General features: G+C 43.0%; 3 protein-coding genes and 1 long non-coding RNA gene across 4 annotated transcripts in view; 2 read left to right on the top strand and 2 right to left on the bottom strand.

The window, feature by feature from the left end:
* The window catches only part of LOC115780855 (complement C3-like), a 53,577-nt gene extending 4,885 nt beyond the window's left edge, over positions 1-48,692 (top strand). Inside the window, exons 11-44 of the mRNA XM_030730277.1 lie at positions 817-919; positions 2,434-2,548; positions 3,186-3,301; positions 3,407-3,550; positions 3,767-3,982; positions 4,098-4,298; positions 9,045-9,200; positions 9,486-9,615; positions 23,880-23,948; positions 24,319-24,544; positions 25,371-25,691; positions 28,447-28,532; positions 29,940-30,079; positions 30,166-30,375; positions 30,503-30,563; positions 32,865-32,948; positions 33,038-33,241; positions 36,510-36,585; positions 38,088-38,250; positions 38,671-38,784; positions 38,858-39,008; positions 39,853-40,016; positions 40,164-40,319; positions 40,494-40,553; positions 40,644-40,734; positions 41,485-41,536; positions 43,945-44,032; positions 44,389-44,478; positions 44,648-44,753; positions 44,950-45,039; positions 45,138-45,221; positions 45,772-45,852; positions 46,812-46,959; positions 47,287-48,692. Of these exons, the coding sequence (XP_030586137.1) occupies positions 817-919; positions 2,434-2,548; positions 3,186-3,301; positions 3,407-3,550; positions 3,767-3,982; positions 4,098-4,298; positions 9,045-9,200; positions 9,486-9,615; positions 23,880-23,948; positions 24,319-24,544; positions 25,371-25,691; positions 28,447-28,532; positions 29,940-30,079; positions 30,166-30,375; positions 30,503-30,563; positions 32,865-32,948; positions 33,038-33,241; positions 36,510-36,585; positions 38,088-38,250; positions 38,671-38,784; positions 38,858-39,008; positions 39,853-40,016; positions 40,164-40,319; positions 40,494-40,553; positions 40,644-40,734; positions 41,485-41,536; positions 43,945-44,032; positions 44,389-44,478; positions 44,648-44,753; positions 44,950-45,039; positions 45,138-45,221; positions 45,772-45,852; positions 46,812-46,959; positions 47,287-47,431 (4,441 nt within the window). The 3' untranslated portion in view covers positions 47,432-48,692. The remainder of the gene's footprint in view (positions 1-816; positions 920-2,433; positions 2,549-3,185; positions 3,302-3,406; positions 3,551-3,766; positions 3,983-4,097; positions 4,299-9,044; positions 9,201-9,485; positions 9,616-23,879; positions 23,949-24,318; positions 24,545-25,370; positions 25,692-28,446; positions 28,533-29,939; positions 30,080-30,165; positions 30,376-30,502; positions 30,564-32,864; positions 32,949-33,037; positions 33,242-36,509; positions 36,586-38,087; positions 38,251-38,670; positions 38,785-38,857; positions 39,009-39,852; positions 40,017-40,163; positions 40,320-40,493; positions 40,554-40,643; positions 40,735-41,484; positions 41,537-43,944; positions 44,033-44,388; positions 44,479-44,647; positions 44,754-44,949; positions 45,040-45,137; positions 45,222-45,771; positions 45,853-46,811; positions 46,960-47,286) is intronic.
* A 22,288-nt stretch (positions 48,693-70,980) lies between these two features.
* On the top strand, positions 70,981-114,387 carry LOC115780865 (complement C3-like). Its single transcript, XM_030730288.1, has 44 exons — positions 70,981-71,096; positions 71,183-71,200; positions 71,325-71,363; positions 71,751-71,789; positions 72,126-72,315; positions 72,927-73,092; positions 73,236-73,306; positions 73,560-73,651; positions 73,905-73,987; positions 74,109-74,196; positions 74,720-74,822; positions 76,442-76,556; positions 77,277-77,392; positions 77,498-77,641; positions 77,856-78,071; positions 78,187-78,387; positions 86,755-86,910; positions 87,196-87,325; positions 88,927-88,995; positions 89,367-89,592; positions 90,422-90,733; positions 92,322-92,407; positions 93,841-93,980; positions 94,056-94,265; positions 94,393-94,453; positions 102,294-102,377; positions 102,467-102,670; positions 105,510-105,585; positions 105,847-106,009; positions 106,408-106,521; positions 106,595-106,745; positions 108,722-108,885; positions 109,033-109,188; positions 109,363-109,422; positions 109,513-109,603; positions 109,899-109,950; positions 110,789-110,876; positions 111,233-111,322; positions 111,918-112,023; positions 112,220-112,309; positions 112,409-112,492; positions 113,043-113,123; positions 113,492-113,639; positions 113,967-114,387. Exons 1-44 carry the CDS (start codon positions 71,017-71,019, stop codon positions 114,109-114,111), a joined length of 5,298 nt encoding a protein of 1,765 aa, XP_030586148.1. The 5' UTR covers positions 70,981-71,016; the 3' UTR covers positions 114,112-114,387.
* Positions 94,199-94,741, bottom strand: LOC115780882 (uncharacterized). Its single transcript, XR_004019998.1, has 3 exons — positions 94,698-94,741; positions 94,347-94,444; positions 94,199-94,273 (listed from the first exon to the last, which is right to left on the bottom strand). It is a non-coding gene; the product is annotated as an uncharacterized LOC115780882 (long non-coding RNA).
* A 5,128-nt stretch (positions 114,388-119,515) lies between the features above and the next one.
* LOC115793282 (B-cell receptor CD22-like) lies at positions 119,516-141,662 on the bottom strand. Its single transcript, XM_030751997.1, has 6 exons — positions 141,560-141,662; positions 125,175-125,519; positions 124,845-125,078; positions 124,367-124,627; positions 122,636-122,886; positions 119,516-119,737 (listed from the first exon to the last, which is right to left on the bottom strand). The coding sequence occupies exons 1-6, from the start codon at positions 141,624-141,626 to the stop codon at positions 119,516-119,518; spliced, it is 1,380 nt and encodes a 459-aa protein (XP_030607857.1). The 5' UTR covers positions 141,627-141,662.
* Between the last annotated feature and the right edge of the window lie 2,517 nt (positions 141,663-144,179).

The following is a 144,179-nucleotide window of genomic DNA, read 5'->3' as shown; positions in this document are numbered from 1 at the left end:
CATAATCGATCTCTAAGTAAATCCCATCCTGTCTGTGCTACTGAAATGTTATTTCCTTGATGGTTAATTTAAGGTCCTGCTAATCTTGTGCTAAGTTTAGTCTAAACATAATTCTAACCCTCCATCCATCCATCAATCCATCCATCCATTCACTTCCGCTTGAGCGGGGCTTGGGGGGCTTGAGCCTATCCCAGCTGACATGGGGTGAGAGGTAGGGTACACCCTGTACAGGTCGCCAGCCTGTCGCAGGGCCAACACAGAGAGACAGACAACCATTCACACTCACATTCATGCTCTCATTCACATCTATGCGCAATTTAGAGTGGCCAATTAACCTAACCCCAGTAAATGCATGTCTTTGGACTGTGGGAGGAAACCAGAGTACCCGGAGAAAACCTACACAGACACGGGGAGAACATGCAAACTCCACACAGAGAGAGAGAGGCTGGGCCAAGATGGAATCAAATTCTAACCCATCCTTAGATATTATGCCCTACCCTGCAAACAGACTCTTCAGAAAGTCAAGAATCTCAAAATGCAGTTGTAATGACATCAGAATCCTCATCTCAGTCCTTAAGAATGCTCAAGCTCATAGTTTCTGGACTCTGCATTTTGAAACATCAACACTGCTTCTCCCATAATGGCTTCATTTTTGGAAGTTATGTCCATGTTTTCTACTGTCTGGGCTCCAAGCGGTCATTAGAGGAACTGCATTTTCCCTGTTGGCTGCATTTGGCTTGGGAACTATTAGTGGGCCTTTTGAAGTAAATGAAATCCACAGGTTGATGCCTAACTGTTTTGGGGACTGTGTTTCAGTTATCTGTATGGACAGCCTGTCCAGGGGACAGCCTATGTTGTGTTTGGAGTCAAGATCAACAAAGAGATGAGGAGATTACCTTCGGTGAAGGAGGTGTCCAATGTAAGTTCACCCTAACATTTTTAAATTGCTACAGCTGTAGATTTAGTTTTCTGTATTTTGGAACTATGTTGTAATATTTGTAATGTTTGTGTGCTTCCTTTTACTGTTGTATGTTTGTTGTTTAGCACAGGTGTTGGGATATTTTTGCAGTGCAGCAAAATACATCTCAGTAATTTAATGTCTGTTTAGTAAAGCTACTGCTGCTAATACAACCTATAAGTTGTATGTATAGGCCTTAGTCACACAGGCCTACAGCATTACATCTGGCAACCACTGGTTGTCAGTGTCACAGTTGAGTGTCATCAGAGAGAAGCCACACAGACACAGGGAGAACATGCAAAAGAAAACACAAAACCCCAAAATCTCAATGAAGGCAAAAACACTCACAAAGCCTGGGAGAAGGAAAAAGCAAAAATACTAAACCAGAGAACACACAGCTAAGAGGGGACTAATGAGGGTAACAAGGACGACACCACAACAATGAACAGAGGAAAACTGAGGGCTTAAATACACACAAGGTAATTAGGGCACGTGAAAACAACAGGGAACAGCAGGCGAACCAAATGAACCCAATGACATAGGGGAAGCAAAACTAAATACAAAGCACAGGGAACACGAGACTGTCAAAATAAAACAGGAAGTGACTCAAGGGAACAGAGACGCAGACCTGACACTAAACACTGGGAAACACAAGGAACTAAAAAATCAAACATAACCAAACCCCTCAACAAAAGAAAACCCCAGAACAGACAAATGAATCCAAAACAAAAACACATAGGGTCACATGGACCCCGGACTATGACAGTCAGGGTAAAATGTGTGTTCCCCAGCCAGTTGCGAGTGATTGCTGGCAGTTAATGTGAAATCAGTTGCTAAAGCCCCGGTCACACAGGCCTAGACACCAGTCAGTGATCCCCTTGTTACTACTGGTCACTATTGCACGAGTGGCTGGCAAGTGCAATGCAAACTGGGAGGCACAGCTTTTACAGTACTTTGGAGATGAATGTTCTCTGTTTTTGGTTTTTGTTGCACTTTTTCAAGTTTCACTACAGCTCAGGGAGCAAATGGCACGTCAGGGGGCGCAGACTGGTTCCTAGGCCTGTGCGACTGAGACCTTACTGCTTATTCTATGGATTGCATGCCTTAAGTCATGTTGCTCTATATGGAAAATTGTTACAAGTAGTTTTAAACAGGAAGTTAATGAGAGCCATGAGACTCAAACATACAGTGCAGCTGCAGCCAGAGAGCTAAAATAAGAACTTAGAAGCATTTAAAAAGTTTAAAACAGCTTAAGTAACTATTACACTTTTATATTTTTTTTGGTTAAAGAAAAAATGTTATTACTTTGTGTATAGTAATTAGCTTGCTCACATAGCACCGTTGTACCACAGCCTTCAAAAAGCAGGGTGTCTATGAAGGAGGTCCTTGAGCCAAGAGTTGTAATTGTAAGTATTGGGTAGGCCAAATGGCCTTTATACCTTAAAAGTAATTTGTAATAACTTCTCGTCCTTCAGCTCGATGGAGGAATTGTTAAACTGAGTATGGAAGAGATCAGAAGCGCTTACCCCAACACTAGAGATTTGGTCGGCAACTCTGTGTACGTCAAGGCGTCTGTGCTCACCAAGACAGGTAAGTATGTAGTGTGACCCACTACAGGATCAGCTGAAATACAACAACAAATGTCTAAAAATAAAGATAATAACCTGAAAATTTTTACAATTTGCCTAAATATAAACTGTGCTGTGAATGAGCAGATTTCATTTATGTGCTTTCTCAAGAAACGAACTCAGAATTTTGACCATACTGTAAAGCGGGCTGTGTAATGTCATGTTGCTTCATGTTCTCACATCAGTTGATGATCAGCTTGTTGTGCCGTTTTCATTCTTATATGACCAAACTCTCCAGTGTGTTGTAAGAAGCCATGATTGCCAGGGACAAAAGTGAAACTGACCTTTCTGTGAAACTGATGCAACCTGAGCTCTGATTTGTATCGACGTGCCCTTTAGCACTCCAGATAAGCTAAAGCAGTCAAAAACTTTGCTGCAGTAGAACTGACAGTTAAGCAATATTGATTGAATATGAACCGCAACTGGCCGCAGCTTTATTGCAACTCCTGGCACACAACACAGAAAATTTGAATTCAGACTCCTTTCTCCAAGGAGCTTTTGACTCTATGTTCATGACATTAATTAGGTCAGTGGTTATTGTTTCTTGTTTGTGTTGTTTCTGATTTCTTGTCGTTTGATGAGAGCATTTACCACAACAGGAAGCGATCTGGTTGAGGCTGAAAAAACTGGGATTAAAATCGTGGAATCTCCCTACGTCTTATTGTTCCAAAACACGCCAAAGTACTTCAAGCCAGGCCTTCCCTTTGACTTCACAGTAAGAGTCATTCTCTGTGTTTTCATTCTGTTTGAATTTATTGTTTAAGTTTAAATAAAAATGGTAGTGAGTGAGCATCCGAAAACATGGAGAAATCTTTTCCAGATCCAGGTGAGCCACCACGATGGCTCCCCAGCCCATAACGTGCGAGTTAAGCTGAACTTGCTGGACGCACCGTTGCATGTGACCTCTGGGAACGTCAGAGCCAGCATCAACATGCCGAGCGATATTCGCCCACAAACTATCACCGTTAGTATTACTGCTCTACATAACTGATTCTACATGTGCGTGCAATCATCTTTTTTTTTTTGTAAGGTGTGGAAGGTTAATAGATTAGTTAGGAACATTTCTAGCTATTGGTATTAGTCTCGGCTTAATACTTTTACATTCTGTACTAGTGGTAATTGGATAAGAAGACATAAAAAACTAAGCCCCAGTGGGTTTTTGTTTGTTTTTGTTTTACAGGCTGAAACCATGCAGGATGGCCTGAGACCAGAGCAGCAGGCCAGGCAAGAGATCACTGTTCAGCCCTACACACCCCAAAACCGGCACCAACAAAACTACCTGCATATCTCCACAGGATCCAGCACAGTGTCTTTAGGACAAACGATTTTTGTGACGTTCACAGTCATCCCTCAAAACGGGCCACACAGAGACTCCATCAAACACATCACCTACCTGGTGAGATGACATAGATCATGTTCCAGTACACCTGAACATAAAAGAGAATGCAGGACAATCAGCTAAATCAACTGAATATTGAATATTAACCCCTGACTTTCTCTCCAAAAACTAGATTCTTAGTAAAGGCAAAATTATCAGTGTTGGGCGCATGGATATAACCAGTCAGAAACTCACCAGGACTGGGCTGATGGCAACACCAGAGATGATGCCATCGTTTCGTGTTGTAGCGTACTACACGATTCCCTGGGTGGGGCAAGAGGAGGTGGTGTCAGATTCCATCTGGATAGATGTGGTGGATTCCTGTGTTGGAGGGGTGAGTGCACAGCTCAGTATCACAGGTAGTTTTGGGGGAGGGGGGGGGGGGGGGGGTGTCGAGCCTCTACCAGTTAAACACCAGTCTGCATGTCACAGTATCCTTGGGTGAGATACTGAATCCCAGTCCCAGTTGGACTCATCGATGTGCAAGTGTGTGAATATTAGAGAAAATTGCTTAGTCATAGAAAAAAAAGTGCTTCTATGAGTGTAATTAGGCAAATGAGTAGAAAGTACTTACTGTGGAATAGAAAAGTGCTACATAAGTACCAGCTCATTTACCATGTCAGTGTTAAGTACACCGGTTTCTCTACTTTTCTGCATTTTGAAGTCTTCCACAAAATCACACAAATATACAGTGTAGAGAACAGGTGTAGCCACCGTGGGTGTGGTTATGATGTTCATGTGCTGCCGTGGGTTTTCATACACATGGTATTAAATCTGTAAGCTTTTGAAAAGTGGCAAAACAAGTACACTGCTTGTCCAAAAACAAAAAGTCGGCACCAAAAAAAGGTCACACACTAATATTTCTTTGGACTGCCTTTAGCTTTGATTACGGCATGCATTTGCTGTGGCATTGTTTCAACAAGATTGATTTCCATCCAGTGTTGCATTAATTTTTCACCAAGATCTTGCAGTGATGATGGCAGATTCTGACCACTGTGTAAAGCCTTCTCCAACACATCCCAAAGATTCTCAATGGGGTTGAGGTCTGGACTCTGTGGTGGCCAATTCACATGTGAAAATGATGTCTCATGTTCCCAGAACCACTCTTTCACAATTGGAGCCCAATGAATCCTGGCATTGTCATCTTGAAATATGCCCGTGCCATCAGGGAAGAAAAATTCCATTGATGGAATAACCCGGTCATTCAATATATTCAGGTAGTCAGCTGACCTCATTCTTTGAGCACATAATGTTGCTGAACCTGGACCTGACCAACTGCAGCAACCACAGATCATAATCCAGGTGGTGACATTTTTTTTGGCTGTGGGGACTGGGTTGGTTTGGAGCCAGGCCATTCTGGGAACTGCAGGTTTTATATACACTGCTCAAAAAAATAAAGGGAACACTCAAATAACACATCCTAGATCTGAATGAATGAAATATTCTCATTGAATACTTTGTTCTCGACAAAGTTGAATGTGCTGACAACAAAATCCCACAAAAATCATCAATGGAAATCAAATTTATTAACCAATGGAGGCCTGGATTTGGAGTCACACACAAAATTAAAGTGGAAAAACACACTACAGGCTGATCCAACTTTGATGTAATGTCCTTAAAACAAGTCAAAATGAGGCTCAGTATTGTGTATGGCCTCCATGTGCCTGTATGACCTTCCTACAATGCCTGGGCATGCTCCTGATGAGGTGGATGGTCTCCTGAGGGATCTCCTCCCAGACCTCGACTAAAGCATCCGCCAACTCCTGGACAGTCAGCGTGATGTTGGTGGATGGAACGAGACATGATGTCCCAGATGTGCTCAATCGGATTCAGGTCTGGGGAACTGGCGGGCCAGCTTCAATGCCTTCATCTTGCAGAAACTGCTGACACACTCCAGCCACATGAGGTCTAGCATTGTCCTGCCTTAGGAGGAACCCAGGGCCAACTGCACCAGCATATGGTCTCACAAGGTGTCTGAGGATCTCATCTCGGGACCTAATGGCAGTCATGCTACCTCTGGCGAGCACATGGAGGGCTGTGTGGGCCTCTAAAGAAATGCCACCCCACACCATTACTGACCCACTGCCAAACTGGTCATGCTGAAGGATGTTGCAGGCAGCAGATCGCTCTCCACGGTGTCTCCAGACTCTGTCACGTCTGTCACATGTGCTCAGTGTGAACCTGCTTTCATCTATATGTTTTCACTATTGTTTCTGTCTTTTTATGGCAGCGCCTCCAGAATGGGGGCAGCATGGCCGCAGTTCACCTATCTCCCCATGTTTGTTCTTTTTGTCTTCTTGATGGGTGTTCTGTTAACTGTAATTTCCCCATTGTGGGATCAATAAAGTATCATCATCATCATCATCATCATCATCATCATCATCATCATCATCATCATCATCATCATCATCAACATCATCATCTGTGAAGAACACAAGGCACTAGTGGCGAATTTGCCAATCCTGGTGTTCTCTGGCAAATGCCAAGCGTTCTGCACGGTGTTGGGCTGTGAGCACAACCCCCATCTGTGGACGTCGGGCCCTCATACCATCCTCATGGAGTTGGTTTCTAACCGTTTGTGCAGACACATGCACATTTGTGGCCTGCTGGAGGTAATTTTGCAGGGCTCTGGCAGTGCTCCTTCTGTTCCTCCTTGCACAAAGGCGGAGGTAGCGGTCCTGCTGCTGGGTTGTTGCCCTCCTACGGCTTCCTCCATGTCTCCTGGTGTACTGGCCTGTCTCCTGGTAGCGCCTCCAGCCTCTGAACACTACGCTGACAGACACAGCAAACCTTCTTGCCATAGCACGCATCCATGTGCCATCCTGGATGAGCTGTACTACCTGAGCCACTTGTGTGGGTTGTAGAGTCCATCTCATGCTACCACGAGTGTGAAAGCACCACCAACATTCAAAAGTGACCAAAACATCAGCCAGAAAGCATAGATACTGAGAAGTGGTCTGTGGTCCTCACCTGCAGAACCACTCCTTTATTGAGTGTGTCTTGCTAATTGCCAATAATTTCCACCTGTTGTCCAGGGCTGGACTGGGACAAAAAAATTGGCCCTGGCATTTTTGGCTCAGACTGGCCCACAACTATGTCTTAAAAGCATTTGACACTGTCTTACTCTTATTCAGTATGGGCACACCTTTTGGTAATAATACTTTTATACTTTTTTTTACACTTACTTTAGTAATACTTAAATTACAAAGCTTTTACTTATCATTTAGCTTTTTTAAAAATGTGTTATTTCACCTGTTTGAGTGTTTTTCAAACATGTTTAACCAGCATAGAGGCAACAAATTCAAGCTACTATGCAGCCTTTCAACACACCTTTAACCTAAATATCTAAAATGCTATGATGCCTAACATGGACACTTGCTGCTCATCAACACTTCTCGGCCTTGACCGTTTGCTATTTTATCAGATTAAAGTGCCGCGGCTGCCAGATTTTGGGAAGTATGCAAATACCAATAATATTGATACTAATCAATCACCATTGCTCATCATTCTGATGTAACAGAGCTAACGTTACCTCCATCACCTCAAAGTCCCTGTATTATCCTAACGTTGGTACCTGCGTACGTACTACACTTTCCCGCTCACTCTGTCCCTCAGTTTCCAAAGCCTGCATCTCTGGCTGCTCCTCTCCCTGTCTGCTGCTGTCTTCACCTACAGCAGAGCCGGCCCAAGCCTTGAAGGGGCCCTAAGCAAGATTCAATTTGGGGCCCCCTTAATACTATTTCATTGTCCCCTGAACTTAACCATTATTAATGCTGGAGGGTTAAAGTTGATCATTAATTTTTTAGGATGCATTACTGTTTCAGCCTTTTCAATTCAGTTTTATTTATACAGCGCCAACTCACAACAAACAGGTGCCTCAAGGCACTTTATACTGTAAGGTAAAGACCCCACAATAATTACAGAATAAACCCATCAGTCATCCTAATCTTAAAAGTACAGAGGGTGTCTGTCTCCTGAATCCAAGCTGGGAGCTGGTTCCACAGAAGAGGGGCCTGAAAGCTGAAGGCTCTGCCTCCCATTCTACTCTTAAGTATCCGAGGAACCACAAGTAAGCCAGCAGTCTGAGAGCAAAGTGCTCTGTTGGGGTGATATGGGACTATGAGCCAATGAAGAGAAGCCAGTATGGGAGAAATCTGCTCTCTCTTTCTAGTCCCTGTCAGTACTCTAGCTACAGCATTTTGGATCATCTGAAGGTTTTTCAGGGAGCTTTTAGGACAGCCTGATAATAATGAATTACTATAGTCCAACCTAGAAGCAATAAATGCATGAATTAGCTTTTCAGCATCAGTCTGAGACAGAAATATTAGAGTGTAGCCTACTCATTAAATTAGTGTTGTTACAAGTGTACAAATCTGGACAGTTAGTTAGTAACTCTTTTATTTCTTCGCAGGTAACTTCTTTTCACCCCCTTTCTGCCTCTTCGGTTTCTCCATACTCCCTCTCCTTTAACACACGTGCTCAACACTGAAACTACTAGCCAGAGTTACGGGGACCACGCAGAGAAAGGGTGGGGCCGTTTTCATCCTATATCCTGATTGGTTCCATCCACTGTTTATATTGAAGATGGGCCAATGGCCCACCCCCTCTAAATTGTGGGCCGGTCTCTGAAAAAAAAAAAAAGGGAAGAAGAAAATGCAATAGCATTGGCCCCTGGGGACAGTCGGCCGGATTACCAGTCCACCCCTGCTGTTGTCTATTCCATTTGCACAACAGCCTGTGAAACTGATTGTCAATCAGTGTTGCTTCCTATGTGGACAGTTTGATTTCACAGAAGTTTGATTTACTTGGAGTTATATTGTGTTGTTTATGTGTTCCCTTTATTTTTTTGAGTATATTTATATATATATATATATATATATATATATATATATATATATATATATATATATATATAAACAATCAATACTTTTGCACTGAGTGTTACAATTTTCTTAATTACTCGAATACTTATTTTCTCTGAGTGGTGCATAGACTTTGATTGGCCAGTATTTTGGTTTGACTGCAGTCTTTCAAATGTGCCTGATAACAAGATGACCAACAAGTGCATTCTCTGCTGTAGCTCACAGTGGGGCCAGTGGGCAACCCACCCAATTACTACACTCCTGGGAAGACCTTTAGATTTCAGATCAGAGGTGACCCAGTGGCAAAGGTCAGCCTGGTGACTGTGGACAACGCCGTGCATCTCATCAACAAGGACAGACTCACACAAAAGAAGGTGTGTGTTTTACATTTGGCACAAGTGTTTTATAATATTGATTACAGTAAGACTGAAAAAAAGACAAATGAAATAAATATGACAAGTTAATTAAATACTTATTTACATTATTTCCATAAGGATTTAGAGTTAACAGTGCAAGGTAATTAAACTTTTGATGGACCATTTACACATTGGGATAGTGATATTCAAATTGTGTACATCAATTACAAACGTTGACTAAAGTCCTACAAATGCAGAACCGCAGAACTCATTTGACCTTTTTTAATGGAACCCTTTGCTCAGATTTGGGATGTGGTGGAGCATGGAGACATTGGTTGCACTCGAGGTGGAGGCCGAGATGCCAAAAGCGTGTTTACAGATGCAGGACTCCTTTACTCCTCCAACGCTGGCTTCCACACCCCAGACAGACGAGGTAACTATGGAGCAGCTGTCGAGAAGCTCATCTTTATTCACTAAAACAAACAGCTGACATCACTTTAATATGTTGCTCATGCAACAAAGGCAGAAAACTACTCATTTTATCTGTTGAACAAAAACAAAAAACACAAATTCTCAGAAATGCTTCATATGCTATGATTTTAATATTAGAATAACTGATGTTAAATAATAGAAGTTTGTAGTCCCTCATTCCCCTCGTAACAGCTGAACTCAATTCAATTTTATTTATATAGCGCCAAATCACAACAAACAGTCGCCTCAAGGTGCTTTGTATTGTAGGTAAAGACCCTACAGTAATACAGAGAAAACCCAACAGTCAAAATGACCCCCTATAAGTAGCACTTGGCGACTTTTAACAGGAAGAAACCTCCAGCAGAACCAGGCTCAGGGAGGGGCAGTCATCTGTCACGACCGGTTAGGCTGAGGGGAGAGAAAAGACATGCTGTGGAAGAGAGCCAGAGATTAATAACAATTAATGATTAAATGCAGAGTGGAGTATAAACAAAGTAAATAAGGTGAATGAGAAGAAACAGTGCATTATTGGAACCCCCCAGCAGACTAGGCCTATAGCAGCATAACCAAGGGATGGTTCAGGGTCACCTGATCCAGTCCTAACTATAAGTCAAAGGAAAGTTTTAAGCCTAATCTTAAAAATAGAGAGGGTGTTTGTCTCCCAAATCCAAACTGGGAGCTGGTTCCACAGAAGAGGGGCCCATTCTATTCTTAAGTATCCTAGGAACCACAAGTAAACCAGCAGTCTGAGAGCAAAGTGCTCTTTTGGGGTGATATGGGACTATAAGGTCTTTGAGATAAGATGGGGCCTGAATATACAAGACCTTGTAGGTGAGAAGGATTTTAAATTCTATTCTAGATTTAACAGGGAGCGAATGAAGAGAAGCCAATATGGGAGAAATCTGCTCTCTCTTTCTAGTCCCTGTCAGTACTCTAGCTGCAGCATTTTGGATCAGCTGAAGGCTTTTCAGGGAGCTTTTAGGACAGCCTGATAATAACGAATTACAATAGTCCACCCTAGAAGTAATAAATGCATGAATTAGCATTTCAGCATCACTCTGAGAAAGGATGTTTCTAATTTTAGAAATATTGCGCAAATGCAAAAAATCAGTCCTACATATTTGTTTAATATGTGCATTGAAGGACATATCCTGGTCAAAAATGACTCCAAGTGTTACTGGAGGCCAAAGTAATGCCATCCAGAGTAAGTATCTGGTTTGACACCATGTTTCTAAGATTTGTGGGGCCGAGTACAAGAATTTCAGTTTTATCTGAATTTAGAAGCAGGAAATTAGAGGTCATCCAGGCCTTAATGTCTTTAAGACATTCCTGCAGTTTAACTAATTGATGTGTGTCATCTGGCTTCATTGATAGGTAAAGCTGAGTATCATCTGCATAACAATGAAAATTGATGCAGTGCTTTCTAATAATACTGCCTAAGGGAAGCATGTATAATGTATATAAAATTGGTCCTAGCACAGAACCCTGTGGAACTCCATAATTAACCTTAGTGTCTGAAGAAGACTCCCCATTTACATGAACAAATTGGAGTCTATTAGATAAATATGATTCAAACCAATGCAGTGCAGTACCTTTAATACCTAGAGCAAGCTCTAATCTCTGTAATAAAATGTTATGGTCAACAGTATCAAAAGCTGCACTGAGGTCCAACAGGACAAGCACAGAGATGAGTCCACTGTCAGAGGCTGTAAGGAGATCATTTGTAACCTTTACTAATGCTGTTTCTGTACTGTGATGAATTCTGAAACCTGACTGAAACTCTTCAAATAAACTGTTCCTCTGCAGATGATCAGTTAGCTGTTTTACAACTACTCTTTCAAGAATCTTTGAAAGAAAAGGAAGGTTGGAGATTGGCCTATAATTAGCTAAGACAGCTGGGTCAAGTGATGGCTTTTTAAGTAGAGGTTTAATTACAGCCATCTTGAAGGCCTGTGGTACACAGCCAACTAATAAAGACTGATTGATCATTTTTAAGATTGAAGCATCAATAATTGGAAATACTTCTTTGAACAGTCTAGTAGGAATGGGATCTAATAAACATGTTGCTGGTTTGGAGGAAGTAACTATTGAAGTTAACTCCGAAAGATCAACTGGACCGAAAGAACCCACAGTGTCAGCCCCTGTAGCTCTGCCTCGCTCCACAGTGTCAGTGTAACAGACCCAGGTTCTGAGCCTGTTTAACAGATTAAATGTTCCTGTAAAACACAGGGAAATAATGAGACAGACAGCTGGTAAGGTTTTTCAGTGCCTCGCTTCTGCCATATTGGAGATGGAGACCTACAACCTCGCTATTCTGTCTTACAGAGCAATGCGCCACCTTCTGGCATGGAGGGTGTAACTACAACTTAAACGAAGTCATCCTCAAAGTGACTTTTTTCTCTCATTTCAACCGCAAAAACAAATATTTAATGTGATTACACATTAGGGTGTCACACGCTCCCTGAAAAATAATAATGGCTCCTGACATTCAAAACCCACAAGTCCACAAACATGACCTAAAATCAAATACTCAACATTACATAGGTGTAGTGCACATGTAAGGCATGACTGGGTAAGGCACATAAGGCGCAAACCCTGCACCAAATGGCATGAAAGGTGTCGGTGCCCATGGCTGGTATGGAATATATGATGCAGCTAGAGTGGATACCATAGCCTGCGGTTGTAGTGAGGGTTCACCTAGTGACTGATACGTAAACATTTTTCTTGGCCTCCTTTCTCTAGCTGACCTTCTTAACTCAGTCTGTGGGTTGGTTGTTGGTATCTGAGGTGTTATATGTCCTGGTGGAGTGAACCACTCTGCCCTTTCACCTTCTTCTTCAGGGTGAATTGGCTGTGCCTGCACCACAGGAACAGGGGGCATCTGTGGCACCGGTGAATTGTCTAGTTCAGTCTCGTTATGCCCACTTGGTACACTAATGCTTTCATTGTCTCTAGTAGGTAACAGGAAGTGGCCACCCGTGTCCTCAGGGACTTGGTTTGTCAATGGTATTTCAGGTAGGCTGCAGTCACTGTTTCTTCCCACGTGCCCAGTCTCTCTAGGAAACCTAAACCAGTACCCTCTTGCATTCTCATCAGAACCTGAGTCACTTGAGTCACTTTTCTGTGTGTCTTGGTCACTTAACTGAGACTTTCGCCGTCTTGTCCGTCTCTCAGGTGCTCGCTCAGATCTCAGTGGTGGAGCTTCAACTGGAAGGTCGTTAACAAGTAATAGGAGATTACGGTGCAGAACCCTTGTCTTACTCCCATTGCGTTTCTCAGGGTAAACTGCATAAACTGGGTTCTCACCTACTTGCTCTTTAACCAGATAAATGGTCTTGTCCCAGTAGGAACGTAGCTTCCCTGGTCCCCTGCGTTCACTACAGTTTCTGACCAGGACCCTATCACCGGGCTGTAAAACTACACCCCTCAGCTTCTTGTCATAGTAAGACTTGCCTCTGATACTGGACAGTCTACTTTTCTCACTGGCTATCTTGTACGCCTCCATCATCTTTGTCGCCCACCTGTCTGCGTAGTTTCTGTGTGACACTATCTGTTTCTCCCCAACTAGACCAAACAGTATGTCTACAGGGAGTCGTGGGTGGTGTCCAAATAGTAGAAAGTGGGGGGAAAACCCTGTAGATTCATGACGTGTACAATTATAAGCATGTACAATGTGTGGCAAATGATCTTTCCAGTGTTCCTTCTCTTTTTCACCTAGTGTTCTTAACATCTGCAAAAGCGTCCTATTAAACCTCTCGGCAGGGTTACCTTGAGGGTGATATGGTGATGTTCTTGAGTGTCCGGTCCCTGATTTCTCCCTCAAGGTCTTGAAAAGTTCATTCTCAAACTCACGGCCTTGGTCGTGATGGAGTCGTGCTGGGTATCCAAAACGTGGGATGAACTCTCCAAAGATCCGTTCAGCTGCCGTCTTCCCAGATTTGTTTTTGGTTGGGTACGCCTGGGCAAACCTGGTAAAGTGGTCTACGATCACAAGGATATATTCGTATCCACCCCGGCTGGGCTCCAGGTGAAGGTAGTCGACGCAGACCAGGTCTAAAGGCGAGCTGGATGTTATGGTGCCCATAGGAGCACGTACTTGGGTTGTTGGTTTCTTGTTGATGATGCATGGACATTTTCTTGTAATATAGTCCTCAATGTCCTTTTTCATGTATGGCCAGTAGAATCTTTCCCTTGCCAGTGCCAGTACTCTCTCTGTGCCGATGTGTCCCATGTTGTCATGTAGGTGTTTTAACACAGTCTCTTTATATTTGGCTGGGAGGACCAGTTGTTGTCTATCATTTGTCTGTCTATACATTAATCCATTTTCAAAATGTAGTTTGTTCCATTCCTGCAACATTTTTCTTGCTGTTTTACCCACTGTGTTTCTGATGTCATTTGTTAAAACTGTCATTTTCTCCTTTAGTCTTATTACCTCACCGACAGTTTTGTCCTCTCTTTGTGCTTTGGCAAGCTCACCTTGGTCCATTACAGGGACTGTGGTTCTTGAGTTGCGTTGGCAGCGAGGGCTAGGGCAGCAACCCATGCAACATCACTTTCTTGAGCTGCTCTAGCCCCATTCCAAGTTGCTTGAACCACTTCAGGTGATAGTTCTTCCGTGCATTCATTGACATACTTGTCGATATTAAGGGGCAGCCGTGACAGTGTGTCAGCATCAACATTGGCCTTGCCGGGTCTGTACTTGACATTAAAGCGAAAGTCTGACAGTTCTCCGACCCAGCGATGCCCCACAGCGTTGAGCTTGGCTGTACTCATTACATAGGTCAATGGATTGTTATCCGTGTATATCGTAAAGTATGGGGCGTAATACAGGTAGTCTCTAAAACGCTCACACACTGCCCATTTGAGTGCAAGGAATTCTAGCTTGCCACTATGGAGTCGATAATTCTTTTCGGCTGGAGACAGCGTCCTGGACCCATACCCTATCACCCTTAACTTCCCGTCCTGGCGCTGGTAAAGAACAGCACCGAGGCCCTGTTCTGAGGCGTCCGTGTGGAGGCAGAAGGGTAAGTTAAAATCAGGGTAGGCCAGAACTGGAGGGCTCGTAAGCATGTCAATGAGCTGTTCGAGTACTTGCTGGTGTTCACTAGTCCACATGACAGGGGTCCTGGATGACAACTGGGGACCTTTAGTCTTTGGCCGGGGAGACAGCTGGATTGACATGCTGGGCTTGACTTTCAATAGCTCATAGATAGGCTTTGCAATACCTGAAAAGTCTTGTATGTAGCTCCGATAGTAACTCAAGAAGCCCAGTAGACGTCTGACATCACCAACTGTCTGGGGTGTTTTTGTCTTTAAAGATTGGACTGCCTCCAAGTCCTTGGGGTCAATTCTCACACCCTCTGCAGATACAAGGCGGCCTACATACCTTACTTCTCTGCGAAACAGTTCACACTTTTCGGGCCTCAGCTTGACACCATGTCTCTGAAGTGCTCTCAGAACTTGTCTGACACCCTCAACATGCTCTTCGAATGTTGGTGCATAGCACAAAATGTCGTCCAGGTATGGGATCAGCAATTGTCCCTGAGTGAACTTAACATCTCCTCCATGCTTCTTTAAAAGGCAGCTGGTGCGTTAGAGAGGCCGAAAGGTATCCGTACCCACTCATAAAGCCCCCAGGGGGTGACAAAAGCTGTGAGGTGACGTGAGCCTTCTGCCATAAACCCCTGGTGGTATGCCTTGCCCTGATCGAGAATACTGAACCATGAGTGCCCTCCTAGGGTGTCGGTCAGGTCTTGGATCCGAGGGAGAGGGTGTTTGTCAGGGATGGTTTTCTGGTTCAGCAGACGGTAGTCTATGCAGAGGCGTAACGAGCCATCCTTTTTACGGACGCAAACGACTGGAGCTGCATACGGTGATCTTGATTTAACAACCCACCCTTTTGCCAGGAGGTCCTGCATGTACTCTTTCACTTCAGAAAACAAAGGCTTTGGGACAGAGGAGTAAGCTTTTTGAACAGGGATGTCATCTTTGAGGTTGAGTGACATTTGTAAGCTCGGAATACAGCCTATATCATTAGCATCTTTTGCAAAAACTGCTGACTCCTCATACAGCATCTTTTCTACAGTCTCTTGCTGCTGTTTCCCAAGATGGGTTACATCTACTGGTGGCTGCCACAAAGATTGTGGAGGGTTTGTTTCAGCCTGAGCAACAGTAGCAGTCTCTATTTTAGTGTCTCTTTCAACAGGTGAATCTGTCTCTATCACTTTCTTAATTGGCTGGATATTACCAATAGCAGTCCTTCTCGTTAAAACAATGTCATGTTTTGTGTGATTTTCTAGTGGGAGAGTTACATAGGGTACTTTACTGAGCTGAATCTCCAGAAGTCCCTCTCCCAAACCTAGTTGCTGTAACTGAGCACAACTCTCCTCAGGCTCAAACAAGACTAAAGACTCGCTTGGGTCAAGCTGAGGTGGGATTTTACACTTTACCCAGGTAGTACTGCCTGCAGGGACTATCGTGTCTTTGTAGCCTACTCTCAAACGTCCCTGGGTTGTGTTCTCTTGACGTGTCTGAATGTAATGTACCATGCCCTGTGCTTCATCTACTGGAATAGACAGTGCCCCCCCAAGTAGCTTAGCTAAGTTAGAGGCAGCTTGCCCTGGACTTCCCTGAATTAGTACTTCCACTACATTAAAGCCTATGAGTGGTGTGTCTAAAGGCGCTGAGCTGATTAGAAATGGCACATTCATAGAAAGCTCTGGGTCATCATTGCCTGGTAGGTTCACATTTAATATTACCCACCCATCAAATGGGAGACACTCCCCATTGACTGCATAAATCGTTGGCACTTCTTGACAGTCTGTTAAACTCATGAGCTCTGATAGCGGGTTTACATTAACATCTGGAATGTATTTATTTTTCCAAGCCCTGTCTATCAAGCTAACCTGAGCCCCTGTATCTACAAGAGCGGTAACAGTTAAGCCATTAAGGAGACATTTTGTTGTTGCTTTCTTTCCTGTTAGTCTGACTATTGGCTCTTTGTTAGTTACTGTGGTTTTGAATGGCGCATTTCTGTTCTTTCTGAGTGTCTGATTTTTGGCTTGGTTTACTTTTGCCTTGCTGCAGGAGGCAGTCTCTGTGTCTAAGGGGGACTCTGGGGTTGTCTCGGTTACCGCTGGTCCCTCTGCGGCAACCGGCCCTCGTTTCCCTGCTGCTTTGGGCGCTTCAAACAGCCCATTGCTCTGTGGCCTTCCTCGCCACATGAGAAACAGTGGGTGCAGCTTTTGGAGCCCACCTGTGCACACTTAGGACATGTATATAGTCTCTCTCTCTGCTTCGGTCTTGTTGTACTGTTAGGACACTCTTTTTGTACTTTCTCTGCCAGTGAATCTACAACCCTAGTTAGCGCATCAATCTTTTCGGCCAGTTCCTTCACTGTATCAACTTTTGTTTTTTGTTCCGTAACCTCTCTTTTTGTCTGCTTTGCTTTTCCTTCGTCTGCATGGGCAACATGAGCACTGACCTGTTTTGCTCGTTGTGTGGAGCCTAATCTACGATAACGCTCAGATTCCTCACTGGTCAGTTTCATAACATGTTTCAAGATGGTCTCATCAGTAATTGACTGATTTGTAAGCAAAGGCTTAAGCTCTCTTCTAATGTTATTGTCCTTGTGCCCTATTCCTTGATAAACTGTGTGCAGGAAGACACCTTGAACGGTCTCTGGAGTGTACTTAATCTCAGAGTCAGACTTTTTGGATTCAAAAAGGATTCTCTGTTTCAAGCCGATCACACGGTAGAGGAACTGTTGTGTTGTCTCATTTTCTTTCTGTTTGGCACAGATCAACTCTTGGAACAGCTCTGTGCTATTCCTTTCTCCAAGATGTGACTGCAAGAATCCCTTCAATTCAGAAACTGTCATGTTGTCTTTGTTAACTAACATGTCCTTAAAATCTCCCGGTTTAATGATTTTTAACACACCCTGTACAATCTCAGACTCTGTGAAATTGTCCTTTACACCCTCCTCTATCTGTCTGGACACACTATTGTAGCTGATGTCCGATGTGTGATCTCCTATTTGGCCTCACTGAACCTTGAACTCACGTCTTGGAAGGTAAGGCAGGTCTTTGAGGGAAACTACCGGGCTGGGAGGAGGTCTAAAGTTCCCTTGTGAGGCATGAAGTTCCTGAGCTTGTTGTATTGTAGGGGACCTCACTAAGTCCTGCAATGTCTTACTAACCCTCTCATAGTCTGAAATTATTTTGAGGACTTCTTCTTGTGAGATGTTAGGGCTAGGGTTGCTATGGTCCATTAACATTTGAGCTACATTGGACTGGGTGGTCTCTTGGAATGGGGGTGGTGCGTGGTCTGCTATTGATGTCTCCATATTTCTTTCCACAGCACCGGTGGGGCTGCAGGTGGGATGTAGAAGGTCATCTACTAAGTCCTTAAGCACTAACAACTCCCCCATCCCACTGTCTTCAGCTTCTAACATTACCTCGCTGTACATAAATGAGTTTATGTGCTCAAAACTCCCTTCTGCATCCTCACGTGACAGTTTTGAGGGATCCCTGCCCTTTACTGGACCCACTTTCAAAGCAATTTGGAAGAGTTGGTCCGACGTCAGTGCGAACAGGCCCTTCCTGATGTCCCACACCAGGCTCTTCCTTTCGCTGTCAGCCATGTTGTCCTCCTCGTTGCTCTATGGTGGGTGATTCGGTGCTGGATCTTCTCCTGCGGTGGTTAGCAGCTTCTCCACTTCACTTCAGCTCTCCCTGGGATAGTCAGCTCTGCAGCAGGTTCTATAGATGTGTGAGGATCAGCTCCATGGATAGTGTGAAACCAATCCCCGTACGGGCCACCAAGAATCTGTAACAGACCCAGGTTCTGAGCCTGTTTAACAGATTAAATGTTCCTGTAAAACACAGGGAAATAATGAGACAGACAGCTGGTAAGGTTTTTCAGTGCCTCGCTTCTGCCATATTGGAGATGGAGACCTACAACCTCGCTATTCTGTCTTACAGAGCAATGCGCCACCTTCTGGCATGGAGGGTGTAACTACAACTTAAACGAAGTCATCCTCAAAGTGACTTTTTTCTCTCATTTCAACCGCAAAAACAAATATTTAATGTGATTACACATTAGGGTGTCACATCAGCCCCTGTAGCTCTGCCTCGCTCCACAGTGTCAGCCCCTGGCCCAGTCGCTCTGCCTCGCTCCACAGTGTCAGCCCCTGGCCCAGTCGCTCTGCCTCGCACTCAGTCAGCTCCTGCTCCTTCTGTATCTCCAGTCACGTCAGCTTCCCCAGTGTCAGCACTACCAGGTACCTCACAGTCTTCAATGTTAGCTGTTGCAGTCTCTCCCGTCGGCTGCTGTAGAGTCTCTAGTCTCCCAGTCAGCTCCCCTGTCACCATCATCCTCACCATCGGACTCACCTGAACAATGCCCTAAGCAGCCCCAGTCGTCAGAGGAGACGACTGTGCGCCCTGCAGAGCAGCCCCAGCCTGCGCATCCAGAGCCCACGCTGGAGGGTCCCGCTCAGCCCGAGCATCCGGAGGGTCCCGCTCAGCCCGAGCGTCCGGAGCCTCCTGTCCTGTCTGGTCGCCGCCGCCACCGGGAGCGCGGCCGGCCTCCTGTCCTGTCTCTTCGCCGCTGGGAGCGCGGCCGGCCTCCTGTCTCGTCTCTTCGCCGCCGGGAGCGCGGCCGGCCTCCTGTCTCGTTTCTTCGCCGCTGGGAGCGCGGCCGGCCTCCTGTCTCGTCTCTTCGCCGCCCGCCTGAGATCATCCGCCGTCGCTGGGAGCGCGGTCGGCCTCCTGACCTGCTTCGTCACCGTCGCTGGGAGCGTGGTCGGCCTCCTGAGGACCCTTCTTTTTCCTGGCCTGTGAGTTCTGCCCCTTGGCCGGGGCGGCCCCCTGAACATTATGGACTGTTTTCTGGCCTTGTGCTGTTTTTTGTTTGGGCCCTGTGTTTTTTGTTCCTGGTTCTTTGTGTTTTGTTGTTTTGGTTCCCTGGACTGCTTAGGCCATCTTCGTCCTCGTCTCCTGAACTGTTTGTTGGACTGTTTTTTCCGGCTTGGTGCCGCCGATTTTTGGTTTGCCCTGTATTTTTGTTTTGTTTTGGACCTTGTCACTTCCCTGGCAGACCCCCTGAACTGTTTTGACTTCTGTTTTGTCTCCCGGGTTTGGCTGGTTTCCACCTCCCTCATTAGCCCTCCTGTGTATTTAAGTCCTGTGTTTCCAGTGCCTGTTGTCGTGTCGTTGTCTCGTCTTCGTCTCCTGCTGTGTGTCTTGTTTCGCCTCGTATTTAGCCTGGTATTTTTGCTCGGTGTTTTGCCGCTAGCTCTGCCTAGTCCGGCCTTTTGTTGTGCACCTGAAAATAAAGTTGAATTACCTTTTACCTGTGCCTGGCGTGTCCTGCATTGGGGTCCTCCTTCCTGCCTGCCACACAGACGTTTCATGACAGAAAGAGTCTAAACAAATACCAGCAGTGCTGAAAGCAGCCGAACATGAATATAAATCTTTGAGATTGTTATAATTTTTTCTCTAATGGTTAAAATTTTATTTATTTATTTATTTAAAGAAATCCATGAAGTCACTACTAGTTAAAGTGGAAGGAATACTTGGCTCTACAGAGCTCTGACTCTTTGTCAGCCTGGCTACAGTGCTGAAAAGAAACCTGGGGTTCTTATTTTCTTCAATTAATGATGAGTAGTAAGATGTCCTAGCTTTACGGAGGGCTTTTTTATAGAGCAACAAACTCTTTTTCCAGGCTAAATGAGCATCTTCTATTTTAGTGAGACGCCATTCCCTCTCCAGCTTTCGGGTTATCTGCTTTAAGCTGTGCGTTTGAGAATTATACCACGGAGTCAGGCACTTCTGATTTGAAGCTTTCCTTTTCAGAGGAGCCACAGTATCCAAAGTCATACGCAGTGAGGATGTAAAACTATTGACGAGATAATCGACCTCACTGGGAGCAGAGTTTAGGTAGCTGCTCTGCACTGTGTTGGCACTGAAAAGCATAACAATGAAGGAATTAGATCCTTAAACTTAGTTACAGCACTTTCAGAAAGATTTCTACTGTAATAAAACTTATTTCCCACTGCTGTGTAATCCATTAAAGTAAATGTAAATGTTACTAAGAAATGATCAGACGGGAGGGGGCTTTCAGGGAATACTGTTAAGTCTTCAGTTTCTATGTCATATGTCAGGACAAGATCCAGAGTATGATTAAAGTGGTGGGTGGGCTCCTTTACATTTTGAGAGAAGCCAATTGAATCTAACAATAGATTAAATGCAGTGTTGAGGCTGTCATTTTCAGCATCTGCATGGATGTTAAAATCACCCACTATAATTATTTTATCTGAACTGAGCACTAAATCAGATAAAAAGTCTGAGAAATCAGACAGAAACTCTGAGTAAGGACCAGGTGGACGATAGATAATAACAAATAAAACATGTTTTTGATTTTCCCAATTAGGATGGACAAGACTAAGAGTCAGGCTTTCAAAAGAATGAAAACTTTGTCTGGGTCTTTGATTAATTAATAAGCTGGAATTGAAGATTGCAGCTAATCCTCCTTCTCGACCTGTGCTTCGAGCATTCTGACAGTTACTGTGACTCGGGGGTGTTGATTCATTTAAACTAACATATTCATCCTGCTGTAACCAGGTTTCTGTAAGGCAGAATAAATCAATACGTTGATCAATTATTAAATCATTTACTAATAGGGACTTGGAAGAGAGAGACCTAATGTTTAACAATCCACATTTAATTGTTTTATTTTTTGGTGCAGTTGATGAAGCTGTATTATTTATCGTTTTTGAATTTTTATGCTTAAATAGTTTTTTGCTGATTTTAGCTTTGGTTTTTGGTGGTCTGGGAGCAGGCACCGACTCTGTGGGGATGGGGTTTTGGGGGGATGGCAGGAGGACAGAAGCTGCAGAGAGGCGTGTAGCAACTCTGCTTCCTGGTCTCGACCCTGGGTAGTCAGGTTTTAGGAGGGTTAATAAATTTGGCCAGATTTCCAGAAATGAGAGCTGCTCCATCCAAAGTGGGATGGATGCCGTCTCTCCTAACAAGACCAGGTTTTCCCCAGAAACTTTGCCAGTTATCTATGAAGCCCACGTCGTTTTTTGGACACCACTCAGACAGCCAGCGATTCAAGGAGAACATGCGGCTAAACATGTCGCTCCTGGACTGATTGGGGAGGCAGGTGCAGGTGACGCCAAGCTCCACCCTGTAAAGGAATGAACACATAACCCTCGCTCCACCCCATTGTACTGGGAGAGTGAGAGAAACAAAAAAAAAAGAAACAAACCCCAAACCCAAACCCCACAAACCCTCAGTCCATGACAAAAACTTGGTTTCACAGAAGATTTGTGTCAAAAACAATCAAACATCAGAAGTGCATAACCAAAAGCAAACGTGGCATGAAGTAACACTGAAGGCTCGCTTGGGATAGCAGTTATTGTGCAGGGTGTTATACATACCAAGAAATAACGTAGACATTACGGGATGCTTAAAAAACTTTACTACAAACCCAAAACCCTAACAAGGGATTTTCCCAGTCTTTAAAAAAATGCACTGTCAGCACATCCTTTTCCCTTCTCATGGCCGCGATGCATTCATGCCGCTGTCGATAAAGTTGTTATCACAGAACTTCATCCAGCTCTGGCTAGCAGTACAGAAGAAGAGCGAGCATAAATAGAGTAATGTTTATGCAAATCAAATTCCAGAAAAGCTGGGACACTGTAAAATATAAAAATAAATTGAATGTAATGATCTGCAAATCTCATTAAACATGTAAAATGTTTAATGAGTGAGAATCACTGCATGGGCTCAGGGACACTTCCAGAAACCATCCTCTGTGAACACAGCTCACTGTGAAATCCACAAATGCAGATTAAAACTCTGGCCCACAAAGACAAGGCCAGATGTGAACATGGTCCAGACACAATGCCATCTTCTCTGGACCAAAGCTCATTTAAAATGGACTGAAGTAAACTGGAAAACTGTTCTCGGGTCAGACAAATCAAAATTTTACATTGTTTTGGAAAACATGGATGCTGCATGCTCTGGACTAAAGAGGACAGGAGCCATTTGGCTTGATATTGCTGTGTCTTGAGTGGATGTGTTCTTGGAGAAAAAAATCCTCGCTGACAAAGTCTTAATGCATATACAAAAGTTTATTACAAAAAACAGACAGTGTCAAAACAGGCGCCTTTCCTTAGCTACCTGGGAGAGGGAATTCCCAATCGCCCTAACTCAACTCAACAAGGGGAGAACAAAGGTTATATAGTGTTGGCGAAACCCCCACATTCCTAACTTTCCATATATAGCTATGAAACAGCTACAACCTATACCTATAGCTGACAATATGGTCAATTCCTTATATGGAAGGCCAGAGAGCCTACAAGGGGCCCTTTGTGCATTCCTTCTACTGATGTCAAACCTTTATGTTCATCCCAAGTTACCCTTTTACACAAATCAATAAAGGCCTAAAGGAAAGAGACCATATATACATATATAGAGTTTAACATAGCAGTACAGACACCACAATATCAGCATCTCTGCCTGCATCTCTGATGCTATGGTATCAGCATCATTAATGCTGATAGACAACTACAGGCTTTAGAGCAACATGTGCTGCTAATCAATGTCTTTTTCAGGGAAGGTCTTGCATATTTCAACAAGACAGCACTAAACTGCATACTGCAGCTATTACAGCAGCATCTTAGTACAGTCTGGGTGCTGAACTGGCCTGCCTGCAGTCCACACCTTTCACCAAGTGAAAGTGTGACTGTTGAGCAGCTACAGCAGAATCCTCTATCAGGTAAGAGTGGATCAACATTCCTCTCCCAAAAGTCCAGCAGCCGGTCTCCCCAATTCCTGTAATGGTTACGGACTGTTGTTAAAAGAAGAGGGGTAAACACGACCCTGTCCCAACTTTTTTGAGACTTGTTGCTCTCATCGAATTCAAAATTTTCCACTGTGAAAATCATTTCTCATAACAGGGTTGTGAGATTTGCAAATCATTGCATTCTCTTTTTATTTCTGTTTTTATGCTGAAATATTTTTTCTATTGAGGTTGTAACTGGTACATGATTTCAGTATGTTTCACATTTTTGGGTTTCTTATTTGTAAGTGATTCGTTTCCCCATGCTCCACCATCAAGCCAGATATTACAGTTCCCCCACCTGCTGAATCCCACTTTAACCCCTGATTATGTATAGGAAGGTTAATGGTGTTATTCTGCTCTCCTTCCCCCCAGCCCTGCAGTGTTCACGCAGTGCCAGAAGGAGGCGCTCTGCTGAACTGTTGAGACGTAAAGCACAGCTGGGTGAGTGTCCTCTCATCACAGAGGGTTTGTTTAGTTGGTGATCCGATCAAACCTCTGACCAGGGATTTGTGCTTACTGAATAAATAATTTGATTAATTATTTATTAAGAGAAGGCAAATGTCATTAAATGTTATGGTTAAAAAAAAAAAAGCAGATGTAGGACAACAAATTTATTATTCACTCATTTTCACTGGAAAAATATCTGCTCAGTGATCTTTCTCCTTACTTATTGTTGCAAGCAGTCTGATAAAGAGAGCTTCTTTTATTCGATATGTTGTTTTCTGCTGCTGTATTATTATTTTTTAAATACAGAGTATGAGATTACTGCTGATGAATGCTGGTTACCTGTCTTCCATTCCTCTGCCTCCAGAGAGTCACTACAAGGAGAAGCTGCAGCACCGTTGCTGTAAAGATGGCCTTCGCGAGATCCCAATGCTGTACTCCTGCACACGACGCTCCCTCTACATCACTGAGGGATGGGAGTGCATCCGGGCTTTCCGCTTTTGCTGCGCCACTTTAAGGGACCAGCAGTTTGACACAGCGATTCCTACCACGCCCTCACCCACTACCACTACCATGCCTGTGCCCACGTTAAGATATGTATTGGAAATACCAGTCTTTAGTAATTACTTTACTTCAGCTTCTTCGATGTGCCATACTGGTTTCATTTTGGGTTGATTTGTTGAAACGCTTTTTTTTTTACATTTCTTTTAAATTTAGCAGTATAACATTAAAATATTAAATCAAAAGTAGTTTCACAAGTAACAAGTTATATGTAGGGCCAGCTGCAGCATTTTTCCCTCTTTTACCCACAGCTCTGAAAATCTCTAGACAGGGCAGGTGGCATCCCCAGCTTCATTTAATGAGACCAACAGCAGACTTTTGGAGTTTAAGAGTCAGTAAATACACTATACTGCCTTCATGTGCATATGAACTTAAGTGACATCCCTTTCTTAACCCACAAAGTTGGGAGCATGAAATTTTCCAAAAGACCTTGGTATGCTGAAGCACTGGAACTAAGGGGTCGAGCCCAGCACCTGAAAGATACCCCCAAACCATAATCCCCCTCCACCAAACTTTACACTTGGCACAATGCAGTCAGACAGGTACTGTTCTCCTGGCAACCACCAAACCCAGACTCATCCATTGGATGCTCTAGAGTCCAGTGGTGTCGTGCTTTACACTCCTACAACCAAGTGCTCCGTCTACAGCAACTTTTTAATTATTTAAAATAAACAACCCACAGAAATTTGTTTTAATTATGCAGAAATTTTGTGTTTGTGTACATCTTAGTAGTTTTTTATAATAATTACAGCTGCACTTCAGTTACATCTTGATTTTTGATTAAAAAATCAGCTGCGGTGATGTCTTAAAACATTTGGACATTTGGATATTTACTGTGTAAATATATTCACATACTACAGGTCGGTTTGAAGTGCATAGAATGCCTGGAAGACCTGGAAGACCTGGAGTGCCTGGAATGCCTGGAATGCCTGGAATGCCGGGAATGCCTGGAATGGCTGGACCGCCTGGACCGCCTGGACCACCTGGACCAGCTGGACGTGAAGGGTACATTGATACAAGTATAATTGAAGATCTGCTGACAGCTGCAGAGGAGGTCATGGAAGAAGAGGAAGAAGAGGGGGAGTACTTGGATGAGGCTGAGGTATATCTGCGCTCCAAATTCTACGAGTCTTGGCTTTGGATGGATGTTAACCTACCCAACAAGGCAGAAGGAGACGGGTGAGTAAAGGATTAGAGCAGCAGTTACATCTAAGGAAGAGAAGTCTGATTACTTTATCCTCATCTTGCTGAACAGCTCCACTCTTTGGATTTGGATAGATTTTCTTGGTTTATGGACACTTGGTTGTTGCCGCATCAAAACAGGAATAAGCCACAATGAACACGTGCAACACAAACGCTTTTCAGGTTGCATTTATCCCCATATTTAAAGGGTTGTGACATACTGGCCTCCTCTCTGACACTTACAGTTCACCCCTTTAACTGTGCAAGTCTGGAACAGCTTTGGTCATAATATGACAAAACTGAAAGCTTCAGAATCAGCACAGATCAACACCAAATCTAAGTAAATCCTGAGTTAGCACACTATAATAATGGAAATATTTGTCCTTAGAGTAGCCTTTGTGAATTTTCCCTCTCGCATTTATATCATATTATACCGAATTTATCACAGTGTGAAAGAACGCCGGCGGAAACGGGAAAACCGGAAACTGTTACTTGCCCGGATGCTTTTGTGTGGATTCCAGTGGGGAAAAACTGAACTGAAGTTTGGTGGTTTCTTGCGACTGCCGTGTCCATGATTCATGTTCACAGTAACAAGTAGGCAGTAAACAAGGTGTTCAGTGCATCAGTAGGAACACAGTGTGTAATTTCCATTGACTTTTAGTGATAAAAGACTTTTTTTCTTTGACTCTTGGTGGACCGTGTCTGATAAAAGGACATTTCATCAGGTGAGCTGGATCATGCTGTTTGCAGAATAAGCAGTCGTACGTGCATAAAACACTGACACAGCATCAATCAATGACAGAAATTCTTGTTCTCGGCCCCACAAATCTTAGAAACATGGTGTCTAACCAGATACTTACTCTGGATGGCATTACTTTGGCCTCCAGTAACACTGTGAGAAATCTTGGAGTCATTTTTGACCAGGATATGTCCTTCAATGCACATATTAAACAAATATGTAGGACCGCTTTTTTGCATTTGCGCAATATTTCTAAAATTAGAAACATCCTTTCTCAGAGTGATGCTGAAAAGCTCATTCATGCATTTATTACTTCTAGGGTGGACTATTGTAATTCATTATTATCAGGCTGTCCTAAAAGCTCCCTGAAAAGCCTTCAGCTGATCCAAAATGCTGCAGCTAGAGTACTGACAGGGACTAGAAAGAGAGAGCAGATTTCTCCCATATTGGCTTCTCTTCATTGGCTCCCTGTTAAATCTAGATTAGAATTTAAAATTCTTCTCCTCACATACAAGGTCTTGAATAATCAGGAACCATCTTATCTTAAAGACCTCATAGTCCCATATCACCCCAATAGAGCACTTCGCTCTCAGACTGCTGGCTTACTTGTGGTTCCTAGGATACTTAAGAGTAGAATGGGAGGCAGAGTCTTCAGCTTTCAGGCGCCTCTTCTGTGGAACCAGCTTCCAGCTTGGATTCAGGAGACAGACACCCTCTCTATTTTTAAGATTAGGCTTAAAACTTTCCTTTATGATAAAGCTTATAGTTAGGGCTGGATCAGGTGACCCTGAACCCTCCCTTAGTTATGCTGCTATAGGCCTAGTCTGCTGGGGGGTTCACATAATGCACTTTTTCTTCTCATTCACCTTATTTACTTTGTTTATACTCCACTCTGCATTTAATCATTAATTGATATTAATCTCTGGCTCTCTTCCACAGCATGTCTTTCTCTCCCCTCAGCCCAACCGGTTACGGCAGATGACTGCCCCTCCCTGAGCCTGGTTCTGCTGGAGGTTTCTTCCTGTTAAAAGGGAGTTTTTCCTTTCCACTGTCGCCAAGTGCTGCTCATAGGGGGTCGTTTTGACTGTTGGGTTTTCTCTGTATTATTGTAGGGTCTTTACCCACAATACAAAGCGCCTTGAGGCGACAGTTTGTTGTGATTTGGCGCTATATAAATAAAATTGAATTGAATTGAATTGAATTGAATTGAATTGAATTGAATGTGTGTTACCTTGACCGTCTGTGTGTTTATACGCTCACACTGTAACACAAATTCATGCATCGCATCTGTGTCGTGCTGCTTGTGCACTGAAAAACATCAGCTAGTGTGTATAACCAAGTTAATATTTTATAAAGTGCTTGCTGAAATCTAATAAACCTGCAGTGCAAGAGCAGAGAGCAAGAAACTTCATTTTTTAATTGCATATTGATTTTGGTGATGCTATAATAACACTATAGTTTAAATTCTAGTGGCTGGTTATGTTTTTACGTTTCTGCTAACAGACAATGTAATGATAAATAATAATGTATCCATCCATTTTATTATATATGGCATAATACTTGTTGCCATGGATGATACATATATAAAACAATTACAGTTTAATGGCACTGACACAAAATAAAATTCAGTTAACTTCATTATTCATTAGTTAAATTTGACCATATTTTATTCTCCTTTTGCAATAAATCTTTCATGATAGCTCAGACAGTCCAGCTAACAGGATTATCAGGAAGTTAATAAACGTTTTGTTGTTTGTTAACAGTGAAACTAAAGATTAGTTTGATTTGCTTACTTTCTTTTCATCTTACTTCAAACATATATTTAGACAAATATACAACACAATTTCCCACTCGCATTCACACGTTTGGTCAATGTAGAATGACAGTTAACCTGAGCTCAAGGGTGAATTGTTGGATGGATACTGATTCCCTGTACAGTATAATAGTCACATAGCTGTAGTTTTGAACTTGAACCTAATGGCTGATAATAAAAAATATGGATTTTCTCAACAGGCTAGCCTCTTTGAACATAGAGGAGCCCTTACCTGACAGCATCACAGAATGGGGAGTTCTGGCTGTCAGTGCATCACCTCAGACAGGTAAGATGACGGTGGACCAGGAATCAAGGTGCTGAATCAATTAAGTTTATGGAAAATTTGATAAAACTTGATGCAGTCAGGCTTTTATGAGAATTACACCTTCTCAAACTTATAGAAAAGCAAATAGATAATTTTATGTGCAGAAACATTTGAGTAAAACCCCCCAAAATATATTTATTTTTGTTTATGAACCTGAGATATTATAATAATCATTTTATTAATAATAATAATCATCATTATCTATGTAAAACTCTTCAAAACACAAATACAAAGTACTGTACAAGTCAAGATAGATATGGTGAAAAACAATAATAAAACAACTAAGAAAAGTTTATAAATTAAACAGCATTGGGAGCAGAAGGCTATCAGCACAAGGAGATTAAAAGTGAAAAATAAATACATGCAAATGAAAACTAATAAATCAAAGACAAATATAGACCAATTTAAAATATATTCTGCATATGTGATCCCCTCTGTGAGAGAGAGAGTGAGAGAGAGTGAGAGAGAGAGAGAGAGAGAGAGAGAGAGCAGTATTTAAGAACAAAGTGTAAACTAAAATCAGTAAAATATTAAAATCTTTTCCAAAATTAATCAGTAACCAATGAGGGGAGGATAAAAGAGGAGCATGGCTTCTGGACCAGCTGTAATTTGTGTCGAATCAAATAAGTGAATAAGGAGTTATGATAGTTTAACAAGGAGGAAATAAGTATAACCATGATCTATATTTCTCTCTGATTTTTTCTGAGTCTCCTGAGCTGCAAAAAAAGTTTTCTGGACAACTGAACTGTTCTGCTAATTGAAGCTGAGGTGGTGATCCAGAATGACACCAAAGTCTTTATAGTACTGACCCAGATATGCAGGTAGTTTTTACCCGTATATTCACAATAAAAATATAAATACTACATAACCTCTGAACAGTCCCCATTCAAACAGATGCTAAATATGTCTCTGCAGTGTCTCTGTATTCTCAGCATATCTTAGCAATTTTACTTCAGATATTTTCTAATTATATTCGCTAATCATGTAAGACCCCACCAGAATATTATGTTCTGTGAATATGAATATCAAAGAACTACATACAGAGCTTTAGTTTTTTACACTAGCATGTGAGATTTTGCATGATGTGTACAGTATTACTAATTACTGGTTCATACTGGCAGCAAACCACGAGTGAGAGGATTATTAAAAATCCTTTTATTAGATCTTCAGATAAAAGTTGGACTTTTAAAAAGCTTTTTTAACATTCTGTCAACAACAGCCTCTAATTTCTCAGCTCTATAGGAAGTAATTATGCTGCAACAAACTCACAAATCTCAACCTGGTTTCTAAACCTGAACTATAACAGAGTGATCAGAATCATAAGCACTCATAGACGTTTATCAGTAATCATCTTGTGAATCTCTGCAGGTTTCTGTGTTGCGGAGCCGTACAATTTCAAAGCCTGGAAGCAATTCTTTGTGGACCTGAAGCTGCCGCATTCAGTGGCGAGAAATGAGCAGGTTGAAATAAAAGCTGTGATCCATAACTATGGCTCTGAGGAACTACATGTAAGATTATTGCCTTATTTTCACTCCTTTTAATAAAATATCGGTTTCTTCAAAGTCTCTGTAGCAGCTGACCGCTTTCTGCTCAGGTCAGGGTGGTGCTGAAGAAGACTGAAGGCATGTGCAGCGTCGCTTTCAAGGACAGTCACAGACAGGAAGTGACGGTGCCGGCCGGCTCTTCAATAGCTGTGCCTTACACCATTGTACCACTAGTGGTGGGAAAGCATCCCCTGGAGGTGATAGTGCTCGCCAGAGACGCAATGGGTGGAGACCGTGTCCAGAAGTTCTTACGAGTTGTGGTAAGTGACTGGATGATGACAATGCATTGTATGTATTGTGATTTTCTGTGTGCTTAGAAATAATTAAATGATAACACATACCTCCTTTACTCTGTTCATATCATATCTTTGTTCTCGACACAAACAGCTGGATGGAGTGCAGAAGACTGAAGTTTGGAGTGTGATGTTGAACCCATCTGCTGTGGGGGGTAAGCAGATATAATAATGTGTTACTGCCTACTTTATAACCACATCCTCTGGACTTGTTATCAGCACTCAGTTCAAAAGCCTGCATCTCTGATGCTACAGTGGGTCATTGGCAGTTTGTAGAACTGGAAAGGCATCATCAGCGCTGAAAGGTACAGTGCCTTGCGAAAGTATTCGGCCCCCTTTGACTTTTCAACCTTTTGCCACATTTCAGGCTTCAAACATAAAGATATAAAATTTTAATTTTTTGTGAACAATCAACAACAAGTGGGACACAATCGTGAAGTGGAATGAAATTTCTTGGATGTGTCAAAATTTTGTAACAAATTAAAACTGAAAAGTGGGGGGGTGCAATATTATTCGGCCCCCTTGCGTTAATACTTTGTAGTGCCACCTTTTGCTGCAATTACAGCTGCAAGTCGCTTGGGGTATGTCTCTATCAGTTTTGCACATCAAGAGACTGAAATTCTTGCCCATTCTTCCTTGCAAAACAGCTCGAGCTCAGTGAGGTTGGATGGAGAGCGTTTGTGAACAGCAGTCTTCAGCTCTTTCCACAGATTCTCGATTGGATTCAGGTCTGGACTTTGACTTGGCCATTCCAACACCTGGATACGTTTATTTGTGAACCATTCCAATGTAGATTTGGCTTTATGTTTTGGATCATCGTCTTGTTGGAAGATAAATCTCCGTCCCAGTCTCAGGTCTCTTGCAGACTCCAACAGGTTTTCTTCCAGAATGGTCCTGTATTTGGCCCCATCCATCTTCCCATCAGTTTTGACCATCTTCCCTGTCCCTGCTGACAAAAAGCAGGCCCAAACCATGATGCTGCCACCACCATGTTTGACAGTGGGGATGGTGTGTTCAGGGTGATAAGCTGTGTTGCTTTTACACCAAACATATCGTTTTGCATTGTGGCCCAACAGTTCGATTTTGGTTTCATCTGACCAGAGCACCTTCTTCCACATGTTTGGTGTGTCTCTCAGGTGGCTTGTGGCAAACTTTAAACAAGACTTTTTAAGGATATCTTTGAGAAATGGCTTTCTTCTTGCCACTCTTCCATAAAGGCCAGATTTGTGCAGTGTACAACTGATTGTTGTCCTATGGACAGACTCTCCCACCTCAGCTGTAGATCTCTGCAGTTCATCCAGAGTGATCATGGGCCTCTTGGCTGCATCTCTGATCAGTCTTCTCCTTGTTTGAGATGAAAGTTTAGAGGGACGGCCGAGTCTTGGTAGATTTGCAATGGTCTGATACTCCTTCCATTTCAATATGATTGCTTGCACAGTGCTCCTTGAGATGTTTAAAGCTTGGGAAATCTTTTTGCATCCAAATCCGGCTTTGGACTTCTCCACAACAGTATCTCGGACCTGCCTGGTGTGTTCCTTGGTCTTCATGATGCTCTCTGCGCTTTGAACAGAACCCTGAGACTATCACAGAGCAGGTGCATTTATACGGAGACTTGATTACACACAGGTGGATTCTATTTATCATCATCAGTCATTTGGGACAACATTGGATCATTCAGAGATCCTCACTGAACTTCTGGAGTGAGTTTGCTGCACTGAAAGTAAAGGGGCCGAATAATATTGCACGCCCCACTTTTCAGTTTTTTATTTGTTAAAAAAGTTTGACAAATCCAATAAATTTCATTCTACTTCCTACTATCTTTATGTTTGAAGCCTGAAATGTGGCAAAAGGTTGAAAAGTTCAAGGGGGCCGAATACTTTCGCAAGGCACTGTATATACGGGCTTTAGAACGACAACTGCTCCCATTTTTTCAGGAAAGGCCTCGCCTATTTCAGGAACACAATCCTAACCCCCACACTGCAGCTATTACAACAGCATGACTTTATAGTAGAAGAGTCAGAGTGCTAAACTGGCCTGCAGCTTAGCAGTTGGATGTTTTCAATGTTTTCAACTAGTGCTTAACTAACAAAACTTTGCACTTGTTTTTACTGCACTACAAACTTCTCTACAAGAACATTTAAAAAGAACAAAGAAAACAAAATAAATATATACATCTTTTTTTTTTATTTACAAGCTTTTATTAACCAGTTCTCTCAATCCTGAAGCTTCACAAACGTGATGATCTTTATCTGCGCTCAAACTTTGTAGTCCAACTTGGTTTGGTGACTGACTTAAACTGCTAGGTGTCAGGTTTTGTGCTCAATCAAACTCCTAGAGACTGGTACTGTAATATTGATATTAATATCAATGTTAATGTGCCACATATTTTATATGTAAGCATGATTAGAGACTGCTAAAGTTTCAATTTGATGTCCTGTTGTTTACAAACAAAACAGGAACGCAGACAGTCCGTGTCGGAAAGATTGAACTGGAGTCAGTTGTGCCGAACTCTAAGCCTGAGACATACATCAACATCAGAGGTCAGTAACTGTCAGAGTGGTGAGAAAGATTCAAAATGAAACCCAGAAAGGGGCTTATTCCTGACGTCTCTTCTCCTTTTCCCTGCTAGGCAACGTGTTAGCAGACAGCATCGAAAACTCCATCAAGGACGACTCTCTGGCATCTCTGATCATGATGCCTGGCGGCTGTGTGGAGCAGAATCTGGCCAGCATTACTCTACCACTCATTGCCACCCTCTACCTGGACCGAACTAACAACTGGGAGAGTGTAGGGGTGGAGCGCAGGGCTGATGCTCTCAAGTACATCAAGAGAGGTGAGTCAAAAGCAAAAAACAAAACAAAGAACAAAACAGAAGAAAAGGTAGATTTGCAGTTCCTTAATTCTCCAAGTTTTCCAAAAAAATATGAAATCTTTAAAAACAGTTTGTAAATACTTTAGGATTAAACACAAAATGTCATGTGGACGGTGAGACAGGCTTTTGCATCCCTGCGCGGTTTGACAGCTGTACTTCTCAGGAAAGGACAACGCTCCAGAAGGTCTTCAGCTGTGCTCTCCTCTCCTTAGATGAGCTGTACAGGTCCTGCTGCCACAGTAAAGCCTGCAGCGCTGCGTTTTTGCGAATAAATCAGAGCGTTACATTTAGTAACATGTGAGTTCATAGCTCAAAATGCGCACTGATGTACTGAATATACAGTGATGTGGGAACAGTAAACTCGTACTGTTTTACCTCAGACACACAGCTACACCCTGTTCTGAGTCAGTCGGCTCTCTGAAATTATTCTCTGCCTCCTCACATGTGATCCCAACTCTGTCAACAACAACTGCCCACCGATGAAAAGAAATGTGCGCGAAAGCATCCGTGATGCAGCTTCAACTCCTGGATCAAACCATGAAACTCTCCCTGCTGCCGCTTTCTAATGTGTTGGATGAACCCAGAATCTCTTTTTCTTCCTTCTCTTGTTTAGAAAAATCACAACCTCATTACATCATCGTTTGATGTCGGCTTCCTTTCTTTCACAGTGCGTTTTATGAGGGCGATTTAGTCCCAAAATGCAGCGCGTCCGGTGTGTGTGTAGGTTACACGACAGGTTCGCATCCGAAAATTTCGGAATTTCATGTTGTTTTTGCAACGCATCCGGTGTGAAACGGCGTTAAAGGCCTTAGGTGGAGCATTTTTACGGACTAAGCTAACATGAGTGGCACTTCATAACATACACATTCCCGCTGTTCTGGGCATGTGTATGTTGTAAAATGATGTTATGATGAGCTTTATTATTTGGGTATAAAGGGCCCGGTCATTTGCCCCGCCCCCGGCCCGGTGTTACACCAAATTCTGCGACCCATCATATTCTGCAACCACAGGGGGCGATAGCGTACATCCCTCTGCATGTACGTGCTGAATACCAGCGAGAAGGAGACTATTTACGTAAACTGCGTAATCACCAAAACAGGAGATTGTAAACCTTACGGAATATTATTTCGTTCGCATTGACGAAGGAAATGCGTTTTTTTTATTTGACATTGAACACAGCTGGACGGACCGTTGCATTGAATGCTTTTATTCTATCGTTTGAAATACATAAACCCACTACTACCCATCCTTCAATAAATTGGTAAACGATAAATAAATGTTGCAGTTTACGTAAATAGTCTCCTTCTCGCTGGTATTCAGCACGTACATGCAGAGGGATGTACGCTATCGCCCCCTGTGGTCGCAGAATATGATGGGTCGCAGAATTTGGTGTAACACCGGCTCTGATTTGTTCCGCTAGAGGCCTGCAGCATCCTGAAGGACACATCCCACCCAGCACATCAGCTGTTCCAGCTGTTACCCTCAGGGAGGCAGTACAGGGAAATAAAAGCTAAAACAAACAGCCTGAGGAACAGCACATATCCCAGAGCTGTTACTATAATAAATATTAAACCATATACAGTATGAACACTGTGCTTTTGACCATACCTGTCAAGTTTTGTATTTAAAAATACGGGAAATTTTCCCTGAAAATAGGTTACTATATGACGTCATCACCTAATTTGCATAATTATTAATTTGGATGTACTGTAGCTGCAATCGAGGCTGCAGGAGAGAGGAAAACATCTTTGGAGAGACAAAAAGTGAAGAAAAAAAACACCATAAATATTTTTAGAACTATAAATAAACTTTATGTAATAACTTAATAACTTTAATGCGTTTCCTAGACCCAGATTACGTAGATCAGTTTTGTGCCGTATTGTTTAATACGGTGTTGTTCCAGCTGTCGGCACTAACCTAGTGATAGTAACAATTCAGTTTGGAGTGGCACAGGAATGCTTTAAAAAAAATGAAAATTGAAAACTGAAAATACGGGAAACTAAAAATACGGGATGACGCCGGGACAGAGGGGTAAAATATGGGAATTTCCCGGCCAAAACGGGACACTTGACAGGTATGCTTTTGACATAATGACAGTAAAGTGTAAAGTGGATGGATGTGTCATACATGCTGGCTCATTGTTCTTTACACTGGAGGGGAGTGCACTGAGTGTGATGCTGATGTGAATCTGTGGTCAAACAAGAGTGACAGGCTGTCCAGTGATTTCCAGCGCTATTCTGATGGTGCCATATACTACTGCACATACCAGACCCATGTCTTTTTAGTGTTTTTCATTCTGATCATCTTCATGTTTGGTTCCGTGCAGCATTGTGTTTTTTTCTGTTTGTGTTGCAGTACTTTATTGTGTGACCACTGAAGGAAAATATTTTTACCCTCATCCCCTAACCCCTCATATAGTACAGTAGGAATTCAGACAAAATATCTAAACAGTCAACCTGGCTTTACAGTTAATGTCAAAGGATTTTTTTTGAGGGCAGTGAGCTGTTTAATGACAGAAAAACTTTGTTTTGATGAGTGGGTCAATTAGTCTTTTGCACATTAATAGTTTGCGTGAGCTGTTTGGGGAAGTCGGATCTTCAGAGCTGAAAACATTGCAAATGTACAGTGTCAATATTAGTGAACAGATACAATTAAAGGAAATATGCCGTATGTACATTACAAGTATGTAAGATGGAGGGAAGGACCGACTGGTCAGTGAAACAATGTGGTTATACTGATGTTCTGATCTATGAGGATTAATAAAATGATTGGATTGAGGAGTACATGGATGAACAGATTAATATTTAAATAGAATGACGATGCACAGGTGGATGAATAGCTTTTGTATTTGTGAATGTGTATATGAATGGGTGGATTGATTGGTTGATGCTTTGTCTTATATGTGGAAGATAATCAGGACATTTGATGGATGACATGCAGCCCAGAGGCCAGTTATCAGTTTATTGATCATGAATCAATAAAAGAATATTTTTGGGACAAATTGTGATTTTTCAAGATCAAGATCAAGAAGAAGATCAAGAAGACTTTATTGTCATTATATGTAAACATATAACGAAATTTGCGTTCAAGAACACCCATCCAAGAGAAATACAAACACAGAAAAAAACAGGGGGGACAGGTGTCTGAGGTCGTGCATCCAGCAGGAATGTAAATTTCTCCCTGATTTGGATCCCATCTTTAAATTCTTTTGTGTTTTGTATGTTTTCAGGCTATGAGAACCAGCTGGCATACAGAAGGAGTGACGGCTCTTACCCACCCTACCAGAGCGAAGGAGCAAGTACCTGGTACTCTCTAATCCTGCAACCTTACAGCTTTCAAGTATTTCAGTTTTAATGATGATACTGAATTATTATTTTTATTAGTCTTTGTAGGAGTGATTATTCCACAAACAAGATGTTTAAATTAGGGGTGGGACTTTAACGCGTTAATTACGATTAATTAATTACGGGGAAAATAAGGAATTAAAAAATTTAACGCATTTTAATCGCACTTTGCACCGTGGAACGTTTCTCACTGAAGGAGTCCAGGCATACAGATTATATCTACGCACAATGTGATAAGCGTGATGAGCTGTGTCCAAATTCATATCGCTTATTTGCAAAAAGTGCTCCACTGTTTTCGGAGCTGTCCGTTGCCGCTGCTCTACCAGCAGCTCGCCTCGCTAGCTGTCAGCTGACCGGACTATCGAGGTTCGCTTTAGCCGGAGAGAACGTCCGACTGCTGTCACATCATTTTCAACCTCCCGCTGGTTTTCGCCGCTGAGTGGAAGTTAAACACGGATATAACTCATTCAGACAGGGGCGTGGTGGCCATCGGGAGGTTTCCCGAACGGCCAGTGATCAGAATTTTTTTTTACCCATTAAGCACAGCAGCACTGGCTGGTGCAGCTCTCCTGGCCACAGTGCAGTCTGCAAATAAAGTTCTCTTGTCTTAAAATTATGGTTTGTCCGTTTGCCTCTCCAAACCAAGCTCCCGGGCTGAATTTTAACCCCAGCCCGCCCCTGGTTGGAAATTAATCATTCACTCATTCAGTCATTCACTTCCTTGATGTTGAAATGTGTTATGCTTGTTTTAACAGCATATTTTGAATTAGATTTAAAGTCAAACCACAAAAAGGAGCAGAAGTTCGTTCTCCGTTTAACCAGCTGCTTTTCCACAGCTGTGCTTCGTGCTGTCACGGTTGCTAGGCGACATGAGCTACGCTCAGGTGAGGGCAGGTGATGCTGATATGAAAGTTAGACCGTCCATTTTCACAACTGGTCTATGTGGGTTGGGTCCTTCGAAGGATGCCGCCCCTGAATTTGGACACAGCCATGGAGATGATGTGTCCAAATTTCTGGTGGATGGGAAATTTAAATACAAGAAACTTCCAGATGGAAGAACAAACAAAAATGCTGAGTTTGCTTATCACAGGAGCACTTCCACCCTTCGTTGGTCTGTGGAGTACACTGGTGGGAAAATAAACAAGATTTTGAAGTGTAAGCTTATGTATATTGATTCATTCATCAACCAAACGTAAATCAATATTTCTCATGTTAAATACTGAAATGCGATTAAAATGCGATTAATTTCGATTAATTAATTACAAAGCTTCTAATTAATTAGATTAATTTTTTTAAATCGAGTCCCAGCCCTAGTTTAAATACACCACAATTTTATTGTTTTAGAGTCTGAAAGAGCTGACTGTGGAACTGCAGTCAGAGCAGCATTTATTGGGCTGGATAGACAGCATCACACAGCCTCTGAGTGACCAAATTAGGATAATCTGAATTTCACTGACTGTCAGGATCACAGCGTACGTGGTGAAGGTGTTCTCCATGGCTCACTCCATCATTGGCATCGACAAGCATCAAGTGTGTGACCCTCTGGTCTACCTGGTGATGAACAAACTCAAAGAAAACACAGGAGAATATGTAGAGAACAACCCAGTTTACACCACTACCATGACGGTGAGACCCTGAAAGGCATCCACACACACATATCCACCCATCCACATACTCATACCGTGATGCTGGTAATTTAAGTAGTTTCATCCATAGAGAACAAGTTTTCATTCCCTTGTCATTGTCCTGTTTCTCATCTCAATTATTGAAACTAATTAGTATAAACTTGTGTCTTCATGTGCATAGTCTCTAAAGCCTGTAGAGCTAGAGCACTAACACTGAACTGTCTCCCCTCTCCCCTCACAAGACCCTGTGGTACTTAAACTCCTCCACCTGGGAAGATGTCTTGAATTCCATTTTAGAGGCATTTTTGAAAACACAAAATTACAAGGCATATTAGATGAGATGTCAAATAATAAATAACAGCTCTTTTGGTGCTTTGTGTCAAAAAGCTTTGATCATTTTGATAAAACCCTTCTCCACCAGGGTGGTCTCCGTGGTGATGACCCGGAGATAACACTGACCGCCTTCGTCCACATCGCACTTGCTGAGGCCAGGCAGGCAGGGATCACCTGCGTCATTCCTGGTTTGGACATAAACGTAAATCACGCACAGTATTGTCTATTTAACAGTTGTTGTAATTGTAATGAGACTAAATCCATCATGTGTTTAGAGCGCCATGGCTGTGACAGCACAGTACCTGACACGTGCACTGACTACAGAAGGGAGGAGACCATACACTGTGGCCATCACCGCTTATGCTCTGGCTCTTGGGGGGACGTCTAACAGTCTTCACCAGCCGTTACTTGCAGCTGCAGCCCGAGGTATCCTCCATCAGAATGATTAGAGCTTTGTTTGTAAAATAGGTTTTATATTTTGTTTTTAATAATGCTACTTTTACCCTATTTTTAATTATGATATAAGGGCAGATTTTAGACTTTCAGACACCCCAGTCTCACTAACATACCCACCAAGACCTCCTTATGCTTAGTGCACTGACAAATCTGACCTCATATGATGCAAAACGTTTTATTTATTCCATATTTGGGAAATTCTTGATAAAATGACAGTCATAATAATAATTATTATCTGGCAGATGATGCTCTGTCAGACAGATTTTTTATAAAGAGTGACAGCATGTGTGTAGCAGCAGTGTGGTAGAGAAAGTTGTTCACTAGCTGTCCAGTTAGTGGTGCAGAGGGTGGTTATTGGCATTGACTTGAACTAAAGAATATTCCTCTGTATGATTATTTTATTTTTTAATACTAAATATTGTAAATATTTGCTTTTTCAAGACTCTGGGTTTTATTTTTATATGTTTCTTTACATTTAGTGTTTTTGCTATAGTTTACTACATTTTGTGACTGATAGAGGAAAACTAATATTTTGCATATTGAATGCAAACATAACTGCTGGGGTGCGCGATATTACCTCAAAATTAATAAAAAAAAACCCTGAACATTTTATCAGCTATTTCAGACTCTGGTACAGGGTCAGTTAAAACATTTAGAAAAGGGAAATTAAAAGATGAAGAGCACTCTTCAGTTCACCCCCTGTATCAAAACATTCTGACCGATGAGGTTTACACAGTGTCAAAGGAAGTCTTGAGAATTTTAAAGCTGTATTAAAGCCACTGAGAATAATTCTCTAATTCTGTCCCTCCTTCAGGTGGCAGCCACTGGCCTGACAGGCTAAACCGCTTGTTCACGTTGGAGGCGACTGGCTACGCCCTGCTGGCTCTGGTTAAGATGGGACGTATGGAGGAAGCTGCAGCACCCTTCGAGTGGCTGAACAGCCAGCGGAAAAGAGGAGGAGGCTTCGGCTCTACTCAGGTACCTGCAGGGGAAGTTTGTCAGCTCAAAGACATTTATGTTTATTTCACTTGCTGATACTATGCAGTCAGATGCCGGCTGTTCACATCTTATTTAATTAACAAGAGGCTGTCATCAGTGAGGTTTTCCTTCTCTCTCTTCTTCCAGCCCACCATGGTGGTACTTCAGGCACTGTCAGAGTACCTGATCAAGAAACCCCCTCCCAATGACCTCATTCTGAATGTGGACGTCAGGATGGCAGGACACCTGGAGGTTCACTACCATTTTAACTCCAGGACAGCCTACGCTGCTCGTTCGTCCAGGGTGAGAAAGCCGGTCTGCAAAGATAAAAAGAAGCAGGGCTCCTGAGTTTTGTAACTTCAAACGGTGATGCTTTGGAATTTCAGAACACTGCTGAGTGAAAAAACATCATCATCATGCATTTTTCAGATGTTCTGTAGCAGTGATTTCTCCTTCTCTGCTGCTTTTGTTGTGTAGTTGCCTGATGATCTTGATTTGGAAGTTAGTGCTCAAGGAAATGGACAGGGAATACTGGAGGTATGAACACACTTGTGGATGTGAATGATCTGCAGGGCAGTACTTACATTTGACAGGAAAACCTTTTTTTTGACTGATCTCTTCTTGAAGGTTGTGACCCATTATAACCAGCTGCATGAGGTGGATGAGAAAATGCCCTGTCAGCACTTTGAGCTCAGTGTCGCTATCGAGGAGTCCATTGGTAACTCCATTTATAGCAATGTCTCATACATGTATGATTTCATCGTTGTTTAAGGTGAAGCCATTGTTAGTGCCAAAGACGGATGAAATACATTATAGCAAAGATGCATTTTTATTTCCTTGATATTTTTGGAAGCAACATGGACATAATTTAAAAGACATAAGTTTAATTTTCTTTAGTAATTATAAATCTCAAATTTCATGCCTGAAGGAAATTCTGATTAGGCTGGTGTGTGATCACAGCTGGGTTTAAAGGTGTAGGTGGGCTGCAGAAGATCTTTGAATTTCAAAATTAAAATAATGATGTAATTTAATATATTGTTTAATATATTGTATTTATATGGCTCTTTATGATGATGTTTTGCCTCACACGCAAAACATCTCTGGTTCAATACCAGGAGGAGACACAAACCTATCATCAGGGGGTCACAAGCTAACGTCCTCCTAATAAATGGGAGGTTGCATCATCAAGGGATAAAATCTGTGACAAATCAAACATTTGCTATGGGTACCTCTCAGAAAATAAGTACCTGTCTACATATTATTTTTTTAAACAGTACAAAAAATGAGACAATTGCTTTATGTAAAACAAAACCTGTGAATACATATCACACCAAGTATCTTCAACAAGTTTTCTATTGTTGATTACATATTTATTAACACAGTAGTTAGTATTTCATAACTGGACAAGATATCCATCTGTAGTACATTAAAGAATGTTGAGTAACACTTTTCTTCCATCTTGTAACAGAAAAGCCTCCAGCAGATGCAGAAAAGTCCTACCAGACCACCATCAAAGTGAGGTAGGTTGCTGTTACGTGTATGGTACAACAATATGTATATGCAATTCAGTGTAATTTTATTTATATAGCACCAAATCACAACAAACAGCCACATCACAGCATTTTATTTGGTAAGGTAAAAACCCTGTAATAATACAGAAAAACCTAACAGTCAAAACGGCCTCCTATGCACCACACACACCCCCGGTGAGTGCCGATGCTTCTCTGGCCGATGAACTCAACAACTTCTTTGCGCGCTTCGAGTCGGGAAGCCGACAGCCCGCTGCGCTCCTGGCCGGAGGGGCGGAGACACTCACTGTGACGGAGCGCGACGTGAGGAGGGCGTTTAGACGTGTAAACACCAGGAAAGCGGCTGGACCCGACGGGATTAGTGGACGTGTCCTTAAGACCTGCGCTGACCAGCTGGCATCTGTGTTTACACTGATATTCAACCTCTCACTGAAACTGTGTGTGATTCCCACCTGCTTTAAAAAGTCCATTATAGTCCCTGTCCCAAAGAAACCACACCCCAGCAGCCCCAATGACTTCAGGCCCATAGCGCTCACCTCTGTGGTGATGAAGTGTTTTGAGAGACTCATCAAGACATTCATCACCTCCTCACTGCCCACCACCCTCGACCCACTACAGTTTGCATACCGGCCAGACAGATCCACAGATGACGCCATAACCTTCCTCCTCCACAAGACCCTTTCGCACATAGACACTGGTAAGGGGAACTATGTGAGAGTGTTGTTTGTAGATTACAGCTCAGCATTCAACACCATAGTTCCCTCCAGGCTGGTCTCTAAGCTGCTGGACCTGGGCCTGGGCCCATCCCTGTGCAGGTGGGTTCACAGCTTCCTGACCAGCAGACCACAGGTGGTACGAGTGGGTCACCTCACCTCATCCTCCCTCACCCTCAACACCGGATCCCCCCAAGGCTGTGTGCTCAGCCCTCTGCTGTACTCACTGTACACCCATGACTGCGTGGCCACGTCAGAGTCCAACGTCATCATCAAGTTTGCTGACGACACTGCTGTTGTGGGACTAATCTCCCACAATGAGGAGACAGCCTACAGGAGAGAGGTCTCCCGCCTGGAGAACTGGTGCCAGGAGAACCACCTCCTGCTCAACATCAGCAAAACGAAGGAACTGATCGTGGACTTCAGCAGGAAGCAGCAGAGGGACTACCATCCACTTGTCATCAGTGGTGCTGAGGTGGAAAGAGTGGACACTTTCAAATACCTGGGAGTGACCATCTCACAGGACCTGTCCTGGACTCATCACATAAACATCACTGTGAAGAAGGCCAGACAGCGTCTCTACCTCCTCAGGCGGCTGAGAGACTTCAAGCTCCCACTCAAGGTGCTCAGGAACTTTTACACCTGCACCATCGAGAGCATCATGCGTGGGAGCATCACCACCTGGATGGGAAACTGCACTAAGCAGGACTTCATGGCTCTAAAAAGGGTGGTTCGTTCAGCTGAACGGACCATCAGAACCACCCTCCCCAACCTGCAGGACATTTACACCAAGCAGTGCAGGCTGAGGGCCATGAAGATCCTAAAACAGCCCAGCCACCCCGGACACTCTCTCTTCTCCCTGCTCCCATCAGGCCGGCGTTACCGCTGCCTGAGGGCTAAGACTGAAAGGTTGAAGAAGAGTTTTTACCCACAAGCCATCCGTCTGCTCAACTCTGAGCCCTAACTGGACTATTATTGCACAATGTAAATATTATAATTTATAATCTATAATTTATAATCTATAATTCCACGTAAAAGTGTGTATAGTGTATAGTATATAGAGTATAGTGTATAGTGTGAATTACTTATTTTTATTTTTATTATTCTTATTTATATGTGTGTGTATATATGGTTGCAGGTACAAAATACATTTCACTGTGCATTGTACTGTGTATAACTGTGCATGTGACAAATAAACACTATCTTAATCTTAATCTTAATCTTAATCTATGAGCAAACACTTGGTGACAGTGGGAAGGAAAAACTCACTTTTAACAGGAAGAAACCTCCAGCAGAACCAGGCTCAGGGAGGGGCAGTCATCTGCTGTGACTGGTTGGGGCTGAAGGGAGAGAGAGATATGCATTTTCATATCTTTTACTTTATACAAAATGTAGTAAGCCAAAAGCAAAACGTCTGTGTAGCTCCGTTACAGAGCTCATTCAAGATCTTTAGGTATTTAAGATATCCTAGAAATGACCGATTGAAGTACTCAGTCAATAAAAAAAAATAACACCACACACACACACACACACACACACACGCACACACACACACACACACACACACACACACACACACACACACACACACACACACACACACACACACACACACACACACAGTACTGTAAATGTCCTTTCAGATTTAGTATCCTTTTTCAGTGCTGCTCTTTTATTCATGTGCAGGGCTTTAGGATCGAGTGATGTCAGGATGGTGGTTCTTGACATCAGTTTGCCCACCGGCTTCACCCCAAAAAACTCAGACCTGGAAATGGTAATCAGCCTCTTGTGCAGTGCTTCAAAAATCTGTAACAAAGCTTGCATGGATAAAAATTGATTTAAGCTTACATATGTGCAATAAAACTGCATTTATATTTGTATTCATGAAAAGCTTGCTGTTGCAAGTCAAAGTTTCTGTCCTTTCATTTATCCGTATCAAACCAAAACGCAGCATCTGAGACTGTGATGGGCTTAAAATGTTGTAGCAATAAATGCAGTAAAATCAGGTTGGAACATTTAAATGCTTAAATGCAAGTTTATTAAAGATTTTCTGATAATTAATTTCTGATTGATGAAAATGATGACTGTTTAGGCCGAGTGAACCAATTAATTATGTATGTTTGTCTCTAGTTGTCCAACTCAGTGGATCGTTACATCAATAACTTCCAGATAGTAGATAACCTGAGTGACAGAGGATCCCTGATCATCCACCTGTTCAAGGTAACTGTGCTGTACACCACTGTCTCATTTAGTGGATTGAAGGGAGGAGGACTTTGATTTACACAGTTTTTCTTTAATAAAATAAAACAGTTTAAATCAGTTTTATGTACCATTTTCAAGATGTATGTTTTGTCAAGTTTCTTCTGCTCTGCTTCGTTTCTCCTCTCAGGTTTCTCACAAAGAGCCAGAGATCATAATTTTTAGGCTTCAGCAGACCTTCAAAGTTGGCCTTCTGCAGCCATCCTCAGTCACTGTTTATGAGTATTACAACCCAGGTCAGCAAACACAGTTGTAGACATAAGAATCAGAGATCCTGTGATGTAGAGTGACAAGAAATACTTAAAAAAACAAACACTCAACAGTACAGGATAGTTATGGCTCAGTATCACCGTCCTTCCTGCACATTCAGTCATATTCTACTTTGATTCTACTTTGATAGCACATGTTAGATTCCTCCCCTCTCTGTCACAGACCACCGATGCACTCGTACTTACACTCCCCGTGAGAACAAGGAGCAGCTCAGTCAGATCTGCAGAAACAACGCCTGCCGCTGCACGCAGGGTAAACACATGTTTGCAACAGCACATTAAAGGATGCGTTTATTTTTTTAAAAATAATTTTCGACTTTTTTTTACCTTCTGTGGCTTCAAAATCTCCAGGCGACTGCTGTGTCTCCAAAGCGGACAGTGAAAACTTCCCCAACAATGCAAGAGAGACGTTTGCCTGCACGAGCTTGCACCACGGTACGATACACTTTTATGCTCCTGCAGCTTTAACACGCACACTTGCACACATGAGGTTTACAGTTTTGCATGTTCGCTGGGTGACTGCCACTCAAACGATTTATTAAATATTTGGATGCAAATGGTCAAAAGTGCCACTAGAGAGAGAGAGATTTAAATTTGAATATTTATTTTAAAAACCTGCAGCATTAAACTTCCTCTTACAAGCAGCAACAATGACATTAGCCCCATAGAGCATCAGCAGCTTTTACAATAAGAATAATATTATGTTTAAATAATAAATGAAAGGATAATGTGGCAGTATTGACAGAAAGTGTAATATTTAAAAATGAAATATGATTCTGTCAATAATCCACATATAAGAATGTTTTTCTCTGCATTTATTACAGTACAAACACTCAGTGTCCATGCATTTATATTTGGACTTTATTTTATCATTTTATCATATCATTATCATATTTACTGCAGTGTAATATGGAAACAGTTTCTCATTTACAGGATGCATCTTATTTTACAGTAATTTGCTCAAGTTTGGTTGCTGCTGTTTTAGTTTTCCAGGTGAAGGTGCTGAATGTCGTCCAGAGTTACTACGACAAATACGAGATGGAGATCACACAAGTTATCAAACTGGGTGAGTCCCTGCAGTGACTCCGGATTTCACCTCTCGATCTATTCAATAAAACCACTGGAGCAATCGTGTGGTTTTTCAGTATCTGGTAGAGCAGGTCGTCTACTAATTGGAAGGTTGTGGTTTAATTCCTGGCTGCTTCAGTCTGCATGCCAAGATACTGAACCCCGGGTTTCTCCCAGTGCATTCATCAGTGTGAGTGTTAGTGACAGGTCACATGATTTGTTTGTGAATGAAAACACCTGAAACACTTTAATTAAAAAAGTAAGACATTTAATATAATAAAGAATCAGAAATTATCACGTGTACATGTGGGCAACTCTGGTTGAGGGAGAGACAGGCCTTCTCTGCAGCTGCCTGTGCTCCCTGCCCAGAAGAGCACTGCTCTAAGCTAAACATAACAATTAATACTGCCATTATTTACACGTAAACAGATTCTGTGTGCTGTGAGTCGGCCTGCGTCATTCGGTCTTGTTCAAGCTGGTTTTTCATGACCCAGATTACCCAGAGCCATAAAGCACATCTTCTTCCTGATGTTTTAATTAGTCATACAGAGCAATCTTGTCCAGATTAATAACAGAACATGGTGGCGTTGGTGATTTTTTACATTGCATATACTGCATATACTGTAGCCAAACCTCCAAGATAAGATGCACTGAGAGAGAAGTTAGTCAGGCACTTTCTGTCTCTTGCTCTATGTCTAATGTATTATTTAATTGTTTATTATTTGGTTGATCCACTGTTTATTAATTAACTTTCTGGAGTTTACTTTTAAACATTTGTCCTTTATTCACTGAGTAAAAAAGAATCCCTAAAATTAGCCAGAAACTTAGATGTAGAAAAAGTGCTTGTGTGAATGAGACATGTTGTAAGAGAACCAGTCCATTTATTACGTGTTGCTTGCTCATTCTTGTAACTCACAGACAACTGATGGTTTATTATATCTATTTTCTACTACCAAGGTGTGGAGGCTGGAGTTGAGGTCGGTCAGACGAGGGTTTTCATGTCTCATGGAAGCTGCAGAGATGGAGTGGACTTGAAGCAGGGCTTCCAATACCTCATCATTGGACCCAAAGAGGACCAGTGGAATATTGATACTGACACCAACAAGTGAGGAGAACAGGAAAAATAAATACTCATAAGTGTGTTTTGATAGAATTGGCAGAGCTGTGGCAGGACCTGCTGTCTGTGAGACACTTCTGTGCTCTTACTTGGTAACATGATTCCACATAAATGACTACTGCTCTGCTTTCTAATAGATTTTCATGAACTTAAAGGAACATACAGTATGACTGTTATGTGTTCACATATATTTTCTCCTCCCTCTACGAGTCCAAATCAAAAGATCACATCAAACATCCCCCCAAAAGGGCTCTGATATCTTGAAATGCAATCTAAACGTAACTTCTTTCTTTCTTTGTTCGTTTGATTTGTCAGGTTCATCTACATGTTGGGGAAGGACACCTGGGTGGAGCGCTGGCCATCACCTGCAGAGTGCTCCAGCAATCCCAGCCTGCAAGCTAAATGCGAGAGTCTAAATGATGCTGCCAATGAACTTTCGCTCAATGCCTGCAGGCTGTAGAGGCGTCTGAACAGCTGCCACACACTTTTCTGCGGCAAAGAAAGGAAATAATTTTGCATGCACCAATTTATTGTAGCCTGAGGTCCTTGTTTCAATCTATAGTTAGTTTTCTCTGTGAATGGAGAACTGAGAGTCTTCCCAGTTACTGTAAGATAGAACAAAAATGAAGAACTGTGAACTGCAGAGAGCTGTATGTAGTAAAAGCACATTAACCAGTCCCCTCATCACTAATATAGATTTTTAACACAGGGCCAGATGGGCTTTGGATAGCTTTTTTTTTGATGCTGGAGAACTGGAAACTGATGTAGTGAATAGCATTCTGCTCTCTAGACACTGTATGAATAAAGACTGTTCTCACCTCTATAGATGTCTCACTGTTGGGCAAACAAATATTGTGTATGCAAGTGACAATCTCCAAAACTGAAAGATTCAATGTGGAATTGCCAAAAACTGCAGTTGTTCTAGTGGGCACTTGAGATTGGCTCCAAAAAATGAGTCGATCCAAATGTTAAAATGCCCAGTTTTACAGCACCAGACGTTATCACATCAAATGCAGGCTTGGGTGATAGAGCAAGTCGTCCACTAAACAAATGGTTGGTGGATTGATTCCTGGCTCTTCCTGTCCATGTGTTGCAGTATCCTTGTGCAAAATACTGAACCCCGAGTTGCCCCCAGCACATTCATCAGAGTGAGTGTGTCTGAATGTCAGATAAAAGTGCCTAGGTATAGATAAAAGCAATGTATGAATGTATGTATGACTGGGTGAGTGAGACCTGTAGTGGAAAGCATGTTGAGTGCTCAAAATTGAGTAGAAGACTTGAAAACTGAACTAAATGTGACCTAAATGATGTCATTTTGAAGGTTACGTTGTCTGAAATTCAGAGTGTGAATTTCCACATATTTTCCACTGAAAATCACCAAAATCGGTGATCAGAGGCTCTATAATGGATCTGCAAACCGTGTCCGAGTCCACCCGCGCAGCAGGAGGATCCAAATGGATCAGGATCACGGATTCAGACGCGTTAAGGCCCAGATCCAGTTCAGGCTCCAGTTATTTTGCAGCTCATCCAGCCTGGATCTGTTCATAATGGATTCATCTTCCCGACACGATCTGCACTCTTTAATTAAAATGCTTCATCCGCCCCAAAATGCACTGAATTTTAAAACCTATAAAGCTGAGACATTTATCACAGCATGTTTGCCTTTACTGGTAAAACTTTACATTCTTTACAGACTTGGAAAGCTGCTCTGAATGTTTTCAGCTAAATATGAAACTATTACTGAACTCTGACCTTTAACAGTAACTCAGTGAAACACCTCTGCTGTGGCTGTCAGAGAGCTGTCATCTATCCGCTGATCTTAGATCAGATTAAAATGGTTAAACTGGAAACATTAAAGCAGTTTTCTCATTTTTATTTTTTATGGCAGAAATAATGAAATTCTCAATTAAATAAATGAATAAAGTGATGTTGCTATTCCATCAATGGATTCAATTTTTACTGTACAATTATTTAAACAAATAACCATAAACTGAACTGACATAAACTGAACTGTCATAAACTGCAGCAAAAACAGTTTTTATTAAATAAAGACTGACCTGAGGTCAGCTCCCCCCGGGGTCTGCTGCTGTCTCAGTCTCTAACACACAGGTTGGTCAGTAAACTCAGTCTGAGCTGTTTCTCCACATTTTTATCTTCTCTTTCTGTCTCCTGCAGTTTGTCCGTCAGGCTGAATAATTAGATTTAATAAACTAAATGTGAAATTAGGATTCAGCTTCATCTGATGGAGATTCAAGTTGTGTAAATGATGACAGCAGACATTATATAGAAATGATATATTTTATAACAAACTTTTATTCTGTGATGCTGACAGAGTGGGTCAGACTGATTAAAGTGACTCGTCATGCTCCACACTGACACGTGGGATCCTCCATCCACCAGATTCAAAAGGAGGTTCCGCTCTTTATTTACCCGTTGCCATGGTGAATCCTGGTATCAGCACTCCATTGATGATGGCTTTCTTTCCTTACTCACGCACGCGCTAAATCAGGGTGATCATACTCAGAGTTGATTGAACTAACACTGATCAGCTGTTCTGGAACGGGAAACTCAGAGTTGCTGATCTCAGAGTTGATCAACTCAGAGTAGGTTTCTGAACTCAGAGTTTGTTGAACATGCTTCCTGGAATAGGCCCCAGGTTGCAGCACTACATTCACAAACAGGACAAACAAAGACAAGAGGGAAAAATCCTCAGCCATGAAAACCAACTCTAAACATAAGAAACAACAAAAAGTTCAGGGAGATTGGGAAATCACAAATGATGACAAGACGAGAGAAAAGGGGAGGCAGGGATGTATAAACTGATTGGATGCAGGTGAGTATTTGGCTGATAGGGAACAGGTATGGATGAAAACGCAGGTGAGACTAATCAGGGCAGGCCAGTTAACGAGGGGAGAAAACTAACAAAGGAAGTACAAGTGACAGGCGCTCACATGAACACATGGTTACAAAATAAAACAGGAAATGAACCAAAAATAACTGATAAAAAACATGAACTTAACTCATCTTGAATGTAAAGATCATTCTGTTTTTCATACATGTTACTGACACACAGCCTGTAAACAACACATTTAAAATCAATTCAAACATCCATCAAAGCCAACAACAGGAGTCACAAGGAGAAAGGAAAATATTTATTGCCTCTTGGTTCTGTTCAATACTGATGCTTTACTACAATTTACAGCACATGAATAATATAAATAATAAACTTACAGAACTAACATGAATCTTGGAAAATTGTGTAAAATATTAGTTTGTACTATCTAGTGAGAACAAAATGCATTTTTTCCCCCAATACCTCAGTGTACTTTAACTCAGCAAATGGATATATTATAATTTAAACAACAATAATAATAAATAAAAGCTTTCCACCTATTAGCTATCATATACAGTGCTGAAGAAATGCAAAAAACACTTGACATATCTCATGAAACTAATGGAAATGTTGGTTTTAGTCAAGAAAAATTGCTTGACTACAAACAAAAGTGTGAGATAAATTTTTACTTGATGGTGGAAGAGAAGGTGGGCGTGAAAGCCCGATGGCCAAAGTTGAAGAAGACATTTTAGATACTCAACCTCCATGACTTGTTAGGCCACCTGGATATTAGCACCAGAACTTATGATCCTGCAAAGCCTTAAATGGACCTCTAATTTCCAGTGTGAAAAAGTGTGAAGAAAAAAACATTCTTGAGAAATCAAAAGTATCTTCACGTGTGAACCCTGTGATGAAACTTCAGATAAAGTCAGAGAAAATTATATTCCAATCTGTCCAGCAGCTCTTGTGATTTTACAGTTGGAATTAAGAAGGGATCAAAGTAAAGCTTCCTTTTGGGTTCATCAGATTTTCTTGACTGTGCTGTTCAATGCAGATGGATCCTCCTCACTTTCCTGATGTTCAGTTCTGGAGAAAAAAAAAAATATATATATATTACATATATATATTATCTAACTGTAAACGAAATAAGTCAATTGTTAAATCTTTGATGGTCTGTGAGAGGAGCGCCGTCCCTCAGGGCAGAACTTGGACTGTTAAACTTGACTGCAGCGTACTCTACGTGCTCGTCCTCCTCTACCATTTGTCTGCGATGCCCAGCTGATCTGATGTTGTAATAGATGGGATCGGTCTCGTTCTTTAATTCAATTCAATTCAATTTTATTTATATAGCGCCAAATCACAACAAACTGTCACCTCAAGGCGCTTTGTATTGTGGGTAAAGACCCTACAATAATACAGAGAAAACCCAACAGTCAAAACGACCCCCTATGAGCAGCACTTGGCGACAGTGTGAAGGAAAAACTCCCTTTTAACAGGAAGAAACCTCCAGCAGAACCAGGCTCAGGGAGGGGCAGTCATCTGCCGCGACCGGTTGGGCTGAGGGGAGAGAAAGACATGCTGTGGAAGAGAGCCAGAGATTAATATCAATTAATGATTAAATGCAGAGTGGAGTATAAACAAAGTAAATAAGGTGAATGAGAAGAAACAGTGTATTATGTGAACCCCCCAGCAGACTAGGCCTATAGCAGCATACTGTAACTAAGGGATGGTTCAGGGTCACCTGATCCAGCCCTAACTATAAGCTTTATCATAAAGGAAAGTTTTAAGCCTAATCTTAAAAATAGAGAGGGTGTCTGTCTCCCGAATCCAAGCTGGAAGCTGGTTCCACAGAAGAGGCGCCTGAAAGCTGAAGGCTCTGCCTCCCATTCTACTCTTAAGTATCCTAGGAACCACAAGCAAGCCAGCAGTCTGAGAGCGAAGTGCTCTGTTGGGGTGATATGGTACTATGAGGTCTTTGAGATAAGATGGTGCCTGATTATTCAAGACCTTGTATGTGAGGAGAAGAATTTTAAATTCTATTCTAGATTTAACAGGGAGCCAATGAAGAGAAGCCAATATGTGAGAAATCTGCTCTCTCTTTCTAGTCCCTGTCAGTACTCTAGCTGCAGCATTTTGGATCAGCTGAAGGCTTTTCAGGGAGCTTTTAGGACAGCCTGATAATAATGAATTACAATAATCCAGCCTAGAAGTAATAAATGCATGAATGAGCTTTTCAGCATCACTCTGAGAAAGGATGTTTCTAATTTTAGAAATATTGCGCAAATGCAAAAAAGCGGTCCTACATATTTGTTTAATATGTGCATTGAAGGACATATCCTGGTCAAAAATGACTCCAAGATTTCTCACAGTGTTACTGGAGGCCAAAGTAATGCCATCCAGAGTAAGTATCTGCTTTGACACCATGTTTCTAAGATTTGTGGGGCCGAGAACAAGAATTTCATTTTTATCTGAATTTAGAAGCAGGAAATTAGAGGTCATCCAGGCCTTAAAGTCTTTAAGACATTCCTGCAGTTTAACTAATTGATGTGTGTCATCTGGCTTCATTGATAGGTAAAGCTGAGTATCATCTGCATAACAATGAAAATTGATGCAGGGCTTTCTAATAATACTGCCTAAGGGAAGCATGTATAATGTAAATAAAATTGGTCCTAGCACAGAACCCTGTGGAACTCCATAATTAACCTTAGTGTCTGAAGAAGACTCCCCATTTACATGAACAAATTGGAGTCTATGAGATAAATATGATTCAAACCACTGCAGTGCAGTACCTTTAATACCTATAGCAAGCTCTAATCTCTGTAATAAAATGTTATGGTCAACAGTATCAAAAGCTGCACTGAGGTCCAACAGGACAAGAACAGAGATGAGTCCAGTGTCAGAGGCTGTAAGAAGATCATTTGTAACCTTCACTAATGCTGTTTCTGTACTGTGATGAATTCTGAAACCTGACTGAAACTCTTCAAATAAACCGTTCCTCTGCAGATGATCAGTTAGCTGTTTTACAACTACTCTTTCAAGAATCTTTGAGAGAAAAGGAAGGTTGGAGATTGGCCTATAATTAGCTAAGACAGCTGGGTCAAGTGATGGCTTTTTAAGTAGAGGTTTAATTACAGCCACCTTGAAGGTCTGTGGTACATAGCCAACTAATAAAGACTGATTGATCATTTTTAAGATTGAAGCATCAATAATTGGAAAGACTTCTTTGAGCAGTCTAGTAGGAATGGGATCTAATAAACATGTTGCTGGTTTGGAGGAAGTAATTATTGAAGTTAACTCAGAAAGATCAACTGGAGCAAAAGAGTCTAAACAAATACCAGCAGTGCTGAAAGCAGCCGAACATGAAGAATAATCTTTGAGATGGTTATGAATAATTTTTTCTCGAATGTCTAAAATTTTATTTGTAAAGAAATCCATGAAGTCACTACTAGTTAACGTGAAAGGAATACTCGGCTCTACAGAGCTCTGACTCTTTGTCAGCCTGGCTACAGTGCTGAAAAGAAACCTGGAGTTGTTCTTATTTTCTTCAATTAATGATGAATAGTAAGATGTCCTAGCTTTACGGAGGGCTTTTTTATAGAGCAACAAACTCTTTTTCCAGGCTAAATGAGCATCTTCTAATTTAGTGAGACGCCATTCCCTCTCCAGCTTTCGGGTTATCTGCTTTAAGCTGTGCGTTTGTGAATTATACCACGGAGTCAGGCACTTCTGATTTGAAGCTTTCCTTTTCAGAGGAGCCACAGTATCCAAAGTTATTCGCAGTGAGGATGTAAAACTATTGACGAGATAATCGACCTCACTGGGAGCAGAGTTTAGGTAGCTGCTCTGTACTGTGTTGGCACATGGCACTGAAGAGCATAACAATGAAGGAATTAGATCCTTAAACTTAGTTACAGCTTTTTCAGAAAGACTTCTACTGTAATAAAACTTATTCCCCACTGCTGTGTAATCCATTAAAGTAAATGTAAATGTTACTAAGAAATGATCAGACAGGAGGGGGCTTTCAGGGAATACTGTTAAGTCTTCAGTTTCTATGCCATATATTAGGACAAGATCCAGAGTATGATTAAAGTGGTGGGTGGGCTCCTTTACATTTTGAGAGAAGCCAATTGAATCTAACAATAGATTAAATGCAGTGTTGAGGCTGTCATTCTCAGCATCTACATGGATGTTAAAATCACCCACTATAATTATTTTATCTGAACTGAGCACTAAATCAGATAAAAAGTCTGAGAAATCAGACAGAAACTCTGAGTAAGGACCAGGTGGACGATAGATAATAACAAATAAAACATGTTTTTGATTTTCCCAATTAGGATGGACAAGACTAAGAGTCAGGCTTTCAAAAGAATGAAAACTTTGTCTGGGTCTGTGATTAATTAATAAGCTGGAATTGAAGATTGCAGCTAATCCTCCTCCTCGACCTGTGCTTCGAGCATTCTGACAGTTACTGTGACTCGGGGGTGTTGATTCATTTAAACTAACATATTCATCCTGCTGTAACCAGGTTTCTGTAAGGCAGAATAAATCAATACGTTGATCAATTATTAAATCATTTACTAATAGGGACTTGGAAGAGAGAGACCTAATGTTTAATAATCCACATTTAATTGTTTTATTTTTTGGTGCAGTTGATGAAGCTGTATTATTTATTGTTTTTTGAATTTTTATGCTTAAATAGCTTTTTGCTGATTTTAGCTTTGTTATGAATTGAACACTCGCGTAGTGAAGCGCTTCATCTTCCTCCGCCTGACTGGGTCCACGCTGGAAAAACAAACTGATTTTTAAATCTTTACATCAGAAACATGTAGAACTTTGGTTAGGACTTCTTGTCTATTCATTCATCTAATTTCCTTCACTTGTTCTTATTTTAGTCATTCTACATATTTAAAGAGTAGCTCCAGATAAGAACAGCATGAAATCAGCACAACTTGGGAAATCACCATCTCCAAATCTGATGATAATAGTGTTAGGAGACAGGAAGAGAAAATGTTATGTCTCATTTTCAAATTAACCCCTTCCATGTTCAGTGGGTGACGCCCACTTTTGCAAGCCTGAGCACTAAAATACCTTTAGCTCTGATTATCTAGAACCTGACTGAAGAGCCCATGATTTGACAATGGCAAATGATCAGCCATATGAGTTATCTATGCACCTGGCAAAAAAAAAAAAAAAAATCTTCATGCAGATCTGCAGTTATGCCACCTGAATTTTCACCATTCATTGATTTTGGTCCTGTATGGGAAATAATATGTCCTGTTTAAGTTTCTATTTAAAAATGTATGGGCATTCCACAATAAATGTTTAAAATCAACCCTTTTCTACACAATATTTTCACTGTTGAGAGATGCTTGTATGTGGTGTGTAATGTACAGAATGTACGGGGTACATGGCAGCAACGCATATCATCACAGGTTTTCTTCAGGATAACAGTCAGCTTTACGGTGGCGTTGTGACGTCCTCTGGTGTTCAGACCAACACAGTAATAACTCCCACTGTGTTCAGGTCTGGCATCAGTGATGGTGAAGTTCTGTCCTGATGCTTTTGGTGAGTCTCCATCCTCCTTGTACCAGGTGTAATTAGCTGCTGGGTTAGCATCACAGTTTACATAAACACAGCTGTTGTGTTGCATGTAATGTTAGTCTTAATCTGGTTAATCCTGTTCACTGAGGTTATCCATTTACAGGAAATGTCTGTTAGTGACTTAATGTCAAAAAACAAAAACAGTCTATCACAGGAGACAACATCTACATTCATATTGACACCAATTGCCAGTTTAGAATTACTGATTACACTGATCAACAACAACAAAAAAAACCCTTTTTGTCCTCTACCTGAGGAACAACAACTGATTTTTACTAATTTGGGTATGCTGATATATGCAAACAGAATTTTTTTAGCATGTCAGGATCTTGAGTTACATAACTATGCCACTAAATGCCCATCACCAAACTCAATGTCACTGATTTTATTAGAAAAGTACACCATGAACATACAACTGCTGAAAAAAAGACACAGATACCAAAATCAATCATATGAGGAATCTCAAACTAATACAGTCCACAGTTAGTCTGCCTAAACAGTTCAAAAGTGTGACAAACACTTGCTCTTGTGCTTCATGGAAGTTTCACGCTGTAGAAACCAGCAGTAGTCACCATCATGTTTGTGTTATAGCGCCCCTGGTACCTGGTCTCCCTTTCAGAGATATCTTGATGGAACCTTTCACCATGCTCATTGCTCACATCACCCAAATTAGGTGGAAAGAAGTCAAGATGAGAGTGAAGGAAGTGAATCTGAAGTGCCATTCTGCAACCCATGTGTTTGAATGATATGAGCATGTCGTCAACTAGTTCTTCATAGTTTGTGGCTTTGTGGTTGCCCAAGAAATTCTGCACCTCCTGAACAAATATTTCCATGCTCTTAGTTCAAGGGCTCTGAGCTTAGATGGAAAGTTGACATGTAAACAGGTTGTTTATGAAGGAAGACACCTGAAAATACATTTGCCAGAAATGTATTCAATTTTGGCAAAAATTAGCTTCATGCTGCATCACAAAAACCCATTGGCCAACAATGTTGAGTTTGAAGACGGCTGAAGCTGCATGTTTGAGCTTTGCTTCGATTGTATTCTCTTCTCCCATTAGCTGTTACTCCTGAAATGTACTGGCTGCATATCTGTGACAGAGCGATGCCTCTGGTGGAATTACAAGCATTGCCTCAAATGGGTACGAACGGCTCAGGCAACTGCATTGCAGCCACACTCTGTATTTCAGGTGTTAATATTTGTGAGTTTGCAATGTGGCTATTCATGTGAGTAACGCAAGACAAAGCTTTACTGTTGTTTGGTGTGAATGTAACTTGTCCCGTGCATTCTAAGATATATGTAGTTACTGTCTACCTTTCTCATGCTACTACAAACATCTGTATTATTGATTGTTTAGAAAGAGAAGAAAGTTCTGGCTGAGCAGGAGGAGAAGGTCAATACAGTAAGGATGAGAACCAACTTATCCATCCCACTGTTGCCAGAGAAGGAGGAGGACAAGAAACTAGCAGCCCTACTCACCTACCAGACACCTGACTGTAAGCAACATATTTTATCACAAGTGCACAGATTTAAAAACCATGTTATAAGTTATTCACTGTTAACCTCTGAAAATGTACCCATATGTAAATGGTGAAAAGTCTGAAATCTTGCAGAAGGGCTAATTTAACAATTTCTTCCTCGTTTTTCTCCTTTCATCCCCAATCAGCACATGAGGACAAACAGCAGAGCAAAAGGAAAGAGACTGTCTCTTGTTCCTGGGTTAACTCCACTTCATCACCAGCAGGAGGTGCTGCAGGCAGCCTGCTCCATAAGCTTGGTCTCCAGGGGAAAGAAGTAGCTGTGGCCAAAGCCCTGGGTTCCCCACAGAGACCTTTAATCTGGATCTGGACTCAGAACTGAACCCCATGTATAGTATCAGAACAAATGGGTCAGAACGAGACAAATGGTGGTTTCAAGGAAGTGGATGTCAGATACACAGAGGAAGCAGACAAAGGACTGACAAATGACTCTGGAAAGGTGGAGGATCAGGGAAAACGCTCAGGAGGAGTCACATCTCTGGTGGCCGACTACAGTGACTCAGATTCAGAGTCTGGGCACTGAGACTGAATCATAAATGGGACAGTTTGTGTTTTCAGTGAGCGGTCATGATAAAATGGGAGAATAAACTGTAGATATTTGTCACAGCTTCTTGTCACCTGATGAATTAATAGTGCTGCACTCATTGGTAAGATGTGTGTGGCCTGCAGATTTCAGTGTGAATGTATTTAAAAATGTTTTCTATCTGAACCTGACCCAACTTAAGATATTTGGTTATTTAACTTCCCTGTCTCTGATGCCCAAACATATGACCTGTTAATGAAATTACCTTGTAAAATTAAATGTAAACTGCTTTAAATAGTAGTGTTGGATTTTTTATTTTTTCTTTTGTTTGTTGCGTTTTAGTTCAGTATGTTGGCTCAAAGTGTTGCAACTATCCATTCACATCAGGGTTTTAACAGGGTTTGGGTCACTGTGAAAAAGAATCAGATAAAACGTGGTGCTTCCAGCTGATTTTAAACCAAATCTTTGAACATAACCTGTGTTCAACGTACACTATACTGCCAAAGACATTCACTTGTCTGCCTTCACATGCATATGAACTTGTGTGAGATCCCATTCTTAATCCAAAGGGTTTAATATGATGTTGTCCCACTTTTTGCAGCTGTAACAGCTTCAGCTCTTCTGGGAAGTTTTTCTACAAGGTTTAGGAGTGTTTATGGGAATTTTTGACCATTCTTCCAAAAGCATATTTGTGAAGTCAGACACTGATGTTGGACGAAAAGGTCTGGCTCTCAGTCTCCGCTCTAATTCATCTCAAAGGTGTTCTCTCAGGTTGAGGTCAGGACTCAGTGCAGGCCAGTCAAGTTCTTCCACACCAAACTCACTCATCCATGTCTTTATGGACCTGCTTTGTGCACTGGTATGCTGTCATGTTGTAGTGCTCTAGAGTCCAGTGGCTTTACACCACTGCATCTGATCCTTGCATTGTTCTTGGTGATGTAAGGCTTGGATGCAGCTGCTCAGCCATGGAAACTCATTCCATGAAGCTCTCTACGCACTGTTCTAATCTGACTGCCATGTGAACTTTGGAGGTCTGTAGTGACTGACTCTGCAGAAAGTTGGTGACCTCTACACACTATGCCCCTCAGCATCCACCGACCTTGCTCTGTGATTTTACGTGGTCTACCACTTCATAGCTGAGTTGCTGTTGTTCCTAATCCCTTCCACTTTATTATAATACCACTAACAGTTGACTGTGGAATTTCACAACTGGATTTCTTGCACAAGTGTCATCCTATCATGGTAACATGCTAGAATTCACTGAGAGTGAGCCATTCTTTAATGTTTGTAGAAGCAGTCTGTTGGAGCCATTTCTGTATTATGCTTTGATAAATATTTCTTGTAATATGTATTGTTAGAACCTGTTTATTTTGTTATGTCATGGTGGCAAGAGAAGAGACTGTCACGGCTCCGCCTTTTGCGAGCTGATTTGAGGTGCGCTGGGATCAGGTGGGGGGAGATTTCAATCAGCTGGTGGGGTGGTAGGACACAGCTTTTTTGACCGTGATCTTGGCTACGATTGTAAAGCATTTTTCAAGTGTAAATAAATACGATGCAAAACTTAATTCACGCGTCCGAAGATTGAACTACCCCCGCCATAGCGGATCCGAGCGATGCGCGTCGGAGGCCGCAACATTAGTCAAAAAAGCTTCTCCATGTACTCCTGCATCGACGGGAATACGAGCTGGATCTGAGGGATTGGAATTAAGTCCAGGAAACCAGTATGAATGGGGCCAGCCACGGATCGTCAATATACGCACCTCACTGAATGGATTATAGATGCATCCTGCAGCGTTCTGGTCCGTGAGTAGATGTTTATCTCCTGACGTCACGGAAACATTCGCTCCTTCGGTAAAAGTACGAACCAAACATTATGATGAGCGAGCATAAATGGACTTGGAAATAGACTGTGGTGATGATAGTGAATAAACAAGTGTTTGATGATTAAAGTATACACCCAAGCTTCCACGATTAACAACGACTGAAAAAATGGATAACGATCTTGGGGCTTTAAAAGCAACAGGAAAAGGAAAGCTGGCTGTTTGTACGAGGCGGATGAATGAAACACAGGTTCTTTTTGATTGCTGTTCAAGTGTTGAGAAAATAAAGGAGAGTGTTGGTTCTTTAAAAAATGCTATGAATGAATTTGCAGAAGCGCACATGTCTACTCAACTTAATATGATAGAAGAACAAAAGGGGAAAGATCATAGTGAATGGTATAAACCTAAAATGAATGAATTTGAAAACTATGTTGATACAGTGGAAAAATGGATAAAAGCAAAATCAGAAGCACCTAAATCACAGTCCGATCCTGGAACTGATAAACTAATATCCTTTGAATATGTAGAAGATGAACAAAATAAAACTAAGGAGAATGATCCACAATTAGATATCAACCCAGGTGATAGCGTGTCTACAGCTGGATCTAGGAGGTCTAAGGCCTCTTCTATTTCCTCATTACGTGCACAAGCTGAAGCAGAGAAAGCAGCCCTTGCAGCCAAGGCCGCAGGTCTGCAACAAAAACATGAGCTGGAAATGGAGAAAGCAAAGCTTGAAAAGAGAATGGAGATGATAGAAATTCAAACTAGAATTTCCGCAGCCGAGGCAAAATTAAAAGTGTTGGAAGCTTATGATTCAAATGCTCAATTTCAATCAACTGACGATCTTATGTTACAGACAGGTGACAAGATGAACGATTATCTTGAACATTATGCTGAGGAATCTCCTGTTGATTACACACGTCTTGGCGCTATTCCTAAAACCCCTCTCCAGAGAATTATGGCTGACGGACCTAAACAACAAACAAAAACAGTTATACAAAGACCCTCTATTAATATTCAACAGCCTACTATGAGACCTAGTCTCCAAATACCCGCATCAGCTGCAACTTCTGATGTTGAGCAGCCTGCATGTCATGTCCTGGGCCGGTGGCCCAGTGTTATGTTTTCTTGGTGTTTGTTATTTTCTCGGTTTCTATGTTGTCATCTTGTTCCACATGTTTTCCTGGTGTCTAGTCTGCGTCTGCGTCTTTGTCTCCCCCTTTCTGGCTTCCTGTTTTACTTTGATGGTCGTCTGTTCCTTGTCTTCAGTTTTGCTTTCCCCCCGTTAGGGTACTCATAATCACCTGTGTGCCCACCTGTTTCCTCTTCCCTCATCAGCCCCTCTGTGTATTTAAGTCTTGTGTTTCCCATGCTCCTTGTCGCGTCGTTGATGTTGTGTGTCCGTGTGTTCCTGTGTTCCTGTGTTCCCTGCGCCTGCCCTTCGTCTCCCTGTGCCTCCCTTCCAAGGTTTTTGTATTTTTGTGTTTCCCCGGTGGAATAAACGCCCTTTTAAGTTACCTCTGGAGTCCTGCGTTTTTGCCCTTCCTTGCCCGTTTCCTCCCCGGCCATGACAGAACGACGCGACCATAGTAAAGACCCTGCAAGCTCCGGCCGCTACAACGGCACTCGCCTGGCGCTGGGGGGACCAGCTTTTTTGAATGGTCCCCGGCGACGCCGCTCACCGCCCCCGCCTAAACCGCAGGTCTGCCGCGTGGGCGGACTGTTTTTGGCGCCGGCCGCTCCCTCACCTGCCTCTCCGTTCGCTCGCCCCTCTTCCCTCTCACAGACGGAGCAGCAAGGGAGGAGGAGGGATTCCCGGCAGCTGCGGGAGGAGTTTTTTCCGGCGCCGCGTGGTATAACACCACGGCTATCCCAGCCGTCTGCACAGGCGAGTCTTCAGCCTGCTTCCGTGGGGTGGAAGTTTGGCTCTCAGCAGCAGAAAGAGCAACTTCAGCCCACCGACACAGTGAGTGAGTCTGTTCTGTTCCCGAAAGTGACTGTTCCTGTTCATGACATCATGTACTCTGCTGCTTCCTCCCTCTCAGAGGAGAGCAGGAAAATTCTGATCCGAAGAGTGGACCGATTATGCTTGGACTTGTTATCTGACCCGTGTAAGGAGGAACAGGAAGCCATCACCACCAGGCTTCAAGACCTGATTGCCAGTTTCCCTTGGCTGTTGGACTCCTTGCACGGGTTAGTGAAAGACTTTGTAATCACCACCCTTCACCTACAGCCAGCGCCACAGACCACTGCTGCAGCCTCTCAGCCACTCCTGTCAGTTCCCTTAGCTTCTTCCCAGTATTCCCAGTCAGCTGTAGCTCCAGCTCCCCCTCAGTCGCAGTGTTCCCAGTCAGCTGTAGCTCCAGCTCCCCCTCAGTCGCAGTGTTCCCAGTCAGCTGTAGCTCCAGCTCCCCCTCAGTCGCAGTGTTCCCAGTCAGCTGTAGCTCCAGCTCCCCCCCAGTCGCAGTCCCAGACCCCTCAGTTAGCTCCAGCTCCCTCTGCTCACCCTGCTCCAGCTCCCTTAGCTCCAGCTTCCCCTGCACCCGTACCTGTTCCGCGGGTGGGGGCAGCCACGGACGGGCTGACCTCTGCACCCGTACCTGTTCCGCGGGTGGGGGCAGCCACGGACGGGCTGACCTCTGCACCCGTACCTGTTCCGCGGGTGGGGGCAGCCAGGTCCAAGCCTTCGCATCGGTCTTCTGTGTTAGCTGCAGCAGTAGGCTCTCAGTCAGCTCCCTCTCAGGCCCCAGTGTCAGCTAGCTCTCACCTCTCTGTTTCCACGCAGCCAGATCTCCCTAGCCCTCAGGCTGCTCCCACGCAGCCAGCAGCGCTGTCTCGCACTCAGTCTGCTCCCACGCAGCCAGCAGCGCTGTCTCGCACTCAGTCTGCTCCCACGCAGCCAGCAGCGCTGTCTCGCACTCAGTCTGCTCCAGCCCCTGTAGCTCTCCCTCGCACGCAGTCTGCTCCAGCCCCTGTAGCTCTCCCTCGCACTCAGTCTGCTCCAGCCCCGGTAGCTCTCCCTCGCACTCAGTCTGCTCCAGCCCCTGTCGCTCTCCCTCGCACTCAGTCTGCTCCAGCCCCTGTCGCTCCCCCTAGCACTCAGTCAGCCCCAGCTCCTGTCGCTCCCCCTAGCACTCAGTCAGCCCCAGCTCCTGTCGCTCCCTGTCCACCCCACTCTCAGTCAGTTCCAGTAGCTCTTCCTCGGTCCCCAGTGTCAGCTAGTTCCCGGCCTGCTTCCACGCAGCCAGTCGTCTCCCGGCCTGCTTCCACGCAGCCAGTCGTCTCCCGGCCTGCTTCCACGCAGCCAGTCGTCTCCCGGCCTGCTTCCACGCAGCCAGTCGTCTCCCGGCCTGCTTCCACGCAGTCCCCTGCACCTCGGCTATTCCCCGAGCAGCCCCTGCTGCTCAATAAAGCAGCAGTGTGTCCTGTTCCGCGGTCCCAGCCTACGCATCCGGTGCCTCACTATGTAGGCCCCATTCAGCCCATGGGCTCCGCTCAGTCCGAGCCAGGGGGTCCCGCTCAGTCCGAGCGCTCCGCGCCAGAGGGTCCCGCTCAGTCCGAGCCAGGGGGTCCCACTCAGTCCGAGCGCCCCGCGCCAGAGGGCCCCGCTCAGTCCGAGCCGGTGGGGGTCTCCGCTCAGTCCGAACGCTCCGCGCCAGAGGGTCCCGCTCAGTCCGAGCCGATGGGGGTCTCCGCTCAGTCCGAGCCAGGGGGTCCCGCTCAGTCCGAGCGCTCCGCGCCAGAGGGTCCCGCTCAGTCCGAGCGCTCCGCGCACGAGGGTCCCGCTCAGTCCGAGCCGATGGGGGTCTCCGCTCAGTCCGAGCGCCCCGAGCCAGGGGGTCCCACTCAGTCCGAGCCGGTGGGGGTCTCTGCTCAGTCCGAGCGCTCCACGTCGCCCGAGGGTTCCCCACCAGAGCCCGGGGTCGCCCGTCTCCGCCGCCGCATGCCCCGCGGTCGGCCTCCAGTGACCCCTCCTCGTCGCCGCCGCCGCTGGGAGCGCGGTCGGCCTCCAGTGACCCCTCCTTGTCGCCGCCGCCGCTGGGAGCGCGGTCGGCCTCCAGTGACTCCTCCTCGTCGTCGCCGCCGCCGCTGGGAGCGCGGTCGGCCTCCAGTGCCTGCTCCTCGTCGCCGCCGCCGCCGCTGGGAGCGCGGTCGGCCTCCAGTCCTGTCTCCTCGTCGCCGCCGCCGCCGCTGGGAGCGCGGTCGGCCTCCAGTCCTGTCTCGTCGTCGCCGCCGCTGGGAGCGCGGTCGACCTCCTTGAACTGTGTGTATTTTGTTTTGGTTTTCACATGGACTCCCCTGAACTGTCTGTTTTCCGCCTTGGATGTCCCAGCAGACCTCCTGAACTGTTTTGCCTCTTCGCCTGGGTTTTGTTTCGACTGTTTTCCCCCTGCCGATTGCTGTTTTTGGTTTGTTTTTGCTCTTGGTCGGGGCGTTTCCTTGCACTGTTTCCGGCCTTGTGCCGTCGCCTTTTGTTCTGGTTCCTGTGTTTTTGTTTTTGTTTTTCTGACCCTTGTTAACCCCCAAGATTGTTTCGGTTTTTTTTTTTGGTTGCCTTCTGTCTTTTTTGGGGTGTCTGTTCCGGCTCTTGCCGTTGATTTTTGGTTCTGCTCTGTGGTTCTGTTTTGGGTTCCTGTGTTTTGTGTTGTTTGGTCCCTCCGTCCTGGTCCCCCAACTCCCGCCCTGGTCTGGGTTTGGTTTTTCTTTTGTTTGTGGCCGTCGGGGGCCGGCCTTTGAGGGGGGGGTACTGTCATGTCCTGGGCCGGTGGCCCAGTGTTATGTTTTCTTGGTGTTTGTTATTTTCTCGGTTTCTATGTTGTCATCTTGTTCCACATGTTTTCCTGGTGTCTAGTCTGCGTCTGCGTCTTTGTCTCCCCCTTTCTGGCTTCCTGTTTTACTTTGATGGTCGTCTGTTCCTTGTCTTCAGTTTTGCTTTCCCCCCGTTAGGGTAATCATAATCACCTGTGTGCCCACCTGTTTCCTCTTCCCTCATCAGCCCCTCTGTGTATTTAAGTCTTGTGTTTCCCATGCTCCTTGTCGCGTCGTTGACGTTGTGTGTCCGTGTGTTCCTGTGTTCCTGTGTTCCCTGCGCCTGCCCTTCGTCTCCCTGTGCCTCCCTTCCAAGGTTTTTGTATTTTTGTGTTTCCCCGGTGGAATAAACGCCCTTTTAAGTTACCTCTGGAGTCCTGCGTTTTTGCCCTTCCTTGCCCGTTTCCTCCCCGGCCATGACACTGCAATGAGAGATCATAGGACAGATCGACCTATTCACCACCTAGGCTCACTGCCTACATAACCAACTCCACAAGCACAAAATGATATTGCTGACTTAATTCTACAGCAACAAAAGCAAGCTTCTCTCCCTACAAGAGACGTACCTGTTTTCAATGGCGACCTCTTGAGCTATCGTCCCTTTATACAGGCCTTTGAACACTGTATAGAAAAAAAGACTGATAGTAATCTAGACAGACTTTACTTTCTCGAACAATATACTGTGGGAGAAGCTAGGGAACTCGTTCGAAGCTGTCAACATATGGATGCAGACTGTGGATATGTAGAGGCTAAACGTCTTCTTAGCTCTCACTTTGGTGATCCATATCGTCTCACAACTGCCTACATGAATAGAGCTTTGGGCTGGAATGTCATAAAAGCAGATAATGGAAGAGAACTCCACAGCTATGCTATGTATTTAAGAAGTTGTCTTAATGTTGCCAGAGATCTTCCAGATATGATTGAGCTCGACACCCCATCTAACTTAAAACTCATCCTGTCGAAACTTCCATATAAGTTACAGGAACGATGGCGGGTCAGAGCATGTGACATATATGAAAACACACAGCAAAGAGCAAAATTTCGTCATGTTGTAGAATTTATTGAGAGACATGCAAAGATCTTGTTGGATCCTGTGTTTGGTTCAATCCAATCGTCCTCTACTAAAACCATAAAACTAACTGACCAGCAACGGCGATCTGTGGAAAGGAAAGGCTTTGCAACTACGGTCATTCCTATGAGAGCCTCTGCTCAACAGAGTGATGAGAAGGTAAGAGCACTGGAGAAACATGCAGAAAATGAGCCAAGTAACTTCGCAAGGGTGGCCTTCATGAAGCCCTGCCTTTTCTGCAAAGGAGATCACATCATGGAATCCTGCTACCAGATGGCATCTAAGCAACATACAGAAAAGGTTCAGTTCTTAAAAGAAAATGGTTTGTGCTATGCATGCCTTCTTAAAGGTCACATGAGTAAGGCATGTAAAAAATGTCTGTCTTGTCTGGCATGTCAGAAAAAGCACCCTACAACTCTGCACATTCATCAGCAGGAGGCATCAGTTCTACAGTCTTCTGCACAACAGCGCAGGAAAAATGGCCAGGGGGGGCAATCCGATGTACATACTGCCATCAGCAGCAGCCCTATTGCTATTTCTATGTCTTCGAAGCATACTGGGGCCGGCACATCCGAATGTAAACTTTCTGTGGTACCTGTGAAGGTTAAATCCATTAAAGGTAACAAAGTCATATATACTTACGCTTTTCTTGATTCAGGAAGCACTGCTTGTTTTTGCACAGAGAAGCTAATGGAGGATCTTCATGTTGACAACAGACGAATAGAAATCCGGCTTCAAACTTTAGGGCAAGAGAGAGCAGTGAAAACCTACTGTGTTAATGGATTAGAAGTGAGCAGCAGCGATGGATCAGAGTTCCTGTGTTTACCTGAAGTTTTCACACAGGTTAGTATCCCTGTTAATCACAGAAATATTGTTACAGACAAAGATGTACAAAAGTGGCCTTACCTGAAAGACGTTGAACTTCCCACTATTAAAGCAGATGTTGGTCTGCTTATTGGTGTCAATGCCCCAAAAGCACTGGAGCCATGGAGGATCATTCACAGCCAAGGGGATGGGCCTTATGCTGTCAAGACTCGTTTGGGATGGGTCATCAATGGTCCATTGAATGGAGGCTTCCACACTGATGAACATGGCCGACCATGTGTCCTTGCACACAGAACCTCTGTGACAAAGGTGGAGGAACTGTTGGTGCATCAGTACAACATGGACTTCCAAGAGAGAACTTATGAGGAGGAGGCTGAGCTGTCTATTGAGGACAAGAAATTCTTAAAGATTGCAGATGATTCAGCTGAGAAGAAAGATGACCATTACTTTATGCATTTGCCTTTTCGTAAAGAAAACTTGACCATGCCAAACAACATAGCTGTTGCAGAGCTACGAGCTATGTCATTACAAAGGAAGCTTAAAAGGAATGCGGCTTTTCATTCAGACTATACAACATTTATGAATGCCATGCTTGAGAAAGGCTATGCTGAGAAGGTTCCAGATGACGAACTGACTAGAAATGATGGTAGGGTTTGGTATATACCACACCACGGAGTCTACCATAAGAAAAAGATCTGTGTCGCGTTTGACTGTGCTGCATCTTTCCAGGGCACCTCATTGAACCAGCAATTGCTACAGGGACCTGATCTCACCAATTCACTCCTGGGCGTCATCTTCCGATTCAGACAGGAACCAGTGGCCATGATGGCAGATGTTGAAAGCATGTTCCATCAAGTTCGAGTCCATAAAGATGATGTGGATTTCTTGCGTTTCCTATGATGGCCTGATGGTGATGTCGACCAACCCCTCGCAGTCTACAGAATGGTAGTGCATCTCTTTGGAGCTGTCTCTTCACCAAGCTGTGCCAACTATGCGTTGAAAAGAACTGCTGTAGACAATGAAGGCAAGGTGGCTGCAGATGTGCTGAGCACAATCAGAAAGAACTTTTATGTCGATGACTGTCTGAAATCAGTTGCCTCAGAAAACCAGGCCATACGTGTGGTTAGAGAACTCGGGGTGGCATGTGCTACGAGAGGCTTCAGATTAACGAAATGGGTGAGCAACAGATCAGGTGTGTTAGCCTCAATCCCAAAGGAAGATAGATCCATGAATGAGATTGCAGATGTCGACCTGGACAAGAGTGAACTGTCACTAGAACGTGCTCTTGGGATTCAGTGGAATACAAAATCTGACACATTCTGCTTCAACATCTCTCCAAAACCATGGCCTTACACTCGGAGAGGCATACTCTCGGTTGCCAACTCCGTTTATGATCCTCTTGGATTTCTGGCACCTGCTAACCTTCCAGCAAAGAGAATAATGCAAGAACTCTGCAGAGAAGGTTATGGATGGGACTCAGAGATTTCACCCACCATAGCCATGAGATGGGAGTTGTGGTTGCGTGGTCTGGAGCAATTGACGACTCTGAACATCAGCAGATGTTACTACCCAGAGGACTTTGGAGAGATCTACGATGCACAGCTTCACCATTTCTGTGATGCAAGTGAAGTGGGCTATGGCACTGTGAGTTACCTGAGACTCACCAACAGCCGAGGACTCATTCATGTTGCCTTTGTAATAGGCAAAGGGAGGGTAGCACCAACATGTTACTATCCCTAGACTTGAATTGGCAGCAGCGGTCCTGGCTGTGCGCATCAACAGAATGTTGGAAAAGGAACTGGAGTACTCTCTTCGGCCACCACTCTACTGGACTGACAGCACCTCTGTCCTAAAATATATCTTCAATGACAAGTGCCGCTTTCAGACATATGTGGCGAACAGGGTGTCCATTATTAGAGACTTGTCAGACAAGTTCCAGTGGCGATATGTAAGTACTGCCCTCAACCCAGCAGACGATGCCTCGCGGGGCCTGACAGCAGAGAAGTTCTTGAAATCGGAAAGGTGGCTACATGGCCCTACTTTTCTGAAGCAACCACAAGAAACTTGGCCAAAAGACTTAGAGATAACGACTGTTCTATCTGAAAATGATCCAGAAGTCATGAGGGCTGTGGCAGTCTTTGGCATAACAGCAATACAAGAATGTCATCCGGTCAGGTATATGAGTAAGAAAAGAAATGCTGTTGCGCACTCTTGCCAACAGTCTCAGACCAAGGTAGAGACTTACCAGCACCTCTCGGCAGAAGATCTGATTTGCGCGGAAGAGGCTCTTCTGTTGTTTGTCCAGAGGCAACATTACCCTGATGAAATCTCTGCTCTGCAAATGAGAAAGAAATCAGTGAAAAGAAGCAGCATGCTGTATAAGCTTGACCCCTTCCTTTGTGATGGTGTATTGAGGGTAGGTGGAAGGCTCAGTAGAATGGCCATGCCTGAAGAACTTAAACATCCAGCCATTCTTCCCAAGGAGAACCGTCTAACTAAACCGTTCCTCCGTCACATCCACACTTCAGCAGGCCATGCTGGTAGAAATCAAATGCTGTCCCAGCTCCGCCAAAGATACTGGATTCCCAAGGCCAATTCTGCAGCCAGAAAAACCATAAAAGACTGTATATTCTGTAGGCGTTGGCATACTCCCCCTAGTGAACAAAAGATGTCCGATCTGCCTTATTTTCGTACGTTGCCTGATAACCCTCCATTCACCTACATTGGGGTTGATTATTTTGGCCCAATTAAGGTAAAAAGAGGTCGGATTATGCTCAAGAGGTATGGAGTCTTGTTTACCTGCCTTGTCACCAGAGCAGTGCACTTAGAGCTGGCCTATTCTTTAGACACTAACTCCTGTATCTCGGCTCTATGAAGATTTATGTGCAGAAGGGGACAGTGCAAAGAAATCTTCTCGGACAATGGCACAAACTTTGTTGGGGCAGAGCGGGAATTAAAAGAAGATCTCGTTCTCCTGAATCAGAACAAGATCCAGCAAGACCTGTCTACAAGGGGAATAAAATAGTCCTTCTATCCTCCCTTCGGCTCGCACCATGGTGGCGCATGGGAAAGACTTATCCGAACCGTCAAGAAAGTCTTATACTCTGTTACCAGAATGCAGATACTGGACGATGAAAGCCTGCAGACTGTACTGTGTGAGGTAGAGAGCATCCTTAATAGCAGACCACTGACCTCAGTTCCTGTTGATGCTCATGATCCAGAGGCCCTCACCCTGAACCATCTGCTGCTCCTGAAAGGAAAACCCCTGCTGCCACCAGGGGTATTTGATAAAAATGACTGTTATTCCAGACGAAGATGGCGACAGGTGCAGTATCTTGCTGATATATTCTGGAAACGATGGGTCAAAGAATATCTTCCACTGATGCAAGAAAGGCAGAAATGGAATGTTGCAAGGAGGAATCTGAAGCCTGGTGACATTGTCCTGATTGTTGATGAAACAGCACCGCACAACTCTTGGCCTATGGGAAGAGTGACAGAAACAACTGCCGACAGCAGAGGCCATGTCAGACGAGTGAAAATCCGAACACAGACCAACGTATTGGAAAGGCCGATCACGAAACTATGCCTGCTACTGGAGGCCTGACTTAATTTGACTCTGACTGACTAACTGATTACCTTTTTATTTGCACTTTAGATGAAAGAAGCCTTTTTGTTGGCACAGCTATGGACATGTGAGGAAGAATCAGAACTGATTATTGCTATGGTTTGATTATGCATTTCAGGGCTCCATGAACTTTGTGGTAATTGTCAGGTACAATTAGGGGCCGGGATGTTGGAGCCATTTCTGTATTATGCTTTGATAAATATTTCTTGTAATATGTATTGTTAGAACCTGTTTATTTTGTTATGTCATGGTGGCAAGAGAAGAGACTGTCACGGCTCCGCCTTTTGCGAGCTGATTTGAGGTGCGCTGGGATCAGGTGGGGGGAGATTTCAATCAGCTGGTGGGGTGGTAGGACACAGCTTTTTTGACCGTGATTTTGGCTATGATTGTAAAGCATTTTTCAAGTGTAAATAAATACGATGCAAAACTTAATTCACGCGTCCGAAGATTGAACTACCCCCGCCATAGCGGATCCGAGCGATGCGCGTCGGAGGCCGCAACACAGTCTGCATGACTGGAACACCTGAATTCAATGATTCAATGATTGGATGGGTGAGCGAATACTTTTGGCAATATAGTCCAAGTTACCATGGTGAAGCTTATTAGTCAGGTAAAAAGAGTGCCACTTACTTGACACAGAAAACTCTGAGTTTGATGCAGCTGCATTAATCTGGCTCGTAGCGCACGGCTCTGATCACCGGATTAGGACTGGACAATAAACAAAAAATAAACTCCATTAATTTGATGCTTTTGCAGAACATTTGTTACCAGAGTAGCACTGAACTGCAAGACAATAGTGCAGGTGTTTGTATTGTGTTTTCATAATTCACTCCTAATCAAGAGAGTTTCAACTACTACAGGAACTATTTCTCACAGTGCAATTTACACATCGGTTTGCTTCTTATCTTCACAAAGCTTAAAAGCATACAGTTTCCAGTCTTGGGGGTGCCATTAATTTTTTTACTTTTCTAGGTGGAAGCACCTCAAGTCCCTAATTTAGTATCTATAAAGCTGCTGAAATGCAGTGCATTATAGGATTGTGTAATGGCATTAGACAATCATTATCAGGCACTTGTGTCAGCATAAATGCCAGTGTGATTTTGAAATATAACTATGCCAGCTTAGTGAAATGTTATTTTGGATAGTTTAGGATAAACACGACTGAAAGAACAGATACAAAGTATTTTTCTTTAAAAATTATACAACTCTGTGGGGATAAAGGTGGATTAAAATGACTTAAAACAAACTAACAAACAAAAAGCAAGCTATGTTAATGGTGATCCTTTGCCCTGATTAAGGCCTCCCCATGCTTCTAGGCCAAACAAGCCCATAGTTTGTTTTATTGATCTGCTGTTAGCAGATCTGCTGGGAGCCATAGTCCACTCAAACTCCAAGACTGTCAGGATGGTTCAGTTGAACCTACACAACATTTTATTTCTTGTGTTTCTTTGCAATGCAAATGGACAGTATGACAATTCGAGAAGGTAAGAGGCTTTACTTCAGTTCCTGCAGATTGCTGATCGCTACATCTTTGAGGTTTTGTTTAATAATCGAGCTGTGCTCTTTACAGACGTCCATGGCGTGACAGGTATGTGTGTGTGTGTTTGCACAAAGATGTGAGCATAGGATGTCTGTGCATAAAAATTATACAGTATATAAACAAGTTTAAGCCTTTGGCAGTTTCTGTTTTTATTTCTGAATCTTTTTCCTAGATTTATACCAATTTCCCGATACTGGGATCTTCATGATGAGTAAGTAAGCTGTGCAGGATTTGGCCTAACAGAAAGCAAAATATGCATCAACTAAAAAAGAAATAAATGAATTCACTGATTTTTAAAAAATGTATTTTTACATATTACATATATGTTTTTATACTGTAGAGCTTTAGATATGTACTTCACAGTCCTTAAAAATATTCTCATCATTTTGGACGGCTTTCTCTGCTGTAGTGATTAAGATTTGGTTTTTTTTAGGTCAGTTATAAAAAATTTTTTTAATAGCAACTTCCACATGAAGCATCTCATCTCCCCTTCTGTGTTGAAGTTTTCATGTTCAATATAATATACATGTTATATCCCAGTATCATTTAGCAATACTATGCCATGATTGTAATTAATACTTTTCCTCTTCATTAACAGCTTAGCCAGACCACAGAACATAATTGATTCTTCACCAAGGTACAGTAGCTCAATGGCTCTTAATGGCCTCTTAATTCATGAGTCAAACAAATAGTTTTTAGGATTTGTGTGTTTTTTAATTAATATCCTTTATTTAACTCTATTACCTTCTGTGGAAAATTAATGGCACCAGTGTATGTCACAATAAAAAAAAATGCCATTTGTGCTACAACATAAAATGTGGCAGTATTATTACTATGTTACTAGAGTAGCATAGTAAAATAATACACAGTAGTACTACTGAAGTAGCTGTGATAAGAGAGCTGAGTGACTGATGACAGTCGTGTTAGTGAAATACAAAAAAGTTCTTCCTCTGCCTCATGTGTTCTCCTTCAGGTTCATTCTGCTGGCTCCAGATCTGCTGAGGACAGACAGCCAGGAGAACATCTACTTACAGGCTGATCGTGTGTCTGACCCCATCACCGTCTCCATCTTGATCCAGGACTCCACCGAGGCCACCACATTTTTACAGGAGTCTGTCACACTGAACCAGGCAAATGGATTCAACATCCTCCATCCCATACAGGTGACTCGGCAAGGCCAAATTTGAGGTTACTAGATCCAGTTCAAACAATGGGTATGTGCACAAGTACCACTGGTCTGGAAGTACTAACCTATATCTGAGAAAAGTGTGACCTATTTATAACACGATGCTCTCTTAATAGCTTCAGTCATGTATCAAAGAACCAATGAGCCTATGCGATGGAAAGGTGTCATCACCTATTCATTCGTCCCTCCATGAATTCACAAGAATTGATATTCCAGCTAGAGTCAAAGGAGAAATGAGGAATTAAGCCTGTTTGATTAATTTGTCCTGGTTGTCCCGGATATGAATGTTTCCAAACCTCCTCGACTTCTCAGTGGATTTTAAATCTCATTAATTTGTGCCGATCAGTGCCAACATCATTTTCTTTCTTTACTTCACACATTGCAATAACCTGTGAACTGTGATGTAACCCAAACTATCACTAAACTGAAAGCAATGCTGTGGCAAAGTAAAGGGAAGAAATGAGTCATTTCTAAAAAACTGTTGTGCAAGGTTTGTGTATTTAAACTTAAAAAAACCAACAAGACCAACAACTGAGAGTAGCTTTTAAGGTTAACTGTCTTCTGTGTCACAATCACATCTTATCACAGCTTTCCTCTGATCTGCTGAATCGTGAAGAAAAGAGGAATAAATTTGTGTATCTGAAAGTGACCTTCGGGGGTTTCCACGTCGAGAGAAGACTACTGATGGTAACCTTTCACTCTGGGTACATCTTCATCCAGACGGACAAACCCATCTACAATCCAGGAGATACTGGTGAGAAAACTTAATAGATAACTAGAAAAGAAAGATACGACTAATTAAAACAACTATAGTATTCAGGCTATATCTGCAGGTCATGATATTTTTCAACTGACTTATAAGAAATGAAAGCTTTCGTTCCCTCTCACCCTCTCCAGTTCGATTTCGAGCCTTTGTGTCTTCTCCAGCCTTTAAGGCCTTTGAGAGCGCCATCACAATAGACATTGAGGTGAACAAATCATTGATTGTAAATATGAAATCTTTCTGTGAATCATATGGTTTGTGCCAAAAGATGTTGCTAAGACAAAAACAATGCATGTAACAGAAAGCGGGGGATCTTATTGTAGCTAAATAATGGTCTGAGAAGAGGTCATTGTAATCTTTGTAGTATTTGTAAAAACTATTGATCATGGGTTCCGGCAGTATTTTGGTGATATCCCTTTCATTTAGGGATGGATGATGGTTTGGTTTGTGTGCTGCAGAATCCACATGGCGTGGTGGTTAAACAGGTCTCCAGGACCAGAGCTGTTAACGGCGTATTATCAGAAACGTTTCCACTCTCTGAATATGTCAAGTAAGTAACTCGTTTGGTAGATGTTTCAGCATATAACAAGCTTAACACAACTATAACAGCCCCAAGAGATTTTTGTCATGCTTTTAGTCATCTTATCATAAAATGTTTGATGTTGATCTTGAAGACTTTTCACATTTCAGGTAAGATATATACCTGTGTGCACATGAGATAGCCTTTACATTGTTGTGGAATGAACAGCATGCTCAGTGTTGAGCAGCATTTATGCACTTGTCCTAATCTGAGTATCTTGCAGTGAAGGAACGTGGATTGTTACAGCAAAATTTGACCACTGGGAGCAAAACACTTTCACTTCTCAGTTCCAGGTGAAGAAATATGGTAGGTGAAATTATTGTGTTAATCATATTAACAGTACTTTTCTCTTTGTTTGTTGAATTACTGTTCTTTATGTTTTCTGAATATCACATTTTGGACCAACTCTCTAACGTTTGTGTTTCAGAGCTTCCTGCCTTCAACGTTACCTTAACACCCAAGAAGTCCTTCCTTAGCCTGGAAGACAGTGAGCTGGAAGTAGAGATCTCAGCCAGGTGTGTTTATTGCACTTACATGTACCAACAAACACTCTTTTTTTTCCCCAACAGCTTTTGGCCATAATCGATCTCTAAGTAAATCCCATCCTGTCTGTGCTACTGAAATGTTATTTCCTTGATGGTTAATTTAAGGTCCTGCTAATCTTGTGCTAAGTTTAGTCTAAACATAATTCTAACCCATCCTTAGATATTATGCCCTACCCTGCAAACAGACTCTTTAAAAAATCAAGAATCTCAAAATGCAGCTGTAATGACATCAGAATCCTCATCTCAGTCCTTAAGAACGTTCAAGCTCATAGTTTCTGGACTCGGCATTTTGAAACATCAACACTGCTTCTCCCATAATGGCTTCATTTTTGGAAGTTATGTCCATGTTTTCTACTGTCTGGGCTCCAAGTGGTCATTAGAGGAACTGCATTTTCCCTGTTGGCTTCATTTGGCTTGGGAACTATTAGTGGGCCTTTTGAAGTAAATGAAATCCACAGGTTGATGCCTAACTGTTTTGGGGACTGTGTTTCAGTTATCTGTATGGACAGCCTGTCCAGGGGACAGCCTATGTTGTGTTTGGAGTCAAGATCAACAAAGAGATGAGGAGATTACCTTCAGTGAAGGAGGTGTCCAATGTAAGTTCACCCTAACATTTTTAAATTGCTACAGCTGTAGATTTAGTTTTCTGTATTTTGGAACTATGTTGTAATATTTGTAATGTTTGTGTGCTTCCTTTTACTGTTGTATGTTTTTTGTTTAGTACTGGTGTTGGGATATTTTTGCAGTGCAGGAAAATACATCTCAGTAATTTATATGTCTGTTTAGTAAAGCTACTGCTGCTAATACAACCAGTAAAGTGTATGTATAGGCCTTAGTCACACAGGCCTACAGCATTACATCTGGCAACCACTGGTTGTCAGCGTCACAGTTGGGGCTGTGTGGGACAAATCTCAACCAAGGCAAAAACAAAGCCTGGGAGAAGGAAAAAGCAAAAATACTAAACCAGAGAACACACAGCTAAGAGGGGACCAATGAGGGCAACAAGGACGACACCACAACAATGAACAGAGGAAAACTGAGGGCTTAAATACACACAAGGTAATTAGGGCACGTGAAAACAACAGGGAACAACAGGTGAACCAAATGAACCCAATGACATAGGGGAAGCAAAACTAAACACAAAGCACAGGGAACACGAGACTGTCAAAATAAAACAGGAAGTGACTCAAGGGAACAGAGACGCAGACCTGACACTAAACACTGGGAAACACAAGAAACTAAAAAATCAAACATAACCAAACCCCTCAACAAAAGAAAACCCCAGAACAGACAAATGAAGCCAAAACAAAAACACATAGGGTCACATGGACCCCGGACTATGACAGTCAGGGTAAAATGTGTGTTCCCCAGCCAGTTGCGAGTGATTGCTGGCAGTTAATGTGAAATCAGTTGCTAAAGCCCCGGTCACACAGGCCTAGACACCAGTCAGTGATCCCCTTGTAATTACTGGTCACTATTGCACGAGTGACTGGCAAGTGGTTGTTCGAGGTTGCTGGCAGTCATGAGAAATGCACCAAAAAACCTCCTTGTGAGTGCTTTGGTTGCTAGCAGGTTGCATGGAAAAACTCGAAAACTACTCAGGAAGCAGCAGTGAAACTCTGAAGAGTGCAATGCAAACTGGGAGGCACAGCTTTTACTTTGGAGATGAATGTTCTCTGTTTTTGGTTTGTGTTGCACTTTTTCAAGTTTCACTACAGCTCAGGGAGCAAATGGCACGTCAGGGGGCGCAGACTGGTTCCTAGGCCTGTGCGACTGAGACCTTACTGCTTATTCTATGGATTGCATGCCTTAAGTCATGTTGCTCTATATGGAAAATTGTTACAAGTAGTTTTAAATAGGAAGTTAATGAGAGCCATGAGACTCAAACATACAGTGCAGCTGCAGCCAGAGAGCTAAAATAAGAACTTAGAAGCATTTAAAAAGTTTAAAACAGCTTAAATAACTATTACATTTTTATAATTATTTTTTTTTTTGGTTAAAGAAAAAATGTTATTAAACTTTGAAATAGTAGTTTAACTGCTTACTTTGTGTATAGTAATTAGCTTGCTCACATAGCACCCTTGTATCACAGTCTTCAAAAAGCAGGGTGTCTATGAAGGAGGTCGTGGAGCCAAGAGTTGTAATTGTAAGTATTGGGTAGGCCAAATGGCCTTTATATCTTAAAAGTAATTTGTAATAACTTCTCTTCTTTCAGCTTGATGGAGGAATTGTTAAACTGAGTATGGAAGAGATCAGAAGCGCTTACCCCAACACTAGAGATTTGGTCGGCAACTCTGTGTACGTCAAGGCGTCTGTGCTCACCAAGACAGGTAAGTATGTAGTGTGACCCACTACAGGATCAGCTGAAATACAACAACAAATGTCTAAAAATGAAGATAATAACCTGAAAATTTTTACAATTTGGCTAAATATAAACTGTGCTGTGAATGAGCAGATTTAATTTTTGTGCTTTCTCAAGAAACGAACTCAGAATTTTGACCATACTGTAAAGCGGGCTGTGTAATGTCATGTTGCTTCATGTTCTCACATCAGTTGATGATCAGCTTGTTGTGCCGTTTTCATTCTTATATGACCAAACTCTCCAGTGTGTTGTAAGAAGCCATGATTGCCAGGGACAAAAGTGAAACTGACCTTTCTGTGAAACTGATGCAACCTGAGCTCTGATTTGTATCAACATGCCCTTTAGCACTCCAGATAAGCTAAAGCAGTCAAAAACTTTGACTCTCTTTGGTTTCATACACTTTGGAAATGTGGGTCATGTTGCTGCTGTTATGGAAAAATAGTTGAGATGCTTAAAAGCAAAATCCTCTTCATTTGCTGCAGTAGAACTGACAGTTAAGCAATATTTATTGAATATGAACCGCAACTGGCCGCAGCTTTATTGCAACTCCTGGCACACAACACAGAAAATTTGAATTCAAGGAGCTTTCTACTCTGTGTTCATGACATTAATTAGGTCAGTGGTTACTGTTTCTTGTTTGTGTTGTTTCTGATTTCTTGTCATTTGATGAGAGCATTTACCACAACAGGAAGCGATCTGGTTGAGGCTGAAAAAGTTGGGATTAAAATCGTGGAATCTCCCTACGTCTTATTGTTCCAAAATATGCCAAAGTACTTCAAGCCAGGCCTTCCCTTTGACTTCACAGTAAGAGTCATTCTCTGTGTTTTCATTCTGTTTGAATTCATTGCTTAAGTTTAAATAAAAATGGTAGTGAGTGAGCATCCGAAAACATGGAGAAATCTTTTCCAGATCCAGGTGAGCCACCACGATGGCTCCCCAGCCCATAACGTGCGAGTTAAGCTGAACTTGCTGGACGCACCGTTGCATGTGACCTCTGGGAACGTCAGAGCCAGCATCAACATGCTGAGTGATATTCGCCCACAAACTATCACCGTTAGTATTACTGCTCTACATAACTGATTCTACATGTGCGTGCAATCATCTTTTTTTTTGTAAGGTGTGGAAGGTTAATAGATTAGTTAGGAACATTTCTAGCTATTGGTATTAGTCTCGGCTTAATACTTTTACATTCTGTACTCGTGGTAATTGGATAAGAAGACATAAAAAACTAAGCCCCAGTGGGTTTTTGTTTGTTTTTGTTTTACAGGCTGAAACCATGCAGGATGGCCTGAGACCAGAGCAGCAGGCCAGGCAAGAGATCACTGTTCAGCCCTACACCCCCCAAAACCAGGACCAACAAAACTACCTGCATATCTCCACAGGATCCAGCACAGTGTCTTTAGGACAAACGATCTCCATGACGTTCACAGTCATCCCTCAAAACGGGCCACACAGAGACTCCATCAAACACATCACCTACCTGGTGAGATGACATAGATCATGTTCCAGTACACCTGAACATAAAAGAGAATGCAGGACAATCAGCTAAATCAACTGAATATTGAATATTAACCCCTGACTTTCTCTCCAAAAACTAGATTCTTAGTAAAGGCAAAATCATCAGTGTTGAGCACATGGATATAACCGGTCAGAAACTCACCAGGATTGGGCTGATGGTAACACGAGACATGATGCCATCGTTTCGTGTTGTAGCGTACTACAGGCTTCCCTGGGTGGGGCAAGAGGAGGTTGTGTCAGATTCCATCTGGATAGATGTGGTGGATTCCTGTGTTGGAGGGGTGAGTGCACAGCTCAGTATCACAGGTAGTTTTGGGGGGGGTCAAGCCTCTACCAGTTAAACACCACTCTGCACGTATCCTTGGGTGAGATACTGAATCCCAGTTTCCCCCGATGGACTCATTGATGTGCAAGTGTGTGAATATTAGAGAAAATTACTTAGTCATAGAAAAAAAAACATGTTTTTATGAGTGTAATTAAGCGAATGAGTAGAAACCACTTACTGTGGAGTAGAAAAGTGCTACATAAGTACCAGCTCATTTACCATGTCAGTGTAAGTACACCGGTTTCTCTACTTTTCTGCATTTTGAAGTCTGCCACAAAATCACACAAATATACAGTGTAGAGAACAGGTGTAGCCACCGTGGGTGTGGTTATGAGGTTCATGTGCTGCCGTAAGCTGTAAGCTTTTGAAAAGAGGCAAAACAAGTACACTGCCTGGCCAAAAACAAAAAGTCAGCACCAAAAAAAAGTCACACACTAATATTTCATTGGACCGCCTTTAGCTTTGATTATGGCATGCATTTGCTGTGGCATTGTTTCAATAACTTCTGCAGTGTCACAAGATTTATTTCCATCCAGTGTTGCATTAATTTTTCAACAAGATCTTGCAGTGATAATGGCAGATTCTGACCACTGTCAAGAGCCAAAATAACAAAAACAAAAACACAGGGCCCAAACAAAAAACAGCACAGGGCCAAAACAACAGTTCAAAGCGTTCAGGGGGCCACCCAGGCAAAGAGGCAAAACTCACAGTCCGGGGAACACAAGGATCATCAGGAGGCTAACCGCGCTCCCAGCAGCAGCTGCGAAGCAGGTCAGGAGGCCGACCACGCTCCAAGTGGCCACGAAGCAGGCCAGGAGGCCAACCGCACTCCCAGCCGCGGTGGCAAAGCAGGCCAGGTGGCCTACTGCGCTCCCAGCGGCTGTCATGATCCTGGGCTGGTGGCCCAGTGTTTTGGTTTCTATTTGTGAAGTTCTGTTCTATTTCTAGTTTTGGTTATAGTTTAGTATTGGAATCTTAGTTTCTTTGTTTTCTGTTTTGGTTTTTCATGTTCTGGTTTTCCCTGTACTTCCATGTGTGTAAGTCATGACCCTCTTGTATTTAGGTTCCCTTTGGTTTAGTTCTCTGTGTTTCTTAGTGTCTCTCCTTTGTCCCAGGTCTGGTTTAGTTGGTCATGTCCTCACTCCCTTTGTCAGTCTGTTAAGTCAGCATGTTGTTGGTTAGGTCACTTCCTGTTTTATTTTGACAATCTCGTGTTCCCTGTGTTTTGTATCTAGTTTTGCTTCCCCTTTGTTATTAGGTTCATTTGGTTCACCTGTCGTCCCCTGTTGTTTCCACTTGCCCTAATTCCCCTGTGTGTATTTAAACCCTTAGTCTGCCTTTGTTAGTTGTTGCGTCGTCGTCATTGTTTCCCCCCAGTGTTCCCCTCCTAGCTGTGTGTTTTGGTTTTTGGTTTCTCCCAGGCTTCTAGTTTGTTCCTGCCCTGGTGGAGATTTAGAGTTTTGTATTTTTGAAATAAAGTCGTTTTTAGTTACGTCTGCGTCAGTCCTGCACTTGGGTCCTCTCCCTCCGCACACAGCCCCTCACCGTGACAGAACGACGCAACCACTATGGACCCAGCGGACTACAGTTTTTTCGAGCCCGACGTGTGTGAGCCGTGGCTCGCTTGTGAAGACGAGTCACGGTTCGTCGGCACGCACCTCGCCCGGGGAGGGCCTGGCTGGAGGAGGAAGCCTCGCCGTCGCCGCTCCCCACCTCCGTCGCGAGCTCATGCTTTGTTTCGGCAGCTGCCTGCTGCAACAGCTGCCTATACGCTGCCCGCCATGACAGAGATTAAAATGGGCGTGTATTTCTCCTCCCCACCTCAGTGGAATACGCCGCCTTCGTCATCGGCACCAGCCTGCTCTTCACCCGCTGCGTTCCTAGCACGTCAGTGGGAGGAAGAGCCTGCCGCCGCTGCGCTTCCTGTTCATACAGGCAGGAGGAAGCGTGGCTCTCCGCAGCAAAAACAACCCTCATCTACCGCTCCTGTGTGTGAAACCACCGGACAATCTGTGAGTGCTACACATACCAATCTCACTGACAATAACACCTCATCTGGGATTGTTTACGCACCAGAGAAACGCAAACAGGACATTGACACTGTCGTTTTGCTCTGTGAGCAATGGATTGAGCTGCCTGATGAGGCCTGTCAGGACACCATTAAACACATTATGCAGAGACTTGTAACAACTCATTTGGGACTTTTAGATGACTTACCTGAGGTAATTAGGATTTTCGTTATGGAAGTGATTCTCCCTGGCTTTATAGCTCCCTCTGCGCCCTCTGTCCGCCCTTTAGCTCCCTCTGCGCCCTCTGTCCGCCCTTTAGCTCCCTCTGCGCCCTCTGTCCGCCCTTTAGCTCCTGCTCGCTTAGCTTTAGTTTCAGCTCCAGCTCCTCAGGTTCCCTTAGCTCCAGCTCCAGCTCCTCAGGTTCCCTTAGCTCCAGCTCCAGCTCCCTCTGCTCACCCTGCTCCCTTAGCTCCAGCGCCCTCTGCTCACCCTGCTCCCTTAGCTCCAGCGCCCTCTGCTCACCCTGCTCCCTTAGCTCCAGCGCCCTCTGCTCACCCTGCTCCCTTAGCTCCAGCGCCCTCTGCTCGCCCTGCTCCAGCTCCCTTAGCTCCAGCTCCCTCTGCTCGCCCTGCTCCAGCTCCCTTAGCTCCAGCTCCCTCTGCTTGCCCTGCTCCAGCTCCCTTAGCTCCAGCTCTCTCTCGCACTCAGTCAGCCCCGGTGGCTCTCCCTCGCACTCAGTCAGCCCCTGTGGCTCTCCCAGCCTTAGCTTCAGTTTCTTCGGTCCCCTCAACCTCTCAAGTCCCTTTAACTCCCTCCTCTGGTTCAGTTCCCTCATCCTCTTCATCCCCTTTGGTTCCTTTAGCGCCTTCAGCTCCAGTTCCCTTAGCTCCTTTGGTCCCCTCAACTTCAGTCCCCTCGGCTCCTTTCCCTTCGGTCCTTTTAGTTGCTCCCTCTTCTGGTCCCTCACCTTCAGTTAGTGCTTCTAAGCCTTTTACGCCCTTAGCTCCTTCAGTCCCTTTTCCCTCTGTACCGTCACCTTCCCCAGCTTCAGTTCCCCCAGCTCCTTCACTCCGTTTAGTCCCTTTGGTCCCCTCAGCTCCAGTCCCTTTAGTTTCATCTCCCTTGGTTCCCTCTGCAGCTCCGGTACCTTCAGGTCCCTCAGCTCCTTTGGTCCCCACAGCCTCAGCTTCTGGTCCCTCAGCTCCCTCTTCTGCTCTCTCGCCTTTAGCTTTAGCTCCCTCGGCTCCCTCAGCTTCGGTCCCTTTAGCTCCCTCTTCTGCTCCCTCGCCTTTAGCTTCGCTCCCCTTAGCTCCCTCAGCTCCCTCAGCTTCGCTCCCCTCGGCCCTCTCAGGTCCCTCAGTCCCCTCTGTCCCTCAGGTTCCCTCTGCTAAGGTCCCTTTAGCTCCCTTAGTGCCTTCGGTCCCTTCAGCTCCCTTAGTGCCTTCGGTCCCTTCAGCTCTCTTAGTGCCTTCGGTCCCTTCAGCTCTCTTAGTCACCTCCTCAGCTCAGTCCCAGCCTTCTCAGTCAGCCTCAGCTCAGCCTTCTCAGTCTCCGTTAGATCCCACACTGCCAGTTTCCCAGTTATCCTCCACGCCACCACCATCAGACTCACCTGAACAGACCCCTGAGCAGCTCCAGCTGTCCAGGAAAACAGACAGTCAGCCTGCACCTCGGGCCTCTGCTCCGCCTCACCCTGCACCTGCACCTGTCTTCAGAGGGTCCCGCTCTGTCCGAGCCCTTCGAGTGTCCTGAGCCTGCTCTTCGCCTTTGTTCTTGTCGCCGCCGCAGCTGGGAGCGGGGTCGGCCTCTAGTCCTGCCTCTTCGTCGTCGCCGCCGCTGGGAGCGCGGTCGGCCTTCTGCTCGCCTTCGTCTTCGTCGCCGCTGCCGCTGGGAGCGCAGTCGGCCACCTGCTCGCCTTCGTCCTCGCCGCCGCCGCTGGGAGCGCGGTCGGCCTCCAGAATTGTGTTTTCTTTTGTTTGGACTTTTTTCCAGCCGTGTGCTGCCGCCTTCTGTTTCTTTCCTGGTTTGTTTTTGGACATTGTTGCTCCTTGGGGTTTTGTTTTGTTTTTGTCTGCGTCAGTCCTGCACTTGGGTCCTCTCCCTCCGCACACAGCCCCTCACCGTGACAGCGGCGGCGAGACGAGACTGGGGGCTGACCGCCCTGCAGATGACCTTGGGCAGGCGGCCGTGTGGCATGCGCCGGAGATGGATGACCTCGGGTGGGCGGCTGCGTGGCATGCGGCGGAGACTCTCCAGAACCTTAGCTGGCCTAGACTTTCCTGTGCCCTGGATGGTCGAGGACTCGGGACACTCGGGACACTCGGAAGACTCGGGACACTCGGGACACTCGGAAGACTCGAGACACTTGGACTGAGCGGGACCCTCTGAAGACTCGGGACACTCGGACTGAGCGGGAACCCCTGGCGGCTCGGACTTAGCGGGACTCCTTGGCGGCTCGGACTCAGGTTCGGGACCCCCTGATGGCTCGGTCTGAGCGGGACCCGTGACGGCTCGGTCTGAGTGGGCCAAGGCTGCAGTGCAGGGTGCACAGTTGTCTCTCTGGACAGCTGGGGCTGCTTTGGGGATTGATTGGGTGTGTCTAGTGGTGGTGAGGATTATGGTGACAAAGGCTCTGACTGGGAAACTAGGGGCTCTACTACAGCTGACGGGAGAGACTGGGGCTGAGACAGGGAAGCTGCTGAGGCTGACACTAGGGTCGCTGACTGAAGCTGAGGGGCTGCTGCAGCTTACAGAGACCGAGGGGAGGCTGCTGGAGCTAGCTGGGGCTCTGACTGGGAGGCTGCTGGAGCTAGCTGGGGCTCTGACTGGGAGGCTGCTACAGCTAGCTGGGGCTCTGACTGGGAGGCTGCTACAGCTAGCTGGGGCTCTGACTGCGGGGAAGCTGGGCAGCCGACACTGAGGGAGCTGACTGGGGAGCTGACTGAGGCCAACGGGGAGCTGACACTGGGGAGACTAAGGGGACCGAACCTATTGAGGGAGCAGGAACTGAGGTCACTGGGACCAAAACCGAGGGGACTGAGACAGGAACTGAGTGGACCTAAACTGAACTGACCAGAGGGACCAAGTAGGTTAAGGAGCTAACAGAAGCAGACACTGGTGGAACTGAAGCTAATGCAGAAACAGCTGACACTGTGGACTGAGGGAGAGCCACTGGAGCTGACTGAGACCAAGGGAGAACTACAGGAGCTGGCTGAAACTGAAGTGAAGCTGGAGCTACAGGACCTGACAGGGACTGCGACTGGGGGAGAGCTGGAGCTACAGCTAACTGCGGCTTGGGGGTCGCTGCTGGAGCTGACGTGGAATGAGGCTTGGAGGTCGCTGCTGCAGCCGACTGAGACGGAGACCATGGTTGTTTGGAGACTGCTGCAGTGGGGTGTGGCAGCAGATTTTTACGGAGCATGATGACAGAGTGAGCCAGAGAAGCTGTATCAGGATGGGTGAGGAGCCACAAAGAGGAGGAAATCAATCCGCAACAGAATGCCAGTTGCATTATCCTGTAGTGGGGATCCGAGGCATGAATTATCTGCAGAGCAAAGTCCCTTAGTTCCGCAATTTTCTCCTCTTGCTCCTTGTTAGGAGGTTCTGAGTCCGCAGGGTCCATGGTGTGGTTGCGTTGTTCTGTCATGTAACGGCTGTGTGGCAGGCAGAAAGAGGACCCCAATGCAGGACACGCCAGGCAAAAGTAAAAGATAATCCCACTTTATTTACCGGTGCTCAACATAAAGCTGGACTAGGCAGACCTAGTGGCAAAACTCAGGGCAAAAAATACTAGACTTAATTCCAAGGAAGAACAGGACACAGCAGGAGAACATATGAAGACGATGTGACAACAAGCAGAGAAAACACGGGACTTAAATACACAGAAGGGCTGATGAGGGAAGAGGAAACAAGTAGGAACACAGGTGACGCTGACTACGCTGACTTGACAAGACTAGGGGAAGCAAAACTGAAAACAACGGACAGTAAACAAGTAGACAAGTAAAACAGGAAGACAGAAGAGGGAATCATGCCATCATGATTTGGGGTGCGTTTTCTTTCAATGGAACAATGGAGCTTCAGGTTGTGCAGGGGCGTCAAACAGCGGCTGGCTATGTGGAGATGTTGCAGCGGGCATCCCTCATGACTGAGGGCCCTTGTCTGTGTAGTAATGACTGGGTTTTTCAACGGGACAATGCTGCAGTTCACAATGCCCACCTGACAAAGGACTTCTTCCAGGAGAATAACATCACTCTTTTGGACCACCCTGCATGTTCCCCTGATCTAAATCTGACTGAGAACATTTGGGGATGGATGGCAAGGGAACTTTACAAAAATGGACATCAGTTCCAGACAGTGGATGCCCTTCGTGAAGCCATCTTCAACACTTGGAGCAATGTTCCCACTAGCCTCCTGGAAACACTGGCATCAAGCATGCCTAAACAATTGTTTGAAGTGCTCAACAAGAATGGTGGAGCTACTCATTACTGAGTCCTTTATTTGACACTTTTATTTCTGTTTTGAGGGGGTTTTGGGTTTTTTTTTTGAGCTATGATCTTAAACTTTTGATCAGCTGAAAAAATCATGTTTGAGTGTAAATGCAGTTTTCAATATTCCCTGCTCAAAAGATTTTGACTCTTGCGCCGATTTCTTCTTTTAGCATTGTGAAGCTCTACTTAGAACCTTCTTAAGATCCACTAGTGCAAAATGCAAATTCTTGCAATTTCTTAACTGGTCTTAAGATTTTGATCAGGAGCACTAGCGGAACAAATCAGAGCCGGGCCGGGGGCGGGGCAAATGACCGGGGCCTTTATACCCAAATAATAAAGCTCATCATAACATAATTTTATAACATGCACATGCCCAGAACAGCGGGAATGTGTATGTTATGAAGTGCCACTCATGTTAGCTTAGTCCGTAAAAATGCTCCACCTAAGGCCTTTAAGACCGTTTCACACCGGATGCGTTGCGTAAAAACAACATGAAATTCCGAATCTTTCGGATGCGAACCTGTCGTGTAACCTACATTCACACCAGATGCGCTGCGTTTTTGCGACTAAATTGCCCTCATAAAAGGCACTGTGAAAGAAAGGAAGCCAACATCAAACGATGATGTAATGAGGTTGTGATTTTTCTAAACCAGAGAAGGAAGAAAAAGAGATTCTGGGTTCATCCAACACATTAGAAAGCGGCAGCAGGGAGAGTTTCATGGTTTGATCCAGGAGTTGAAGCTGCATCACGAATGCTTTTGCGCACATTTCATATCATCAGTGGGCAGTTGTTGACAGAGTTGGGATCACATGTGAGGAGGCAGAGAATAATTTCAGAGAGCCGACTGACTCAGAACAGCGTGTAGCTGTGTGTCTGAGGTAAAATAGTATGAGTTTACTGTTCCCACATCACTGTATATTCAGTACATCAGTGCGCGTTTTGTGGTATGAACTCACATGTTCCTAAATGCAGCGCTCTGATTTATTCGCAAAAACGCAGCGTGTCCGGTGTGTATATAGGTTACACGACAAGTTCACATCCGAAAGATTTGGAATTTCATGTCGTTTTTACTCCACTCATCTGGTGTGAAAGGGCCTTTAGAGTGAAAATAAAGCCAGTCAACATCTTATTCAATATTTTACACCTACTACATCACTAAAGTCAGTCGGTCTTGTAAAGTTTTGAGCAACCATGACTCAGTCCTGACTGTGGCAACCTTTAAAACCCCCGTGTAAAACATGAATGATGGGTGATGTATAGTGGGTTGTATACTGCGCACATTGAGCCATGCATATTCAGAATCAGAATCAGAATCAGAATCAGAATCAGAAGGTTTTTATTGCCATATGGGTGAACAGGTTCACAGCATTAGGAAATTGCTGCGGTACTTCGTGCTTACAGAAAAAAAAACCAAAAACAAATAAGTATAAAAACTATAAGACAATATACAAGTATACAAATTGCAAATATAATTATATATATATAATAAATATAATATAATATAATATATAATATAATATAAATAAATATAATTGCGATATAATCAAGACAGGGCCCTCCTTCTCCACCTCGCCTCGAACGTGACAGAGGCCTGGCTACCTGGAATCTTATTCTCCTCTCCTCTCTCCCATCCGGGCCCCCGCTAGCCCCGGGCCGGGGGCATGCCGCCCTCCCAGCCCCTCCAGAAGCTCCGCCCCTGATCAGGAGTATATATATATAGATATGAGTGGTGCATAGACTTTTGATTGGTCAGTATTTTGGTTTGACTGCAGTCTTTCAAATGTGCCTGATAACAAGATAACCAACAAGTGCATTCTCTGCTGTAGCTCACAGTGGGGCCAGTGGGCAACCCACCCAATTACTACACTCCTGGGAAGACCTTTAGATTTCAGATCAGAGGTGAACCAGTGGCAAAGGTCAGCCTGGTGACTGTGGACAACGCCGTGTATCTCATCAACAAGGACAGACTCACACAAAAGAAGGTGTGTGTTTTACATTTGGCCCAAGTGTTTTATAATATTGATTACAGTAAGACTGAAAAAAAGACAAATGAAATAAATATGACAAGTTCATTAAATACTTATTTACATTATTTCCATAAGGATTTAGAGTTAACAGTGCAAGGTAGTTAAACTTTCGATGGGCCATTTACACATTGGGATAGTGATATTCAAATCGTGTACATCAATTACAAAAGTTGACTAAAGTCCTACAAATGCAGAACCGCAGAACTCATTTGACCTTTTTTAATGGAACCCTTTGCTCAGATTTGGGATGTGGTGGAGCATGGAGACATTGGTTGCACTCGAGGTGGAGGCCGAGATGCCAAAAGCGTGTTTACAGATGCAGGACTCCTTTACTCCTCCAACGCTGGCTTCCACACCCCAGACAGACGAGGTAACTATGGAGCAGCTGTCGAGAAGCTCATCTTTATTCACTAAAACAAACAGCTGACATCACTTTAATATGTTGCTCATGCAACAAAGGCAGATAACCACTCATTGTATCTGTTGAACAAAACTCACACTAATTCACAGGAATACTTCATATGCTATGATTTTAATATTAGAATAACTGATGTTAAAAAAATAGAAGTTTGTAGTCTCTCATTCCCCTCGTAACAGCTGAAGACCATGTTTGCACTGTGGCTGGGGGCTGGGGGTGGGGTTTTTTGGCTCATCTGGGCCTGACACCTTATATTACACTGTGTGTAATATGAGCTCAGCTATAGGTTGTAATAGGTGGTATAATCAAAGAAACGTAAAGCTTGGTTTCACAGAAGATTTGTGTCAAAAACAATCAAACATCAAACATCACAGAACTTCATCCAGCTCTGGCTAGCAGTACAGAAGACGAGCGAGCATTAAATGCAATAATGTTTATACAAATCAAATTCCAGAAAAGCTGGGACACTGTGTAAAATGTAAAAATAAACTGAATGTAATTATCTGCAAATCTCATTAAACATGTAAAATGTTTAAACGGAGACATTTTACAATTTCATGGCATCATGCTATTGTGAGAATCACTGCATGGGCTCAGGGACACTTCCAGAAACCATCCTCTGTGAACACAGCTCACTGTGAAATCCACAAATGCAGATTAAAACTCTGGCCCACAAAAACAAGGCCAGATGTGAACATGGTCCAGACACAATGCCATCTTCTCTGGACCAAAGCTCATTTAAAATGGACTGAAGTAAACTGGAAAACTGTTCTCGGGTCAGACAAATGAAAATTTTACATTGTTTTGGAAAACATGGATGCTGCATGCTCTGGACTAAAGAGGACAGGAGCCATTTGGCTTGATATCAGCATCTCTGCCTGCATCTCTGAGGCTATGGTATCAGCGCCTATGGAATTTGCATCATTAATGCTGATAGACATCTACAGGCTTTAGAGCAACATGTGCTGCTAATCAACGTATTTTTCAGGGAAGGTCTTGCCTATTTCAACAAGACAGCACTAAACTGCATACTGCAGCTATTACAGCAGCATCTTAGTACAGTCTGGGTGCTGAACTGGCCTGCCTGCAGTCCACACCTTTCACCAAGTGAAAGTGTGACTGTTGAGCAGCTACAGCAGAATCCTCTATCAGGTAAGAGTGGATCAACATTCCTCTCCCCAATTCCTGTAATGGTTATGGACTGTTGTTAAAAGAAGAGGGGTAAACATGACCCTGTCCCAACTTTTTTGAGATGTGTTACTCTCATCAAATTTAAAAATTTCCATTGTGAAAATTATTTCTGAGATTTGCAAACCATTGTATTCTGTTTTCATTTCTGTTTTTATGCTGAAATAATTTTTCTATTGAGGTTGTAACTGGTACATGATTTCAGTATGTTTCACATTTTTGGGTTTCTTATTTGTAAGTGATTCGTTTCCCCATGCTCCACCATCAAGCCAGATATTACAGTTCCCCCACCTGCTGAATCCCACTTTAACCCCTGATTATGTATAGGAAGGTTAATGGTGTTATTCTGCTCTCCTTCCCCCCAGCCCTGCAGTGTTCACGCAGTGCCAGAAGGAGGCGCTCTGCTGAACTGTTGAGACGTAAAGCACAGCTGGGTGAGTGTCCTCTCATCACAGAGGGTTTGTTTAGTTGGTGATCCGATCAAACCTCTGACCAGGGATTTGTGCTTACTGAATAAATAATTTGATTAATTATTTATTAAGAGAAGGCAAATGTCATTAAATGTTATGGTAAAAAAAAAAAAAAGCAGATGTAGGACAACAAATTTATTATTCACTCATTTTCACTGGAAAAATATCTGCTCAGTGATCTTTCTCCTTACTTATTGTTGCAAGCAGTCTGATAAAGAGAGCTTCTTTTATTCGATATGTTGTTTGCTGCTGCTGTATTATTTTTTTTTAAATACAGAGTATGAGATTACTGCTGATGAATGCTGGTTACCTGTCTTCCATTCCTCTGCCTCCAGAGAGTCACTACAAGGAGAAGCTGCAGCACCGTTGCTGTAAAGATGGCCTTCGCGAGATCCCAATGCCGTACTCCTGCACACGACGCTCCCTCTACATCACTGAGGGATGGGAGTGCATCCGGGCTTTCCGCTTTTGCTGCGCCACTTTAAGGGACCAGCAGTTTGACACAGCGATTCCTACCACCCCCTCACCCACTACCACTACCATGCCTGTGCCCACGTTAAGATATGTATTGGAAATACCAGTCTTTAGTAATTACTTTACTTCAGCTTCATCGATGTGCCATACTGGTTTCATTTTGGGTTGATTTGTTGAAACACTTTTTTTTTTACATTTCTTTTAAATTTAGCAGTATAACATTAAAGTATTAAATCAAAAGTAGTTTCACAAGTAACAAGTTATATGTAGGGCCAGCTGCAGCATTTTTCCCTCTTTTACCCACAGCTCTGAAAATCTCTAGACAGGGCAGGTGGCATCCCCAGCTTCATTTACTGAGACCAACAGCAGACTTTTGGAGTTTAAGAGTCAGTAAATACACTATACTGCCTTCATGTGCATATGAACTTAAGTGACATCCCTTTCTTAACCCACAAAGTTGGGAGCATGAAATTTTCCAAAAGACCTTGGTATGCTGAAGCACTGGAACTAAGGGGTCGAGCCCAACTCCTGAAAGATACCCCCAAACCATAATCCCCCTCCACCAAACTTTACACTTGGCACAATGCAGTCAGACAGGTACTGTTCTCCTGGCAGCCACCAAACCCAGACTCATCCATTGGATGCTCTAGAGTCCAGTGGTGTCGTGCTTTACACTCCTACATCCAAGTGCTCCGTCTACAGCAACTTTTTAATTATTTTAAATAAACAACCCACAGGAATTTGTTTTAATTATGCAGAAATTTGACTGTGTTTGTGTACATCTTAGTAGTTTTTTATAATAATTACAGCTGCACTTCAGTTACATCTTGATTTTTGATTGAAAAATCAGCTGCGGTGATGTCTTAAAACATTTGGACATTTGGATATTTACTGTGTAAATATATTCACATACTACAGGTCGGTTTGAAGTGCATAGAATGCCTGGAAGACCTGGAAGACCTGGAGTGCCTGGAATGCCTGGAATGCCTGGAATGCCGGGAATGCCTGGAATGGCTGGACCGCCTGGACCACCTGGACCAGCTGGACGTGAAGGGTACATTGATACAAGTATAATTGAAGATCTGCTGACAGCTGCAGAGGAGGTCATGGAAGAAGAGGAAGAAGAGGGGGAGTACTTGGATGAGGCTGAGGTATATTTGCGCTCCAAATTCTACGAGTCTTGGCTTTGGATGGATGTTAACCTACCCAACAAGGCAGAAGGAGATGGGTGAGTAAAGGATTAGAGCAGCAGTTACATCTAAGGAAGAAAAGTCTGATTACTTTATCCTCATCTTGCTGAACAGCTCCACTCTTTGGATTTGGATAGATTTTCTTGGTTTATGGACACTTGGTTGTTGCCGCATCAAAACAGAAATAAGCCACAATGAACATGTGCAACACAATCGCTTTTCAGGTTGCATTTAGCCCCATATTTAAAGGTTTGTGACATACTGGCCTCCTCTCTGACACTTACAGTTCACCCCTTTAACTGTGCAAGTCTGGAACAGCTTTGGTCATAATATCACAAAACTGAAAGCTTCAGAATCAGCACAGATCAGCACCAAATCTAAGTAAATCCAGAGTCAGCACACCATAATAATGCAAATATTTGTCCTTAGAGTAGCCTTTGTGAATTTTCCCTCTCGCATTTATATCATATTATACCGAATTTATCACAGTGTGAAAGAACGCCGGCGGAAACGGGAAAACCGGAAACTGTTACTTGCCCGGATGCATTTGTGTGGATTCCAGTGGGGAAAAACTGAACTGAAGTTCAGTGGTTTCTTGCGACTGCCGTGTCCATGATTCATGTTCACAGTAACAAGTAGGCAGTAAACAAGGTGTTCAGTGCGTCAGTAGGAACACATTGTGTAATTTCCATTGACTTTTAGTGATAAAAGACTTTTTTTCTTTGACTCTTGGTGGACTGTGTCTGATAAAAGGACATTTCATCAGGTGAGCTGGATCATGCTGTTTGTAGAATAAGCAGTCGTACGTGCAGAAAACACTGACACAGCATCAATCTGTGTTACCTGGACCGTCTGTGTGTCTATACGCTCACACTGTAACACAAATTCATGCATCGCATCTGTGTCGTGCTGCTTGCGCACTGAAAAACATCAGCTAGTGTGTATAACCAAGTTAATATTTTATAAAGTGCTTGCTGAAATCTAATAAACCTGCAGTGCAAGAGCAGAGAGCAAGAAACTTCATTTTTTAATTGCATATTGATTTTGGTGATGCTATAATAACACTATAGTTTAAATTCTAGTGGCTGGTTATGTTTTTACATTTCTGCTAACAGACAATGTAATGATAAATAATAATTTATCCATCCATTTTATTATATATGGCATAATACTTGTTGCCATGGATGATACTGTACGTGTATAAAACAATTACAGTTTAATGGCACTGACACAAAATAAAATTCAATTAACTTCATTATTCATTAGTTAAATTTGACTATATTTTATTCTCCTTTTGCAATAAATCTTTCATGATAGCTCAGACAATCCAGCTAACAGGATTATCAGGAAGTTAATAAACGTTTTGTTGTTAACAGTGAAACTAAAGATTAGTTTGATTTGCTTACTTTCTTTTCATCTTACTTCAAACATATATTTAGACAAATATACAACACAATTTCACACTCGCATTCACACGTTTGGTCAATGTAGATTGACAGTTAACCTGAGCTCACGGGTGAATTGTTGGATGGATACTGATTCCCTGTACAGTATAATAGTCACATAGCTGTAGTTTTGAACTTGAACCTAATGGCTGATAATAAAAAATATGGATTTTCTCAACAGGCTAGCCTCTTTGAACATAGAGGAGCCCTTACCTGACAGCATCACAGAATGGGGAGTTCTGGCTGTCAGTGCATCACCTCAGACAGGTAAGATGACGGTGGACCAGGAATCAAGGTGCTGAATCAATTAAGTTTATGGAAAATTTGATAAAACTTGATGCAGTCAGGCTTTTATGAGAATTACACCTTCTCAAACTTCTAGAAAAAAAAAAGTTATTTTGTGGGCAGAAACATTTGAGTAACCCCCCCCCCCCCAAATATATTTATTTTTGTTTATGAAACTGAGATATTATTATAATTTTATTAATAATAATAATCATCATCATTATTTATGTAAAACTCTTCAAAACACAAATACAAAGTATCAAGATAGATATGGTGAAAAACAGTAATAAAAAAACTGAGAAAAGTTTATAAATTAAACAGCATTGGGAGCAGAAGGCTATCAGCACAAGGAGATTAAAAGTGAAAAATAAATACATGCAAATGAAAACTAATAAATCAAAGACAAATATAGACCAATTTAAAATATATTCTGCAAATGTGATCCCCTCTGTGAGAGAGAGAGGGAGAGAGAGAGAGAGAGAGAGAGCGATAGAGAGAGAGAGAGAGAGAGAGAGAGAGAGAGAGAGCAGTATTTAAGAATAAAGTGTAAACTAAAATCAGTAAAATATTAAAATCTTTTCCAAAATTAATCAGTAACCAATGAGGGGAGGATAAAAGAGGAGCATGGCTTCTGGACCAGCTGTAATTTGTGTCTACTCAAATAAGTGAATAAGGAGTTATGATAGTTTAATAAGGAGGAAATAAGAGTAAGTATAACCATGATCTATATTTCTCTCTGAGTTTTTCTGAGTCTCCTGAGCTGCAAAAAAAGTTTTCTGGACAACTGAACTGTTCTGCTAATTGAAGCTGAGGTGGTGATCCAGAATGACACCAAAGTCTTTATAGTACTGACCCAGATATGCAGGTAGTTTTTACCCGTATATTCACAATAAAAATATAAATACTACATAACCTCTGAACAGTCCCCATGCAAACAGATGCTAAATGTGTCTCTGCAGTGTCTCTGTATTCTCAGCATATCTTAGCAATTATTTTACTTCAGATATTTTCTAATTATATTCGCTAATCATGTAAGACCCCACCAGAATATTATGTTCTGTGAATATGAATATCAAAGAACTACATACGGAGCTTTAGTTTTTTACACTAGCATGTGAGATTTTGCATGATGTGTACAGTATTACTAATTACTGGTTCATACTGGCAGTAAACCATGAGTGAGAGGATTATTAAAAATCCTTTTATTAGATCTTCAGATAAAAGTTGGACTTTTAAAAAGCTTTTTTAACATTCTGTCAACAACAGCCTCTAATTTCTCAGCTCTATAGGAAGTAATTATGCTGCAACAAACTCACAAATCTCAACCTGGTTTCTAAACCTGAACTATAACAGAGTGATCAGAATCATAAGCACTCATAGACGTTTATCAGTAATCATCTTGTGAATCTCTGCAGGTTTCTGTGTTGCGGAGCCGTACAATTTCAAAGCCTGGAAGCAATTCTTTGTGGACCTGAAGCTGCCGCATTCAGTGGCGAGAAATGAGCAGGTTGAAATAAAAGCTGTGATCCATAACTATGGCTCTGAGGAACTACATGTAAGATTATTGCCTTATTTAATAAAATATCGGTTTCTTTAAAGTCTCTGTAGCAGCTGACCGCTTTCTGCTCAGGTCAGGGTGGTGCTGAAGAAGACTGAAGGCATGTGCAGTGTCGCTTTCAAGGACAGTCACACACAGGAAGTGACGGTGCCGGCTGGCTCTTCAATAGCTGTGCCTTACACCATTGTACCACTAGTGGTGGGAAAGCATCCCCTGGAGGTGATGGTGCTCGCCAGAGATGCAATGGGTGGAGACCGTGTCCAGAAGTTCTTACGAGTTGTGGTAAGTGACTGGATGATGACAATGCATTGTATGTATTGTGATTTTCTGTGTGCTTAGAAATAATTAAATGATAACACATACCTCCTTTACTCTGTTCATATCATATCTTTGTTCTCGACACAAACAGCTGGATGGAGTGCAGAAGACTGAAGTTTGGAGTGTGATGTTGAACCCATCTGCTGAGGGGGGTAAGCAGATATAATAATGTGTTACTGCCTACTTTATAAGATAAGATAAGATAAGATAGTGTTTATTTGTCACATGCACAGTTATACACAGTACAATGCACAGTGAAATGTATTTTGTACCTGCAACCATATATACACACACATATAAATAAGAAGAAGAATAAAAATAAAAAAAGTATTTCACACTATACACTATACTCTAAATACTATACACTATACACACTTTTTAAATTATAATATTTACATTGTGCAATAATGGTCCAGTTAGGGCTCAGAGTTGAGCAGACGGATGGCTTGTGGGTAAAAACTCTTCTTCAACCTTTCAGTCTTAGTCCTCAGGCAGCGGTAACGCCGGCCTGATGGGAGCAGGGAGAAGAGAGAGTGTCCGGGGTGGCTGGGCTGTTTTAGGATCTTCATGGCCCTCAGCCTGCACTGCTTGGTGTAAATGTCCTGCAGGTTGGGGAGGGTGGTTCTGATGGTCCGTTCAGCTGAACGAACCACCCTTTTTAGGGCCATGAAGTCCTGCTTGGTGCAGTTTCCCATCCAGGTGGTGATGCTCCCACGCATGATGCTCTCGATGGTGCAGGTGTAAAAGTTCCTGAGCACCTTGAGTGGGAGCTTGAAGTCTCTCAGCCGCCTGAGGAGGTAGAGACGCTGTCTGGCCTTCTTCACAGTGATGTTTATGTGATGAGTCCAGGACAGGTCCTGTGAGATGGTCACTCCCAGGTATTTGAAAGTGTCCACTCTTTCCACCTCAGCACCACTGATGACAAGTGGATGGTAGTCCCTCTGCTGCTTCCTGCTGAAGTCCACGATCAGTTCCTTTGTTTTGCTGACGTTGAGCAGGAGGTGGTTTCTCCTGGCACCAGTTCTCCAGGCGGGAGACCTCTCTCCTGTAGGCTGTCTCCTCATTGTGAGAGATTAGTCCCACAACAGCAGTGTCGTCAGCGAACTTGATGATGACGTTGGACTCTGACGTGGCCTCGCAGTCATGGGTGTACAGTGAGTACAGCAGAGGGCTGAGCACACAGCCTTGGGGGGATCCAGTGTTGAGGGTGAGGGAGGATGAGGTGTGGTGACCCACTCGTACCACCTGTGGTCTGCTGGTCAGGAAGCTGTGAACCCACCTGCACAGGGATGGGCCCAGGCCCAGGTCCAGCAGCTTAGAGACCTAGCCTGGAGGGAACTATGGTGTTGAATGCTGAGCTGTAATCTACAAACAGCACTCTCACATAGTTCCCCTTACCAGTGTCTATGTGTGAAAGGGTCTTGTGGAGGAGGAAGGATATGGCGTCATCTGTGGATCTGTCTGGCCGGTATGCAAACTGTAGTGGGTCGAGGGTGGTGGGCAGTGAGGAGGTGATGAATGTCTTGATGAGTCTCTCAAAACACTTCATCACCACAGAGGTGAGTGCTATGGGCCTGAAGTCATTGGGGCTGCTGGGGTGTGGTTTCTTTGGGACAGGGACTATGATGGACTTTTTAAAGCAGGTGGGAATCACACACAGTTTCAGCGAGAGGTTGAATATCAGTGTAAACACAGGTGCCAGCTGGTCAGCGCAGGTCTTAAGGACACGTCCACTAATACCGTCTGGTCCAGCCGCTTTCCTGGTGTTTACACGTCTAAACGCCCTCCTCACGTCGCGCTCCGTCACAGTGAGTGTCTGTTATAACCACATCCTATGGACTTGTTATCAGCACTCAGTTCAAAATCCTGCATCTCTGATGGTATGGTGGGTCATTGGTAGTTTGTAGAACTGGAAAGGCACCATCAATGATGAAAGGTATATACGGGCTTTAGAGCAACAAATGCTCCCATTTTTTCAGGAAAGACCTCGCCTGTTTCAGGAAGACAATCCTAATCCCCACACTGCAGCTATTACAACAGCATGACTTTATAGTAGGGATGGCATGATACCACTTATTTAGGTCCAATGCCGATACGATATTTTACATTTGGCTATCTGCCGATACCGATACAAATCCGATCTTTTTTAAAAAAAACAAAACAAACAAACAAAACAAAACATAAGACTGGACATAAGTCAACAGTCTCTCACACAACAAAATCAAAATCTTTCAGTTGTCCCACGTACAAGACTAAGAACCAGGGAGGGGCAGAGCTTTTCAGGCAGTGGCACCAAAGCTCTGGAACTGTTTAACACTCCAGCTCCATTTAGCTGACTCTGTGGCGTCCTAAAAAAACAATTGAAAACTTTTCTGTTTAACCAGGCTTTCTGTTGACTTTATATTTATTCTTTTTCTTTTAATATGGTAATGTTAACATGTTTTTAATATGGTGTTTTATCTGGGTTTTTTTTGATATTGTGTTTTAATTATTGTACAGCACTTTGTGAATTTTTGTCTGTGAAAAGCACTAAATAAATAAACTTTACTTACAACAATCACCCTATCACCTGAATCCTGTTGCTCCTGTGTGAGAAGGTGATGCATTGGCTTATGGTACGTTGCAAATTTCAGTAGGGTTGCAACTATTGATTATTTTAGCAATTGAATATTCTATCAATTATTCCATCAATTACCCAAGTAACTGCATAAGAAACAATTTTTTCACATTAACAGTTCATCTGCATATTTTAACTTCCCTCTGTAAAACAAACAGGGTGGATGGAGCAGCTACAAAGTTCTCTTTTCTTCACTTACTGATCAGTTGGTTGATCAAGGACCTCCAGCTGTTTCCCAGTAAAGGTTTAATGGAGGTTACAGAGGAAAAAGCTTCATCTGGACACTAGAAAAACATTTCTTCTGCTCCATCTGAGCTCGCCGGTTCCACCTCTTTCCGCTTGTGCACGTAAAACAGTTGACTGCTGCTGTTGTGTTATCAGTGTTTATGTTGAAAAACTGGGGGCTGCGTGAGCGTAATCTTGTAATGCTTGTTATTCACAAGCATTCTCCTAAATACGTTTCTACTGCACGTCTATATTTAGTCACTGAGGGGAAGGGGTCCTTCCGGTACCGGATGCGGCGCTCGCTAGGAGTATGTCCGGGAGCTGAAGTAGAGTAAAAATAACAGCTGAAATCTCAGCAAAGCTAGCACAACACACAAACACGCAGAGAGCAGTGGAGGCGTGGAAAAACATGTCAGCGATGATCGCTCAGTGTCAAAGCGAATCCGTCGCAGCGACGGAGAACTTTGTAGAATCTGAGGAGGTTATTTTCTGATCCCCACTCCATTCCAGTAGGTGGCGGTAATGCAGCTCTAAGCTGGTTTGGTCAACCGCAAACCCACACGAAGAAGAAGATGACCTAAAACTGTCCATCCATCCATCCATCCATCCATCCATCCATTCTCTTCCGCTTATCCGGGGCCGGGTCGTGGGGGCAGGAGACTAAGCAAAGAAGCCCAGGCTTCCCTCTCCCCAGCCACCTCCTCCAGCTCATCCGGAGGGACCCCAAGGCATTCCCAGGCCAGCCGAGAGATATAATCCCTCCAGCGTGTCCTGGGTCTACCACGGGGCCTCCTCCCAGTGGGACATGCCCGGAACACCTCACCTAAGAGGCGGCCAGGAGGCATCCTAATCAGATGCCCAAGCCACCTCAACTGGCTCCTTTCGATGTGGAGGAGCAGCGGCTCTACTCTGAGCCCCTCCCGGATGGCCGCACTCCTCACCTTATCTCTAAGGGAGAGGCCAGCCACCCTTCGAAGGAAACTCATTTCTGCCGCTTGTATTCGCGATCTTATTCTTTCGGTCCCTACCCAAAGCTCATGACCATAGGTGAGGGTAGGAACGTAGATCGACCAGTAAATCGAGAGCTTTGCTTTACACTAAGCTCTCTCTTCACCATGACAGACCGGTGCAGCGTCCGCATCACTGCAGAGGCAGCCCCGATCCGTCTGTCAATCTCCCGCTCCCTTCTTCCATCACTCGTGAACAAGACCCCGAGATACTTGAACTCCTCCACTTGGGGTAAGAACTCGTTCCTGAGCCGGAGTGAGCACTCCACCTTTTTCCGGCTGAGGACCATGGCCTCAGACTTAGAGGTGCTGATTCTCATGCCGGCCGCTTCACACTCGGCTGCGAACCGTTCCGCTGCGAGCTGGAGGCCACCCCCTGATGAAGCCAACAGAACCGCATCATCCGCAAAAAGCAGAGATGAGACTCTGAGGCCACCAAGGAAGAAGCCTTCCACCACCTGGCTATGCCTAGAAATTCTGTCCATAAAAATTATGAACAGAATTGGTGACAAAGGGCAGCCCTGACGGAGTCCAACACCCACAGGAAACAAATCCGACTTATTACCGGCTATACGGATCAAGCTCTCACTGCGGTTGTACAAAGACTGAATGGCCCGCAACAACGGGGCAGACACCCCATACTCCCGCAGGACCTCCCAAAGGACACCCCGAGGGACACGGTCGAATGCCTTCTCCAAGTCCACAAAGCACATGTAGACTGGTTGGGCAAACTCCCACGCACACTCGAATATCCTTGAGAGGATAAAGAGCTGGTCCAGCGTTCCACGACCAGGACGAAAACCGCATTGTTCCTCCTGAATCCGAGGTTCGACTAACGGACGGACCCTCCTTTCCAGCACCCTGGCATAGACCTTACCGGGGAGGCTGAGGAGTGTGATCCCCCGAAAGTTGGAGCACACCCTCCGGTCTCCCCTCTTAAAGATGGGGACCACCACCCCGGTCTGCCAGTCCATTGGCACTGCCCCAGATCTCCACGCGATGTTGCAGAGGCGTGTCAACCAAGACAGCCCTACAACATCCAGAGCCTTCAGGAACTCAGGGCGAATCTCATCCACCCCAGGGGCCCTGCCACCAAGGAGTTGTTTAACTGCCTCAGTGACCTCACCCCCAGTGATGGTCAAGTCATCTCCCTCGTCCCCAGACTCTGTTTCCACTACAGAAGGCGTGTCAGTGGGATTCAGGAAGTCCTCGAAGTATTCCTTCCACCGTCCGACTATAGCCTCAGTTGAAGTCAGCAGCACCCCACCCGCACTATAAACCGTGTGAGTGGAGCACTGCTTTCCCCTCCCGAGTTGCCTGACAGTTTGCCAGAATCGCTTCGATGCCGTCCGAAAGTCTTTTTCCATAGCCTCACCAAACTCCTCCCACACCCGAGTTTTTGCTTCGGCCACTGCCCGAGCTGCATTCCGCTTGGCCTGCCGATACCTGTCAGCTGCCTCCGGAGTCCCACAGGCTAACCAAGCCCGATAGGACTCCTTCTTCAGCTTGATGGCTCCCTTCACCTCCGGTGACCACCATCTGGTTCGGGGGTTACCACCACGACAGGCACCAACCACCTTGCAGCCACAGCTCTGAGCAGCAGCCTCAACAATGGAGGTGCGGAACATGGTCCATTCGGACTCAATGTCCTCAGCCTCCCTCGGAATGCTGTCGAAGTTCTGCCGGAGGTGGGAGTTGAAGATCTCCCGGACTGGGGCTTCTGCCAGGCGTTCCCAGCACACCCTCACAATACGTTTAGGTGTGCCAGGTCTGTCCAGCATCTTCCCCCGCCACCTGATCCAACTCACCACCAGGTGGTGATCAGTTGACAGCTCAGCTCCTCTCTTCACCCGAGTGTCCAGAACATACGGCCGCAGATCTGATGATACGATTACAAAATCGATCATCGGCCTGCGACCTAGGGTGTCCTGGTGCCATGTGCACTTATGGACATCCTTATTTTCGAACATGGTGTTCGTTATGGACAAACTGTGGTTTGCACAGAAGTCCAATAAGAACACACTATTCGGGTTCAGATCGGGCAGGCCGTTCCTCCCAATCACGCCCCTCCAGGTCTCACTGTCATTGCCCACGTGAGCGTTGAAGTCTCCCAGCAAGACTATGGAGTCCCCAGATGGAGCACCCTCCAGCACCCCGCCCAGCGACTCCAAAAAGGGTGGGTACTCTGAACTGTCATTCGGCGCATAAGCGCAAACAACAGTCAGGACCCGTTCCCCAGCTCGAAGGCACAGGGAAGCTACCCTCTTGTCCACCGGTGTAAACTCCGACGTACAGGCAGCAAGCCGGGGGGATACAAGAATACCCACCCCAGCTCACCGCCTCTCACCGAGGGCAACTCCAGACTGGAACAGAGTCCAGCCCTTCTCCAGAAGACTGGTTCCAGAGCCCAGGCCATGGGTTGAGGTGAGCCCAACTATATCTAGCTGGTATCTCTCAACCTCACGCACTAGCTCAGGCTCCTTCCCCACCAGAGAGGTGACATTCCATGTCCCAACAGCCAGTTTCGATAGCCGGGGATCGGTCCGCCAGGGCCTCCGCCCTCGGCCACCGCCCGACACACACTGCACCCGACCCCTATGACACCTCCTGCGGGTGGTGGGCCTGCAGGAGGGCGGGCCCATGTAACCTCTTCGGGCTGCACCCGGCCGAGCACCACGGTCTAATGCCCGGCCACCAGATGCTCTCCCTCGAGCTCCCTCCCCAGGCCTGACTCCAGGGTGGGGCCCCGGTAACCCTATCCCGGGCAGGGTAAACTGTTCCCTCGTTGTTGCAAACATAGGGGTCTTCTGAACCGCTCTTTGTCTGGACCCTCACCCAGGACCAGTTTGCCATGGGAGACCCTACCAGGGGGACATGCCCCCGGACAACATAGCTCCTGGGATCACTGGGGCACACAAACCCCTCCACCACGATAAGGTGGCGATTCACGGAGGAGAATCGCCACCTGTAATGGAGCTAATGTCGGTCGTATCGGCTCGGAATGCATTTTTTATTTCTTTCCGATATCCGATCTAGTAATTTAGGCCAGGATCGGACTGATACCGATATTGAATATCGGATCGGCGCATCCCTACTTCATAGCAGAAGAGTCAGCATGCTAAACTGGCCTGCAGCTTAGCAGTTGGATGTTTTCAATGTTTTCAACTGGTGCTCAACAATCACAGGCACCATTGGAAAACATCTGTCACATCATGAAACAAAAAGCATGACAAAGCACCAAGCAGGGTATTCCAGATGTTCTTCTCCCCAGCCACACTTTTCAGGTCTTCCTGGAGGGTCCTGAATCATTCCCAGGCCCGATGAGATATGAAGTCTGCAGCATGTTCTCTACCCCAGGGTCCCCTCCCAGTTGGCGATGCCCAGAAAACCTCCAAAGGGAGGTGCCCAGGAGGCCTCCCTTTGCAGATGCCTGAACCACCTCAACTGGCTCCTTTAAACACAGCCCCCATGAACCTCCCCGTGGTGGATGGGTTTGCGCAACCCTGTAATCCTGGGAGCTGTGTTGTCTGAGGCAGTACCCCCTGGTTGGGTCTCCCATGGCAAATTGGTCCCACGGGAGGGACCAGACAAAGAGCATTTCAGACAACCCCAATGACAACCCCAGTACCAAAGCAGCTGAAACTGATAAACAACCCCCTCTGCTACCTAACTGACCAGATCAACATCCCAGACATTTAAGTGACTTGATGCTGAACTCTGATTAGAACAGTTCCTTTAATATTTTTGAGCACTTTATATTAACGTGGGTTTCAACAGTGCAAATAACAAAACTTTGCACTTGTTTTTACTGCACTGCAAACTTCTCTACAAGAACATTTTAAAAGAACAAAGAAAACAAAATAAATATATACATATTTTTAAAATTTACAAGCTTTTATTAACCAGTTCTCTCAATCCTGAAGCTTCACAAACGTGATGATCTTTATCTGCGCTCAAACTTTGTAGTCCAACTTGGTTTGGTGACTGACTTAAACTGCTAGGTGTCAGGTTTTGTGCTCAATCAACTGGTACTGTAATATTGATAATAATATCAATGTTAATGTGCCACATATTTTATATGTAAGCATGATTAGAGACTGCTAAAGTTTCAATTTGATGTCCTGTTGTTTACAAACAAAACAGGAACGCAGACAGTCCGTGTCGGAAAGATTGAACTGGAGTCAGTTGTGCCGAACTCTAAGCCTGAGACATACATCAACATCAGAGGTCAGTAACTGTCAGAGTGGTGAGAAAGATTCAAAATGAAACCCAGAAAGGGGCTTATTCCTGACGTCTCTTCTCCTTTTCCCTGCTAGGCAACGTGTTAGCAGACAGCATCGAAAACTCCATCAAGGACGACTCTCTGGCATCTCTGATCATGATGCCTGGCGGCTGTGTGGAGCAGAATCTGGCCAGCATTACTCTACCACTCATTGCCACCCTCTACCTGGACCGAACTAACAACTGGGAGAGTGTAGGGGTGGAGCGCAGGGCTGATGCTCTCAAGTACATCAAGAGAGGTGAGTCAAAAGCAAAAAACAAAACAAAGAACAAAACAGAAGTAAAGGTAGATTTGCAGTTCCTTAACTCTCCAAGTTTTCTAAAAAAAAAATATGAAATCCTTAAAAACAGTTTGTAAATACTTTAGGATTAAACACAAAATGTCATGTGGGTGGTGAGACAGCTGGTGATGGACCCAAATGCAGGACTCCAAAACAGGTGCAACTTTAAAGGTATTTATTAAAGAACAAAACAAATAACAAAAATCCAGACCAAGTGCAAACTCCAAAAACAAGACAAGGCATGGAAACAAAACACTTCACCAAGACAAAATTAACAACACATCAAAGAACTGACCAGGATGCAGACAATATATACACACTAGGTAACGAGGAGAGTGGAAACATGTGAGGAGCACAGCTGAACACAATGACACTGAGGAGACAAGGGGAAGCAAAACTAAACACAGGCCACAAGAAACAAGACACTATCAAAATAAGACAGGAAGTGGAAACAAAGACCCAGACTAAGACACAAGAACTTGACAAACATTAAACAACAAACACAAAAACACTGGGCACAGCCCAGGACCATGACACAAAAAGGCTAGAATGCAAACAAAAAGATCAGAAGCAGTCACATCACATCAACCGGCCAACATCAGCCACATGTTCACAGTGGGGAGTATGATACAAGTATGTTAAGGACAGTAAACCCCAGAAAAGCAGCAGGAGCTGATGGCACCACGGGCTAGCTGCTGAAGGACTGTTCAGACCAGCTCACAGGGGTCTTTCCTAAAATATTCAACCTGTCTTTAGCACAGGCCACTGCCCTACCATGCCTGAAATCCTCAGCCATCATCCCTGTCCCTAAAAAGACCACCATCAGCAGTCTAACTGGCTTCCAGTCAGTGGCTCTCACTTTGATTATTATGAAGTATTTTCAGAAACTGGTCAGAAGTCACATCATTCAAGGACTTCCACCCACATTTGACCCCCACCAGTTTGCATGCAGGTAAAACAGATGGACAGAGGATGCCACAGTCTTCCACACAACCCTGACCCATTGGAACAGAAGGACAGTTATACCAGGCTTCTTTTCATGGACTTTAATTCAGCATTTAACATCATCCCTAACAGACTGGTAACAAAATGAATCACCCTTCTGCACTGCACCTGCCTCTGGATTAATGTATTTTTCAGCGACCGCTCAACATCAGCTCCTCACAGAGATGTGTGCTGAGTCCCCTACTGTACACCTCATACACAAATGACTGCACCCCCATTCACCCAAGCAACTCCAGCATGAAGTTTGCAGAAAACACAACAGTGATAAGGCTCATCCTGGGGGAGATGAGTCTGCACACAGGGACGAGGTGGAAAAACTGTCATCATGGTGCAACAACCTAGCCCTCAACACTACAAAAACTAAAGAAATAACAGTGGACTTCAGGAGAAGCAGTTCTGACCCTAAGCCCATATACATCAATAGGGACTGTGTAGAGAGGTTCCAGCTAACATGGAAAACCAGCACCACGGCACTGATCAAGAAGGCACAGGAGCGACTCCACTTCCTGCTGGTGTCCTTCTATAGATGAAAGCATACTGCATCCCTGTGAGGTTTGACAGCTTTCTCAGGAAAGGACAGCGCTCCAGAGGGTCTTCAGCTGTGCTCTCCTCTCCTTAGATGAGCTGTACAGGTCCTGCTGCCACAGTAAAGCCTGCAGCATCCTCAAGAACACGTCCCACCCAGCACATCAGCTGTTCCAGCTGTTACCCTCAGGGAGGCAGTACAGGGCAATAAAAGCTAAAACACACAGACTGAGGAACAGCACATATCCCAGAGCTGTTACTATAATAAATATTAAACAATATATGAACACTGTGCTTTTGACATAATGACAGTAAAGGGTAAAGTGGATGGATGTGTCATACATGCTGGCTCATTGTTCTTTACACTGGAGGGGAGTGCACTGGGTGTGATGCTGATGTGAATCTGTGAGGCTGTCCAGTGATTTCCAGTGCTATTCTGATGGTGCCATATACTACTGCACATACCAGACCCATGTCTTTTTAGTGTTTTTCATTCTGATCATCTCCATGTTTGGTTCTGTGCAGTATTGTGTTTTTTTCTGTTTGTGTTATAGTATTTTATTTTGTGACCACTGAAGGAAAATATTTTTCCCCTCATGTAGTACAGTAGGAATTCAGACAAAATATCTAAACAGTCAACCTGGCTTTACAGTTAATGTCAAAGGATTTTTTTTGAGGGCAGTGAGCTGTTTAATGACAGAAAAACTTTGTTTTGATGAGTGGGTCAATTAGTCTTTTGCACATTAAGTATAATAGTTTGCATGAGCTGTTTGGGGAAGTCGGATCTTCAGAGCTGAAAACATTGCAAATGTACAGTGTCAATATTAGTGAACAGATACAATTAAAGGAAATATGCCGTATGTACATTACAAGTATGTAAGATGGATGGAAGGAACGACTGGTCAGTGAAACAATATGGTTATACTGATGTTCTGATCTATGAGGATTAATAAAATGATTGGATTGAGGAGTACATGGATGAACAGATTAATATTTAAATAGAATGACCATGCACAGGTGGATGAATAGCGTTTGTATTTCTGAATGTGTATATGAATGGGTGGATTGATTGGTTGATGCTTTGTCTTATATGTGGAAGATAATCAGGACATTTGATGGATGACATGCAGCCCAGAGGCCAGTTATCAGTTTATTGATCATGAATCAAAAAAATAATATTTTTTGTGATTTTTAACCAGCAGGAATGTAAATTTCTCCCTGATTTGGATCCCATCTTTAAATTCTTTTGTGTTTTGTATGTTTTCAGGCTATGAGAACCAGCTGGCATACAGAAGGAGTGACGGCTCTTACCCACCCTACAAGAGCGAAGGAGCAAGTACCTGGTACTCTCTAATCCTGCAACCTTACAGCTTTCAAGTATTTCAGTTTTAATAATGATACTGAATTATTATTTTTATTAGTCTTTGTAGGAGTGATTATTCCACAAACAAGATGTTTAAATACACCACAATTTTACTGTTTTAGAGTCTGAAAAAGCTGACTGTGGAAACGCAGTCAGAGCAGCATTTATTGTGCTGGATAGACAGCATCACACAGCCTCTGAGTGACCAAATTAGGATAATCTGAATTTCACTGACTGTCAGGATCACAGCGTACGTGGTGAAGGTGTTCTCCATGGCTCACTCCATCATTGGCATCGACAAGCATCAAGTGTGTGACCCTCTGGTCTACCTGTTGACGAACAAACTCAAAGAAAACACAGGAGAATATGTAGAGAACAACCCAGTTTACACCACTACCATGACGGTGAGACCCTGAAAGGCATCCACACACACATATCCACCCATCCACATACTCATACCGTGATGCTGGTAATTTAAGTAGTTTCAATCAAAGAGAATAAGCTTTCATTCCCTTATCATTGTCCTGTTTCCCCTCTCAATTATTGAAACTAATTAGTATAAACTTATGTCTTCATGTGCATAGTCTCTAAAGCCTGTAGAGCTAGAGCACTAACACTGAACTGTCTCATGGTACTTAAACTCCTCCACCTGGGAAGATGTCTTGAATTCCATTTTAGAGGCATTTTTGGAAACACAAAATTACAAGGCATATTAGACGAGATGTCAAATAATAAATAACAGCTCTTTTGGTGCTTTGTGTGAAAAAGCTTTGACCATTTTGATAAAACCCTTCTCCACCAGGGTGGTCTCCGTGGTGATGACCCAGAGATAACGCTGACCGCCTTCGTCCACATCGCACTTGCTGAGGCCAGCCAGGCAGGGATCACATGCGTCAATTCTGGTTTGGACATAAAGGTAAATCACGCACAGTATTGTCTGTTTAACAGTTGTTGTAATTGTAATGAGACTAAATCCATCATGTGTTTAGAGCGCCATGGCTGTGACAGCACAGTACCTGACACGTGCACTGACTACAGAAGGGAGGAGACCATACACTGTGGCCATCAGCGCTTATGCTCTGGCACTTGGGGGGATGTCTAACAGTCTTCACCAGCCGTTACTTGCAGCTGCAGCCCGAGGTATCCTCCATCAGAATGATTAGAGCTTTGTTTGTAAAATAGGTTTTATATTGAGTTTTTAATAATGCTACTTTTACCCTATTTTTAATTATGATATAAGGGCAGATTTTAGACTTTCAAGATTCAAGATTCAAGATTCAAGAAGACTTTATTGTCATTATATGTAAACATATAACGAAATTTGCGTTCCAGAACATCCATCCAAGAGAAATAGAAACAACAGAAACAAACAGGGGGGACAGGTGTCTGAGGTCATGCAGCTGTTTTGCCGGCGCTACCTTTAGCAGGAAAACAGAAAGAGATACACTGGGATAGGTAGGTTCAAAAAAATCATCTCGTACTGTGTTCATTATGAACACCTTACGAGGTTCCAAAAAAACACCTCAACAAAGCAGCAGCACATTTAAAGCCTGGAGAGCACTAGGGTGGGTAGGGGGGAGGGGCTGCCAGTGGAGACGAGCAGGATACTGTGATGGCCACACAGCTTCCAGACCAGCAGTTCATGATAATGTTCATGATAAGATGGTACAGTCAGCCTTGGTTGCCAGGATACCAGTTCATACAGGTCATGGGGGTGAAGAGCATCTGTTTACATCTCCAGGAGGTGATTTAGACAGACAGCCATCCAAGGCCGTCTGGGAGCCAAATTCCAAATACTGCAATTGTTTGGGTTCAGGACTATTTACTGACTCACCTTACAGTTTTCTGGTTACCTCTCAGAAATCCAATCATCCAAATTTTTGGATCTTCTCCGCCACACAGAACAGAGACTCCAACACTCCTCCAGATGTAATCCACTTCGATTCAGCTCTACTGAGTCTGATTGAGTTTGTACTGTTTCTGAATCCCTCATAGGCAGCCTTACTAGGGCCTGAACAGCTGCTCGGAAACCAGGAAAATCCTGGTATCAATATAAATGCCACGTCCACACAGTGCAGCCACGAACGTTATCTTCCATCCCCACGGGAATCCATAACATAGCCAGCTGGGTATGTAGCCGGGTGTGTAGTCGGATCAGAGGAAAGAGGGTTCCCCTTCTCCCAATCTCCTCGTGATGAGAATTTGGCCATCAATAGTGTTGAGAGACCAGCTGACCAAATCCATAATTTAATTTCCAGTTTGGGGATGTGTGAAGAGATGTTTTAAGCAGCAAAGCAGCAAAAAGCAGGGGTAGATAGGGGAGGCTGGGGAGAAGAGGAAAATGCGTTCATCTGCACCGAGAGCAGGAAAAAACAAAAAACATGTTAGACACCCCAGTCTCACTAACATACCTACCAAGATCTCCTTATGCTTAATGCACTGACAAATCTGACCTCATATGATGCAAAACGTTTTATTTATTCCATATTTGGGAAATTCTTGATAAAATGACAGTCATAATAATAATTATTATCTGGCAGATGATGCTCTGTCAGACAGATTTGTTATAAAGAGTGACAGCATGTGTGTAGCAGCAGTGTGGTAGAGAAAGTTGTTCACTAGCTGTCCAGTTAGTGGTGCAGAGGGTGGTTATTGGCATTGACTTGAACTAAAGAATATTCCTCTGTATGATTATTTTATTTTTTAAATGACTAAATATTGTAAATATTTGCTTTTTTCAAGACTCTGGGTTTTATTTTTATATGTTTCTTTACATTTAGTGTTTTTGCTATAGCTTACTACATTATATTACTGATAGAGGAAAACTAAGTTTTTGCATATTGAATGCAAATATAACTGCTGGGATGCATGATATTACCTCAAAATTAATAAAAAAAAAACCCTGAATATTTTATCTGCTATTTCAGACTCTGGTACAGGGTCAGTTAAAACATTTAGAAAAGGGAAATTAAAAGATGAAGAGCACTCTTCAGTTCACCTCCTGTATCAAAACATTCTGACCGATGAGGTTTACACAGTGTCAAAGGAAGTCTTGAGAATTTTAAAGCTGTATTAAAGCCACTGAGAATAATTCTCTAATTCTGTCCCTCCTTCAGGTGGCAGCCACTGGCCTGACAGGCTAAACCGCTTGTTCACGTTGGAGGCGACTGGCTACGCCCTGCTGGCTCTGGTTAAGATGGGACGTATGGAGGAAGCTGCAGCACCCTTCAAGTGGCTGAACAGCCAGCGGAGAAGAGGAGGAGGCTTCGGCTCTACTCAGGTACCTGCAGGGGAAGTTTGTCAACTCAAAGACATTTATGTTTATTTCACTTGCTGATACTATGCAGTCAGACGCCGGCTGTTCACATCTTATTTAATTAACAAGAGGCTGTCATCAGTGAGGTTTTCCTTCTCTCTCTTCTTCCAGCCCACCTTGGTGGTACTTCAGGCACTGTCAGAGTACCTAATCAAGAAACCCTCTCCCGATGACCTCATTCTGAATGTGGACGTCAGGATGGCAGGACGCATGGAAATCCGCTACCATTTTAACCCCAGGACAGCCTACGCTGCTCGTTCGTCCAGGGTGAGAAAGCCGGTCTGCAAAGATAAAAAGAAGCAGGGCTCCTGAGTTTTGTAACTTCAAACTGTGATGCTTTGGAATTTCAGAACACTGCTGAGTGAAAAAACATCATCATCATGCATTTTTCAGATGTTCTGTAGCAGTGATTTCTCCTTCTCTGCTGCTTTTGTTGTGTAGTTGCCTGATGATCTTGATTTGGAAGTTAGTGCTCAAGGAAATGGACAGGGAATACTGGAGGTATGAACACACTTGTGGACGTGAATGATCTGCAGGGCAGTACTTACATTTGACAGGAAAACCTTTTTTTTGACTGATCTCTTCTTGAAGGTTGTGACCCATTATAACCAGCTGCATGAGGTGGATGAGAAAATGCCCTGTCAGCACTTTGAGCTCAGTGTCGCTATCGAGGAGTCCAGTGGTAACTCCATTTATAGCAATGTCTCATACATGTATGATTTCATCGTTGTTTAAGGTGAAGCCATTGTTAGTGCCAGTACAAAAAAGTACAAAAAAGAAACAGTATAAAAAAAGAGTAATTGCTTTATGTAAAACAAAACCTGTGAATACATATCACACCAAGTATCTTCAACAAGTTTTCTATCGTTGATTACATATTTATTAACACAGTAGTTAGTATTTCATAACTGGACAAGATTTCCATCTGCAGTACATTAAAGAATGTTGAGTAACACTTTTCTTCCATCTCGTAACAGAAAAGCCTCCAGCAGATGCAGAAAAGTCCTACCAGATCACCATCAAAGTGAGGTAGGTTGCTGTTACGTGTATGGTACAACAATATGTATATGCAATTCAGTGTAATTTTATTTATATAGCACCAAATCACAACAAACAGCCACATCACAGCATTTTACAGTATATGGTAAGGTAAAAACCCTGTAATAATGCAGAAAAACCCAACAGTCAAAACGGCCTCCTATGAGCAAACACTTGGTGACAGTGGGAAGGAAAAACTCCCTTTTAACAGGAAGAAACCTCCAGCAGAACCAGGCTCAGGGAGGGGCAGTCATCTGCTGTGACTGGTTGGGGCTGAAGGGAGAGAGAGAGATATGCATTTTCATATCTTTTACTTTATACAAAATGTAGTAAGCCAAAAAAAAAAACTTCTGTGTAGCTCCGTTACAGAGCTCATTCAAGATCTTTAGGTATTTAAGATATCTTAGAAATGACCGATTGAAGTACTCATCCATCCATCCATCCATCCATCCATTCGCTTCCGCACATCCTGTTAAGGGTCGCGGGGGGGCTGGAGCCTATCCCAGCTGTCATAGGGCGAGAGGCAGGGTACACCCTGAACAGGTCGCCAGCCTGTTGCAGGGCCAACACGGAGTGACAGACAACCTTTCACACTCACATTCACGCACTCAGTCACACCTATGGGCAATTTAGATTAGCCAATTAACCTAACCCCAGAAAGTGCACGATTGAAGTACTCAGTCAATCAAAAATAATAACACTACACACACACACACACACACACACACACACACACACACACACACACACACACACACACACACAGTACTGTAAATGTCCTTTCAGATTTAGTATCCTTTTTCAGTGCTGCTCTTTTATTCGTGTGCAGGGCTTTAGGATCGAGTGATGTCAGGATGGTGGTTCTTGACATCAGTTTGCCCACCGGCTTCACCCCAGAAAACTCAGACCTGGAAATGGTAATCAGCCTCTTGTGCAGTGCTTCAAAAATCTGTAACAAAGCTTGCATGGATAAAAATTGATTTAAGCTTACATATGTGCAATAAAACTGCATTTATATTTGTATTCATGAAAAGCTTGCTGTTGCAAGTCAAAGTTTCTGTCCTTTCATTTATCCGTATCAAACCAAAACGCAGCATCTGAGACTGTGATGGGCTTAAAATGTTGTAGCAATAAATGCAGTAAAATCAGGTTGGAACATTTAAATGCTTAAATGCAAGTTTATTAAAGATTTTCTGATAATTAATTTCTGATTGATGAAAATGATGACTGTTTAGGCCGAGTGAACCAATTAATTATGTATGTTTGTCTCTAGTTGTCCAACTCAGTGGATCGTTACATCAATAACTTCCAGATAGTAGATAACCTGAGTGACAGAGGATCCCTGATCATCCACCTGTTCAAGGTAACTGTGCTGTACACCACTGTCTCATTTAGTGGATTGAAGGGAGGAGGACTTTGATTTACACAGTTTTTCTTTAATAAAATAAAACAGTCTAAATCAGTTTTATGTACCAATTTCGAGATGGGCAGCACGGTGGCATAGTGGTTAGCACTGCTGCCTCACAGATAGAATACCATCTGGAAGGCCTGGGTTCGATTCCACCTTGGCCCAGGTCTCTCCCTCTCTCTGTGTGGAGTTTGCATGTTCTCCCCGTGCTTGCGTGGGTTTCCTCCGGGTACTCCGGTTTCCTCCCACATTCCAAAGACATGCACTTACTGGGGTTAGGTTAATTGGCTAATCGAAATTGCCCATAGGTGTGAATGAGAGCATGAATGTGAGTGTGAAAGGTCGTCTGTCCCTCTGTGTTGGCCCTGCAACAGGCTGGCGACCTGTTCAGGGTGTACCCTGCCTCTCGCCCTATGACAGCTGGGATAGGCTCCAGCCCCCCCGCGACCCTTAACAGGATGTGCGGAAGCGAATGGATGGATGGATGGATGGAATTTCGAGATGTATGTTTTGTCAAGTTTCTTCTGCTCTGCTTCGTTTCTCCTCTCAGGTTTCTCACAAAGAGCCAGAGATCATAATCTTCAGGCTTCAGCAGACCTTCAAAGTTGGCCTTCTGCAGCCATCCTCAGTCACTGTTTATGAGTATTACAACCCAGGTCAGCAAACACAGTTGTAGACATAAGAATCAGAGATCCTGTGATGTAGAGTGACAAGAAATACTTAAAAAAACAAACACTCAACAGTACAGGATAGTTATGGCTCTGTATCACCGTCCTTCCTGCACATTCAGTCATATTCTACTTTGATTCTACTTTGATAGCACATGTTAGATTCCTCCCCTCTCTGTCACAGACCACCGATGCACTCGTACTTACACTCCCCGTGAGAACAAGGAGCAGCTCAGTCAGATCTGCAGAAACAACGCCTGCCGCTGCACGCAGGGTAAACACATGTTTGCAACAGCACATTAAAGGATGCGTTTATTTTTAAAAAAAATAATTTTCGACTTTTTTTTACCTTCTGTGGCTTCAAAATCTCCAGGCGACTGCTGTGTCTCCAAAGCGGACAGTGAAAACTTCCCCAACAACGCCAGAGAGACGTTTGCCTGCACGAGCTTGCACCACGGTACGATACACTTTTATGCTCCTGCAGCTTTAACACGCACACTTGCACACATGAGGTTTACAGTTTTGCATGTTCGCTGGGTGACTGCCACTCAAATGATTTATTAAATATTTGGATGTAAATGGTCAAAAGTGCCACTAGAGAGAGAGAGATTTAAATTTGAATATTTATTTTAAAAACCCGCAGCATTAAACTTCCTCTTACAAGCAGCAACAATGACATTAGCCCCATAGAGCATCAGCAGCTTTTACAATAAGAATAATATTATGTTTGAATAATAAATGAAAAGATAATGTGGCAATATTGACAGAAAGTGTAATATTTAAAAATGAAATATGATTCTGTCAATAATCCACATATAAGAATGTTTTTCTCTGCATTTATTACAGTACAAACACTCAGTGTCCATGCATTTATATTTGGACTTTATTTTATCATTTTATCATATCATTATCATATTTACTGCAGTGTAATATGGAAACAGTTTCTCATTTACAGGATGCATCTTATTTTACAGTAATTTGCTCAAGTTTGGTTGCTGCTGTTTTAGTTTTCCAGGTGAAGGTGCTGAATGTCGTCCAGAGTTACTACGACAAATACGAGATGGAGATCACACAAGTTATCAAACTGGGTGAGTCCCTGCAGTGACTCCGGATTTCACCTGTTGAACTATTCAATGAAAGCGCTGGAGGAATTACGAGGTCCAGTTACCTTTTTCAGGACCACTTGTGGCTTCGGAGTAGAGCAGGTCATCTACTGACTGGAGGGTTGGTGGTTTAATCCCTGGCTGCTCCAGTCTGCATGCCGAGATACTGAACCCCGGGATTCTCCCAATGCATTCATGAGCGTGAATGTTAGCCAGAAACTTAGATGTAGAAAAAGTGCTTGTGTGAATGAGACATGTTGTAAGAGAACCAGTCCATTTATTAGGTGTTGCTTGCTCATTCTTGTAACTCACAGACAACTGATGGTTTATTATATCTATTTTCTACTACCAAGGTGTGGAGGCTGGAGTTGAGGTCGGTCAGACGAGGGTTTTCATGTCTCATGGAAGCTGCAGAGATGGAGTGGACTTGAAGCAGGGCTTCCAATACCTCATCATTGGACCCAAAGAGGACCAGTGGAATATTGATACTGACACCAACAAGTGAGGAGAACAGGAAAAATAAATACTCATAAGTGTGTTTTGATAGAACTGGCAGAGCTGTGGCAGGACCTGCTGTCTGTGAGACACTTCTGTGCTCTTACTTGGTAACATGATTCCACATAAATGACTACTGCTCTGCTTTCTAATAGATTTTCATGAACTTAAAGGAATATACAGTATGACTGTTATGTGTTCACATATATTTTCTCCTCCCTCTACGAGTCCAAATCAAAAGATCATATCAAGCACCCTCCCAAAAGGGCTCTGATATCTTGAAATGCAATCTAAATGTGACTTCTTTCTTTCTTTGTTTGTTTGATTTGTCAGGTTCATCTACATGTTGGGGAAGGACACCTGGGTGGAGCGCTGGCCATCACCTGCAGAGTGCTCCAGCAATCCCAGCCTGCAAGCTAAATGCAAGAGTCTAAATGATGCTGCCAATGACCTGTCGGTCAATGCCTGCAGGCTGTAGAGGCGTGTGAACAGCTGCCACACGCTATTCTGCATCAAAGAAAGGAAATAATTTTGCATGCACCAATTTACTGTAGCCTCTGTAAATGGAGAAGTGAAAGTCTTCCCAGTTACTGTAAGACAGAACAAAAATGAAGAACTGTGAACCGCAGAGAGCTGTATGTAGTAAAAGCACACTAAAAGCACATTAAGCGGTCCCTTCATTGCTATTATAGATTTTTCACACAGGGCCATATGGGCTTTGGATAGCTTTTTTTCCCCTCTTAATAAATAAAATCCTCATTTAAAAAAATCTGCATTTTGTATTTATTTTGGTTATCTTTGTCTGATATTAAAATTTGTTTGATGACTGGATATGTGTGACACACAAAAGAAAGAAAGAAATCGAGAAGGAGGCAAATACTGTTTCACAGCACTGTATCTTGTTTTCCACAAATTACGCATTTCAATTAATAACTAATCACATAAAGGGCCATCAAGGGCAGCACGGTGGTGCAGTGGTTAGCACTGCTACCTCACAGTTAGAATACCATCTGGAAGGCCTGAACAGGATAAGCAGAATTGGATGGATGGATGAACTATCACATATAAATACCAGGCCAGAGTTTTGTTTTCACCAGGTTTTGTTGATGGTACTGAAAGGGAAGCTTAGCTTTCCTCTGTATGCCTTTGGTATCGAGCTGGTCTGATGCTGGAGAACTGGAAACTGGTGTAGTGAATATCATTCTGCTCTCTAGACACTGTATGAATAAAGATTGTTCTCACCTCTAAACTCGTCTCACTGTTGAATACAGGTAAAGATCCATTTTAATTTAAAGGGAAAACAAATACTGTGTGTGCAAGTGACAATCTCCAAAACTGAAAAATTTAACGTGGAATTGCCAAAAACTTCAGTTGTTCTAGTGGGCACTTGAGATTGGCTCCAAAACTGACTTGATACCAGTGTTAAAATGCCCAACTTTACAGGATCAGACGTTATCACATCAAATGCAGGCTTGGGTGATAGAGCAAGTTGTCCACTAAACAAATGGTTGGTGGATTGCTTCCTGGCTCCTCCTGTCCATGTGTTGCAGTATCCTTGTGCAAAATACTGAACCTCGAGTTGCCCCCCACTGTATCCATCAGAGTGAGTGTGTCTGAATGTGCTTAGGTACAGATAAAAGCAATGTATGACTGTGTATGTTGAGTGCTCAAAATTAGTAGAAAGGCAGTGTATAAGTATCAGTCCATCAGCAAGCTTCTGGCATAATTCTGCCTGGACATTTGATCACTTTTCTTGGCAAAATTGTTTATTTAAATTGTCTGTTTTCTGTGGCACAGACCCAGCATTAAGCATTTTAAAAGAGATGTCAGAGCTTTGGGAAGGCCACTCCAGTAATTTAATGTTAGACTGCTTTATCCATTCCAAAACCACTTTTTATGTCTAACATACTAACAGTTTAGGCCGCCTTTCAGACTGAGACAGTGTGGTGACACATCAAAATAACATTTACTAATGTTAACTGTTTGAACTGATGATCTTAGAATCTGCAGAAATGAGTCCCAGAGACCTTCCTGACTTGTGTAAATCTGCAGTTCTCCTTCTTAGTGCTGAGTTCTTTGGACTTCCCAATTGTTAAATCCAGTAAATGCCGTCAATCTTTTTTATGCTGGCAAAGAAGAACTGCCGGTAGCAGTTAATCATGATCACTAACAAGAAGTTTTTAGGCCTTGGCCTTATTAAGTTAAAAGACATGAAAAGCTTGCTGTTGCAAGTAATACAACCAATAACTGTAATATGGTATCTTAAAAAAAAAAGAAAAGTGTTTTGCTATTTTTTTCTGCTTTTTTTGGGGGGTAAAACTGTGAATTTGAAAATTCATGGATAACAATTATAATTTAGGATCAAAAATATCCTATCAACAATATTTCCATTAAAGGTGCATCAACCATTACAGAAGCAAAAAAATATTTTTGGTATTTACCAATACTGTTAATTTAAGGCAGCTGTGGCATAAACCCTACACTGGCTCGTGGAATAATAAATTTGTTATATACTGCATATTAAGTTCTGTGTAATCCTGTACACAGGCAGACCACAATGCTAGGGTTAAACAAGTTTTTATTGTAAACACAACAGTCTTTAAGCTGGATTGTTTGCACTGAGGTAGGAATCTCCACACGTCTCTCTTCTTTCCGGCCCTGCTGCAAGTAAGTTTCCAGTCTCACACTCTTTGTCAGCTGATGGTGTGGTGGAGAGGGAAGAAAACAGGTGAGCTGCCATGAACACAATAATCCAAACATAACCAATGATTGTGGTGCCGAGCTTCCGTTACCTTTCACACACCCCACCTCTGGAGCACAAAGCAGAACTGCCACACCCACACACCTGACAGAAGGACTGTGAGATGTCAGCCAGAGGAAACCCAATTCTAATGGCATGTCAGGAGGATCTTCTCTAATGGGGAGCAAAGTTTACAAAAGTAAATTAATGTCTTCACTAAAACTTGACACTAGTGATTAAGCCCATAAGCTCATCAGGAATGTGTTTACTGAGATTATAGAGCAACAGAGATAAGGGTTGTGTTGCCATAAAGTTCTAGACGAAGCCTTTTTGCTAACCTTGTAACCATTAAAAAGAATGAGTTTGAGTTTAAGTTTAAAGTACTTCAGCAATGGCTTCAATAGTCACACCATTTCCCCACAAACACCAACTCCTTTTCCCCCAGCACTGTAAAGTACTGGGAACATGGACCCCCTCAAACCACTTCTTAAATTACATCATAAGGAAGGTGATGTTCCTTTATTCAAAGCCAGCAGAAGACACTAGAAACACCTGGAATAACAGCTCATGTTCAGTTACAGGTCAGTAAGTATGGAATTATATTTAGGTCAAAATTCAGCCATTGCTGCATTTGAGTGTTGCTGCGCAAGGAATCATGGGATATGGTAGGCCATGAAGGATACACCGGACTCATCCTTCAAACCCTGGAAAAAGAAGGTTGCGTTCGTTGGCCGCATTTGGAAGAGCCTTCGAATTTGGACAGCCTTTGCTGTCTCACTGTGATGTAATCAGACTACAAATGTGGCCTTCGAAGGATGCAGCCCCAAATTTGGACACAACCTTTGTTGCACTTAAAATGTATTCAGAAAATCATTTGTTTGTTTACAGTCAGCACACATTTGAGACTACTGTGCTTCAGCAGGAAGAATATTTGAGTCTTCAGCAGGTATGCGCTCAAGACTCAGAGGGGATGTTTCAACCTGGAAACCAACAAAAGGAACCTGGAAAAAAGTGGCAACCATTGTATTTTAACCCAAATCTTGATAATCCCCCCATCCAAGTACTTTGTTGTGTAAATCTGACCGGTTTCATGAAGTGCTCTGTGATTGTGCTGTGGTGGGACAGAGAAAGATGATATTTGTATTTTCCTCCTTCACTTTTAGCTGCGGTTTTGCATATTGTGACTTTTTTTTTTTTAATACACTTTTAACTATTCATTGTTATGAATGAATAAAGAAAAACAGTGGTTGGAGACCACAGCACAACCAAATTTATTGCCATCTACAAAGATCTTGTTGTCTATGAAAAGGTTGCCTCAAAGGCAGGGACCTGATCTGACCACTCACAGCCAGTTGCCATCCTGCCATGTCAGGAAAAACAAAAATGGACGGATGCCTCAATACTTGGCCATATGTCTTTAAACAATATGTTGCATTGCTAATAGCTGAAATCTATGTGTATCCATATATTCACATATATAAAAGCAGCAGCAGGCAGGTCTGATTCTGTGGTTACATAGTGTCAGCTGCTCATGCAGAAGTTCTGCCATTGCAGTGTTTGCTGTTTTTCTTCAGGTTGAGATTAGACTTTGTTTTTCTAGTGGTCTGTTTGATTTTAGCCAGATCGAGGCAGTGGGTGGGTACAGGTGATCAGGTTGCAGCACTATATTCACAAACAGGACAAACAAAAACAAGAGGAAAAAACCCTCATAGACATGAAAACCTACTCTAAAAAGAAGAAACAATAAGAACTTCAGGGAGACTGGGAAATGACAAGTGAAGACAAGATGAGGGGAAAAGGGAGGCAGGGACATATAAATAAGGGGGTGAGTGAACTGATTGGATGCAGGTGAGTATTTGGCTGATAGGGAACAGGTATGGATGAAAACGCAGGTGAGACTAATCAGGGCAGGACAGTTAACGAGGGGAGAAAACTAACAAAGGAAGTACAAGTGACAGGAGCTCACAAGAACACATGGTTACAAAATAAAACAGGAAATGAACCAAAAATAACTGATAAAAAACATGAACTTAACTCATCTTGAATGTAAAGATCATTCTGTTTTTCATACATGTTACTGACACACAGCCTGTAAACAACACATTTAAAATCAATTCAAACATCCATCAAATCCAACAACAGGAGTCACAAGGAGAAAGGAAAATATTTATTGCCTCTTGGTTCTGTTCAATACTGATGCTTTACTACAATTTACAGCACATGAATAATATAAATAATAAACTTACAGATCTAACATGAATCTTGGAAAATTGTGTAAAATATTAGTTTGTTCTATCGAGAACAAAATGCATGTTTTTTTTCCCCCCAATACCTCAGTGTACTTTAACTCAGCAAATGGATATATTATAATTTAAACAGCAATAATAATAAATAAAAATTTTTCCACCTATTAGCTATCATATACAGTGCTGAAGAAATGCAATATCTCATGAAACTAATGGAAATGTTGGTTTTAGTCAAGAAAAATTGCTTGACTACAAACAAAAGTGTGAGATAAATTTTTACTTGATGGTGGAAGAGAAGTTGGGCGTGAAAGCCCGATGGCCAAAGTTGAAGAAGACATTTTAGATACTCAACCTCCATGACTTGTTAGGCCACCTGGATATTAGCACCAGAACTTATGATCCTGCAAAGCCTTAAATGGACCTCTAATTTCCAGTGTTAAAAAAGTGTGAAGAAAAAACCATTCTTGAGAAATCAAAAGTATCTTCACGTGTGAACCCTGTGATGAAACTTCAGATAAAGTCAGAGAAAATTATATTCCAATCTGTCCAGCAGCTCTTGTGATTTTACAGTTGGAATTAAGAAGGGATCAAAGTAAAGCTTCCTTTTAGGTTCATCAGATTTTCTTGACTGTGCTGTATAATGCAGATGGATCCTCCTCACTTTCCTGATGTTCAGTTCTGGAGAAAAAAAAATTACATATACTATATTATATAATAATATATATATATAAGAATAATTATATATATATATTATTATATATATATTATATAATAATATATATATAATAATAATAATAATAATATATATATATATATATATATATATATATATATATATATATATATATATATATATATATATATATATATATATATATATCTTTTAAGTAAGTGTGTTAAGCTTTCAGATGGTCTGTGAGAGGAGCATCATACCTCGGGGCAGAACTTGAACTGTTAAACTTGACTGCAGCGTACTCTACGTGTTCGTACTCCTCTACCAATTGTCTGCGATGCCCAGCTGATCTGATGTTGTAATAGATGGGATCGGTCTGGTTCTCTATGAATTGAACACTCGCGTAGTGAAGCTCTTCATCTTCCTCTGTCTGGCTGGATCGACACTGGAAAAACAAACTGATTTTTAAATCTTTAAATCAGAAACATGTAGAACTTTGGTTAGGACTTCTTGTCTATTCATTCTTCTCATTTCCTTCACTTGTTTATGTATTTAAGAGTAGCTCCATCTGTGGGACCTTCATGCAGATCTGGAGTTACGCCACCTGGATTCTCACCATTCATTAATTTTGGTCAACACTATGTCCTGTTTAAGTTTCTATCAAAAATGTATGGGTATTCCACAATAAATGGTTAAAATCAGCCCTTTTCTATACATTATTTTCACTGTTGAGAGATGCTGATTTAGTATAAAAAGTACAGGGTACATGGCAGCAATGCACATCACCACAGGTTTTCTTCCAAGAACTGAGAAGAATTCATTTTGCTAAATATTGAGCAAATAGCCTCACTTGTATAAAATATTATAGCATCTGTTAGCTTTTCTTAAAAGGTATCACAAACACATACTGTAGACCCAGAACTGTGAGCCTTTTCACAGTTTTCACAACCTTGCACAACAATGCAGAAATAAAGGTGTGAATGTTTGAACTTCAGGAGTAACTCTTAAGCTATTTTGTTATAGAGAATCACCAACTTTGGGATAAATAAAGCATATTTTACTTGCCATACTCATATTTAAAGTAACCTAAGTAATGTTGCCAGAGCTACCTCTCAGCAACCACGTCCCTCACTATTACGGTCTTTTTCAGATCTGGTATGCAGTCTTCAGTCTCTTCCTAGTATGCTCACTTGGACATGTGAAAAAAAAAATGTTCAAGGAAATGTCATGGGGGCAGCTTAGGGATTCAAAACTATTTTCAGATCAGTGTGCTACTATAACCTCAGAGACCTATAGCCTCAGCCTGAAGCTATAGACCCTCAAGTTGCAAATTACTCCACTGTGGTCCATCAATCCTGATGTAGCCCAAAAGAACATCATCCACTTCTCAGTTGCACACATTTATTGTGAATACTACTAATACTACAGCAACCACGTTTGGGTTTCTCAAAACCTCAGTAAGGACTTGTACTGGTTTCTGATATAAAGACATGATGATCATATACAGACATGATTATATGTGGAATACTTCAAAAACCAGATCACAAGAGTGTCAAGTCCATGTAAACAGACTTTCTGAAGATCTTTATGTGTACGCTTCCTTGGAAGAAAAATCAATGTTGCACGCTGATCAAGCACAATTGTGTGTCCAGAGCAGTTTATTATATATTGTACACAAACAACCGGGCTAAATTTTCTGAAACTCGATGGAGAGGTGGAGCAAATGAAGCATTCAGACCTGGATCAATCAATCAGTTTGGAGTAGGCTAGCACTTTCTTACTGGACCTTCTAGTTTTGAAGGTGGAAACCACCATCCTGCAAATGCTGCACTTCATGGGACAGCAGAATAATGTGATGATAACACACTAGCATGATCTTAAAATCTGTGTTACTTTCATTCACCTTTAATCCTCCTCCTCTGCAGGCATTTTGGCTTTTTAAGCTTCACTTTGATGATTCACAGTGAACATTAATGAATAACCAGAACGCTGTCTTACTGGATTTCATACTCAGTTATTGAACGCTCACCTTTTCATTGTTGTCTGGTCTTACTTGAGGCTCAGGTGATGACTCTGAGGACCTCTTCTTTCTAGGTCAAGAGGGTCAATGAAAAACCTAATTAATAAGCTAGTAACCAATCTGACCATTAACACAGGTGATTTTTAATGTGTAGCAGATACTCACATAAGCAGGAGGAAGACTGAGAGGCAAATAATAGCTAGGAAAACCACAAGGGTTGTTCCAATGACAACTAATTTCATTTCCTGTGAGAAAACTGATATAAAAAAAAAATCAGTTTTTGCATCAATAACCCCACAATGAGATACACCAGATAAATCTTTCTTTGTACACAGTCAGGTTACTATGAAGGGGTATTAGGGTCACACTGAGAAAAAAAATTGTGCACTTTGAGAATAAAGTCAAAATTTTGAGAAAAAAGTTGAAATGTGGAGATTAAAGTTGTCGTTTCAAGTCAAACAACTGCCACAGCACGTCTGTGGTATCTTCTCCAAAATGTCTTGTGTAGATGAGTTAATGAAACTATACTTGAGATTTGGTTTTAGTGACAAGGAAATTATTTCTCTTTTAGTACATTAAGGTGATGTAGTGATAAGTATGAGGACAAAGATGGTGCAGATTCTGCACTGCTGCATCTGCTCAGAAGGTAAACCACACAAACTGGCAATGGACAGATGTGAGGATAAGCAAGGCATTGTGTAGAGGGTGTAGCAGCTGTGGCAGTTGTTCCACTTTCTCAAAATAGTATTTCAACTTTATTCTCAAAAATGTGACTTGATTCTCAAAGTGCAGAATTATAATTTTTTTTTAATGTGGCCCTAAAACTCCTTCATATGAAGTCACCACACTATAGGATTTCCACAAATTAAACTAGAGTATTCTTGTGTTTTTAAGCTATTTCTCTGTACTTATTTATTTATTTTAAAAGCCTGTCATGTCTGGCAGATTTTGCAACCAGAATTGCGATCTGGATGCACTGTTGAACCCAGACATATTTACTCTTTCAAGATGAGCTCTATAGATTCTATTGGCTCCTCTTGTTAATGTTTGTCCTTTTTTTAAATGTATCTATTTGTGCTATTTTTCCCATACATATACATGTGTCCTTGTAATGCCAGTGCTAACAGGCTAAACATATTTATAGTGTCAGTCAATGCCAATACTTGTGCTGTAGACCATGTAGTGGTCTGTCCACGCACTGAATATAAATAATGCCATGAGCTGCTCTACAACCCCCAATCCTCCCACCAACATAATATATAGTGGATTATGACATCTGATCTGCACATGTGTAAATGAAATGAAAAATTTACCTGGTCTAACAGTCAGCTGTAAGGTGGAGTTATGAAGTCCTCTTTTATTCTGAGCAACACAGTAATAACTCCCACTGTGTTCAGGTCTGATGTCAGTGATGGTGAAGTTCTGTCCTGATGTTATTGGTGAGTCTTCATCCTCCTTGTACCAGGTGTATTTAGCTGCTGGCTTAGCATCACTGCTGCAGGTCAGAGTCACTGAGCTGCCCTCCACTATCTCAGCAGAGGGACTCACTGACACAGAGGGAGGCTTTGGAGCATCTGTACATGTGTGGACATAAATTAAGTCTAATTTAAAGAACTGTTACAGAAGACATAACATGTAAATGAGCTTCATGTTGATTGTAACTTAAGCTTCCTCACTCACATGTAACATTAATAAAAATCCTTCCTGATGAATTTGTGCCAATTTTGTTCTTAGCTGTACAGTAATAATGTCCAGACTCAGAGGATTGGATGGAGCTGAGGTTGAACTGTTTCATGTAACTGAGAGGATTATGAGCATCCTCCTTGTACCAGGTGTAATTAGCTGCTGGGTTAGCATCACTGCTACAGGTCAGAGTCACTGAGCTGCCCTCCACTATCTCAGCAGAGGGATTCACTGACACAGAGGGAAGTGTTGGAGCGTCTGTTGATATAATACAGATTGGTATAAGTTAGTATAAGTTGTATAAGTTAGTATAAGTTGTATAAGCTAGTATAAGTTGGCAGTCCATTACACAGACAGTCTTAATGAAAAGACTCTGTTACATGTGTGGAGGAATCTGGGAATCTGTTTTAATTATTAAAAGAAATCTGCTGCTTAGTGAAGAAAAAAAGAGCTCATACAAACTCAAGTCCAACAAAATGTAATAAATGTAAATAAAATGTAAATCTATCAAATGTTTAAACTGTGAAAATTTACTTTTTAAGGAAAATATTTGCTTATTTTGATTCTGGTGACAGCTGCACATCTCAAAAACATTGGGAAATGTTTACCACTGCGAGGGCCTGAAAATTGCAGGCTTTCTATATTCATCTCCGGCCTCGTCCCTCCACAGATGTTCTCAGAATCTTTTGATAATATTATGTAACATAATATAATAAATAATGTAACACATGTAACATAAATTCCTGTTTGCATTTGTTCAGTTTGATCAAGACTTTGTGTTTCTGCTGCTTCTTGGATTTTTCTGTCCTGCCTAATAAAGGTTTGTTTTGTTTGTTAGGTTTGTCGTCTAGTCTGAGGTTTGGATCCACTAAAAAATAACACACTTACTTTTCCAGCCTTCTGTTGCACCGTCACAACTTTTTGGAGATGTGTCACTGGCATCAAATTCAAAATGAGATATTTTTCTTATAATGTTACATTTTCTCAGCTGAGATGTTTTCAATGTTTTGAGTAGATAACAAAAAAAATGGGTTTATGAGATTTGATGGCATTCTGTTTTTATTTACACAAATGCATCAAAATTATTTTCTTTGTTTAAAACCAAACAAAGTCTTTAGATCACACACACAACCATTCAAAATAGTAACAATACTGAGGGTTCATTGAACACTGAAAACAGAGCTCATGACATGTAACACAAGTCTTTCCGAGCTCCTGTGACAGACTCACAACTCTACAAAAAGTCAGTGTCCAGTAAAGCTGTTTTCTCTCTTTATGATAAATGAAACCTTGTCTGTAAACTTGTTGTCGTGTTCAACGGAGATCAAAGAACTTGTGAGTCTTTATAGCTCATAACTGCATTTTACTCACATTTCACATCAATTTCTCTGCTTCTAGATCTCCTTCTTCCCAGATCATTTTCAGATGTACAGGAATAGTTTCCAGAGTCAGACGGCCGGATGGAGCTGAAAACATGCTGTGCTGTGTGACTGAAAGGATTATGATCATCCTCCTTGTACCAGGTGTATTTAGCTGCTGGGTTAGCATCACTGCTGCAGGTCAGAGTCACTGAGCTGCCCTCCACTATCTCAGCAGAGGGACTCACTGACACAGAGGGAAGCTTTGGAGCATCTGGAGGAGGAAACATAAGGAGAATGAGAACATCATCATAACACAAATGAATTTCACAGTATTAAGTTTATATTCTAGATAGAAATCAGTTTAACTTAATTTTTTTTCCTTCTGTGTGAATCAAGCTCTGAGACTAAACTCACTTTATCACATAAATATAAACACAATTTAAACTTGAATTATTTCAGTGACACAAAGAGGAGAAACTTAAACTCACACACAGCTGGAGAACGGAAACCCTCATGTCCTTTCACAGCACAGGAAATCCTGTCTGTAGAATCAAATGTGTCCAAATAAAAATATTGTTTTCCTGCTGAAAGTTTGTCTCCATTCTTGTACCAGATGTAGGAAGATTGATCAGGTTGCTGACAGTTGCTGTGACATGTCAGCTCTGTCCAGTTAGAATAAGAGTTTCCTGTTGATCTCCTCACATGTACCTGGAGCTGTGGATCTGAGAGAAAACAACAGATATCAGAACAAACTCTCAACACACTCACACATGCACAGTTAGAAAAATGTTTAATGAGACTTCAAGAGAAAATGTTACCTGTGACAGTCAAAGTGACTCCAGGTAAACCAGTATATTTCCCAGTTTCACTGTTTGTTGTGAATCTGAACTTGTACACAGCTGAGTCGCTCACTGTCAGGTTTCTGATTCTCAGAGTGCAGTCTGTGTTTTTATACACATACTGAACACGGTCTCTGTAATCTGAGTCTGCTTTCAGATCCAGATAAACATTATTATTCTCTGTTGTAAACCAGAATTTATTCTTGATTGTATATTCTCTGGATGGGTACATGTAGGTGCAGTGCATGTCCACTGTTGATCCTTTAAAGGCGCAGATCTGAGTAGAGGTGTAAGTCACTCTCCAACCATTCTGACCCTGAACCGCTGTAACACAGAACAACAACAACAAAAAAATTTAAATTAATGAAAAACAAAACTAAGTTATTTTATTTATTATTTGTAGGCAGCATATCCAGCTCTGTGTGTCATGGAAAACAAAGTTTGCAGGTTTTTATTTTCAGCTAAAGTCTCCTCTGATCTTCACACTAGAAGGCAGGAACTCAGTGAACCACCTGCTTTGAACCCACTTGTATTGAGAACCTGCAGCTGGTGTTCTCAGGGGGAACCGCTCATGAAATATTTTAGATTTATTTTGGATATTGTTGCACTGTATCTGATGGTGCCTAAAGTCTTGCACTGTTTACTTTGTAATAGTTTGGGAAAACATGCTTTGTTAAATATTGTATAGATATAGTATTTTTAAACCAATATTTGGACCACCTTTACTGATTGCTGTGATCATCAGTCTCACATTTATTACATTTGATCTGTTTTTTTTTTTTTTTTTTTTTTCATTTTTGGCCACAGCAGCTTTTTGTGATAGTGGAGAGAGACAGGAAATGGGGAAAGATACAGGGGAAGACACGCGGGCAAATCAGCGCCGGGCCGGGACGCGAACCCGCGCCGTGTATGTGGTCGCCGGCTTCACCACTTACCCACCCAGGCGCCCTACATTTGATCTGTTAAAAAATTTTTATCTATTATGATTGCTGATATAAGAGGGCAGTGCAGTGGCATGGTGGTGAGCACTGCTGCCTCACAGCAAGAAAGCCCTGGTTTCTAATCCACCATCTGGGCAGGCCTTTCTGTGTGAGTTTGGTTGTTCTCCCCGTGTCTGTGTGGGTTCTCTCTGTGTGCTCTCACTGTCCAAAGACATGCAGTTAGTGGGGTTAGATTAATTGGTGATTCTAAATTGCTCATAGGTGTGAATGTGAGTTTGAATGGTTGTCTATCTCTCTGTGTTAGCCCTTCGACAGACTGGCAACCTGTCCTCTCACTCTATGACAGCTGGGATAGGCTCCAGCCCTCCCACAACCCTGAATTGGATAAGCAGAAGAAAAAGGATGGATGCATGATTGCTGATAAATGCTGATATGTGTGATATAATTAATAATTATAAGCTGTAGTATGACAGTGATTCAGGAAGTAGGGATAACACAAGCGTTAGGACTCTGATTCTCCCTGCACTGCTGGGGAAGATCACCGGGGAGGAGCATTAAGTATGGCCAACCAGCCCCAAGTTTAACCGTAACCATAACTAACCAACCGTAACTGTAACCATTTAACCACAAGTGTCAAACTCTAACTCTAACCTAAACCTAATTTTAACTGTAACCCCAAATAGACAAAATGGTAGCTGGCCACACTGTAACGAATGGCTGTAAAAACGACAGCATGATAATACAGTAAAGAGCTGTATTTTGAAAATACAGCTCTTTACTGTAAAGTGAAATGCGTCTGAAAAGAATATCGAATTTAATTGGGCCGCTGGATCACGTGCATAGCTGTGCTGTAAATTTTAAATGTACAGTTGCATTGTGGGATATTTACCGGCTGGAGGCGAATGTTTGCGGGCTAGAGAGCGGGACCAACAAGGATTTTCACCGGGTAAGTACTTTCTTAGGATTTAACACTTTTATTGCAGTTTTGTGTCTGTTAATGGGCAAAAAAAATATCTTATGTGGTGAGCTACTGTCGCTTCTGTCACAGTCTTCTAGCTAGCGGTTGATCGCCGGGCGCTGCGCCTTGCTGAGGCTGCTATTATCGCTGCTTGCACCTGTATTATTTCACCGCAGTTTACAATCTACCACAGAGCAGGGGCAGTTTCATTAACAATGTGCACATTTGATCTCACTATGGTCGTGCTGCTCTTGATTTTGCGGCTACAGAAATGGAAATGACAGCCGGCATGAAAGGAGGAGAAGTAAGAGGAAAAATGAAGATCAAATGAAAATTTCAGGCTTCTAATTTAACAAAAAAGTACCAACATGAAAGGTAGATAACAACCTTCATGTATTTTGATACACAAATTGAAAATTGAATACAAATTTTAGGGCTGCAACGAATAAGTCAAATAGTTCTAATATTAAAAGTCCTCGACACAAATTTGTTGCTTCGATGTTTTTAACTCTGCAGCTCAGGTGTCTCCATGCGGAGCATTTCATCCACATTAGCGACATTAAAGTACTCTGTCGCTGTGGCGGATTTCCATCATTTGGAAAAAACGACCCTTTACACGAGTGGATCATCGCTGACAAGTTTTTCCACGCCCCCACTGCTCTGTGCTGTGTGTGCGCACGCGTGTGTGCTGTGTAGAGAATGTCAGTCTTTACTTCAGCTGTAGCCACCAGGACGGCTGCTATAACCACAGTTTGCTATTAGCACTAGTGATTGTTTGGTGCCCTTCAGTACCGAGGGGCTTGTCAAAAGGTTTTTATGCTTTAAACCCTGATTAGCGACTAAAAATAGACCTGCAGTAGAAACGTAATTTGGAGGATGCTTGTGAATAAAAAGCATTACAGCATTAAACTCATGCAGCCCCCACTAAAACACAACAGCAGCTGTTTTACGTGCAGTCTGTCTGCACACTGCGCAGCAAGCATAAAAAGGCGGAGCCCTTACTGAGACCTGAGCTCAGGTGGAGAGAAAGGAGACGTTATTCTAGTGTCCAAAGCAGCAGCGCTTTTACCTGTAACCAGCTTAAAACCTTTACTGGGAAACAGCTGGAGGTCCTTCAGCAACCAAATGAGGAAGAATGAAAAATAAAATCCAACTGTTGTACGTTTTTTCTTAGGTAATCTTATGTTGTGATGTGCTACAGAGGTGTGCTACAGCTGCAGATCTTAAAGGGACACACAACCTGCCGCCAAGTCCAGAACTCATTGCCCTCAGTAAGTACAACATATGCACAATGTACTCTTCAGGGTGTCTCACTGTATCTCCCATCCCCCTGTCTATAGACAAATGGGTGGAAGATACAGTGGGATATTGCCATCTTACTGTATCTGCATCCCTAGGTCTATAGACAGAGGGGAGGCAGATACATCCCTGTCTCAGTGACAGAGGGATGTATCTGCCTCCCCTCTGTCTATAGAAATCTGTCTCTGTACCTGAACATTAAATTAAAATGAAAACTAATATCAGTTAATATTGTTATTTTTTCAGGAGACAACATTACCCTTCATCATGGATGATAAGCATCGAGGGTGAAATTGTTTGTGAGGGTGTTCAACCTACTTTCCAGGCTGGTCTCGCAGCTCTTTTTGCCTCCTTCTACATTTTTAACCTTGAGTATCCAGAGGAGTCACCATGCACACTGGAGATTTTTTCAAAGGTGAGATCTAATTCAGTAATGCCTTTGTTAAACATATCTGTATGTGCTCTTTACTTTTTTTCTTTATCTGTCCTCCTGTCCATGGACGTGTCTGTCTCTCCCTCTCTTTCTCTGTCTCTCTCTTTGGCTGTCTCTCCCTCTTTCTCTTTCTCTGCCTCTGTGTCTCTGTATCTGTCCTATCCATTTCTAACTGACAGACAGGAGGACAGCTACAATGAGGTAAGGTCAGAGAAAGAGTGTCTGTCCACCAAATCTATCCTCCTCTTCCTGTCTGTCTTTAACTGACATAAATGTAGTTTAATGTGAAATGTGTATATTTCATGTGTTAAATGAAACATTTTCCCTTTCTTTATCTTCCAGCCACCCTTTGATGATTTCAGGAGGTGTTCAGGACTAAGCCCCACTCAGCACATTCAGGATGGTTTGGTTTGGCTGTTCACTAAGTTTTAAACTAGCTCAAATGTTAAAGATGTTACTGTTAGGGTTCCTATAAAGTGTTCAAAAATATGTAACTTCAATATTTGACAGTGCTGGATTCCTTCCTTCAAAAGGGGAAAAGGACAAAGACATATAGAGTTTTGATACTGGAGGTTTTACATGAAAAACTTGTAAAACATTGTTATGCCGTTGTTTGAAATTAGAAAAATTGCTAACATTTATTGAGAGTTTGGTAAATTAAGTTGCAAGTTGACATTTTAACTTTTAACAGCTAGCAATAGCCAAAGTATGCAGAGTTCAATTCCTGTTGAAGTTACAATTTAGGGTGCCTCTTAAACTACTGCAAAATGAAATAACTTTTACTGTAATTCTATCACAGGAAAAAAATGAAATAACAGTAACCATATAATTACTGTAAAATTGTGATAAAATCACAGTATCATTGTCATAAAATCACAGTAAAATTGTAAAAAAAATTTACAGTAAAACTAAGAGAATTACAGTAAAATTGTAAATAAATTACAGCCAAATTGTAAAAAAAATTACAGTAAAAATGTAAGAGAATTACAGTAAAATTGTAAGTAAATTACAGCCAAATTGTAAAAAATTACGGTAAAACTAATTAAATTACTGTAAGGTTACTGTAAAAATTACAGTAACGGGCTGGCAGCCCTGCTGCACGTAGTTTACTGTAAATTCTACAGTCACTTTTTTAACAGTGCAAGAAATTAGTTAGTTATATCATTGCTTATGAAATTGTTTGCTGCCAATAGCAATAAATAAAAAAGAATCCATCCATCTGTTTTTTTCTGCCTCAATCAAGACATGCCCAGGATGCATTGATCAGATGCTGGGACCAACTCAGCTGGCTCCTTGCAATGTGGAGGAGTAGCAGCTCTACTCTGAGTCACTCTCAAATGACTGCTCCTTCGGTAGCTCATTTTTTACACTTGTATCTTACCGTCACTACCCAAAGCCCATGACAATAGGTGAGGGTAGGGGCATAATTCGACAAGTAAATCAACAGCTTTGCTTTTATGCTCAGCTCTCTTTTCACCTGTTCTTGCTTTCATCTTTCCTCACTTGTGAACAAGACCCGGAAATAATTCCACTCCTCCACTTGGGGCAGCCACGCCTCACTGACCTGGAGTGGGAATTCCACCCTTTTCCAGTTCAGAACCATGGCCTTAGCCTTAGAGGTGCTAATTCTCATACTAGTCTGTGGGCCAGACCACTTTTTTGGTCCATCTCAGGGTGGCAAAACTTAACCATCATTTTTGAAAAGTTACATGTCTGTAGATGATATTTTGGTATGATAGCCCTTCCAGAGTGGTAGCTTAGTCACAGAAGTTAACAACCCCTTAAGAAAAATTTTTTTTGACACCGGGTATATCTGGTTTAGGCTCATGGTACAGACATTTCTCAAAGGTCTATGTAACACTTCCACCTTTAACCCTTATGAGACAGGGATGACAGAGTGCTTCCCTCAACTTGGACCAGATCAGAAAAATTAGGTTCTCTCTCGGAGGACAAATGAACGTGGACAGAGATTTGGAAAAGGTAACACATAGAAGGAAAATTTATTAGCACTGTAACAAGTTGAAAAAAACAAGGCTTCAGTAACGACTGAATTTCTCACTGTATAAAAAAAATACTACCAATTGGTGAACTTCTTGAAAAGAAACTGGGCCCAAAAAAAAATAATTAAATAAACAAACAGTCAAAAGTCGGGTCAATGTCAAATGTCTCTGTGTAAAATGTTCACAAGTCTCTCTGTGTAAAATGTTCACAGGTCTCTCTGTGTAAAATGTTCACAGGTCTCTCTGTGTAAAATGTTCACAAGTCTCTCTGTGTAAAATGTTCACAGCTCTCTCTCTCTCTCTACCCGGGTAGTTTGATTTACTTTTTTTTTGTCTTATCTGGAATATTGCGATGGGCGTCCCCTTTCCTCAGACGAACAGCACAACAGGCCGCTGGCGTCACACCCTCCATGCGTGCAACCCCACGTCCCGCCTCTCCACTCGCCGATTCTCCCTCTGGCTCGCCATCGGAGCTTTTCCACTTGACAATATACCGATCTGACGAGGCGATGTCCGTCAAAGCGGCTCACTCTCAAAATGAAAATCTTCAAACACTCGAAACACCATTCAAAAGAAAGTATAGTTCCACTGTTTATCCTGGACTTAACAGGCAGTAGAGCGAACGACACCCTTCCTCTCCGCCGTGTGTGCTCTGATCAGCCTAATTACCAGAAAAAAAAGTAAACACGGAAAAGAAAAAAAACGGGAGAACACAACGTTGCTGTCAGCATAGATGTGGGTGTATGCGCACCCTGCTGGCAAAAAATAAGAATTGCCTGGGGTTTTCACTAAACACTTAGGAACAGAAAAAAATCCGGAGGTTTTCCTTATTAGTGCAACTAATGGGCGTTACATCCTCCCCTCCTGAATCAGCGTGCGTCCCTGCATGCTTAGACTTTACACCTGAATTAGCTGACCCATGTCTGGTGTAGCAGTAAAGTCAAGAGCCTGCATTACAGCTTGGTCTAGACTTTTCAGAATAGAGTGCATAACTAGGGATAAAGGATTCCCAAGTGACCTATATGTCAATCTATCAGGCTCAACTCTCTGTCTTGTTGACCTCCTAACCCCTGAATCTTGAATTTCTTCCTGAACAAGGTTATCTCCACTCTCTCTCAGCTCCTCCCCACTTGATTCCTTGAGTCTTTCTTTGTCTTCCATCATCCCATCAGTTTGTTCCTCATCTTTTTCTTCACTAATTTCGACTGCGTCTCTTTCCACAGATTCATCACTGACTAGTTCACTTCTAACTCCAACATCATCCACAACAGGTAAGTCTATTTCCACAGGTAAGTCTCCTTCCACTTCCTCAGAAATATTCCCTTCCAGGTTACTCACTGGGTGAAACACATCAGCCTCAGGATTCAGACTTGACTCCTCGCAACTTACTCCATTTTTGTCAGTCAAGTCAACTCTTGTACGAGGGATTTCATGGACAATGGTTACTGTTGGGAATGTGATATTCTCTCTACCAGTTTGTGGGTAATAATCTACTTCCTCTTCACTTTCCCATGGCTGCTCTAGTTCAGCAACCTCAGGAAGCATTTCACTTGCCTGGGGGGTTTGACATTTCCCTTCCTCTTCTTTCACTTGCCTTAACTCGTCTTGAATAGAGGAAGCTAGAAACCCGCAAGGTAGTAACAAGTCTCTATGAAGTGTCCTCTCTGGACCATCGGAGGTCACTGGACTAACAACATAGACTGGAGAATCGTCAATATGCTTGACAACTTTGTACACTGTACCGCTCCATCTGTCTGCTATCTTATGTTTACCTCGAAAGGAAACATTTTTGACAAGCACACGATCTCCTTCCTCAAGGGCAGACTCCCTAACTTTGAGATCATATCTCTGCTTGTTACGTTGAGCAGTCTTTTCACTGTGTTCGATGGCAAGCTTATAGTTGTCTTGCAGATTTTCCTTCAGCTTTCTCACATAATCTGTGTGAGTACCTTTCTTACATCCTTCTGGATGTAGTCCAAATGCCACGTCAATGGGGAGGTTTGGCTGTCTCCCAAACATCAACTGGTATGGAGAGAAACCAGTGGTGTCATTTTTGGTTACATTGTATGCATGTACCAGGGGCTGTACATGGTCACGCCAGTTTACTTTGTCCTCCTCTTGGAGAGTTCCTAACATCTCTAGAAGCATCCTGTTGAACCGCTCAACGGGATTTCCACGAGGATGATAAGGAGTTGTTCTTGTCTTCCTTATGCCCAACAGCTGACAAAGGTCTCTGATAAGGACAGACTCAAAATCACGACCTTGGTCGCTGTGAAGACGTTCAGGTAGCCCATAGTGAACAAAGAAATTGTTCCATAAAATCTTGGCTACTGTCTTGGCTCTCTGATCGGCAGTGGGGACAGCAACAGCGTACTTTGTGAAGTGGTCAGTTATGACCAAGATGTTCTTTGTCCCACGCCTATCAGGCTCCAACGACAAATAGTCGATACACACTAATTCAAGTGGTCGACTTGTTCTGATGTTCACAAGGCGCGCTGATTTCTCAGCCTTGGCCTTGCGACGAATACATCTTTCACAGGTTCTGACTTTTCTCTCCACATCCAGAAACATTCTTGGCCAATAGAACCGCGTGCGAACAAGATCCAGTGTCCGGTCCAGTCCCATGTGGCCAATGGAGTCGTGGAGGTTTTGGAGTGCCATCTCCCTGAACTTGGGAGGTAGGACCAACTGATAGAAAGGCTCACCCCGGTTCATACGCTTCCGGTACAGAACGCCATTATCTAACACAAGTTGGTCAAACACTCGAAGCATGAGTTGAACTTCCTGATCTTCCTGTCGGCGAACACGGTAAGTGAGACGTTTACCCGCACCAACAAGGTCAATAACTCTGCTGATCCGAGGATCATTTCTTTGCTCTGCTCCCCAATCCTGCTGTGATATCTGTGGTAGAGTGCTAGATCCAGGCAGCAGATCAGCCTGAGAGAACTCAGCTGGGATAGCGCCCACACCAATAGCAAGGCACCCTACTGTGACAGGTGAGTAACTGCCATCTCCGTCATCTAGAGTGTTATACAGCTCATGTCTCTCACAAATAGCTTTGACAGCTTCTTTGGGGAAGCTGTGTTCACCCCCTTCATCCACAAACCTTGAAATGAACTGCCTCACTCTGTCATCCTCGACTTGAGTAGTGAGATCAGTTCCATCTGAATCATGTGGCCGTCTGGATAATCCATCGGCATCAGCGTTTCTTTTGCCAGCTCTGTACTGTATGCTAAAGTTGAAGTTCGACAAGGCGGCAAGCCACCTGTGTCCCGCAGCATCGAGCTTGGCTGATGTCAGAACATAGGTCAGAGGATTGTTGTCCGTCATGACCGTGAATTCTGCACCGTACAGGTAATCAAAAAATTTGTCAGTGACAGCCCATTTGAGTGCTAGAAACTCAAGTTTGTGAGTCAGGTAACGCCGCTCACAGTTTGACAAGCCTCGACTCGCGTAGGCAATTACCCTCATCTTACCGTCTTGCTCCTGATATAAAGCTGCCCCTAGCCCATGCAGGCTGGCATCTGTGTGCAAGACATATGGCTTCCTGGAATCGGCGAAGCCAAGCACTGGGGCTGTTGTCAGCTTCTCAATGAGTGTCTTGAAAGCTTCCTCACAGTCTGAGGTCCACCGCTCATTGAAAGGCCGTTTGAGGTCAGAGTTTGAACATAGCTTTGGACCTTTGGACTTCTTCCGGGGCGGAAGGTAACCAGCAGTTAAAGCATTTAGCGGTTTTGCAATCTTTGCATAATCCTTGACAAACCTCCTATAATACCCTGTAAATCCTAAAAAGGATTTCAGTTCACTGATGTTAGTTGGACGAGGCCAGGTTGTCAGAGGGGCAATTTTTCCAGGGTCAGTTTCAACTCCATTCTCTGAGACAACATGACCCAAATATTTGACTGACTTCCTGAAGAAATGACATTTCTCAGGTGACAACTTTAGCCCAAACTCTTTTAACCGGTTCAAGACATGCATGAGGCGGCGTTCATGTTCCTCAACAGTGTCAGCGAACACAATGAGGTCATCAAGGAAGACCACGACTTCCTTGAGATTGAGGGAGCCCATGCATTTTTCCATGACTCTTTGGAAAGTTGAAGGGGCGTTTGTGACTCCTTGGGGCATCCTGTTAAATTCCCAGAAGCCCATGGGTGTGACAAAAGCTGTTTTGTGTTTGTCCTCTTCATCTACCTCTACTTGATAGTAGCCTGATTTCAGATCCATCACGGAAAACCATTTGGACCCTGTTAGAGCAGCAAAGGTTTCCTCTATGTTCGGCAAGGCATACGCATCCTTTATGGTCTGGTTGTTCAACTTTCTGTAGTCGACACATAAACGGATGGCACCGTTCTTCTTCTTTACAACAACTATTGGTGAGGCAAAAGGGCTTTCTGACTCCCTTATGATGCCAGCATCCAAGAGTTCCTGTAGATGAAGCCTCACAGCTTCATAATCGGACGGGTGAATGGGCCTTGCCCTCTGCTTGTAAGGTGTTGGATCAGAGAGGCGAATTTTATGTTTGACTGCTGTGGTATGACCATAGTCAAGATCGCCTCTTGCAAACACTTCAGGAATAGAGTTCAGTTTTTGCGTGATCCACTCTTTGCATTCCTCGGAAAGTGGAGAACCAGTGAAGTCGAAGGTTATTTTGCCTGTGTTGTTTGTGGTACCTGTAGTTGAAATTTTAGCAGTACCGTTGGGGGATCGTGTTGCCTGATTCTCTTCAGGTTTACCCGAGGGTGTGGATAAATTAAAAAGAGCTAGAGGGATGGAAAGTTCTGCTATGCTATGTTTTGGGGGAACTGTTATGTTGTGGGCAGTCTCATTTTTTAGCAAAATGGGGACTTTGAAGTGTGTTTGCTGAGGGCTGGACATAACATAGCTACAAAAAGACAACCCACTCGGTAGATTGGAGTGAGTGGACGGTTCCACTAAGAAAGGAGCTCCCTTGTTTGTGGGCACCTTCCTCACATAGCCACTCAAAACCTTTTTCTCACCAGCTGGAATTACAATGGCTTTCTTACATTGTAACTTTACTGTCCTCACCACGTCGCTGTTTTGTTTAGCCTGACACGTGTTGTAAATGTTGCGAATAAGAGGTATGTTGGTGCCTAGCAGAGCAGGAAACTCTGCATTGGACTTGCAATCTGGGACAACGAGAGCTAAAGTGCTAACATGCTCAGCTCTACCCGTGAAATTTTCTGGGAACTGCACATTAATTTCAACATAGCCCAGGTAAGGCACTTTTTGACCTCCTGCACCCTCCACTTCAAGAATGTCTCTAAGAGGCAGGATCGGCAGGGAAGACAGGTAAGTATCATGAAAAGACTTGGAAACTGTAGTAACCTGTGACCCAGAGTCAATGATTGCTTGACATTGGACCTTTTCAATGCTAACGACAGCAACTGACCTTGGCCCTACTAAGCCATTTAGGAGCTCCTCCTCAAAAGTGTGCATATGTTCACATTTGACTCGCTTTTCTTTGTGTCTTATCTTGGGACTCTCACCAATCTCTGTGGCTCCAGTAGGTCCCATTACTGGGAGCCCGTCCAGTTTAAAGGTAAACTATGTTTTGCACGCCACTCATCTTGCCTTGCTTTTAATTCTTTGTATTTTCGGTCAACAGCAGCTTTGTTTATCTGGTTTTCACACACTTTGGCTATGTGGCCATCTTCACCACATCGGAAGCAGAACCAAGCCCTAGGCTGAGATTTGTGTGTTACCTGATGAGCTTGTGCCTCAATTCTAGGTGCATGCACATCTGATTCATCAGTTGACGCTGATTCTGACATTTTAACACATTTCCTCTGTTTCTTAGGTTTGGTGCTGAGCTGCAGCTTCAGTTCAGCAAGCTGCTTCTTTAAGTTCTCTGTCTCAGAGATATATGCTTGGAGGATGCTTGAATTTGGATCTCCACAAGGAGATGTATCTGGCAAGTAAAGCACATTTGTTGTGACCTTTTGCTTTGGGACCCCAAAATGCCGGTGCATTCGATCCAACTTAGCTGCCCTTCTATCCTCTTCTGACCGCAACTGTAGCAGCAGCTCTGCAAAACCAGCATCTTTCTCCGACCTCAGTTCCAACTGCATGGTGAGATCATGGTCCCAACAGCCACGTTTAAACTGTTTCAGCAAATGATGATTTGCTGCTGACTGACTTACTCCATTTTTCTTCACAGCGCTGTTGAGCAACACCTGCAACCTCTGCAAATACTCTGAGGCCGTCTCACCAGAGTTTTGATAAGTGTTCAAGAACCTGGCAAAAATCTCGTCACCGTCCTCTACCAAACCATAAGCAGAGTCCATCAACTTCACATATTCTCCAGGAAGAGCTGAGGAACCTAGCTGTCTAACAACATCAGAGGCTGGAGGGAGCAGACTTTCTAATATTTTCCTCCGCTGGACATCCAATGAGGCTCCATCTTGGAACATTAAATCCACATGGAGACTCCATGTTTCAAAATCAACCTCTCCAGGAGGCTTGGGCGCCCTACCAGAGAAGGGGCGCAACCACCGAGATGAGCTCTGAGAGGTGGAAGAATCATTTTTGATCACATGCTCAACCACAATTCGCTGCACATCAGGTGGATTTAGCTCATCATCTCTCAGTTTCAGATATTCAAACTTTTTCATCTTCTTCTGCACTGCAGGTTGAGCTATTTTCTTATCTGTTTTAGTGCTAGGTGGCGAGAGGATGGTCTTTGAAAGGACAGCTTTTCTGACCCTAGAGTTGCGTATGAGAGGTGTAGTGCTGTGTTCAGAGTGAACACTCTCATCAGAGGACTCGCTGCCACTGCTTAAAGCGAGAAGTGTGCCTGTGCGAGGGGCTACAGTCTGACTTGCAGTATCCATAAGTGCATTAACACTATCTACCTGCCATGTCACTGTGGGATTGTTCACATTTGTGATCTCAAGAGGAAGACTTAACTCAAATATTGCCATCGGGATGTCTGAATCAAACTCTACGATAGCTGTGTCTTTTTTTCACTGCAGCTGAAAGCCGCACTACTTTGATTACAGTCCCATATGTTCTTAACGAAGCTATGATGTCAGCATCAGTGTCAGTTTCGATAAGACCGATTACACAGATGGACCGTTCAACAACAATACCATACATTTGTTCAATATCCATGTTTGTTTTGACTCTACACACACAAAAATGCTACAAAATGAACCTCCAGTGGCATATCACATGGAAACATGTAAAATGTGCCTTCAAACTTAGAACCTTTGTCCACCTCCTATTTATCCTCCTGGCTGGCTCGCCACAGAAATTGACGATGTAACACTTCCACCTTTAACCCTTATGAGACAGGGATGACAGAGTGCTTCCCTCAACTTGGACCAGATCAGAAAAATTAGGTTCTCTCTCGGAGGACAAATGAACGTGGACAGAGATTTGGAAAAGGTAACACATAGAAGGAAAATTTATTAGCACTGTAACAAGTTGAAAAAAACAAGGCTTCAGTAACGACTGAATTTCTCACTGTATAAAAAAAATACTACCAATTGGTGAACTTCTTGAAAAGAAACTGGGCCCAAAAAAAAATAATTAAATAAACAAACAGTCAAAAGTCGGGTCAATGTCAAATGTCTCTGTGTAAAATGTTCACAAGTCTCTCTGTGTAAAATGTTCACAGCTCTCTCTCTCTCTCTACCCGGGTAGTTTGATTTCCTTTTTTTTTGTCTTATCTGGAATATTGCGATGGGCGTCCCCTTTCCTCAGACGAACAGCACAACAGGCCGCTGGCGTCACACCCTCCATGCGTGCAACCCCACGTCCCGCCTCTCCACTCGCCGATTCTCCCTCTGGCTCGCCATCGGAGCTTTTCCACTTGACAATATACCGATCTGACGAGGCGATGTCCGTCAAAGCGGCTCACTCTCAAAATGAAAATCTTCAAACACTCGAAACACCATTCAAAAGAAAGTATAGTTCCACTGTTTATCCTGGACTTAACAGGCAGTAGAGCGAACGACACCCTTCCTCTCCGCCGTGTGTGCTCTGATCAGCCTAATTACCAGAAAAAAAAGTAAACACGGAAAAGAAAAAAAACGGGAGAACACAACGTTGCTGTCAGCATAGATGTGGGTGTATGCGCACCCTGCTGGCAAAAAATAAGAATTGCCTGGGGTTTTCACTAAACACTTAGGAACAGAAAAAAATCCGGAGGTTTTCCTTATTAGTGCAACTAATGGGCGTTACATCTAGAATATAGTGTTTGGTATCATATTAAAGGGAACCCTCATGGCTTTCATTTGGATCTCTTTGACCAACATAGAGGCTAGTAGAGAGCTTTAAACCACAAATAATACAAATTTTCCCATAATTTTCACCTAAACTAAGTAATTTCTTTTAGCCCTGTGGCATCCAGGGACATCAGGGACACAAGAATCAACCACTGAAATACTCACAGGACTCTAAGGATTCAGGAAATGTATAATATACCCACACCGTCTTTTTGTGGGAGGTGATTGTGAGCCATACTTACAGTGTGAGCCATACAGGTTTAGGCCAGAACATTTACTGGTTTTGTGGTGTGTGTGTGTGTGTTTGCCCGTTTAGCTTGTTCATTATAAAAAAAATAATCAGCAATGGTAGAAATTTACATTTGCATAAAGTTTAACATAGTGTACACAGGCCTATTTATCAGGTTTTGTGATTTTTTTTTTCCATCCTGAGCTACTGTTATGTAGCTAGAAACACACATGGCTCTGTGGAAGAAGATGATATTACACAAGTGATACCTAACACAAAGGGAAACCTAAGACACAATGTTGAAGAGGAATTTGGAGAATCACATCATATGGGCCAAAAAACTACTCACGGGACTTTAAGGATTCAGGAAATGTATACCCACACTGTTTCTTTGTGGGAGTTGATTGTGAGCAGTACTTAGTTGTCACAGGTTTAGAATTGATTTAGTTTGGTTATTGTCATTGCACTTTTCCAATGAAATTCTGTTTGACAGCTCTCCCTTTCTTTTCACTGTCATATGAATGAGAACAAGAAAGAAAAGCAGAAACAAGAAAATAGCAATAAATATAAATAGCAACAAAGTAAGATCAGTGAGAGCTGGAGGCCACCACCTGATGAAGCCAACAGAACCACATCATCAACAAAAAACAGAGATGGGATTCTGAAGCCACCAAGGTGGAAGCCTTCCGCTATGCCTAGAAATTCTGTCCATAAAAATTATGAGCAGAATCAGTAACAAAGGGCAGCCCCGGCAGAGTCCAACACCCACCCGAAATGAGGCTGACTTATTGCTGGTAATGTGAACCAAGCTCTCACTGCAGTTGTACAGGGACTGAATGTCCTGTAATAATGTGGCAGACATCCCGTACAGGATACCCTGAGTGCTTATCCAGGTCCACAAAACACATGCAGACTGGATGGGCAAACTCCCAGGCACTCAAGTATCCTTGAGAGGATAAAGAGCTGGTCCAGTGCTCTGCAACCAAGAAGAAGATATATATATATATATATATATATATATTTTAAAAGACAAAAAAAAAAAAAAAAAACTCTTGGAGATTTCTCACATACCACTCAAGGGAGTCCATGTACAACCAGACTATGAGAACAACCGCTCCACTACAAAGGGGGTTCACTTCTTAGCAAGATATATTGACTTAGTAACTTATACCGTGAACCTAATCTGCTACTTTACATGTAGGTTATAAACTAGAGCTCAACAGGCACAAAACCACCCCCTACTAACCAATCAATCCTCTGGAAAATAGCATCAGCATTCCTGAAAGATCCCTTGGAGCGCTCTGAGATAAACCTGCTTCCTGGAATAAGGCCCTGAACACATGTTTACTTTTTATTTAATTTTGTTTTTCCTGGGACAACGCTCTGTAAACAGAAGTCAGATAGTATAAATGTGTATAAGTGGTCAGCCAGTGGGTCTCAGTTAACAGTTTCAGGTCTTAAAATACATGATGTTCATGTATGTGATTGTCTCATCTAGAGTATTGTAGATGATAAATCAGGGTATGCTTTAGGATTTGACACACTTGTGATCAAAGGCGTCACTGCATGAGCGTGTAGGTCCCAAAGTTACTCAGGCAGATCCACCCACACTCATCATGTTGGCTTTAAAAAAACTGTAACTGACAAAATGCTCAACTAGAGTCTTCAAATGAGAGTCCAAAAACTAGTGGATGATTTAATAATACCCGTGTCCACATTTTATATGCAAAAGTGGCATAAAATTATTTTAGGAGGTTGTTGTTCTAATAATATAACACATTTGAAAGCTTAGCTTCCTGAAACCCTGAGTCCTCATATGAGGGCACTTCATTATAATTTTTCTGTGGCTCATACTTCTTCCTGCTCAATACTGTTTCACACTTTGTTACACAGTGTTGACTCCATTATGTTTGCTGTGAAACAAACCCACTGTCACCATATGAAGACATACTTTTTTTAAAGCATGTAACAACTATGTAATGATGTAATGACTTCCTTTTCAGACACAAAGCTTAGTTCACACAGTTATCAGGTCCAAATAATCAACAACAAACAAGAGCTCAGGTCTCAGGAGGCTAAAACTGCTGCAGAGCTTTAAGGACAGTGTTTCACACAGCATCATTTTATACATGAAATCAAAAACACATTGACCTGAGAATAAATGAGTGAGTGAATTATATTTATTTCTGTCTCACTTTTGGTTATTCTAAGTAGAATTACCCTAAAATGTTCAAGGAGCTGTACAGTAGGCCTACCTGTCACAGTGAGGAGAAGAAGAAATCCACTGATTGCTGTTATTAAACTCATAGCAGCTCCACTCATTGCTCTGTATGAGGCATTCAAATGTGTCTGCAAACTGATAACAAACACTGACAGCACTTTAATCTGTAATGCAGAAGGTCATTCTCACATCTTCTCAAGTAATTATGCAAAATACAGAAGTGAAGATTTTTTTTAAACACCCTCCCTTCCTCCTCATCATTTGCATGTGTGGTCAGCCAGAAAAGTTAGAGAGGAGAATGAGAACTACTTCATTTGACTCGTCTCATCTGTCATTCGTCTTGTAGAGAGAAAAGAGGAAATGGAAACAGGAACAGCTCTGTGCACCCGTTTGGGTTCATTTTTAAAGAGCAGCAATGTTTAATCTTTGTCTCATTGATCTGGTGCACAAAGAACAACCTGCTGCTCAACATCAGCAAAACAAAGGAGCGTTTTTGGTTGCTGGTTTTGTAAATGTTGTTCTCCCTGTCTGAGTTCACTCTGTCTCATTCATGTTCCCTCTGTACTATACTGTCTGTTATCATGCTTCGGTCAGTCTGCAGTGTCAGTTATCTGTTGCTCATTTCCTGTTTTACTTTGAAGTTGAGTTTCACTTCATGTCTTCTGGCTGTTTTATTTCCTCCCTCTGTGATCGGCCTGATTGTTCTCTCTTTCAAAGTTCATATTAGCCAACAGACGGCTCACATTTAGTCGTAACTTTCCTGCTTTTATGTACATTTGAGTTTTCTCTGCATGACCACATTTGATCAAAACTTTTAAATGTTTTGTTTCTTGTGTAGTGTGACGACCCGCTCTGCCCTGCCCTCCTTTTGGTCTGTTTGTGTAGTAGGTCTCCAATCAGTGACACTGGCAACACCTGGGCCCAACATGTGCCAGTGCTCTATAGAAGTGCTCACAGCTCATTTGATGTGTGGCTCTTCTCCCTGAGACACGTCCTTGTGTGATGATGCAGTCAAGGGTTATCTTAATCAGTTGCAACAGCGCCACCAAAGGGAATTTTTCCCCCAGGAAATATAGAATTAGAAGGTATGTACACAATTTGAATGAAAGACTGCAGAGGTTTGAATAAATACACAGAAATAAGTTATTAAGAGACATACAATTTAAAACTTAGAAACAGGGAAACTTGACCGCAGCACTAATTGCTCACCAACTGAGGGAGAAAAAGAAGCTGGAGCAAAGAGGGGGAGCAGTGTGTCTGACCACACTTGGATTTTGGTTTGGTTTCTTGCACTTGACAACATTGCACTCATGCACTGACTGACACTGATTGGTACTAACTACACATGTCATGATTAGTTTAAATTGTTAGTTAGTTTTTGAGTCCCTTTCCAGTTCTTTCATCACCAGGAATTTAACAAGAATTCAAGTATTAGAAGATGCAGTTATTTTTAATAACAGGGTTGAGTAAATGTTTTCTTTTAAAGCTCAAACAGAGGACAAAAGTTTCCAGTGGCAGAGCATTGTTACAGCTCTGAGCATATATCAGGATACAATCTCCAAGAAACACAAACACCCATGTAAAAAATTGTCATTGTTGTTTTTGGCACCTTATTGTTGCATTCTTTTAAAAAAAAAAAATCAATCCAGATAAAAAACACCAAGGTGAGAGGAATTTTAAAAAAAAGAAGAAATTACTGTATTGATTGTATGGATCTGGAAAAACAAAACATGACAGTAAAGTGAAACAAACAGCTCAGTGAGATGAAGCAAGAAAACACAAACTGACAAACTCACACAGGAGATGCAGGACAACGACTCTGGTCAGAAACTCAGCTTTGTTTGGACGTTTGTGTGAAATGACTCCACAAATATCCAGGAGCTAAAGACTCCATCCATGTCAGTAGGAATGTTGACATGTGGCTCCATGTCTGTCCATTGTTTTGATACAGTCTGCTGCTCTAATTTAATAATTTTCTCAAAAATTGGCAGTGCGCCTTACGGTCTGCAAAATACGGTAGATTTCATAAGAACAAAACATTGCACAATCTCTAGGTTTAGATTTAATTATATTCCCTACGTAGCACAATGCAGCAAGACATGAACCTATATATTTTTTTTGTCTTACAAACAGTAAAGACCAGAAAGTTGTCTTAAATAACTAAAACAACTTCTGGATTCAAATGAACACTGAGATTGATTTCTGGGCTAGACGGAGGAATGAGGATATGAGGAGATTATATATATATATATATATATATATATATATATATATATATATATATATATATATATATATATATATATATATATATATATATCCCTGTTCAGTCTTTTCTTGATGTCTTTTTGTAGGTACAGTTTTTCAGACCTTCTTACTTTTACGGATCTACTTTCAGTTCTTGGCTGTTTGTGTTATTTCTGTGTTGTGACTTCCTCGTGTTTCATGAGCTGTTTTGCTTCCTCTGTCTTGTGTTCCTAATTGGTTTCAGCCGTGTACTCTTGTGTTCCTCGTTTAATTATCCCTGTGTGTGTTTATTGTCTGTGTTTTCTCTGGTCCTTTGTCGTGTTGTAGGTTCCTGTGCTGTGTCCTCCTGTTTCTCCTGACCAGCCCAGTGTTCAGTTTGTTTGGTTTCCCTGATTTAAGAAGCTAAA

This window comes from Archocentrus centrarchus, chromosome 1, assembly GCF_007364275.1.
Source record: "Archocentrus centrarchus isolate MPI-CPG fArcCen1 chromosome 1, fArcCen1, whole genome shotgun sequence".
NCBI classification, from domain to species: Eukaryota; Metazoa; Chordata; class Actinopteri; order Cichliformes; family Cichlidae; genus Archocentrus; species Archocentrus centrarchus.
Note: the sequence above shows the minus strand (reverse complement) of the source record. Positions and strands in the feature narration are given on the sequence as shown.

Excerpts from the sequence above, each read along its gene's own strand:
- LOC115780865 (XM_030730288.1), top strand. The coding sequence starts at position 71,017 with ATGGTTCAGTTGAACCTACACAACATTTTATTTCTTGTGTTTCTTTGC. Across the intron at positions 74,823-76,441 it reads CAGTGAAGGAGGTGTCCAAT|CTTGATGGAGGAATTGTTAA; the intron begins GTAAGTTCACCC and ends CTCTTCTTTCAG. Across the intron at positions 94,266-94,392 it reads AGAAGTTCTTACGAGTTGTG|CTGGATGGAGTGCAGAAGAC; the intron begins GTAAGTGACTGG and ends CGACACAAACAG.
- LOC115793282 (XM_030751997.1), bottom strand. The coding sequence starts at position 141,626 with ATGAGTGGAGCTGCTATGAGTTTAATAACAGCAATCAGTGGATTTCTT. Across the intron at positions 125,520-141,559 it reads TCTTCTCCTCACTGTGACAG|CGGTTCAGGGTCAGAATGGT; the intron begins GTAGGCCTACTG and ends TCTGTGTTACAG. Across the intron at positions 124,628-124,844 it reads TTTCCGTTCTCCAGCTGTGT|ATGCTCCAAAGCTTCCCTCT; the intron begins GTGAGTTTAAGT and ends TTCCTCCTCCAG.